At 45.7% G+C, this 116,100-nt stretch overlaps 2 protein-coding genes and 2 long non-coding RNA genes across 6 annotated transcripts; 2 read left to right on the top strand and 2 right to left on the bottom strand.

Moving 5' to 3' along the window:
• Nucleotides 1-742: 742 nt before the first annotated feature.
• LOC139053564 (thimet oligopeptidase-like) lies at nt 743-26,378 on the bottom strand (the record flags this gene model as incomplete). Its single annotated transcript, XM_070530494.1, has 8 exons — nt 25,694-26,378; nt 19,389-19,528; nt 18,339-18,454; nt 8,726-8,895; nt 8,019-8,131; nt 4,328-4,382; nt 1,889-2,053; nt 743-904 (listed from the first exon to the last, which is right to left on the bottom strand). Coding segments are annotated over exons 1-8 (1,290 nt in total), but the record flags the coding sequence as incomplete, so codon positions are not given.
• A 2,931-nt stretch (nt 26,379-29,309) lies between these two features.
• LOC139053566 (uncharacterized) lies at nt 29,310-38,441 on the top strand. 2 transcript variants are annotated; one of them, XR_011510566.1, is made up of 3 exons: nt 29,310-29,830; nt 29,969-31,393; nt 38,332-38,441. It is a non-coding gene; the product is annotated as an uncharacterized lncRNA (long non-coding RNA). The 2 variants fall into 2 exon arrangements; XR_011510565.1 differs by having other exon boundaries at nt 29,394-30,966; nt 31,098-31,393.
• Nucleotides 38,442-55,794: 17,353 nt separating this feature from the next.
• LOC139053565 (thimet oligopeptidase-like) lies at nt 55,795-97,332 on the bottom strand. The gene is made up of 16 exons (XM_070530495.1): nt 96,653-97,332; nt 90,330-90,469; nt 89,280-89,395; nt 79,667-79,836; nt 78,960-79,072; nt 75,269-75,323; nt 72,830-72,994; nt 71,684-71,845; nt 70,564-70,629; nt 68,337-68,441; nt 67,855-67,962; nt 65,115-65,188; nt 64,009-64,240; nt 61,142-61,273; nt 57,575-57,691; nt 55,795-56,165 (listed from the first exon to the last, which is right to left on the bottom strand). Exons 1-16 carry the CDS (start codon nt 97,019-97,021, stop codon nt 56,076-56,078), a joined length of 2,214 nt encoding a protein of 737 aa, XP_070386596.1. The 5' UTR covers nt 97,022-97,332; the 3' UTR covers nt 55,795-56,075.
• A 2,947-nt stretch (nt 97,333-100,279) lies between these two features.
• On the top strand, nt 100,280-109,400 carry LOC139053567 (uncharacterized). 2 transcript variants are annotated; one of them, XR_011510568.1, is made up of 3 exons: nt 100,280-100,789; nt 100,928-102,352; nt 109,291-109,400. It is a non-coding gene; the product is annotated as an uncharacterized lncRNA (long non-coding RNA). The 2 variants fall into 2 exon arrangements; XR_011510567.1 differs by having other exon boundaries at nt 100,348-101,925; nt 102,057-102,352.
• Nucleotides 109,401-116,100: the final 6,700 nt, after the last annotated feature.

The raw sequence follows: 116,100 nt of genomic DNA, 5'->3' as shown, positions 1-116,100 counted from the left end.
GATTGGCGACATTAATGATTACCCATAGTCGTAATAACCACTTACAGAGACAGCGCTCGAGATAATCAACCCTGAACAACAGAGTGTGCAAACAACCAATCACAGAAACCTATCAGCCTTTGAAGGGAACACAAGAAGCCTAGTGGTCATTCACATGAAACAATAAGTCCATATGTCATATCATAAGAAGCCCACAAACACTGAAACCAAGGACAACATAGGGGAACTTACAACATAGGGGAAATTTTTTTTTGCGAAGCTTGTGGGATTGTTCCCCATCTGTGGCAAGTTGTTTTTTCATCCACTTTCATTTCCATTAATTTATCGTTTCTTTAAGTCACTTTTTAAGCACAAGTAATTTCCCCTATGTTGTCCTTGGTGTCAGTGTTTGTTGGCTTCTTATGATATGACTAATAAAAATCGTACCCCTTGTTTAACTCCCTTTCTTCTTGCTTAATAATTGTATATGGTAGTGTATATGTTGGCAATTCAGAATCACAGACTGTGCACGGGCATGGTATGTGCCAGCAGGATCTTGCAAGATGGCGTTGCAGAACAAAAGGGGTCTTTCTAACTTTTCTTTAAATGAGCCAGAGTTTTACACAGAGTAAGCATAAAGCGTTGAAACGAAAGGGTGACCTTCGTGGTACCACGCTTAAAGATAAAATTTAAAAAATAAGCAGAAGGTGACTAAAGAAGTACATGGGGTATAGAAATGCCATGCGCCGGCTGCTATACCGACCTCGTATATGCCGAACAGGCCCTTCATGACGACCTCCAGGGGAAAGTACTGCCGCAACTTCTCCTGGTCCACCTTGTAGTGGCGCTCCTCCACCAAATTCTTGTAGAAGGCCACGTCCCAGGCGTGCAGCTCGCCATCGAAGGGGATCCCATGTCGCTTGCACTGGCGAGAAAAGGGGGAGGGTAGAAGGAAAGAGGAGGAGAACTCGGGACGTGTTTAAACTAATTGCTTAAACTGAGTCGTCATATTCACTGAACACATCACTACTGCTACTGTGACAACATTTTTTTTTGCTACATAGTATCATGCAGAAGCTAATGTCATTAGTGTAATGTGCTGGTGCTACTGCCTTCCACTCTACCGCCAAACAACTGTGAAAGAGCAGGCCATGGTAGTACGAGTTTAGAAGGAGGTGGCCGTCAGCCTGGACAGTGGCCATGATGGGCCACACCCTTCCCTTGCCTGCTGCCATGGTTCCACAACATGGCAAACAAATGCCAATGGGAATGCACCCACACTGGTCGCTTACAGCAGCGAGTAAACTCAAACTTTACACGAACAAGTGTACCACCAGTCACGTTCATGACACTATGTGGCAGCCAACAAATGACAGTAGTGACATGACACTTATGACTTTAACATAAATTAAATAAAATTTAAAGAAGACACCATGCGTAGCATGCTAATTTACTATAATATACTTCCTTTAACAAACAAGTTTTGATTTGGTAGATACATCGCAACGTTGTACTACAGTGGCTCGCTCAGTTCTTGCAATCGCTGCGACTGCCCCAATGCAAGCTCAGCGACAAAAACTGTGCGTACCTGCTCTTCGTCATTTTTTTTTAAACATTATCATAATTAGCCTTATCACTACAGAATGTTAGAAAATTCGCCTGTGTGTCAAGACATCATGGTGATATTGATGACACCAGGCCTGGCATTTCGAGACTAACTTTACCATAAAACTAGGACATTTCCTGCTTCCCAACCTTCGAGTCATCCTTTTATGTGTGAGCAGCGCGTAGTGAAGACTGTACACGAACAACGTACTCCTTTAAATGCAAAATGCGACCACATGCTGGTAACAATAAACCTTCGCTTGTGACAAAGACGTAACTCTCGTGCAGTTTGCAAACGACCCACCTCCTCTTCCTTCAGTTCAAGCAGCACCTTCTTCTCCTTTGCCCACAGGGGCTGCAGCTTGTCAGCCAGTTCGCTGAGGAAGCGCCACACGTTGGCAGACGATCGTGCCATCAACAACTCTGTGATGTAGTCGGAGTGCGTCGGGTAGCCCAGAAGCTGTGCTTTCTGCAATGACACATGGAAGAAGTCAAGGATGGTGAGGATAAAACGCTGTCTTGCCTTGCCAGCTAAGTCGAGGGTCAACTGAGGATTTGCACAGACAGCAAAAACAGCGATTTCGCTTGCTCCCTTGGAATTATAACCAAATAATTACTGACCGGCGTCCGCATTTCTTGGGTTATGTAACTTGACAACTGACACAGGAAAGACGGATTAAGGGCCGTTATCAACTGAACTTTCATTTTAGAGATTCGTACATTTGCTGTACCGTGCGCATAATGACATATGGGTATATTGGCATACGCATATATTGACAATATAATGGAATGACAACCAAATCATGACAATCCAAAACGGTCATCTCGGTTGAGTACAATGTGATGGAACTCACTGACACACTGTACCCTACTTACCATGAAATATGCCTTCAATAGCTCAGACTACAACATTCTTGCTTCTGGTTAAATAAAGGTTCACTTTAGAATAGCGCTTGCCCTATCTATTTTTCTCTATGCCAGTTGTCATGATGACACGTTCATCATGACATAAACATCCATGTGATACACCGACTAGCCCAACAAGACTCTCTCCTGCAGCTATATGGTGGGTTATGGCTACGACTAGCTACAGCTATGGCGGGAAACTTCTGAATCCCTACATTTAGCAAGGTCAGCCCAGTAAGAAGCTCCTCCAGGCCATGAATATATCAATGTCACTTGCAAAAAATAACATTACGGTCTGATGACATTTACGAGATGTTATGATGGGGCATTATACATCAAGTAAGCACAGCATTCAGAATCACAGGAAGCTTCATTTGCATATAAAAAAAAATTAACCTTCACTTTATCTTCTAATATTCAACTTTGCACCACAGAATTATTGAAATAGAGCTTTGAAGGAACATTTTAGAAATTTATATTGATTTAGTGTTGCTCCTTAGTGGCTCTTTAATATGCATGTAAATGTAAGTACTCAATCAACATAGATATTGCATTCCACTCCCGTCAGGATGCGTCAGGACACTTAATCCAAACAATCTGCCCAAGCTGTGAAATTTAAAATCAGTAAAAGTTCCACTGACACAACTGTGGGAGGGGGGCGGGGTTGTAGGCACGCATTACTTTAAGGCTTGCCTCGAACAGACGCCTCTTGTGGAATGCACATGCATTTTATTAAGGATGCTTTAGCTCTAGATGCCAGCAGCAGCACCAGAAAACTTGGAACAGCCGAGACTAAAAAACGGCCAGTTGTTTTTTATATCACAGCGACTCGGCGACATTGCTGTTGCTGATTTCGCCTGCTTCTGGAACAAGGCTGTATGAACTTGCTTGAAGCAAGTGCCATCCCTCTTGCACCCTTTCACCAACAGAAAACTTCCAATAGTATGGTTCAGAGACTGATGAGTGAAGCTTTTCACGAACAGCATTTCTGGTAAGTCTTGACACAACATTCACAAAATTGTAAATGACCCTGAATCCGTAAAGCTTATGGAAAATTAGGGAGACTTCAAAGGTACGCATCTCTTGTGGCTTATTATCAACAAACGCAGGTTGCAGGGGGAAAAGATTGAACGCATTGGAAGCAAGGCGTATTGAGCAAAGGCCCCCGAACCAAAAAAACATATCCAGCACCCTCTACAGCAGAAGCAAAAAAAAAAAAAAAAATTCGCTTTAAAGGCTAACTGCAAAGAAATTTACCTGTGGCTAAATGGCCGATAAATAAGTACTACGTGTGATTGAAGCAATCTTGGCAAAAACTGCAGTAACTCTTTAATTGTCTCATTACCAGCCAGTAAATAGCACCTAAGCAGATGACGTTTCGCTAAACATGCATCCAGCACGTTACCCTCAAGATTCTCGGCGCACCGCAGGCACTGCCTGACCTCGGAGGTCATGCCGAGGAACTGTGCTGTTTCTCAATGTTCTGGGTTCTTCATAATTTCCGATGAGCAGTAATGACAACATTTTATTGCTAGCTTTCTTGCTATGCGTCCCAATAGCGTTTGTAACTAATGTTCTAACTTACTGTATTTTTGTTTGTTTGCTGTAACCAGTCCTCTTTGTAATGCCTTTGGCTCTGAGAGCATATTAAGCTAATAAATATTACAAATGTCAATGTTTCTATGGATAATTTGCCCCATCTACACTATTTGAAATTAGGCTTCTTACATGGTCCGAAATTTCATTGCAATGAGCCTTTAAAGTGCGTCAAGGTTAAGTAGAACAGTTACTGGATGTTACGGTAAAACAAAAAAGAACTACAGCTGTAATTACATACCTTGTGTCTCAGAAAAATGGCCTTCTCAAGTAGCAGCACGTTATCAGGTACACACCTGGAAACACAATTAACACAAGTGTACGTGTTGGGCATTATCTTCTTTTTCAACACGATTAATCCCATGAGCACGTGCCAACTCAATGACTGTCCAACTTCACAAGGTAGAGGGTAAAGGTATGGTCACCAAGTTACAAGTTTTCTCCACAGTTATTCATGAGCTAAGATTATGTGACTATCAACTTTCATAATCTGCACAATCAAGGGCACTGGAGTTAAATGCTATCCTCGCGAAACTCCTCGTGGAAGGTACTGCCAAAGAGAATTCTTTAAATATGTCTACTGGAGCCCCGTACTGGCTGAAGGCTTGATGCAACATAATGGGAATCAGCGAACGACCGTAATACCCCAGTCACATGAGCATGACAAAGGTCCTTTGAAGTTAAGGAGCATTGAGCTTTGAAAGGCACATTAGTTCAAGGGATATGTGTTGGTGCTACATGGTCTCCACATGGTCTCCGTTAAAGCTTTTAACAGGAACCGCAACGTATCCTTAGCATTGCCATCGCTTCGAAAGTAATAAAAAAATATGGCCCAAATGTATCTTATAATAAATTTGTCATATTGTTTTCAGCAATATTTATTTTTCCTAATACATAGAGACACCAATACGAAATGCACGCGTAGTAAAGGCATTACTTTACCAAATACAGATGTATTTATTGTAATCATGGCCACCATGTGTACCGCTTCGTACACCGCATGTTGGCGTCAATTATTCGTTGTTGCCCTTGCTTCAGCTACTTTGTTTCATTCCTTATGGCTAGGCAGCGGTAGGTACGCGTAAACGCGGTTAAATAAAGAATTACAAAACTAAAGTGACGAGGGAAGAAGACATGCAGAATAAAGCCGAGGAGACTGGGATGTGGGAATCGCACATGGAACCCGTGTTGTGTCGATGTTGCAGCTGACAACAGGCCGTGCCGGCGCTGCTGTACTGGCGCGTTCATGATGGAGATTGTGGGTGTGCCGAAAGTGTTTAGTACTTTAGTAATAGTATTCAGTACTTATAAGCTTGTTCTCAAGAGGTAAAAATTTCATATTTTTTTCGTTTTTTTTCTTTGCTGCTAGGCTCGAGAGTATTCCCTTGAGGTTTCAAAGGGCGATAGCGCGCTCCTTTGACTCAAGGCTCCCTTCCAGTAGGGCTCCTTTGCTGTGCCTGTGTGACAGTGCGCGTTCTCCCTTGAAGTAAAGGATCTTTGGTTCAAAGGACTTTGAAAGTGCCCATGTGACTGGGGTATAACTGTTCCAGCCAATGGGTACTCTCTATATATAACAGTGCTCCGCTTCCTCACTTTCTGGGCTGAGATAATGTTTGTTTGTTTGTTTGTTTATTGACAAAACAACGCTCAAGAGCGGTTTGTCTTGGTGCCATGGCAAAAGGCAGCACTAAAAGCCACCTGACTAGGCCTTTGACACCAGACATCACGCGCAGTAGACAACATGAGCGCAACATGCTTCAAAACACACTGCAAAATATCATAAATATGCAAATTAAAATGCACGTACAGAGTATCAAACATGATAAAGCAATATAAGGAAGAATAACAGAATTAGTCATCGAGACATTCATCATCAACATGACACATAACTATTAAGGCCAATCGACTACAATTGGATTGAAGAGAACAAAACAAATGTGCGCCAAATTTACAACTGTTGGTTGAAATACATTTTAGTTAGTTTTCTGAAAGCAAGCGAAGAGGGAAAACTCTCCACTGTACCTAAAAATGATGGATAACAATTCAGAAGGTTCTGAATTTGCCATTTTAGATATTGCATACTGTATCTAGTTCTCATTGTAATCTTTATGAAGTTTTTGTTTCTGAAATAATATGGTGTCCTCATATTTGTATATGTATGGAAGAACAGCTCACGATTTGCTTTTAATTTGAGAAAAATCTATTCCAACAAACGCAGTTTATACAACATTTCCATATGAAGTATCCAGTTCTCAGCAAAGTATGGGGATGTATGATCACGACTAGATATATTTTGAATGAATCGTATACTTTTCTTCTGCATTATGTATAGTCGTTCAAAATTATACTTTGATGTAACCCCCCAAACTAGTAGACAATATTGTACACGGGAATGTACTGTACTAAAATAACGTTGTTGTCTTAATCTTATTGGTAACAACGTCCGATATCTATTTAGCATTCAAATTGATTTAGCAATGATACCTTTTATAAAATTCATGTGACTTGTCCATCGAAGATTTTCAGGAAATAGTACTCCTAAAAACTTGTACTCTGAAGTCTGCTCTAATGGACATGATTTAAACGTTATAGAGCTATCAAGGTGAACTGGTTTATTAATAGATTAGAAGATAATGTACTTGGTTTTTCTAACATTCAATAAGAGTTTATTTGCATCTAACCAGCAGGACAAATCTTGAAGCCATAAATTAATAGTACGTGTGAGAGAGGAAAGGTTATCACATGTGAAAAAAACATTTGTATCACCTGCGCAGAGGACAATGTCTGTGGTCAGGGGGATGTTGACAATGTTGTTTAAATACAGCAAGAATATTGTTGGTGCTAACATAGATCCTTGCGGAACTCCATAATTTATGAATTCAGTATCCGACTGCACATTACTAATTACAACGAACTGAGTACGGTTAGTCACGTAACTACGCAGTAACTTGAGTAGAAGCCATCTCATCCACAATACAGTAACTTTGCAAACAGTATGGGATGTTTAATAGAATCGAAGGCTTTGTTAAAATCTAAGAAAATACCTATTGTGTTCAGTTGATTTTCTATATTAATTACAATTTTTTCTCTGACGTTTAATAATGCTGGCTCAGTCGATTTGCCTTGCTAAAATCCATACTGATATTCGGATATTAGTTTGTGCTTATAGAAATGCTGAGAAATTCGAGGATTTATAACTTTCTCTGCAATGTTGGAAAATAGCAGAAGTACTGATATTGGTCTGTAGTTAGAAATACAGTCAAGAGGACCACCTTTACGCAGGATTGAAATGCCAGCAACTTTCGTTTTATCCGGAAATATTCCTGTCAACAAAATAGTATTCATTAAGCGGCAAACTACGCTGGATAGCAAATCTGAGACCACTTTAATTGGGGCTGCTTTAATGCTATCGAAACCACACGAAACATTACTTTTAAGGCTGTTAATTATACCAGCAATTTCAACTTGGGTAACCGGGTAAAGAAATAAACGTTGTGACGAACTGTGTTCTATATATGTTTCAAAATTCTCACAGATGGTCCCTTCCGACACTCCAAAAGTCAAAAAGTGGTGGTTAAACTCATTAGCGAGAGCCTTACCAGTTAATCTCTGCCCATTTATCTTTGTATGCAATGATTTCATTCCGGTTCTTTTTCTTTTCATGTTTTGTCAGTGCTGTGAGCGGAGAACTGCCTATGTTATCACCACAATTGGCCTGCTGCGAGTGGTGGGTGATAAGAAAGTCATAAAATAGGTCAAAAGAAATCGTCCATCATATCGGCCCTGTGTGCAGGGCTGATATCCAATCGAAGGCGCTGCCCATTTCAGCACAATCCAGGACAAGTGTCGAGGTAAAGCAAGTTATCGTGTTGCGTACACATAGACCAAGCCCACACAGAGATGGAAAGATACCGAGGCAGACACTCACGCACCTGGATTCGTAAGCAAAGTTGACTTTCTTGCGAGTCGCTGGGTCAACAGCCATCTTCATGATGGGCAACACATGTGGGTGCTTCAGCGTCACCTTGCGTTTGCCAGACTCAGCCTAGGAGGAAGGAACCACGCAACCACAGCACAACATGCCATTACACATGGTCGAAACTACGCCTTGATTCCACAAAGCCATGCAACTCAAGGTATCTCCCAAAGACATCATGAGCATGGCACCTCTCCATTTGTAGGATAGCAAACTGGACAAACTTGAATTAACCTCCCTGCCTTTCCTACCTCTGTTCTCCTTCTATCCTTTTGTGAATCGGCCTTCTGCATTCCCATGCTAAGATCTCTGGCATGCTATTTATTCCTACACCTTGTACTTCGTTCACATGGCTCCTTTTCAATGGATATACACTTACTACAAGGTTCTCAAACTTTATAAAACTACCTTAAGTATTGCTACTACATACTGCCACCACCTCCAGTACGTCCCAAGGCATTACTGTTACCGAAGCTATCTCTACTTCGAATACTATTGCTCTTACTATCCTTTCCAATACTTCGAAAAGCATAAAAACTACAACTGCCCCCTGCTACTGCTACTACTACTACCGCTGTTATGACTAGCTCCAGGATTTCCTAACCCATCGGTGCTACAAATGAAACTATGACTACTACTACTACTGTTATTATTTTAACGCACCATCTCGAGGCTCTTGATAAAGTCCTCGGGTGTGCCCCGCAGCTCCTCTTCGGTGAACTCAAGCACAGTGTTCTCCTCATTGCAATTCTTGCTGTACTTGACTTCGAGTTCACTTATCTCATTCTTGAGCTGCTTCACCTGCTCCTGCACTTCTGCCGCCAGGTGGAGACCTGCAACATCCAAGCAGTGCCTTGTGACCCCCTTCCAACCTTCTCTACTGTGGTTTTACTGATATCTATGACGATGGACAGCCCAGCTAACCTAAACTAAGCTAAAATGAACTAGTAGGCGATCGGCGATAGCTTGTTCAAGGCGGCTTTATTGCTAACCTGCTCCATTGCGGCTACGTGCACCTTTGTGCGGCTTTTTTATTCCCACGAAAACTTGTCTGAAAGTTGATTGGTCAGTGCAACTCGGTATGAAACTAAACCATGTTCGCAGCCAGTTACCATCAGAGCCAGCCTAGCCAGTGTCATTTTCATCTCAAGATGGCGTCCATGGATGGCAACAAGTTCTTGGCGTATAGCATGACGACAACGATGCAAACACTTTCAATCTGGTTACGAAAGCACATTCAAACAATAGGTTATCTTAAGAGTTCATGTGCTGGCAACAAGACTCATCACGAGTTCTTAGCCTTCCGGAGAATTGCATGAGTTGCAAGACAAACTACAGTTGAACCTTGCAATAACGAGATTGGCGGGGTACACGAAAAAATTCACTTTCGTGAGAACTTCCTTGTTGGGAAAAGAAACAGCACAGATAGGTAATGCATCGCAGAACAAAACTCTACTGTCAAAATTTCGTTAGCCTACTTTGCAAGCTTTGCTCGAGGATGTGGAAACGCATTGCTGACAGTACAAAGTGCGTCGCATGTGTCGACCAGCAGTGGCAGCACTGCCGTAGCGCAGTATTCTCGGTCAAATCCTTTCGGAGATGCGATCACTTTTGTGAGATTTTGTGCAACTCGGTACTGTATGCAGAGCAACAGCACATGCAGCAGCATTTCCGGTAAATTTTGTTGATGCAAGATTGCAGTACTGCGACATTTCGGTGCCGAGAGGTTCGAAATGCATTGAATCCTATGGGCGTTCACTGGGGATACGAAAATGTTTCGCTGTCGTGAGAATTTCATTGTTGCAGGATTTCATTATTGCGGGTTTCGACTATAGCGAAGTGGTAAGTCTAAGTGTGTACTGCGTGTATGACACAGTACGTATTCCTTAATTACACACACGTGCACCTGCCTTCTCCTATCACATTACGAGCACCGATATGACTTATAAGTGTACTGGCAGGCCTTCAGGGATAATTCAGACGTGCCTGTGGTGATTTGAGCCCTTGGAGGCAGTAAAAGGCATGCATTCGTTTTTTTTTTCGGACTGCCCGATTTTTTTAATGTTTTCGTGGCCCCTAGGGAGTTCGAAAAATCGGACATTGACTTATATCCTTCTCCCTCAGTGTAGGGTAGTGAACCAGATGTTTTTGTCGTTAACATCATTCCCATGACAAACATAACTGTGAGTTGGACTTGCGACATACACATCAAGGAAAGGAACCATAAGCGACCCGTCCCAACAGTGCTTGCTCACCCGGTCCACGTGAAGCGATGCCCGATACAACTGAAGTTAAATCGCTGTTGGGACTTTCTGCTAGAAATAGCAAAATACAAACAGCAACACGCCTTAGGCTGGCAACAACCAGCTTAAATTCTTCAATCTAGGTTGCTTGTTGAATCAGAATGACAGCAACAAAAATGTGCAGCTTACACTGTCAGCTGTACGGCTGCAAGTAAGAAAGAGCGCTCATGCGGTCATTTGTGCTTTTGGGAGTAGAAACATAGTTGGTCTGGTTCGCCTTCACACCAATGCTAGCCATCAAGTGACCCAATGTACTGTATTTACTTGTGCAAGGCCTACACTTTTTCTCAGATTTTTTTTACAGGGTGCAGTGTTTACAAGAGGAAATGCTTATGGGTAGTCACCAAAGCTTTGAATTGCACTTAACAGATATGAACATTTTTATTCGGTCATCTTTATATCTTCCACTGCCTGAGGCTGCCTGATTGGCACCTTCCCAGAACTGGTTGTCCTCTATGCCATCTCATAATGGTAGAAATTCTCCTCACCTTGAAGCTTTTAACAATGGTCTCCAACAAAACAGCACACCACATGTTCAACATTCACGTGCACACTTTTTTGCAGCAATGCCCTGTTCATGCACTCGAAAGCACAATGCAGCTAAACAATGTGTTGCAGTACGGCCGTTACTGCTAAACTCCTTCCTTACTGCAAGAAATGTGCTCACTGTCGGTGCAACATTTTACCTTGTTACGTTTCGCCTACGACGCGCGGTAAAGCCGGCGCGAATGCAACGTATGCCGGAGCTTCGTTCAAAGCGGCGGACATTTTGGCCCGTTCGGAGCGGCCGCGACGCATCCCCGCCGAGCGCGTCCCGGCATGTTCAGTGCCACGTGTCTTTGTGTGTGCGTGTGTGTCTGTGTGCCCACGCTTGTCAAAGCGCGGCAGCCGGGGAGAGGAGCTCCCCAAGTGTGAAGCGAGGAGGTCTGACCGGCGCCGGCCCGGCTGATGCGTCACTACACTCGTCTCTACATGTCTCAGTCCGTCCGTGCCTCGCTGTCACGTGGTGTCATCTCGTGACCTTCCTTCTTGCCCGCGACGCCAAGAGTATAAAAGCAGCTGCTCCCGGACGCCAAAAGAGAGGCTCCGATTTCTTCTGTTGAGTAACGTGCTCTCCCGTCTCTCTACTTCGGTCGACCTGACCGCCCGCTCTTTGCGATGCTAGAATAAACAAGTTGTTCTGTTAGCAGTCGACTCATGCTTTGCCAGGACCTTCGGATGCTTCCAGTGGTGCCCCAGGCCGCCAGGCCAACGCTACCCTTGGGGCTTGCGACCCATTTGCAACAACGGGCGCCAGCGGTCCGATTATATAACGGGTGTCAGCACTGAGGTTCCAACAGCTGGTGGCAGCGCTGAGATTCCAACAGCCGGTGCCATCGGTGAGGTTTCAATAGCTGGTTGCCAGCGGTGAGATCGCGACAACGGAGGCCAGCAGCGAAGATATGCGGTTGACTGTATGCTGAGCAGCACAACGACCATTCGGGAGCAGTGCAACGAGCCCTGTGTGATGACTGGTTGCCTGCAGCGGAACGACTGCGCTGAATTCTTGGCTGCGAGGTTTGGTGAGTGCGGGACTTTCTTCTTCCGAGTTTTGCCAGGCTTTTGTTAGTGTCAGAAACAGAGCTGGTAATTGTGGTTGTCGTTGCTGCCGGGTTAGTTTGCGGCAAGACAATAATAGGCAGTAGAGAAAGCAGCATTCAGAGCAGCCATGGATTTGAAGTCGTTGCGCAAACCGAAATTGTTGGAGCTTGCAAGAGAGTTGGGTCTGGATGTCTCAGACAAACTCAGAAAACCAGAACTGCTAAGGGCTATTCTTGAGTTAGGAGCTGAGGATGACGAGCAGTCGGAATGCCTTGAGACCATTGAGGAGAGGGAGACGGCAAAAAGACATGAGCTTGAACGAAAAGAACAAAAAGAGAAAGATGAGCTTGAACGAAAAGAACGAAAAGAGAAAGAAAAAGAAGAGCGCGATCACGCTTTGGAAATGAAGCGTCTCGAGGTAGAGATGGAACGCGCTCGTAATGGAAGTCAGGCACACGGTGCAGGAGAACGAGTATTGTTTAAAATTACTGACCTGATGCGGCTGTTTAAGCTTGGAGAGGACATTGGTTTGTTCCTGGTTAACTTTGAGCGAACGTGCGAGAAGCAGGGGTTCTCTCGGGAAACGTGGCCACAGCGCTTGCTCACTTTGTTACCCGGCGAGGCGGCCGACGTAGTCGCTCGCTTGGATAGAGAGGAGGCAGAGGATTTCGACAAAGTGAAATCGAGTATGCTAAAAAAGTACAGGCTGTCAGCGGAGGCGTTCCGTCGGAAGTTTCGAGAAAATGAGAAAGTCAAAAGTGAGTCCTATACAGAGTTTGCCTACAGGCTAATGTCAAACATGCAGGAGTGGCTCAAAGAAGAGAAAGCGTTTGGTGACCACGAGAAAGTTCTGCAGTGTTTCGGGCTAGAACAGTCTTATAGTCGGTTACCTGAGAACGTGCGCTACTGGGTCTTGGATAGGCCAGACGTTAGTACGGTGGCTAGAGCCGCTGAGCTAGCCGAAGAGTTTGTGACGCGTCGGGCTCGCGGAGCTAAGGACGGTCAAAAAGGTGAATTTGGCTCTAAGTTCGAGAGGCCAAAGTTCACGCCCATGAGAGCAAAGGGGGAGTCACGTAGTGCGGATGCGAGTGAAAGCAGTCCGACCGAACGTAAGGAGACGGCGGCAGCCGAAGCCGAACGCAGAAAGCGGTTCGAGACGAGGCGAGTGCGCGTGTGTTATACGTGCCAGAAGCCGGTTCACTTTTCGGCGCAGTGTACGGAAACAAAAACAAAAGTAGTGTTTTTGTCATTATGCAGCACTGACGAGAACATGAAGCTTCTCGAGCCTTACATGCGAGACCTCCTCGTGAACGGGAAAGAGTGCCGAGTGCTTCGCGATTCCGCAGCTACGATGGATGTAGTTCACCCCTCTTACGTAGAACCCGATATGTTCACGGGCGAGTGCGCATGGATCAAGCAAGCCGTGGAAGCTCACAGCGTGTGTCTGCCCGTAGCAAAGGTGCTTATTGAAGGACCTTTCGGAGCACTTGAGACGGAGGCGGCAGTGTCATCTATGCTGCCCCCCCAGTACCCGTACCTATTTTCGAACAGGTCCGATCAGCTCCTGCGCGAAATTGGGCTTTTGTTTGGTGAGGCTAGCGTTCAGGCCTTAACCAGATCGAAGGTTCGGGAGCTCGCTGCAAAGGCGGTAGTTGCGGGGCCGACGTTGTCGAACGATGAGAAAGGGTCAGAGGCGCAGCAAGCTGATATTCAGAGCACGCCCGAACTGAATCAAATTGAGCCTGTAGCGTTAAAGGCACCAGATACTGGAGAGGAAATTCCCGATGCAGGAAAGTTAGAAGAGCTATCTGCAGATTTGCTCATCACGCCTACATCAGACGGACTTAATAGGTTGCTAAAAGTCAGCCGGTCGGCTTTGATAGCCGAGCAAAAGAAGGATGGCAGCCTAGAAAACATACGCTGCATTGTCAAGGAAGGTATCGCCAAGAAAAATGCTCGCTTTGTGGAAAGAAGTGGGGTCCTGTACCGGAAGTATCTAGACCGCAGGGGAGTGGAGTTCGATCAGCTGATCGTGCCTCAATGCTATCGTCAGGATATGTTGCGCTTGTCGCATGGGGGTTCGTGGTCCGGACACCTAGGAGTTAAGAAAACTAAGGACCGTCTCTTGCAAGAGTACTATTGGCCAGGGTGTTTTCGGGACGCAGACCACTTTGTGAAGACATGTGACACCTGTCAGCGGGTGGGCAAACCAGGGGACAAATCGAGGGCGCCGTTGAAGTTGGTACCTATCATTACGGAGCCTTTTAGCAGCTCGTTATTGATACAGTGGGACCTCTGCCGGTAACAGCCACGGGGTACAGACACATTTTGACTGTGATCTGCCCAGCGACAAAGTTCCCTGAAGCAGTGCCGCTTAAAGAACTCACCTCAGTTGAGATAGTCAATGCACTACTGTCCATATTTGCGCGAGTTGGTTTTCCTGCGGAAATCCAGTCAGATCAGGGCACAGTGTTTACTAGCGCTTTGACGACAGCCTTTCTCGAAAGGTGCGGGGTAAAGCTGTTACACAACTCAGTGTGCCACCCACAGTCGAATTCCGTTGAGAAGCTCCACTCCGTCATGAAGCGCGTGTTGAGAGCATTGTGGTTTGAACAACAAACTGACTGGGAGCTGTTTCTGCCTGGGGTGATGTTTGCATTGAGGAGCGCGCCGCATGCAGCTACGGGGTTTTCGCCAGCCGAGCTAGTGTACGGTCTCTCGCTGCGATCTCCGCTTCGCATGCTTCGAGACGGATCACTGCCCTCTCCAATGGCTGCAGACTATCTCTTTCACAAATGGCCGCCTCCTGCGCTGGAGCCTCGCTTTGCAACAACATTCTTTTGAGGTGCGTTACAAAAAGGGGAGTCTCAACGGTAACGCCGATGGCTTAAGTCGAAGCCTCTAACGTGGGAATCAGCCTCAAAATTGTTTGTTATTGATGTTTTTCTTCCTGAGGCAGGATTTTTAACATATTGCTTTTGTGTAGTGTTTCAAAGTGATGATGTGCTTTCTAGTGCAATTTTCCGATTTGTGGACGCGTTCTGAGTGCTGCTATAGACTACTGTTAGGAACTAGGCAGTAGTATAAAAGGGGAAAGAGCCTGGCATGGCTTAGTGAGGGTTGTGCCGTGCTTGCTGACTGAGCGGCTGAGTTTCGGCGCAGTTCTAACGCTTGCTGGGAAAGAGAACAAAAATGGCAACTCTCCTGAAGTCACTTTGCAGTGTCCTGTGTGAACCTGAACGTGAGAACGAGGCCTTCTCGGTGCGCTGCGCTCAAGAAACGCTGAGGGACGACCGACTTCGGTTATGAGCATCATCGAGCGACATCCCTCCAGACAGCGGATGCAGTCCCCTGACCATCGGGATCTCCCTCCCCCGGCGGGGCGGTCTGTTACGTTTCGCCTACGACGCGCGGTAAAGCCGGCGCGAATGCAACGCACGCCTGAGCTTCGTTCAAAGCGGCGGACATTTTGGCCCGTTCGGAGCGGCCGCGACGCATCCCCGCCGAGCGCATCGCGGCATGTTCAGTGCCACGTGTCTTTGTGTGTGCGTGTGTGTGTGTGCCCACGCTTGTCAAAGCGCGGCAGCCGGGGAGGGGAGCTCCCCAAGTGTGAAGCGAGGAGATCTGACCGGCGCCGGCCCGGCTGATGCGTCACTACACTCGTCTCTACATGTCTCAGTCCGTCCGTGCCTCGCTGTCACGTGGTGTCGTCCCGTGACCTTCCTTCTTGCCCGCGACGCCAAGAGTATAAAAGCAGCTGCTCCCGGACGCCAAAAGAGAGGCTCCGATTTCTTCTGTTGAGTAACGTGCTCTCCCGTCTCTCTACTTCGGTCGACCTGACCGCCCGCTCTTTGCGATGCTAGAATAAACAAGTTGTTCTGTTAGCAGTCGACTCATGCTTTGCCAGGACCTTCGGACGCTTCCAGTGGTGCCCCAGGCCGCCAGGCCAACGCTACCCTTGGGGCTTGCGACCCATTTGCAACAACGGGCGCCAGCGGTCCGATTGCAATAACGGGTGTCAGCACTGAGGTTCCAACAGCTGGTGGCAGCGCTGAGATTCCAACAGCCGGTGCCATCGGTGAGGTTTCAATAACTTGAAGACACGGTAGTCACAACATATGCCGCGAGACATAATATTATAGCCTGACCACTGGTGTTTCGAATGGGTGTAAAGCTGTAATAATTACCCAGACCACTTTTGAGAATTTGCTAGGCATAATTTGGTGGAAGATTGCTAGGCATAACGTTAAGAGACAAAGAGAGCAGGTGGGTCAGTGAGCAAACGGGTATCGGCAATATTCTAATTGACATCAAGAGAAAAAAAATGGAGCTGGGCAGGTCATGTAATGCGCCGGTTAGATAACCGTTGGACCATTAAGGTTACAGAATGGATACCAAAAGAGGGGAAACACAGTCGAGGATGGCAGAAGACTAGGTGGAGCGATAAAATTAGGAAATTTGCAGGCGCTAGTTGGAATCGGTTGGTGCAGGACAGGGGTAATTGGAGATCACAGGGAGAGGCTTTCGCCCTGCAGTGGACATAAAACAGGCTGGTGATGATGATGAGTATAAGTACCGTATTTACTCACATAATGATCGCACTTTCTTGTGCAAAAGATTAACGGAAATTCCGGGGTGCAATGATTACACGGGTTAAATTTCCCGCGAGAAGAAAAAACTTTTTTATCCCGAGTTTGCTGCGGGATGACAAAAGGTCAACAAATAGGCGGCTGCCGCTGTGTGTAGTGCGGGACACTAAAAAAAAAATGGCGGCCCGCCGAGCAAGCCGAACGCACCGAACTTGATTTTTTTTTCTTCTCGCGAGTACATTACGTGCATTGAAACAGTTTCTTCCATATCAGTAATGAATAATATTGTTAATATCGGCAAGTTTGCGGCAATAACCTAGCCATGTCCACTTTGAGGGGACAAAAACAGATGGGCGCGCCTAGCTGCCAGTGACATAGAAACACATGGCCGGCCTGCTGCGGAAACTGCCGCATCTGTCTTCACTACTATCCTAATACGGCACTTTTCTGCTAAGGGTGGGCGAATATCCTAGGTGTGTTACAAGTGACGGCGTATGCATAGGGTACACTTCTAACGTATCAATGTAAACGTGGCTACTATCGTTTCCGCTCGCGATTTGTTGCGTGCCCACAAGTGCAGATAAGAATCGAAAGGCGCCTTTTTTGTTGTTGTTGACCACAATCATTATAAGCCTACACATAATAAAGGCAAGTTTGGTTGTACCTCTTTTTGTCATGGAGGTGCGGAAAGTGATGAAGGTAATGAAATGGGGCATCTACTTAAGAATGTTTGATGTATGCAGACCACTTAGTTTGTCTTGAAGAGCCGTTCGTGTAGCATTCGACAGATGGTAAGCGCGATCATTATTAACTAGACTTGGCACACGACACATCGCTGCGGCAAGTTCGGGGTGCCATCATTATGCGAGTGCAATCATTAGGCGAGCAAATACGGTAATGAGAGTAAAAAAAAAATCTGAAATATACAAAATATGCACATGGCTCCTAGTTCTCGGCCTTTATAGGTCAGACCATGCAAAAATATTAGTCGAACACAGTCATCAAAATAATACACTCGTGAGCATCTACCGTTGTTTGAGACCTTGTTAAAACAGCCTGGACGATGTATCGAAAAATTTGACAACCTGAGAGAAGCTTCTGTGTCTTCACTGCTGCTATCATTGAAAAGTTGTGCTGCAGAGTTGACTAAAGCACAAACTTTGCATTGTCTTATTGAGGAAGTGCTAGGAGTACTGGAGTCTAGTTTCAGCAGTACTTCCAGTTGAAGTTTTATTTTTTCCAGACTCCCATATCAGCCAAAAATTGGCGAATCTGACAAATAGCTAAATTTCAGTCATCCTTTCAGGCGGTGCATGATGCTGCTTGTGGAAGAATTCCAACGGAAATTCTTAAGAACATGTAGAAATACTGTCAATCAGATTGATCAATTTCTAAAGGACTGGTAAGGAAAGCGTTAAGCACACTGGATCTGTTGCATGATTCTAGGATATGGCGACGATGACGATAACAATGCCATTGTCGGCAATACAGTAACTAGTGCCATCAAGTAGCGGTTTGAAAAATTAAACAGCACTTGCGTACACATGATGCTTAATGAAATTTATTTTCCAAATATCCGTACTCTGAAGTGGCGGTACGAGCCTTAGACGAGGGCAGGCCTTATGGTGGTAAATCTGCTACCTCTTCTATATTATGTGACCAATTCATCCACAATCATGTTGGTCACGCGATTCCAGCTTTAACCTCTTTGCCCTTCCTCTCTCTCAACCCTTCTTTAGAATAGGCAGTGACTTGTGACATAAGAGTATTGCAATTACTATTGCCCCTCTCGACATTACTCACCGTCCCTCTTGCGGAGTTTGATGAGCTTGTCAAGGAAGCGTTTCCTCTCGGGCGACAGGCAGCTTGTGTCCTTCTTTTCCAGCACAAGCAGCTTCTCAAAGATGTCAGTCCGCATGCTGATTAGGAGATAAAGAACACGAGAACATGGAGGAAATGAGGAACGTGCTCAGGCTAGAAGCACGAGCTTACCCAATTACAGCGGGACGAATAAACTATCAGAAGAAGGAATAAATAAAGCTTCATGCACAAGCAATAGCAGCCGTCTTCTTGAGTGCTTCTGTTCAGGTGTAGGCCAAATTAAGAGACTCCTTCTACAGCACAAGCTGTGCAATGTTGGAGCATTCAAAACTCATCTGCTTGGCCTCTTTATTCACAGTGGTGCCTTCTGCATGCAACTCCGAAACCTCATCTGCGCAGTGATGCAGGTTAATAGGAGGCATGCGAAACACTGGATGAGGGCTTTTCCACACTATCAGGTTTCTTTACACAAGTTGGCTGACCTTCCGCTTACGGCACAGTTTAGCGGAGGGTAAACTAGCAAATAGGGAGGATGCGGTAAGGAAGGACAAGACTGTCGCTAGGACAGCGGCATCAGATTGTGTGCTGCTGGTTCATTTCCACTTCTAGGGCGACATCTATCATCTTCCATGGTTCAAAACTAGATGCGTGGGGAAGTGCAGTTGAAGAATTTTGCATACCCTCTACAAACCCAGGCACATACGGTGTATTTAGGAGCGCAGTTACACACTCCTTGCTTGTTTCTCATTATTTTTCTTTAATGACTTCGTCTGCTCGCACAATATATACTTGCAGTACTTACAAGCAGCTCAATTTGTAGAGAATATTCCCAGCTTTACATTTGCAAGTATTCCCCATGTAATGGAAGGACTAGAACAGAAGAACTAGAAATAACAGAACTAGAAAAAATTGAAATTTTGTGTAATTTCTTTTTTAATTTGAACTTTACCCTTCACTGCAATGAGTTGTATGCAACACTGCAAACACATACTGAGGTAAAACACTGGAGTCTGCTACTGACTGACAACTCACTCGATCTCAATTTCAAACTCGTTGAGCTTGGCAGAGACATCGGCACTGGCGTCACGAAGTTCCTTCCTGGCTGAGACATACATCGGCAAGTCGAGGTAGAGCCTCTCATTGGCAAATATGCGCTGGCCCTCGGCAATTTCCTGCACAGTCAGAAAAACAAGCTTACAGCACACAATGACACACAAAAAACAGAGTGCAATGATTGCACCATGAAAACATGATTAGCACCCGCCTCAGCGAATTAATGGTATGCACGCCAGGTCATTCAACATTTTCATGATTTCATGTGTGGCTGCATTTCGATGAGCACAAGATGGTTTAAGAATCTTAGGGCATGAAAACTAATCAGAAGCCTTCCAGACAGCATCTCTCATAGCCCAAGTGTAGCTTTGGGATGTTAACCCCCATGAATCAAACCCGGTTCCATGTGTCAAATTGATGCATGCTTTACAATTTGTCATCTGCTATAGATAAAACAAAGAACCTGATAAATGCATACGTATACAACTGTTTTGCTTTTCTACTCCTCATGCCCATTAATTAAATGTTATTTTTTGTATGAAGATCATACTTGAGCACAAAATCAAAACATGAAAAGCATTTCTAAAGATGAAAAAGTATTTTGTCATATCAAAACTGAAATTTGATTTTGTCAAGGATTGACCTGTTATGCCTAATTCGGATCTATGCTTCAGAGAAGTTGTGCCTGCTGTACCAAGACATAAGAAGTACGCTCCTGCAAGACTGATGTAAACTGTTTATAGCTGTTTATAACTGGCACAATGCATGTGCACCACGATTGATAAGAAGCATTAGAAATTCCGTTTTAATCTTTAGAGGGATTAGGAGTCCCCCCCTCCGTATTTGCAACATGCTAACAGTTCCGAGGTCCACGTACAACAACATAGAGTGGAAAAGGTAATTCTTGCATGCATTTGAATCTGGACCTTATAATCAAGCCATCAACATTAGAAATATGTACTACCACCGCAGCACCTTAGCATCAAGCCTTCAAATAACTTCAACATTAGAAATATGTACTATCGCAGTAATGGAATTTCCTAAAGGTTCAGTGGAACAGGCAGGTGTTCTGTGCGGCTTTCAATAAACCAGTTTTACTGAAAATAACCTGCACATCACACAATAGGATTGGAAATTACTAACTCCAACACATTTTGAATACATTGGACGACTTTACATTAACTTTGTGACGTCACTGTATCTCTGCTGTATTTCTAACCAGCGATCTGCCAACGTGTCGCACGAATACGCGAGGAAACTCAGGCGCCACACAAATGTAACACAACGACCAGGGCGCATCTGTAGCAACCAGTTTGGTGGCATCAATCACAGGGGAGACGACTTCTACAGTTTCGCAACTGATCTAATTGTACAGGCGTAATTAGCAGTTTGAGGACATACGGCAAACCGGTGTAGCCAAGGTATGCCTGAAAAAGCACACACGTTCACTAGAGAAACATAACTCAGCAGTAATACTGTGGCGTACAGCATTCAAAAGCGAAAGGCAAAAACTGCTACAGCACCTTTTGTGCTGCGAGAGCAATGCTAACGAACATTTGACCTGTGATTTCGTCTGCAATGTGCGAAGCTTCACGAATGCCCAATCGCGATGGGCTGCTGAAACCCACGGTCATCGCACATCCGCCTCTTGGTACGTATGCTATGCCGTAGCACTGCAGTCGATAACAGCCTATAGTGATCGTGCAATAAATCTCGCGTTCTTCAACCTGGTTTTCATCGCTGGTTCGACAGCTCTTCTGAGGTCGTTTTGCTCGCACTCAGGGGCGTAGCCAGGGGGGGGGCTTATGGGGCTTCAGCCCCCCCCCCCCCCCGAAATTTTTTCGTGCTGTCCATGCACCACCGACCAAAGCGACCCCCGGCGCCTGAAATCACTCTGGATTTTGTCTAGAATGTCTTTTTGACGCTCGAAAAGACATTTAACCGCGAAGATTGCAAACTCGGGCTGGATTTCGTGGCAACGCCCATACATCGGGAGTCGCATAACGCCAAGTAGTCCCATCCGAGCACAAAGTTTCAAGGGCGCTTTGATGGTGAGTGGGCTCGCCGCGGCATCTCACTGAGGCTAGGGAATCTATGGAGCGCATGGATATCAATTGCGAAACTTTATGGGTATAAATTTCATAAGCTCTTGATGTGAAAGGTGCATTGACATTTCCAAAGTTGTGCTTTAGATTTTCAATTGCGGAACTTAAATTTGTGGGTTTAATGTTGTTATAAACATTTGACGCCAAAGGTCTATTGACTTTTCTAAATTCTTACATCGGAACATACGAGACAAGCCAAATCAACACACTAGCAGACGAGTTGACAAGGCAAGCAGCGAGGTCCAATGAGACGAAGCGTTGGGGTGGTTCACTTGTGCCGTCACGTCACATAAAAAATATCAACATTTCTTTTGACCTACGCCAGAACATCCATGTCAAGACACTAAAGCCAGCCAAAGTAACTACGTTCTTATTTATTTTTTCTACTTTGACTTTTATTCGCAAGGACACATTGAGCCTCTTCAATTTTTTTTTTTCGTTCTCACTACCCTACCCGCGGGCTGCCAGAGCCAGCCAGAGCGCATACGTTATTCTCGTATGGCCCCGAGCACCGTGCGGTGCACTTCGGTGCGCGTTCGGTTTGCTCTGGCCGAGTGGATTTTCACCTGACAGAGTTTTGGACGCTTTCTGGCTAGCAGACGAGAAAAAAAAAAAACAATGGCCACTCGCCGCCATCACTGTGGGGACTCGAAGGATTGCACCGCATTCCTTGAGCGGAACCTTTCCGGAAAGCCTTGTTTCGCCGCTGTAGGATACTGAGCAGTATGCGTATGGTTCTCAGTGGACCAAGCGTCTCAAGTTTTCTTCAGTATTCCTTCCGTAGCCCCATTAGCTGCCCGAAGTAGGCATTCGATTCTGGCCAACATACTTTCCTATGCGTTTTTTTTTTTTTTTTCATTTCGGTGCCTCCGCCTCACAGAAAAAAAAATACATTGTTGCGGCGCAGCGAATTGTCGCATGGTGAAAGGTCGATTTTGATACTTCTTTTGCGGAAAGTAACGGGCGACGGGACGCTTCAGTTGCCGGATACTTTTATTATATTATGCGAAAGCAATTATATGGACACTCCAGGCGCATTCCTGCCATCGCCCTTATGTTTCGTATAAAGTCCAAGGGTGATAACATCGTGACCACGCACTGCATGCTGTATGCGCGAGTGAAAGCGTAGGAGGGGAGGTTGAATAGGTGAGCCGACGATGGTGGCTCAGTCTTGTGTGTGCAAAGGAGAAAAGCGGGGAGCAACCGCGCCGCCTTCCGTCGCGCGCAATACATCGGGGGGAGTGGATGGAATGGGGGCGGAATCTAGGATTCTGTGAATCTATGATTGTACAACATGTTTATTTGCCTTGTTTGACGCACTATATACAGTTACTTCTTCTTACATACATAGACTCATTGGAGACTTATACGTATACTTAAATATCTTGTTGCGAGGTTTTGTGTATACATGCAGTGAACTTTGTTTCCAGTGACACTTTTTTGTCCTTTATCAAGCCGTATTTTCGCATTTGCATATTCCATTGTATCTTTGCATTTCTAATGTACGGGGGCGAGTCAAATGGAAGTGAGCCTACTCTAACCACGCAATAATGGTTCGGTTCATTATCTGCGAGGCATGCGCGTAGGAGAACGGCATGTCTCATTTACAAAAGTGACACGCAGGTGTGAAGATAATGTTCTTTAATGCTCTCATACACTGGGTTGAATATGGTTGCATCACATAATGGACACTTCAAAAGTTGAACAGCTCGGTGTCGCGAAGCTTTTGACAGCTGAAGGTGTTTCCAAAACAGAAATTAATCGCCATATGACTGCCGTGTACGTTGGACACTGCATTTCATTGACCACTGTGAAGCGTTGGAGCAAACGGTTCAAAGGACGTTGCAAAGACATTCCAAGACCGGGCCAAAACGATCGTGCAATCACCCCCCACACAATTTTAAAGGTTTATGAGCTGCTTAAACAAGAACGGAGGATAAGCATCGATGAACTGGCAGACAGTCTGAACATCAGTCACGGTTCGGTTCACGCCAAAATTCATGAGCTTCTCGGTTATCGGCTCTTTGGTGCGCAATGGATCACCAAGATTTTTATCCATCGCGAGAAGACGGAGAAGTTTCGCGCTGCCTTGACTCATTTGATCGGGTATCATAATGAGCATGACGACTTCTTGTTTGCAACTGTGATCGGGGACGAACCTTGGTGCCACTACTACGAGCCTGAAACACGACGGCAAAGCTTACGGTGGAAACATTCGAATTTACCACGCCCAAATAACGTAAAGGCCATCATTTCCGCTGGAAAGGTGTTGTTGACTTTTTTTTCTCGATCAACAGGGTCCATTACTGATAGAATTTGTTAAATCTTGAGAGGCTATCAATTGTTTCCGATATTGTGAAACGCCAGAACGGCAGCGTGTCGCAAGAACGAACAGCAAGAACGAACAACGTCGAAAATTGACGAATGGGGTCATCTTGTTCCACGACAATGCCTGTCCCCACGTCGCTTATGTGGTTAATACAAAACTGGCAAAGTTGAAGTGGGAAACGGTGCAACATCCGCCATACAGCTCACACCTGTCACCTTGCGACTTTTACATTTTGGGGCAACCGAAAAAACAGCTCAAGGGAACCAGATACAGACTTTTTGAAGCAGCAACCCAAGGAGTTTTATAAGACGGGAATCACGCAACTCGTTAGTCAATAGGACAAATGTCTAAATTCTCATGAAGACTACTTTTAAATAAAGTACCCCGTTGTTGGCTCATTCATTTGACTTGCCCTCATATATCTTGCAGAACTCCTGCTTTTTATACGTGCTCTCTGTCGCAACTATAACTTCGGTGCAATTACTCACGATACACGACAAGGGACAGCTACTCCTGCGTAATACATTGGAACAAACGACAGCGTCATTGAGATTTTTCACTGGCCATTGCATATATACAAAAATGTAAGCACGGTTCTTGAATGACAAAGTTTCATTAACATATTTGTCCTCAACTTGTTCAGTTCATTGCCTTTTAATTTTTCATATCAGCGGCATGCACTGCTTTCCTGGTTTCGAACTGATATAGTTCTAAAGTTCGTGTGATATTTTCTTTACTTAATAAATAGATAAAAAACATGGAAGCATTGACGTCAGCTATGTTGGGCCAATTTTTGGCACATACGAGTATAATATTTTATGAAAAAATACAATATTTTACTTGTATTTAGAGTGCGTAGCTTTAAAGAATTCGTTTGCAGCATCTTTGGCAATTACAATGGAGTTATTATTCATGTATTTGATCCCTCGATAAATTGTTTAGGAGAAAGCTTTAGCTCGGGCCCAATCCGACGCGGCCTATTCAAATACTTGTAAAACGCAGAAACGCTGTTCTGAGATAATCCTGCAAATCGCTTTTATTGAAATTGGTTGCATTTGAGAGAGAAAGTTAAATTCTAGTGTCTGTTGCAAACAGAACTTCGATTTAGGGCCTGAATTTTGTTTAAAATATTTTGGAAAATTCGAAAGTTTGAAAAAATAGAAGCACGACGTTTACAAACTAATAGCTATGCATGAAGAACAGATGTTGTGGTTGTGTAAATGGCATTTATTATAACAGTCAAAGCGGACAAGTTTGCTATGACAATTTGTATCTTACATGAATTGGTTACGTTGTGTACAAGGGTTCTTCAAAAGCCGTATTTCCACAATACTAAATTTTTGGGGGATTCATGTGTAACATATCTATTTTGTCCGCTGTAGATGTACTATTAGATGCAGTTCACATAATTGTGATATCATTTTTCATTGTTGAGTCACGGAGTTTTAAGCTTGATAGTTTCGTTTTCTGAAAATCTTCAGTTTTGGCCAATTTTTAATAAATAATTGACCACCTAAATGAAAGATTCGAAGCCAGTAGTCACTAGAATGAAACTTTTTCTTTTAAATGCAATAAACCTCCTCAAATTTGGTGAAGTGGTTGCAGGGAAAAACGAATTCCCCTTCTACATGTACTTAAATGGGAGCACCCGAGCTAAAGCTTGCGCTTAAGGAGGAGGCTGAGCCGCAACGTGCAGCTACATATATATATATATATATATATATATATATATATATATATATATATATATATATATATATATATATATATATATATATATATTGGGCCAGTGGCGTAACCCCCCCCCCCCCCCGAACAAAATTTCTGGCTACGCCACTGCTCGCACTCACCTCAAGCACAGACTCGAAGGTGATCTCGTCACCCTGCAACGCGCCAACCTTGTCGCATGATTTGCGGCACTCGTCCATGATCTTGGACGCCCTGGCGTGCAGGTCCTCGGGAGTAATGTCGAAGTCCCATGCTCTCAGTATCCCGGGGGCGGTGCCGTTCTCCGCGTCCATGCTGAAGACTTGCTCCCGACGGTGTCGGGCGAGGTTCAAGGTAAGCGACGAGTCGCAGTAGCACCTCGTCGGCACGAGAACGGGCTGCTGTGCCGACCGGACTCCGGCGAAACAAGCTCTTGCTACGCCGGCGACGCTCAACGATGTCCTGCTGGTCGCGGGTCGCAGTGTGGCGAGCCTCGAGATAGCAATAAGCATAGATGGCCCTCCTCCTCGTTCACTTTGCTATCCGCTTCGAAACTCCAATCGAAAGCCAAGAGAGGGCAATAGACGAGCGGCGGATGTGAAAATCACAGCAGGAGGTGAGATGGCAAATCCGCCGGTCGACGACCAACAACGCTAATGGTGTCGTGCGCAAAGCGGGGCCATGTGCGTTACCAGCGATTCTTGTCGACTAGCAAACGTGCTCTAGCTAGTATCGGTTTTGGTTCCAGTAATGACAGCAATGTTTGCAAAATGGTGGCCACGATGTAAACGGCTTCAGCTCGTTCCAAATTAGAGTACACTCTATCCCAAACACTCGCTGAGTTGCAATACGGCACAAGTATGGCTGTCGAGATTTGTTTTCATTCACCAAGTTACGGTCGCTAATTAAGCTGTTCCTTCGTGCTTTTCATGCGTTAGCGTGTTTAGGGTACTTCACTCACTTTACGGGGTCACCTACTTATATTCTGTGTATGCTTGTATATATCTATGTTTGTATCTAACCGTTTTCCCGCCTACATTGTAGCTCGTGGTCGAATGGGTAGCGCTCCGGGCCGCTGTGCTAATGTAACAGGGTTTGCATAAAGCCCCTACGTACTGCTACCCCTCTCTGCTGATGGAGGAGCTTTGGGTTCCAATCGACCATCAGAACTGTCGAAGTAATGCAGGAACAAAATGAGTATTTCAAGCTTTGTTTTCGGCTTCACGGCGGAAGCCTACAAGAAAACACCATTTTTGCCTTGAAGTCTGTGTTTTAGTGTTTCGCGCAGTCTATTTATGGACATTTTCATCTTTTATGCAACAACCAGCGACAGTTTCCTTGCCGCGGGCCATTCTATATGTTTTTATGGCACACAAGTCCTCCAGCAGTTTTTGCTTTTCTTTTTGGAGCGCCGCTCTTCGGCGCCCATTCCTGCGTTGAGCGTCGGCGTCCCTCGGCGTAACCGAGCGAACTAGTACAACGAAGGATGAAAGAATGAACGCGGAGAGCAGCAGGGGGATGAAAGACGGCGAGAGCGAAGAGCGCGAGGAGGAAAGCGGAGGAGGAGGGGGCAGCGGTAACCATGAGGCTGAAAGAGGAGGAGGGTACGGCGAGAGCGCGAGAAGCGTTGTGCCGCGCGAGACGCGTTCTGCGGCGACGATCTCTACGAGCTGGAGCCGGAGTAGCGCGCGTCGTCTGTTCACCGATGAAGCCATCCATAAGACATGCAGGAAGTGCGTCCGCCGATGCCGTACATGGAAACAAAGCGCTGCATGAGCGGAGGTCTGTCTGCGGCGGCTGCTGTGAATCGCGTCCACGATCAGTCACCCACACGCTGCCTCTCGCGATATACCGATTAGCGAGGAAGTCGCGCCACACTTCGCTCCGTTTGCAACGAGCCGCACGAGACATTGTCCGCACCAGCCAATATATCGCGAAATGAAAACAGGTACAGAGCTGCGCTCAAATTTCGCATTATAGTGTACCGTAATCACCGACGATTTTTCCCCTTTATTTCACCATGTCCAGCTGATCCTTTTTAGAGCGCAGCTCTTTGGCGTCCGTTCCTGGGTTTCGCGTCGTCGTCGGCGTCGTCGTCGGCGTTGTCGTCGGCCTCGTAACCAGCTCGCCGACGAATCTGCTCCGCCGCCGCGCATGCGCGCTGTCGGCTCTCCGGGCGAGGGAGGATGATGGAAGGGAGGAGAGACTGTGGAGGAGGGCTAGCTACACAAATGGCTCTTTGGCGTCCGTTCCTGGGTTTCGCGTCGGCGTTGTCGTCGGCCTCGTAACCAGCTCCGCCCCCCTTTCATCCCCCCAGCGCTAGCAGCGACCGACTGATACCGCTTTCGTGAGTCCGCTACCGCACTCACGAAAGACGTCGTGCACTTCCTGCAACTCGCATTAACCGTCCATCGATCCACACCGATGTTAGTAGTGGGGGACTTTAATGTTGACATAAAGACAAACAGCAATTTCCTAACACTTATGCGGGAGAACATCCCGTTCCTCTCGCTCGTAACGCGTCCCACGGCTGTGACAACCTCGCGAGGCACTTGTATAGATCTCGTCTTTGAGAATCAAGCATTGGTGTACCAAGTCGAACATATATCAGTCTATTTCTCCGACCACAAAGCTTCCTTCATGACTGTCAAGAACTGTTAGTGGAGTCTTTGTTAAAGGAATACGTGTGAAAAATAAAAAAAAATTCTGTGATAGCGCATACATGTGTTGCTCGATTTCTTTGCCTCAATCTATCGAAAAGGTGAAACAGCTTATTTGCTGCGCTCAAATTTCGCATTAGGAAGTAACGTAATCGTCGGTAATTTTTTCATCCCACGTCAAAGCAGAAAAGTAGCATGGAGCCTCTACGATGCGGCAACATGTATTACGTGCACGACAATAATAATAAGAAAAAGAAGACGCCGTGTAATTAATCGTTTCAGGAACCAGGCTCACGGATTCACTATCGAATAATTAGAGTTCTTTGTTTTAATGTCGCACTCGGCCAGTGAATAGAGGTTGCCATGCGGAGCACTGTCCCAAGATAGATTTCCTTTTTTTTTAGCCATTGCTGAAGCGGTTTTGTGATATCCTTCATTCTGCATTTTGTTTTTATAGCTACGAATATGGTATTACGGCATCTGCGAGAGCAAATATTCCCATATACTGCCAGAATTATTAGCCAACAAGAAAATAACTAAATTCTGAGGTTTTACGTGCCAAAGCCACGATATGGTTATAAGGCACGCCGTAGCAAGGGGGCCTCCGGATTAATTTCTACAACCTCGGTTTCCTCAAAGGGCCCCTCACCAGGCCCGATGGCAAATTTCGGTTATACTCTGGAAGTTGTTACGTGCCCCCTGGGGCGCGTTCTGCCGCAAGAATGTTTCAGGTTGGTTCATTAACAGCCGAGAAAGAAATACTTCCGTGCCGCGAACCCATGACTGCAGGAGGCGAGGGCCACCTTTCATGAGACACACTCTCGATCTCCACTTGCCCCTTCTAGCCTCCGCAAGAGTTATTCCTTCCCTGCATTCTCGAGGATCGCGTGAGGAATACGTCAAGGGCTTCGCCGTCACTTTTTTTTCCCCTCGCTTTTTATGCGAAGCATTTTACTAGAGCTCAACCCAGCTCCTCAGGCGCGGCGGTGTCGCCTTCAATACCACGTGACACCGTGACGTCACGACAGAGGAGAAACGGGGCTTCACCTCGCGCCGTCGCCTTCAAGGCTGACCACGTGGCACCGTGACGTCACGACAGAGGAGAAACGAGGCTCCAACTCGCGCCGTCGCGGCGGTATATAAGCAGCTGCGCTTGCCTCTGCTAGACACTCACGAGGTGAGATGCCTCCTGGAGACAGAGCGGCTCGTTGGAATGAGAAGCGAAGGTTGCGGCGTGCTACAGAGACTGTTTCTAGGTGGCTTTGCTACGGCGCAGCGACTACGCGCCCCGCATCGGACGCGGTGAGCGTCGAGCAACGCAGCGTTCGGCGCGTCAACGAAATGCGCGCCTGAGCAAGCGTCGCACGCCTGAGCCGACGGCACCGGCTTTTCTGCGACACGAGCTCCTCAACGCTGTCGCGGAAAGTGTCTGCGTTCACCCGGTGAACGCAGCGCAACCGTTAGGTTCACCCAAACGTCACGTCCGGGACGCTACATCCGGTCTTTGTTTTTTCACGTCCGTGATGTCACATCCGGCCTTTTTGGCGGCATAATATGGCATATGGCAGGTTCGGAGTGCACGAAGCGGTGGATCGCTTATTTTTCGGGCTTTTGCTTCTCGTAAGTATACTTCGTCTTTGCGTTTGATGTGCATCTACTACGCGTAGCTAATCTTTCGACTGCATGATGCCATATATAGGTGTTCTGTGATGATACTTTATAGCCAGGTTCCTCACGAGCTTTTGTGATGCATTGCAGGGACCGCCACACCGGCCAGCCAGTGCTACAGTGTCCTAATGCAGAGAACGTATATTACACGGAACTGCGCTCCTTCAGAGTTATTTAGAGTCTTTGTCAGAAGCACGTAACAGTAACATTACTTGGTTACGGTGCTGCTACATGGCAGAATATTTGAATGGCAGATGTCCCGAGTGCGGCATGTAAGTACGTACGTACGCGCGCTTGTTTAGCCTAAATAAGAGTTTCTATTGTTCCCCAATGGAAATGCACATTCCTGATGCACGGTTCAGATCTGCCGGCTAAGGGCGGTAGTGAATAAAGTCACCAAATTGCGGCCTCGTTGCGGTCTCGCATTGCGGCCTCATTGCACGGTCGGGAAAAATTGCTTTAGAACCAAAATTTCGCTGCGCTGTCAGTAGCCATTCACTGATAAGCTTTCTCCGCAGCGTAATGCTCAGTGCAGGTGTGATGGGGGTTGTGTGTACGGTCGGTATGTGACCGATATTCCTGAACGCAGTGTCATTCAGCGATGTGCACAGCTGTGGCTGATTGTAGAATGTGGGCTGTGACAGGAGTGATGGGGACCATGCTCCTGCCTCGGCCAAGGTTGCAGCGATTTCAGAGCTGCAGGGATCGCCCAGGCAGAACCTAATCTCGGCCCTATGCTGCAGCTCCAGCTTCTTGAGACGGGCACGTGGTAGTGCCACGAGTGGGAGGACGTACCGCAGGCGTGAGGTGGCTACTGCATGGTACAGCCGCAGAGCCCACCTAGTGGTGCAGCTCTGTCCTCGGGCAACAAGCTGGGAGACTGCCTTGTGGACCCGGAGGACCTAGACATGCAGGGTCTTGACAGCAGGCAGCCAGGTCAGCCGGTGATGAACGTGTAGCCCCGGGTACGTCACTGCCGGGCTTCAAGGTCGCCTTCCAGTTGCAGCTGTGCAGCGGGCGGTTGCTCTTGGGTGGAGCAGCATGGCCTCCGTCTTCCTTGCCGAGATGGCAAGGCCAATGCAGCTCAGGTAAGCAGCGGCGGTGTCGAGGGCTCTTTGCAGAGCCGAGCGCGCACTGCTGTGGCTGTGTGGTGGATTTCGCACACATAGGGCGATGTGGTCCGCGTTGATGGAGGTATTCACGTGGTTGTGGGGGTCAGTCTGCAGGACAGCAGGCAGTCGGGCCAGGTTGAACAGGAAAGGGCTCACCACTGATCCTTGTGGGACGCCCTCTACCAAATAGGTCCAGGGCCTGCTGAACGACTGGATAGGGCAGGCCGTCAAAGGCCCCCTTCATGCCGATAAGCACCAGGAGCACGGCGTCACCGCAGGCCTTGGCCTCTTCCAGCGTGGAGACCACGTCCATGATGGAGTCCGCACTGCATCAGCTCCGTCGGAAGCCTATCTGCTCATCGGCCAGAAAGCAATGGCCTCCACCAGCTTGCAAGCAGCAGAGGTGAGTGAGACTGGCCGATAGGAGCTCACGTTTCTCAGCCGGCCTTCAGGATGGGGGCCACGTAGGCTGTGCGCCATGACTCCGGCACCTGCCCTGACTGCCAGATGTTTAAGCAGTCAAGCAGGTGCAGCTGCTCGCTGGCGGCCAGGTTGCGAAGCATTTGGGTTCCTTGTGCACTGGGCTCCTGGTGCACTGCGATGCTTGGAGCTCGTGCAGCGTCAGCGGGTCCTGGTAGATAGCCATAACCTGGCTCGATGGCCACCCTGGGTGGTGAGAGAGAAGGGAAGACGGAAAGGCAGGGAGGTTAACCAGGCTGAGTCCAGTTTGCTACCCTACACGTGGGGAGGGGAATGGGGAGTGAAAGAGGAAGAGAGAGAACTTAAGTGTAGGATGTCTATAGTCGGGCACTCAAGTCTGTTGCCCTCAGGTAGCGAAAAAGCGCTCGGACTGCTTTCTGGGCCAATGAACTGTGAGGCCAGGCTCCCAAGACTGGATGACAGGCCATTTACAGAAGTGAAGACCCTGTGTGGTGGTTGTGCAGGCAGCTAGGCAGGCTGACGGAAGGCTGCCCTACCTTCAGAATGGCTGCAGTGCGTGGTACAGCCAGCGCAAACTGGTTGGCGAGGAGCTCCGCAAGGGCCTCTTCGCTGATGCTCAGCGTGATGGCCACGGCGAGGACAGGTTGTAGGCTTCCTCTCCTGCTGGTGAGGGATTTGAGCAGTCTCCAAGCTAGGGGTCCCCTGGACCTGCCCTCGATGGCAGAGCAGAGGCTCCTCCTGCGCCGGGCTTGGCGTCTGCAGCGGGCATCTGCACGTCTGTACTCGGTCCAATGCTCTGCCTTGCCCGTCCGGATTGCTCCACGCTCCATACGGCGCCTGGAGGCACGAATGTTGAGCAGGTGGAGGTCCAGAGCGGGGGTATCTGGTTGGGTAGAGCACTGAACGGTGGCAGCCTGAGCACAATCCACGATGGCGCTCGGGAAGTCACGGCCATCGTCCAACTTGCTGCAGTGCTTCCGGAACAGGGACCAGTCTGTGACGTAAGTTCTTGACCTAGGCCTTCTCCCAGACCTGGGGCTGATCACAATAGGGAAGTGGTCAGACCCCCATTTGTCCGAAGTTGTGGCCCAGGAGTAGGAGCACTGCTCAGTGTTGAGGGAGAGGTCAATGGCCGTGCGAGCACTGCGGTAGACGTAGGTGGGCTCCCTGGTGTTCAAAGGTCAGCAGGCCAGCTCAGCTGATGGCATCTGTGAGGCCTTTGCCTCAGCGGGTGCAGCTGCGGCTTCCCCAATCCGTGTGGTGTGCGTTGAAGTCACTGCACAGGACTGCATGCCCACCAAGGCGAACAGCCAGCTGGATGAGGCTGGAGGGATCCCACGGCTTTCCTGGACGGATGCAGATGCTCGCCACAGCCGTGTCCTGGCTGCCAAGGCGTACCACAACGGCGCATGACTCCAAGGGGCCACCGGCGATGTCAGCAACAGGTAGAACAGCACGCGCCAGGGTGCTGCGGACATAGATTGCCGTGCGTGGCTTTCCTGGCTTATGGACTCCATCTAGGCAGGGTGCCGCAGTGCAACTGCGTGTGGCACAGGTGGTGGCACCCGAGTAGTCGGGAAGACGTAGGTTCTCGGCCACGGCATATGTCTCCAGCAGTCCGAGTACTGTATAGTGCGGAATATAGGTTGAGGTTTTTTCCCAAAAATATTACTAAAAGTTCACCCCTTGATTTACATACCGGCCCTTGGCACAGCATGAATAGTCGTCTGGCAGCATGTAGGAGCGCAGACCTTTCGGCATCCACATTGTTATCGCCCCCTTGGTGACCGACGCGGCCCAACTCGCGGGTGCTGCGCGGTTCTTTATTCTGACGAAGTTCTTTATTCTATGGCGCAGTGCACCCGAAGCTCAAAGACAGGGTGGCGGATTTTGTCCGCGAGCATCGTGCCAGATCTTTGCCAGTCACAGCAGAACTCATCTGCATCAAAGCTATTGAGATCGCCCGAGAATCCGGACTGCCCAAGGAACAATTCAAGGGCTCCATTTATTGGGTTCGTCGCTTCATGCAACGCAAGGGATTCGCACTTCGACAGCGCAAATCAATCTGGCAGAAGCAGCCAGAGGCATACGAGGACAAGTTGGTCGAATTCCAGCGCTATGTTATCCGTCTCCGGCAGCAGCATGGCTACATGTTGGTACAGATCGGCAACGCTGATGAAATGCCGGTGTGGTTCGACATGCCGTCGCTCACCACAGTGCGAACACGGCACAAAAGAAGTCGAGCTTCTTTCTACGGGGAACGAGCATTCACGGTGATGCTCGCGTGTACTGCAGATGGCAGAAAGCTGCCCCCATACATAATATTCAAGAGGAAGACGCTGCCGAAAGAGGCTTTCCCACGGGATGTCGTTCGCGTGAATGAAAAGGGCTATATGGACGAGGTCCTCATGCTCAATTGGATTAAGACCGTCTGGAATCGGCAACCAGGGGCACTCTTGCGGTGTCCGAGCATGCTCGTCTTGGATGCCTTTCGCGGGCACTTGACCGCAGGATTGAAGCTGGCACTCCGTGACGGGAGGACGGAACTCGCCGTCATTCCGGGAGGCATGACGTCAACACTTCAGCCAATGGACGTCGTGCTCAACAAGCCTGTTAAAGACCGTGTCCGTGAACAATATAATCAGTGGATGGCCGGCGACAACCTGATGACCCCAACCGGCCAGCTGCGCAGGCCGCCTCTCGTCACTGTGGCCACATGGGTGTCGCAGATTGTGCTCGCTGCCCGACGATATGGTGGTGTGGGCATTCAAGAAGTGTTGCAAAATTTTTTGCATAAGCCAGGAATGCACACAGGAGTCCAAAGAACTCTGTCACCAGGAGAAAAAGTTACAGCACAGCGGGTCGAGTCGTAACGAAACTTGCGAGCGTCCTGGGAGACGTCGGTGTTAAGCGGGGCGAGGCGTCTGCACTCTGCGAGGCGAGACACAAACTGTTCCAAGAAAGGAACTGATGGGGGTACAGGAGTCGAAAGGAATGATACATCAGGAATGAAACTTGGTGAACAGCCATAGATGAAGAAAAAAATGTTAAAATCCAGTAGTACGTTGCGTAGCCATGTTATAGGCGAATGTCATGAACGACAGGATTGCATCCCCGTTCGTGTGGCCAGGGTAGATGTACAGTCGCATGCAATATGACTTGCAACACTCTTGTTTGTTGTTGAAGGGGCTCCACGGCTGCGCAGCAGCTCTGACATTCGAAATAGCAGTTTAATAGACACCACTAATTGAAGCTGTGTTTCGGTCTGGAACTTACCATGTGTCTGCACAGCCGTACAGCCTTGGAACCCCTTCGACCACGGGCACTGGTGTTGCAATTCATATTGCACGTGACTGTACATCGCAATCAAGCTGTTGGTCTGCGGATGGTAACTGGAAGTCGTCTTGCGAATTGTGTTAGAGGCGCACAGAACTTCGGTAAGGATAGAAGAGAGGAAGACTGCTGCGGTCACTGAGGAGAACGCGCGGAGCGCTGCGGTGTAAGATAATGTTGTGTAGAAAGAAATCGGCGACTTCAGCAGCAGTCCAGGATGGTAGAGATGCTGTCTCCGCATAGCGTGTTGGATGGTCTATGGCTGTTGCAATCCAACGATTTCCATGTGAGGTCATGGGAAGAGGACCGTACAAGTCTATTCCAACTACTTCAAAAGGCGAAGCGGGACAAGGCAGAGGTTGTAAAGAGCCAGAAGGAGCTGTTGGGTTTGCTTTGACAATGAACGCAGGGTGCAACATACTTCGCAACGGCTGAAGATGGGCCAGGCCAGGAGCAGCAACTTCATATTCTGTTGTAAGTCTTGTGGTAGCCTAGAGGACCAGTCGTCGCATGATCGTGAAAGGCTTCAAGCACCTCACATTGCAGAGAACATGGTATGACCGGGACCCATTTGTTGCCATCGATGTGATAAATGTTGCGATGTAAAACCCCATTGTGCAGCTTGAATTGATTAAGTTGTCGACGAAGTCAGGCGTTTGGAGGTGACGAAGAATCTTCCATGCGTTGGAGAATAGTTCAGCAGTATGGGTCGATGCGTTAGTGGGACACAAGGACAGATGGGCTGTTGTGTCTTATCCATTCGAGGGCTACAATGGGTAAAGCCGATGAAGAGGACTCAGGACGTACACAATCACGGAGAGGTTATGGTGAATCGTCATGATTCGGCAGAGGGTAGCAAGAGAGAGCATTGGTGTCTTGATGCTTCTTTGCAGCCCTGTAGGTGACATTGAAATCGTACTCCTGTAGGTGAAGCACACAGCAACCCAGGTGACCTGATAAATTCTTCAGCGATGAAAGCCAGCACAGTGTGTTATGGTCGGTAACGACTGTGAAATGGCGGCCATGAAGACATGGGTGAAATTTTTGCACGGCCCAACAGCAAAGCACTCCTGCTTGGTTATGGTGTAGTAATTTTCTGCACTGGTTAGTGCACGACTAGCCTAAGCAATTACTCGTTCGCGGAATGTGTTGTCGCATTGTAGTAGAATGGCACCGAGGCTGACTGCTAGCGTCAGTGTGAAAGATGGTGGGCGCGGTTGGATCAAAGTGGCGCAGTACTGGGTCTGAGGTCAGGGCATGTTGCAAAAGCAGGAAAGCATGTTCACATTCGTCGGACGAAACAAAGGGTGCATTACTGGGGAGGAGTTGATGGAGCGGGGACGTAAGTGTAGCGAAGTTGCATATGAAGTGCCGGAAGAAGCAAGTCCAAGAAAAATGTGCATGTCTTTTTGAAGCAGTGGACACAAAATTCGAGGATGGCAGTAAGCTTCTCGGGGTCCGGACGAATACCTTCTTTGCAGACTATGTGCCCCAGAACTTTGATGGCCTTGCTGGCCAAACTGCATTTGTGTGTATGTGTGTGCGCGCACACGCGCGTGTGCGTGTGTTGAGCTGCAAACCAGCATTTGCAAGACAGGCAAGGACTTCATCAAGATGTTGCAAATGTTGTGAGAACATGGTTGAAAACACAATGTCGTCGAGATAGCACAGACAGGTTTTCCATTTCAAGCCACACAAGACTTATCGATCATGCGTTCGAATGTGGCAGGCACATTGCAGAGTCCAAAAGGCATCGCACTGAACTCGTAGAGCCCATCAGGGGTAGCAAATGTCGTTTTTGCTTTGTCGGATTTGAACATCGGTATTTGCCAGTAGCTTGATCTAAAGTCAAGGCTAGGAAAATACTCAGCACCGTGGAGTGAATCTAGTGCATCATCCATCCGTGACACGGGGTGAACATCTTTGCGCACGATTTTGTTCAGCGCACGGTAACAGACGCAAGAACACACTGAGCTGTCTTCGTGACAATTGCAACGACATGAGTGTCAACAGCTCAAGTGACAGTTGATCCACGAGGCAACAGTTGGGGTTCGATTTGGTTTATTGCAGTAAGCAATGCAGACTCCTCAGAGAAGCAAATAAGGCCAGGGGTAATCAGAATTGCTCGAGATAGGGTATGGTCATAGGGTAGAATGAATACGCCGCCATCCACAATGTTACAGGAGTTTACACCTATAATCTTTTCTCTAGGTGGCCAAAGAACGTAATCGGAAGAGGTGACGAGACGAATGCATTCTTCGTGGTTAGGAAGAGAATTGCCAGTGGCATCATCCAGTTGTGTGAGGCGCTGACGACAAGAGATAGAAGCAAACGCCAAAGATAAGTCCCACCCCAAGATGAGTTCATGGGTCACTCACGAAATACCGCCAAAACAATGTGGTGAAGAATTTAGTCTATGGACACACGAACAGGACACGGTGCGATTGGACAAATAATAACCTTGGCCGCTGCACAAAGAGAAAGGCCGGAGTAAGGCAATTCTTGTGTTTTATAGAGTCCCAAACAGTCACATGGCAATAATCGCCAAGCGTCTTGTAACATGGAGCCACCTCAGAATTCCGCCAAACAAAGATGATGGATGCAGCCAGTCTTGCCAGATAACTACATTTTGACTATTCTGTATTGTTTGCATTTTTTGTGTAAAAGGAATTGTCGCAGAGAGTCTTATCTTCAGTGGCCTTCAGTTGACGTCATCTGCTACAACTAGCACATAAGTTAACTCCATAGCATTACTAGGATGGAGACATTGTGTCGTGGGGTGCTTCCTTAAAAGTGGACAAGAAGATTCTAAAGGAAAAGTGTGAGATGGTCACAGTAATAACCAAGGCATTTGGCATGGGAATGACCCAGCTATGAAAGTATTATCAGATGTGGACAAGCATATAATACTAAATGGCGCCTTGCACGAGTCCCAAGTGTCAAATGTAATGAGTATTGTGCATTGAAAGGGCCAAAAATGTTTTGTACATGCAAGGGAACACTATGGGCATTTGATAACAGTTGCTTAGATGTACTACATTAACAGGAACTAAACGAACTCCCTTAGACATAAGCATGCAGCAAATTCAAGGACTAGATGAAGCTTCAAAGAAGTAACTGCATTTCATGTAGGATAGGTGTGAATGACCTTTGTGCACGAGATCAGTGACAAAAACACTAAATGAATGCAGTACAGTGTCTGTATCATATCTTGTGCAGACCAAACTAGCCTGGAGTTTCAGCGTTCCTTGTCAGTTCATTTAAATAGGCACTACATTGTTCAAAGTGCAATATTGTTCTACAAAACATAATATGCAAGATGTAGCATGCTAACCCTCGTGGCTCAACAACTACTGAACCGAAACCTCAATGAGCAGTGAAGCTCCCTTGTAATTTTCATCGTAACCATACTTTCGCTCTTGAAAGTGAACCTCTTTAGTGAATTTGCTTGTGTATTAATTTTTCTTTAGGCAAGTATTTTTTATACATGTTAATGTCTCAATCCTGCTTTTTCTTTCCGAGGCTAAAACAAAATGCCTCTTATTTCACTTTGATCTTTTGACCTAGGAAGCCATCATCTGGTACTGTGTACAGCAAGCACATGCTTCGGGCAAGGAGGGAGCCAGCACCATATCTACATCAGCAAGAACCTCGGTGCTCAAAATAAACATTTTCTGTGCAAATACCTGTCTTTTTATACTTCCAGCATGAATTAATAAGTTTCTTTTGCCTTCACATGCAGGAAGGTTTATAGGAATAAATAGTGACTGTTGAATGCCCAGGAAAAGCCTTGAAGCCATTTTACATGTACAGTGATAAAGTACATGTGTACTTGATAGTAGAGAAACGAAAGGCAAAGTAACAGGCAAAATGCTCGGGGCAGCAGTCGTATAAATGGTAGATGAACACAGCTAATTGTGCTGTCCAATTTTATTCAGTTTGACCAAATGTTGCAAGAATTGCCTTCAATATGAATCATTCAGTTTAGCCAGCTAAAGTCGAACTCGTACAAACTTTGGAATGTCTGCTGGGAATTTTAGCATAAATGGTATGTGTGCATCCTTCAGCAGCACCACAAGCCCAGTAAGGTTTTTTCGTTACTGTCTCCCCTCCCTTGGGGTTATTGCAGTGTCTACTTCAAGTGCTTGAGGGTATAATGGAAAATGACTCCATTCTCCAATGAGAAGGCTATATAAATATGCAGGACAAGAGCTTGTAGGCCTGGTTATAAGCATGAATTAGATATGTATAGACCAAAGGCAATATGAATACAATATGTTAAATTGCATCCATATGTGGGAACTGCCCACATCAAAGGAAAGAAAGTGCAATACTTGCAACCTACCAACATAAACATCAGTCTAGGGAAGGATTCTGTAAGGATCCACTAAGTGGACTGTTTCAGCACACACTGATTAGGTAGAGCTATAAGCTGGTAGAGCAAGTGGCAATCATCACCATGGGCTCTCGTGCTCTATTCATTCAGCGTGTACTGGAATGGACAGTCCACTTAGTCAACACTTACAGACTAGCCCCCTAGGGCTGTGGAAGCGCGCAGTATATTAAGCTTAAGTCTGGAGTGCTACCTTCTGCTTATGTGGCAAGTCCTCCTGTTTACCTGTTCCTTTCAACTGAGAGCTGAGCACTGCCTAGGTTAAGTCAGAAAAAGCAACCAGCGTCCATAGAATTCAAACTATTACTATTTGCCCTATATAAGGGGACAGTGAAGCCTAAAATGACACTTGACTTGGGCCATATTTTTCGCGATATGCCCGAGAATATTGGGATTTCCCATCAATTTTACCCTTCCTACATCACATAGTGAACAACCTGAAAACTTAACACTGTTGCGCAGAGCGATGAAGGGTCAGGATTTGAGCGAGAAAACAACACATGACACCTGAGCGCAAACTATGAACTGGTTTATTTTTCTGCAAGTGAAGCGTACATAAAGCCTACACGCATGCACAGGAGCCCTCTTCCCGGTCTACCTACACCCTTTATTGTCAGTGATTATGCTAATCTCTTTATTGCTGAGTGAAATAGACGGCGGGCTGACACATGAGCCCTGTGGGTCCACCTTGAAGTTGTATGCTTCCACGACTTGTCTTTTCCTTTGGTTCCTACTTTTCAGCAGAATCATTGCCTTGTGATAATCACCAGTTGATAGTTTGTGCTCAGGTGTCTATTGTTTTCTCGCTCAAGTCCTGTCCCTTCGTCACTCCGCACAACAGTGTTAAGTATGTTGAACCAACTAGCACACTGCACAATTTTCCTGATCTTGAAAACAATTGTAAACTAAAGTCCGTGAGAAACAAAGTGTCTGTCATGACATACAGATTTATGCATGATCACTTTGCTATATAAAAATACAATTTTAGCCAATGTTAACGAAGAGCTTCACTTCTGGAGTTCACTTAAATAATGTCTGTGATGCATTGTGACAGTATGAGGTCCTGGAGATCCTACTGTGGAGATATGTCAACATTGAGCCTATTCCTGTTTAATGTATGGATAGATGCCTTCACGAAGAGTTGGAGAAACTGCACAATACAATGCTTTATATCACATGTAATAATTATGCTGTGATAAAGTGTACACGCTGAGCTTAATGTTTTAGAAAAGCTCAAGAAAAGGCTCCAGAATAGGTATGATGGATAGGCAACCTTTTATTTGGCTCTCTTCATAGTGAAATCTTGACGCATCACCTCAGCCGCACTTAGTAAAATCTGTGGGCTCGTACTGCCCATGCCTTTACTGCACAAGTTGCCTTGGTGCTCCCAGTCTTGACAGGTAACACTTAAGCACACTCTCATGCACGTGTTTGTTCCAAAGCTACAGCTGCTAACTAAAGTAACTCCCACATGCGATTCTGTAACTCTAGACCTAACTGCAAAAACGCATGCAGTACTACGAGTTTGGCATGGAGTCCACATGACATGTGCACAACTTCAAATTTCGTATAGGCAACAGATAACTGGTAACCTGTTAGAGTAACAAAATGGATGCCAAGGAAAATTCACCCAAAGCCTTAGGCAGGAAAATGAGGTGTTGTGATGAGATAAATAGCAATCACATTTGATCGACTGACTAAAAGCTGGCAGGGGTATTGCATTTGACATGATTGAAATGAGCTGCAGCATGGCATGGTAACTGTGGCAGCCTTTACAATGCCGCGCTCTCTGAATTACACTTATGTGCATCCATATGCTGCAGCAACCAACTGTTTTTATTCAAGAAAGCCAGGTTTGTGGTTCAGCACACATCATACGCTGGCAAACTCACTGATGAGTCAACTCCCTGAGATCATCCCATGAGTCTGAGTGAGCCCAGCTGAGCAGTATTTTGGCGAGTTTGAGCCCGAGTGAGCTCGGCTGAGTAGTATATTCTTATGAGTTCAAGTGAGCAGCTAATTATAATTTTGGCGAGTCTAAATAGTGAGTTCCGATTATTTTGCCAACATATATATGGTCCGTGTACTTTCGAAATTCAGCTACGACACTTGCGCATAGGTTGGAAATTAAGCTTCTCGCCAAGTGACTACTGCATAAATGATCATAGAGCTAGCGAAGAACGATACGCCTTAATGATGCAGCGTGCCACGCGGGATCCATGTGTGCAGCGTGCCAGTGGATGGGTGCGTGTTTGGGAAATTAGGGGGTTTCGACCCATCCACAGATAATTTACATAATACCTTTCTCCATAGTGTATTATTAAACCAAACATCAGGGCGATGGCGAAAATTCGCTTAGGGTGTCCAAAAATTGCTATCGCAATAATACACTATGGAGAAAGGTATTATGTAAATTATCTGTGGATGGGTCGAAACCCCCTAATTTCCCAAACACGCACCCATCCACTGGCACGCTGCACACATGGATCCCGCGTGGCACGCTGCATCATTAAGGCGTATCGTTCTTCGCTAGCTCTATGATCATTTATGCAGTAGTCACTTGGCGAGAAGCTTAATTTCCAACCTATGCGCAAATGTCGTAGCTGAATTTCGAAAGTACACGGACCATATGTGCTCCGTTGCATCCCACATGCTGGGGTTAATTGCGAATGAAAGGGTGCTATTGTGAGCCGAGAAGGATGGCAGCTTTATGCGCGCTGTCCACGTCCCGTGATCAAGTGCGCGCTAGGGTCAGAGAGCGCGCGACGTCTCTTGCCTGGCCGTGCCCGTGCATATGGCTGTCGGCGCGCAGCAGAGTGCATATACACGGCCCGCGCGTGCCACATTTTTTAAAAGTAATTTGCGGCCGGTGTAAAGGCGGCAAGCCGACGTGGCTGCTGGTTTCACGAGTGTCAATTGGAAGTAGCGATATCTAAGTTTCGGGCGAAACTTAGAGAACAGTGACTTCCTTAGAGGGGCCAAAATTTTGGGGCGCATGAGCGGCACCTATAGTAGAATGCAGTGTTCCATTGTAAAAAAAAAAAAAAATTCATGTAACAAAATAGAGTGCTGAGTGTTACGTCTTTGTTAAATCAAGGTTCAACAAAAATCAAGCGCTGGAAATCAGCGCTGGACGCACATGCAACTCTTACTCCACACAGAAAACATTTGAGAAAACATTTTTTTTAAATACTTTGTACATTTGTATAAATCCCTACCTGCGGATATTCCTCTGGTTTAGCCTAATTATGTGCTGCCTACTTAACTTACTGACGCAGCATACGTATCATTGCGAAATTTATAATTTTTTGCTTTTAGAAAAAGCATAGAGTTATTGAATTTTGCGAACAGAAAAAAAAATTGCAACTTCCAATATAGCGCGCTTCCTAGGCTATTAAATAGCTACAATGTTCAAGGAATGTACTGTTTCCATGTTTACTCATGCAGTAAGATGCACTGCTCGTACACCTTGTAATAAAAAGCATATGCATCGACACATAGCAGCTGATATTCTTGCTTATTTTCTCATCACAGAGGTAGATGGGGCACATGAACCAATATGCTCACACAAATCAACGTGACCAACTACTGCGGAGACATGGCAACGAATTCTTTGTTTACCTTGTACACCACAAGTGCGAGGTTTGCGCAATAATTTGACTTCATGAAACCCTATTTATACTACAGGCTTTACGGCAATGCTTGCATGCAGTGCGGTGAAGCGCTCGACAAAACTGCACATATTATATGATTTGTTTGATATTAACTCGAGATGCAAACGTTTGTGCAGGCAGGCAAGCAATGTTTCCATTCACGCAGCGCACCAAAATAGCGAGGTATATGCATTCATCTGGTTTCATGACATCGTACTTTTGCCACTAGCTTTACGGCAGTGCTTGTGTATAGTGCTGCGAAGCACGACGGAACTGCACGTTGTTATACGGTGTGCTTGAAATCCACTCGAGATGCAAACGTTTGTGCAGGCAGGAAACGAATAATTTAATTCACGTAGCACAACACGAGAGCGCGCTCTATGCAGTCCTTTGATTGAATAAAACTCTATTTCTGCCACAGGCTTCACAGCAATGCTTGTGTAGAGGGCTGTGAAGCTCGACGCAGCTGTAACAACATCCCACAGTACACCTGATTTTTACCGAGTTTGTTTTAAAGGGTCCCTCACAGGCTACATAACAAATTTTGGTTATACACTGAAAGTTGTTACGTGCCCTCTAAGAAGTGTTCTACCGCAAGCATTTTTCAAATTGGTTCATTAACAGCAGATAGAGAATGATTGAAGTGCCGCGAACGCATGATTTCAGGAGGCGAGCGTCGCCGCCTATATAAACACTCTCTCGACATTCCCCGTTTCGCCTGTGTAAGCAAATTTCCTTCACTGCGTTCTCCCATACCGGAGCCGAGGGGTCGCGGCGGGTATACCCTGCCGTCTTCTTTTTTTCACCGTCACCGGCACACTTCCGGTGACGGTGTCGCGCGAGCTGTTGCGCTTGTCTCGTTTCCTGTGGCGGACGATAATGCGCGCTCTACACGAGAACACGTGATTAGCGGTATAAGTCAGTGCCCCAGCACTGAGGCAAACGCGAGAGGATAAAAGAGCATTCATGATCGCAATGCTGGAACACATGTAGACAATGACGTATAGTTTCGTTCTCTGCGCGCGTGCAAACGTCGGGAAAAGGAGACGAAACGGAAATTCATGTCTCTTGTTACAGTGCGAAGTAAAACAAAAGCACCCAGACATTCGGGTTGTATTTTTCATTATTTCTCTAAACTTTAATTAGTTCACTGCAGCAACAGATTCAACAAATAACTGATGCTGCCTTGAATCTAAGTCACGTGTCACTCTGAGTGCCATCACAGCACAGCCTGTGCTCCTTTGCAGCAGCAAAGTTACGGGCATTCATCTGCTTGCTGCTGCAATAACATTATGACACTTTAACTCAGAGGTACGATTTTTGTTGTGTGAGATTATAGATAGCCAGTAGACTACTTGTCTGATGTTAAATGCTATGACCCACTGGCAATCCACGATGCACTCAACGAAAACGTTTTTATGCTGTGTGTGGCGTGACTCACCAGTGACCCACACGCAAGAATTCTCGCTCTTGTGTTGCCATCTGAGGTTTGAAATTGCAACTAATATATATTTTTATTGCATTGGACATGGGGTGGCATGTTTGTTTCGGAGAGTGGAGTGGCGGTGCATTTCTCAGTTGGGTTTCTTGCAAACTTTCGCAGCAGTCTTTGAAGTACGTGCCATTGGAATAAGTACCTACATTTTTCTTGCTACTCCCAAACTTTTCAGCGTGTCTAATAGATAGATCCTCATGCCCCTTACGGATGAAAAAAAAAAGCACAATGCAGAGGAAACAAATAAACTTAGTTTTGGGCCAGAAGAATGCACCAGCAACTTCGCGATCACCAGCAGATGAGTCAAGTGCTTCAGTGTCAGATGTTCAGCAGTGGACAGCGAAATCAGTGACAAAGATAGCGTTTACGAACCATCACAGACCTCAGCCAGCATGTCGAATGGAGAGTCAGACCTGACTGATGATTCTGAGGTGAATGATTCAAGATACAATGCTCTCATTTCTCTCAGCCCAGCTCTAGAGAAATGGACACCGGCAACAACCACTTCGCCTAGTGTGACACCACACGTAGTCTAGGCCGCCCACTATTATTCAGTTGCCATCTAGCCGTTATGCCCCATCTTTATGTTCACTGTTTATTACAGATGACATTTGGCAAATGATGGTCAATGAAACAAACAGGTTCACACAAGTGTTGAAGTCAACTACTCCTAAATCTAAATCACGCTTGAAAAATTGGACGGAAACCAATGCCAAAGAAATTAAAGCATTTATTCGAATACTGATTTGTATTGGTCTCCTCCGTCTTCCTACTCCCAAATCTAAATCAAAGTTGAAAAATTGGATGGAAACCAATCTCCAACAAACGAAAGCATTTGTTGGAATACCAATTTGTATTAATCTCGTCCATCTTCCTATCCGAGTCACTACTGGGCAAAAAGTAACCTGTATGGTGTTGAACTCATTCATCAAAATATGAGCCGTGACCGCCTTCTCCCTACTTTTGAGGTTCCGGCATTTTGCGGACAATTAACTGGTTGCAGAGTTGCAGGATCATGTCTTTAAGATCCATCCTCTGGTAGAGAAATTGAACCAAAATTTTTGCCACTGTGCTTGAGCCAGGAAAGGAGGTTGTGATAGATGATACAATAGTGCCATGGTGTGGCACACTTTCGTTCTTACAGAGTCAGGCTGTTCAAGGCATGTACCAAAGACGGTTACAGGCTAAAGGTTGATGTATATGCCGGAAAGTGTGACTGAACAATTGGCATCGGACATGCCGAAGATGTATGCTTGAAACTCCTGCAAAATTACAAGGAAGTTGTGTGCCCGCTGTCCGTAGACAACTTCTACATGAGCTTGCCGCTCACTTTTCGCCTTCTAAAGGAAGACACTTTCATTCGTGGCACAGTTCGCTCAGTGAGGAAAGGGCTGCCAAAAGATCTCACTGAAGTAAAGGTTGCAAATGGCAGTGTTACCGAACTTCAGTCCAAAAATGGAGTGAAGGCACTGAAGTGGATGGACAAGAGGCCTGTTCTGATACTCACATCTGTCGCCAAATATGAAGCAACTTTGGTGGACAGTGGGAAGAAAACAAGGGACGGTGCACCAATCATGAAACATCAGGCCGGTCTCGATTACAATGCAGCAAAAAAGGGCGTCGACTATAGTGACCAAATGACGTTATACCACAACTGCCTTAGAAAAGGACTCAAGTGGTACAGAAAGGTAGCTGTTGAGTTGCTTGTTGGATGTGTCATCATAAATGCGTGGAACATTCGTGGCATGCTTGAAGGAAACTACGCCAATTATAAAATTTCAAGATGAACTGGCTCATTCACTGTTCGGCCCTCGTCAAGACAACATCGAAGAAACTCGTGGGAGAAGTGTCCACATGCTAAGAAAAACAGGCACATCGGCACACGACACTCAGTGGCTCTGCACTGGCTGCTATGCAGCCAACAGTACCAGCAGTAGCCCAAACACTATGGTGAGAGTGAGAAAAGTGACCACTTTCTGTGAATAACGCCCCGGCAAGCCATTCATCTGTTTGTTGTGCTTTAATTCTAAGCACAAGTAACCTGAGAAGCAAGCTAGCTTCAACTGTAAAATGAGTAGGATGAAAACTTCAAGACATGGCTAATGTTCATACTAAATTTTAGCCTTTCTCTAACTAATAAATATTTCTAACACAGGAACTGACTTCTTGTCTTTTTTAATGGCAAGCACTTTGTAGTTCAACATAGGTTTCTAGCATCTTGAATCCATTGAGGGGCTACAGAATGTATTAAAGAAAGCTAAAAATGCATAATGTTGTGCTGAATGTGATCAAGACACATGTACAAGAAAGTATAGTCATTAGTTCGATGAGGACAGTAATGTGCTTTAGCAAGATAGAACTTTGTTACCAACTTGCCCACATTCACATCTTAACAGATTTAACAATGTTTCCACTACGTGGAGAACCTTGATCTACAGTGCTTTTATCATACTGAAGAAGGTTGGTGTTCCTATTATAACACGTGTACTTAAGAAGCTCAATCTCTCAGGATTTCATGTTGTTTTACTTGACATAAGCTTACGAGGCTTACAGATTACGTGCTCGTATCTCAACGTAAACACTTACTTCCTTTTCAATGATTTTCATTTCTGTAAAAGCACAGTAAATTTCGTCAGACGAGAAGTGCAAATGTGTTTTTTATTCTTTCATACTTGGTGCTTGCTATTATACAACTTACTTATATCAACTTGCTTGTTTAGAAAACTCATAAAAAACACTCCCCCCGCCTTCTTCTTTCTTCTTTTACTTTCCATTGACTCTGACTTTCATTATGCTAATAAACTTCAGAAGAGCTTGCTCTCAGGCTAGTTTGTACACACTGCTAAGAATGAAAAAATGGAGAGAAAACGGGACAAGAAAGGCCTACAGAATGCTGATTTGCGCGCGGCAATCTATATCAAGGACGGGGTGCTGGACCAGGGAAGCTAAGAAGCCGCCACAACAAACTATGGGAGCTAGGTGAATGGCTTCGATGTCCACACAGAAACATAAATATAGGAATGTTATAGAATGCTGTGTCATTCAACAACCCCGTGAATGTTGAAAAGTGGGACAGTGATTAGCTGAAAAGAGTTTCAGAGAGCTCCAGGGAGTGGGGAGGATGATACAGTAAGGGGGCTAGGGTGGTGACACGCATTAAGGGCATCAAGAATGAAGTGAAAAATTATGGAACATAGGGGGATTGTCTCATCACTGCTCGATCGCTCAACACCAGATAGCTGTGGCCAGTTGCCTTAGCTGAGATTCACCTACCCTGTCATAGCATGTGCTGTGCTTGCTGCTTTGCAGTCTTTAAAATAGGCTGGTGTCAGGGAAGCATGCCCATAATGCCTGCAATTAAGTAATAGGCGACTTGCAAAATAGTGCCCGCTCTCTTCCATACACAGCCATGGCTGAACCACTCACTAGCAAATCTGGTAAGAAAATAACGCTGACCTTCACTGTTACTTGGGCTGCAACAAGTCTGGGCTGCAAACAAGAAGACACAAGACAGAGCGCTGTCATGTTTTTAGCACAGTTCACTTTCCTAAGTAATGTACCAACAAGGTCATAATATACATTATATAAATACATCAATTTGAAAACAAAATGTTATTTTTAATATAGTCATTTTTAAAAACAGCACAAGGATGATAGCATAATTTTAGGCGTAGTCTTAGCAATGAAAAACTTTTGTCAGAAGTTAAGCGAAGTTTTGGCAACGTAAAAATGTGCATCCTCATTGCTAAAGCATTCCTGTCCGGGGAGTGCTAGGAGTTTGTCTTGGTGTGATGTAAAACCCTCCACACATTTATATAGAATGACCTATTCCTGTTGGTGCTGCCGTGCCCTCGGCTTTGTTGCTTGCTACAGGTTTTCACTTTGTGTCTGAGGAAATTATTATTGTTAGCCGGAGACATTGAATCAAACCCAGGCCCTGACATGACCCGAATTTTACAACAACTTAATGATATTGCAGTCGACATAAAAGATATGAAAGAGAACAGATTACTGAACATAGAGAACAAATTAGATGCCCTGTCCAGGCTTGAGAGCCGAGTAACGTCCTGCCAAGAACAGGTTAGTTGTATGAGTACAACGATTGAAAGGCTTGAAGCAAGGCTTGAGCATCTTGAAAATTATAGTAGGAGGTCAAATCTGATCATATATGGCATCCCAGAAACTGAAGAGGAAACAAATGAATCGCTTGAAGAAACCGTAAACAAAGATATTTTTCATGATATTTTAGGACTCGACCCTATCCCTATTGAGCGGATACATAGGTTAGGTAAACCGGCAATTGACAAAACACGTCCTGTAATCCTAAAGCTTTTAGACAGTAGGCATAAAACTGTGATACTCAAGAACGGAAAGAAACTAAAGGGAAAAGATTATTCAATTGGCGAAGACTTTTCAAAGAACGTTCGTGAACTAAGAAAGAAACTATGGGATAGCGCGAAGCCGAACCGAGATAAAAAAGAAAGGGTTTCCTTGGTGTTTGATAAGTTATATATCAATAATATTCCTTACGTTTGGGACTGCGAAAAAAATGATAAAGTGAGGGTTCAAAAAAACGACGGGATCGGCGCAAGTCGGCCCGTGACGCGAAGTTGTACGCAGTTGCGAAACCGCTCACCGATAAAGTGAGTGGTTCATTTACCTCAGCTTCTTTCTTCACTAAGACAGATAGCTTGTCTTGCCATAGTAACACGGGCCAATCTAGTATAAAAAGCTTGAGAATAGTTAACATTAACGCACGCAGCGTTGCAAACAAGAAAGACTCGCTTGAACTTAAACTGCTGGAGTTCGACCCACACATATCAGTCCTGACGGAAACTTGGTTACATGAGGACTTAGCAGATGACCTGGTATTTCCTCCTCATTATAAAGTTGTTCGCAAGGACAGGACCTCAAGGGGTGGTGGCGTAGCCATTCTCTTAAAAGACTCTGTAGAATGCGACCTTGTATATGATGTTCCTGACCTTGAATGCCTTTGCATAAAAATTTCTTGCTGGGGTCATTCTTTCATCCTGTATGGTTGCTACAGGCCACCAGATGCCGCACCCGACTATCTTATTAAGCTACAACATCACCTGTCTCATTTCCAAAATAAGAAAATACTGTTAATAGGTGACTTCAATCTGCCAGATGTGTGCTGGTACCGCTTACAAGGCGGTGCTAAGTCTGGGAGCAATGCAGACGTTCTGTTTGATGTCATGCTTACTCATGATTTAGCTCAAATTGTAAATCAACCTACTCGTGTACAAGGTTCATCTTCCTCTTTACTAGACTTAGTTTTTGCTAGCCGTCAATATTCTATGCATACTGTATCGGTCGAAACAGGCATTTCAGACCATCACCTCGTAAGCGTATCGATAGATTTAGTTAAGTCCCTTTACCACAACAAAAAAGCCAGTCACGTACGTTGTTTCAAGGATTATTCTAGGGCTGATGATGCCGCAGTGATTGATCATATGGAAACTTGTTTATCGAGCTTCGATGATAATGACGATGTCTACAAGCTGTGGGAGCAATTCGTCGAAATGTGTCAATATTGTCTAAATGCCTTTGTTCCGAATAAACGCAAAAAAGTTCACAAACGCACACCTTGGATGACGCGGAAGATTATTCAACTGAAGCGAAAACTAAAAAGATCTAAGAAAAAAAACCACCAGTTAAGTCAGATTGAAACGCTTAAAAATAATCTTGAACGTGCGGTTCGTGAGTCAAAAGACTTCTACTTTAACACAACATTACCCAGTTTTGTTAAAAATGACCCAAGTAAATTTTGGAACTTCCTGAGTGACAGCAAGAAACATATCTCAAAAATAACAGCGGAGGGAGATACTTTGACTGATCCGATTGACATTGCACGCCATTTTAATTATTTTTTTCACAGCGTATTCTCTGAAGAAGGTGTACAAACTGTACAAAGCGCATCAAATTTTCCTGTATCGGAGGTTGACTTTGTTAGCCTCCCTGGTGTATTTGCTTTGCTTTTAGAACTGAAACCTAAAACTTCTTCTGGTCCTGATAATTTACCCAATGTATTTTTGCGACGCTATGCCGAAATAATTGCGAAGTTTCTTTTTGTGTTGTTTAAAAAATCTCTGCTGTCATCAAAACTTCCGGTTGAATGGAAGACTGCTCGAGTTGTTCCCATCTTTAAAAAAGGTGACTGCACATTACCACAAAATTACCGTCCTATTTCTTTAACTTCCGCATGCTGTAAAATGCTCGAACATATTATTGCTAAACATATTAACAAATTTCTTGAAGAACACTCCATATTAAGCGACTTTCAGCATGGGTTTAGAAAGGGCTATTCTACAATAACACAATTAGTTACAATAGTACACACCTTTGCTAAAACACTGGATATGAATGGTCAAATAGACACCATATTTATGGATTTCAGCAAAGCATTTGATAAAGTTCACCACGAAAAACTGATTCAAAAACTAAAAAACATTAATCTTCCAGACATTTTAATATCGTGGATTCAAGATTACCTCACGAATAGAGTGCAATTTGTTTCAGTCGATGGGTGCAGCTCCAGTTGTCTCCCAGTCACCTCTGGGGTGCCCCAAGGAAGCGTCTTGGGGCCTTTGCTTTTTCAGATTTACATAAATGATATTGTTAATGTGGTTACTCCAGGAACTCATATTCGCTTGTTTGCTGATGATTGTGTCGTTTTCCGTCAAATTACGTGTACTAACGATCAAAACGAACTTGACCAGTGTCTTCGAAATGTTCTTGATTGGTGCAGCGAGTTTTCCATGGTTCTTAACACTGAAAAAACAGTTTCGATGCAAATAACACATAAAAAGAACCCAATTAACCACGTGTATACACTCGGATCATCAACACTAAAGCAGGTTAATAGCTACAAATATCTAGGAGTAACAATCACAAGCCGTCTTTCCTGGAACTCACATATAGATAACATATGCTCCTCTGCATTTAAAAAGCTGTGTTTTCTGAGGCATAAACTAAGAAATTCACCTTCTCACATAAAACTTCTAACGTATAACACTTACATCAGGCCAAAGCTCGAGTATGCTTCGGTTGTTTGGGACCCATTCACTAAACTTAACATAGATAAATTAGAAAGGGTTCAAAGAAAAGCTGTTAGGTTTATCTATTCCAAATTTAAAATCACCGACTCCCCCACTGACCTCATGGCGGCTAACAATATTGAAACACTTGAAACGCGAAGAGGAAAATATCGCCTTGAATTTCTTTATTCTTTACTTAACCATAAGTTTGCTTTGGATCCTTCACAGTACATATCCCCTCTAACCACACGTTATACCCGACATCATCACATTCACTCATTGACACCGTATTTTGCGAAAACTGACTGTTTTAAATATTCCTTTTTTCCGCGGACAATATCCGATTGGAACCATGTTATGACATCTTAATAGTTTGCAATATTTGTCTCCTTATTTTTATGTATATTTCTTTTCATTGTGTTCTGTATCTTTTGAGTTTTAAGAATATATGCCTGTCCTGCTTGGACCCTGAAAAGGGTCTGCAGTATGTACTAAATAAATAAATAAATAAATAAATAAATAAAATATAGTGCTAGAGAGAGAGGTGATGGGGGAGTGGTAGTGGCCAGTGGAGAATCCTTCCCTGAAATGAATTTCTGGCTACGTCACTGAATGTCTGCAATGCCTTGTAATAGCAATAGGTCTTGGATGGAAACACTATAGATGATACCAGTGAACCTATTGAGCCTATTCCTGTTTAGTGAGGTGATGTATGTTTTCCCAAAGAATTATAGAAACTGTACAATGGAATGTTTTGTACCACCTGTAATAACCATGCTGTAAGAAAACAAAGGCTGAGCTTAGATGTTGTAGGAAATCTCTTAAGAGGCTCAAGGATTGGTAAAGATGACTAACTTCTGTATTCTCCACTCAACCCTCCACCTGGATTCAAATGCACAGCAGCCCCACTCCTTGACACAGGCGGTTGCTTAGCTTTAATTAAACTTCATGTCAATTACTGTGAAACACAGCGTCGTCTTCAGTCAAGGGGTGGCACTGCGCTCATCTCAGTGGAATGAAGCTTCCAGTCATAGATGGTTTCAGAATACAGGGTAAGTGACCTCACATTTTACTCTCTTCGTCGTGAAATCTAGACACCAAAGCGTCGGTTTGAACAAGTAATGCTTTAAGCGCTCTCTCATGCATATGTTTGCTTTAAGGCAGAGTCAGCTTACTATTTCCTGCTTCTGCCACGTGCAAATGACATAAAAATATCTCAATAAAATGATTGTGATTTAAGTGGTACACACTCTCTGCAATGTGATTAAATGTTTGTAATAAAAGAAGCACTACTCATGTGCTGGTCAGCATCTGCAGCATTATGTTCACCAAGATAGCTTTTTTGTCTCAATATATTCAATATTGTTGCAAATTTAAGAGGTTTTGCAGCTAACATGTAGCTGTCAACTTGTGTCTCGAGAACATACAGCTTTAGTTGAGAGGAGCGCTATATTGCATGAGACAAAGGAGCATTTTTAGACTGCTTGTTTTATTTGTGTGAAAAACAATTGTGAAGGTTTTAATAGCAAAGTAATACAGTAGGTGTTGGCAACGCGAACAAGCCATGCAAAGTGTATGCATTAGAAATGAACTATCCAGATGAGGACCCCCCACCCCACTGATATATGTCAATGCTATAATATCAAATGCTGTGACATTTAACACATATGGTGACTAAAAAAAAAAAGGATAACTAAAGGAAGAGCAGCATTAATAAAACAACAATATCAACTGCAAAATTTATACAATTTTTCTCAAAACTTTTATCTTCGCATAAACTGTGGCCTCACACACTGTGGGCACTTTTGCTAACAACCTTCACATTTCACTAGTGCTGATTCTAGCTTCCCTTTAGCTTCTAGCTTGATTCTAGCTTCCAGCTCAACTGCAATGTTTTGAACGTCAGGGCATGTGCAAGTGATAATTAGTTTGTGATGGCCATGTGGATCTGTTTCTCTGCCTGAATAATAGGGAGAGGAGGGCAATGTAATTGCCTTGAGAACTATTAAACAGAAGCAGCATGGTGGATGAGGAGCAGTGGCCGGAATAAAACATTTCAGGAGTTCAATGTAGTAAGGATACAGGAGTCATATGATTAACTTCGCAAGAATATGAGGCCATTATAACACTAAGGGAAACAGACTGGCCCATCACACTGAATTTTCAAATATCCTAACTGGTCTAGAACACCTTGCACAGCTGCTGAAAAAAAAAAATTGTAGCATTGTCTTAAAAAGACAGCTTTTTTGTTTGTTTACTCTGCTATGCCACTGTACACATTATTACTATTACTTTTTTTTTTCTTTTGGAACAGAAAGTCACCATATGCCTGGAGGTTTTAGATCACCTTCTTGGTGTGCTCCCGATATATGAACAGTTCGAAAACATTAACATTGTTGCATGGTTTATTGCCCAAGTAGAGCGGCACGTAACGACTGACTACGGAACCAGGCGTGTGAATATGCACACCCTGTATCCAATCAACCCCTATATCAATCAATTTTGTACAATTAGACCTCCATATATTGAACTTTAATGTAACAAACCGTTTTACTTTGCAGAACTTATTTGGTGTGCATATAGAAATCTTCAATTTATTGAATTCTGTTTATCTGCAATTTCAATTTACGGAAACTATAAATTCTTCTAAAATTTAAATGAGGATATGTGTTGCATTTGAACTGTAAATTTTATGGACGTACAAGTGCTTTCCGGGAGTAAAGCTTCACGATTTCCTTCCAAAGTTTATTCGACTTAAGGACAAAATTCTGCAGCAAAGTTATAAACGACCACAGGTGACAAGCAGCTGAATGCGAGGTATCTGGTACAGACCCACGGGGGAAAACTTAAAAACCACAATAGCACACATTCAGGCGAATATGTAAACAGGCGAACTAAGCAGAGAACAAAAACAACACAGCACTGCTTTCATAGGTCCCGAATTATCAGAGTTTCGTCAGAGTTGGTGCAAGCACGCATCCGCAGATAAAACGGGCTCCCACCGTGCATTGACCAATACTTCTAGAGCTGACGCCTACACAATAACCGGGGTAGGTTACAGCACTTGTTTCTGCTCTGATCGTATAGTGTTCGAATGATGTCGCGACAACGCAAGTACTTGCAATAGGGGCGACGACCTTCCACAACTCCAGAACATCACAAAAGACCGTTTGCACATGTACTAACCAGCCAAACAAACTAACCACGGCAGCGAAGACCACTTAAATCGAACATACAACGCAGAAACACCTCGTAATTGTTTCACCATAGAGAAAGGTTACACCTTGTTGCACAGACGCTCACAAGAAATTCAAGAAATGTCCAAAGCGCACTACCGCCGCCTTTTAAAAATCCAACGGGAGCCAAGCCAAATCAGTAATAAGTTGGCTATTTGGGTGAATGCAACGTACCCATTAGAACCACCGGGTACGCGCAACGCCGGCCCCACGAATACCCGGTAATGGCTCCCCGCGAGCGGGCGGGGTGGAAAGTGGGTTAGACGCGGCGAGAGTCGGCGCGAAGAAAGAAATCAATAAACCACTTGACGGGGTTTGGTCGGCTACGGAGCGCAAATTGCGCCGCAGTGGCAACGCGGCCCGCGGATCACAAGCGGCGATTAGGCGAGGCACGACGCAAATCTTGAGAGGCAATTCAACGACTGCGCAGTTAAATAGGGTCATGGTTCGTGCGCGCCATTTTCACGTGCGCCTTTTCGGTCGCGAGAGAAAATAACTGCCCTCCGATTGTAGCAAGGACGCTGAAGGCGGATGAAACGGAGTCAATATAATTCGACGCCGTCGCTGCAACGCAACGTTTTACGTACGGTACGTTGTACCACGGCTCACACGGTGTGTCGCTCGTAGTAAATGGAGTGGGGGCGCGGAGAGCAGCGGAGGACGAACTTAACTGGAACGCAAATGCATTTCTCGTCGCGCATCGCACCCCATGTGTAATTACTAAAATGCGATGGCGCCTAATGCAATTGGTTAAAATTAACCATCCTAATTTTGTTATTTAGCCAATTTGACTTCTCGTACATGCAATGCCCGCATGGTAGAGCAGTCCAGCTTAGAGAGCACAATTAAGAAATCTGCAGCAGGCGATTTCCAAAACGATTCTGTTCAAAGAAAAGAATATATATATATATATATATATATATATATATATAGAAGGCTTTACAGTGCTCATAGGGTCACTTCAACACAACAGTCAGATAAAACATAAAGCTACTTCATGCCAAGTCTTCACAATAATTTTATTATTTCGCCAATTATTCACTTCGGTACCTTGTGCAAGTAATGGCCACCTTTTTCAAGTAATCCGGCTCAGAGCGTAAGGCCTAAAGGTTCAATGAACGTTCTCGCGAGATTCAGCAATTCTTTTCAAAATAGTGCTCGTCCAATGTACGCTGCACAAGCAGCACAAGATGTGTATAAGAAAATGCGTAAAGCCCTTTATTTGAGCAGACGTCTCAGTAGAAAAAAAAGAGGCATCCCTTGAGTTTAAGTCACAACTCGGTCACACGTACGTTTCGCATCATGGCACATAAGAAGAAACAAATAACCTCAGCTTCCTCCTCTTGAAGTGCCATCAGAAGCTGTTGACGAGGTCGAAGGTTCAGTCGGCACTTATACCCTTCATGGCAAAAAAAAGGAAAGGACAGCACAAGACGCAAGTTTCCGACCAAGCTCAGATGCTAACTAGATCCGACATCAGCTTGGAGGCGCCAGACCCTTGCTCACAAGGAAGGCATCAATTCTGGGCTCCCGACCCAGGAAGTTCCTCAGGAGCTCTTCAGCATCCTGCATCGCAAAAAAACACAAGTCAGGGGCTGGCCAAGAGTAATGAAGTCCAAGTAGACGAGACACTCGCATTGTCTGCTCACGTTCTATCCTATTTTTGGCAGTTTTGAAACAATTTCACAGTCACTGTATTTACTGAAATATAATGCCAGCCTCAATTCTAATGCACACGATATTTTTCATGGTCAGGAATATAAAATGCAATGTCCACAATTAAACTGCGCAGCAACAAATACAACAACAACGACAAATTTGAAAATTGAACTCTGGGTTGTTTCCTTACCGGATTTTCATGGTTAGAAAGCGAAATGGCGAATTGTACTTTAAGTATAGCCACAGGAGATCACTCATTGTTGCTGTTGGAGGTTAGAAGATGTGATTCAAGCTTGGGGAAAGGGGGGGGGGGAGGGATAGGGACATGATTTATTGCAGTTTTGGTTTCATGCTAGATTCTAACGTGCACATCATATCTTGTGAATTTTAGTGAAAGAAGTGTATTAGAATAGAGTAAACCTCAGAATAGAATAATCTCTGTTCTCCACGTAACAGCACAAGCACCTAGGTAGACACCAGCACTCTGACAGTATTGCAGACTGCACAAAAACATCAGCAAGATAGAAATACCTAAAGGTTAAGAGCCATTTCTCGACATTTGATTGAATAAGTACAAACTGTGTTGCTCTTTTACATTTAGTATAACAAAGCAACACCGGGCCTATGAACGTACCGCAATTGTGGATAGTTTGGGATTAGCCCATTATGTCTGCACGTAACCACATGGTCCCATTTTCCACACTATGGATTTCCATTCATCATGAAAGAAGTAGATGGCTCAGTTGCAGAATTTGTGTTTAGAAGATTGAGACTTGCTTTATACAAACTATATGGCAGGATATGTCTATCTGTGAACGGAAGTTTTTTAGAAATGCAGGAAAAAATCAGTCTTTAATGGGTTAAATATTACACAAAATTTTTTGCATACTTTATATAAAATGCTTCAAATTTTTTCTTGAACATGTTTACTCAGCTCTTAGTGCAACATATTTTTGTCCATAACTGAACGCAACAAACATGTCGGCTTCCAACTTTCTCTTCCTAAAGCTTGCCGACTAGTCTAATTTTGGCGATCTGCATTTTCCTTATTTTGCTTTCAAACATTTTTAAACGCAGGTTCACCTTAACCAGTGACAGAAAAGAAAGCAATAAAGGAAAAGTTTTTCGTGCAGTAATTCTTCCCCTAAGCATTTCAATAGTTAAGGAATTCGAGAAAGTAAAGCCTAATGAAATACAATTTGGGAAACTTCCCGTTCCTTGAGGAAGCAAATCCAAGAACTAGTATTCCAAAGAAGCTGGTCTTTCCAATGACTAATGGCAGCTATAGCTGCTACGATTGGCAGTTGACCCCTCACCTTCGTCGAGCCAGCCTCAAGAATCTGCCTCCGATAGTCCATGCCGGTCTTGGGGTTCAGGATGCCCTCCTTCTTGAAGCGTGTTTCAAACAGGTCCATGCTGTACACTTCACTCCACTGTTGGAATGGTGAACCAGCGGTTGACGTCAATGAGCATCGAATGAAGGGGCAAAGAACAAGACAAACACAGGGGATAAAGCAAATGTTGAAAGAGGGCCACTGACATCAAAACTGACTGACTGAGTGATTGATTCATTCATTGATTCCTTCATTCATTCATCCATCCATTCAATCTGGTTTAAGGTGGCACCAAAGAAAAACACCACATGAGTCTAGACTGTCAAAGTATTCCTTGAAAATTCTCTATATTTGTTAACTTAGGTGGATAATAGGTTGATTATCAGAAGAGAACAAAAGCTCTATGTTATATAAATTATTTTATTCCTTTAACGCTGAAACCCAAGCACATTTCAATGCGTATTTCTGTATTTGGGCTTAGTTGGCTCAGTGGAACTTCGTGAAGCTAGCCAAGTTCAATCCTTATCTCCTTTAGAATAAATGTAGTCCACTTTAACTGATAAACAATTAACCAGGCCGTACCAGGTGCCATCAAAATTTGTGACACTACAGCGAGCTGCTGTGGGAACCTCAAAGTGGCACTGCCACCCGTCTTTCGTTTTTACGGCTTTTGTGGCTTACCAAGCGTCTTCTCACAGAAAGCGTACCCTTTTCGGTACTACTGAAGGGTAATTTACTAGCAATTCCTTGAAAACATTTATTAAAGGGCCCCAGTGCAAATTTCAATTATTCACTGGTAGTTTTAAAATGCAGTCTAGCGATTGTTTGAACGAAATAATTTTTCAGATCTGTTTATTATTGGAGACAGAAGAGATTGAAAGACCTGTTGCCATACCACCAGGATGCAAGGGCAACTGCCAACAGAGACACTCTCTCCCTCTGCCTCGAGTAGTGTCCGCTAAAGCTCTTAAATGAAATAAAAGTAGCACGATCTTTTAAAGAATGCTGCTGTCATACCCTCTCACTAGCCGAACACCATCACATACTCTCGCAAGCTTTTTTCTTGCTTTGTATTTTGCTTCTGCCGACATCGCAGTGCCAAACATTGCGAGAGGTATATGCAGGCACCTGTCTCGCACCTCCTTTGTGCTTTTTCAGTTTAATTCCGTGTTCGTGACGCCGTGTTGCTGCGCCTTTGGATGCAGCACACGTGAACCTGACGGCAAGTGACTGTTCCAGATTCCATCTGCCAAACGAGACAGAGCGCAAAGGAAGGTGTGGTTTCAAAGAATCAGCCAAGCTGAGTTCAGCCCAATGCAATGGTCCTGGATCTGTGAGGAAACCGAGTGATTCTACGCTCGTCACTAATCTCATATGATGCCACTTGCTGGAAGTGGCTTCGTTAGTTTTTCGCTCCCTTAAGTGCCGCATGTTTGCGCTGCGTTTATGTTCAACTTTCGTGCCCAACTTCAATGAAGTTGTCTCCAAACACTCATGCTTTTTGTCAACTCAGTCATATATTCCATGGCACTGTCTTTGTTTCACCTAAATGTATGCAAACAGCACCTTTGAGTGTATCCCGATACGTTTTGAAGCAGTGATGGTACATAGGTAAAACAAGGGGCGCCAACCTGCAGAAAGATGAACTTATTGGGGCGACTTCGCTCCTTCAAGAGAAACTCAATTTGGTGCTCCGCAGAGATCAAAGTATCTGTTGCTATTGTCCGCTTTGTCAGTGGCCAGGGCAAACTTGGAGGTTAACTCCTCGTTTTTACTCTGCATGAATTTTGACAAGATAGTGTGCAAAATACGCAGCGCAGAATTTCTCGCACCCGCACGCAACATACACAAGCGGCGATATGATCCACAGTAGCAGCCTTGCACACACCTGTTAGATGACTGCTGCCACGCTTCTCAAGTTCACAAAAAGAAAAAGAAAATGTGTGGATTTATGTAAGGTACCCTACAAGCGAGCAAAGCAACTTGTGTCTCATTATCGATGGACCGCTTCCGCCGATTGATCAGTAACTCACCCCCCAGCTAGTGAAAACTCTAAGGCAACTGTGCACCTGCTGCTAGTCAATCATTTGCTCTCACAGCCTAGTCTTAATTTTAAAGGCTCACTGTGCGCGTTGGCCACTGGCCAACAAGGGAATGAAGCTGCTGAAGCGTGATAGCGACGGCGGTAAATCAACCAACGTCGAGGTCGCATGCAGCATGCGTGAGTGTCTCGCACTAATAGCAGAGCCAACTAAGCGCAACCACACTCGGATGCCCTTTCTTGATGTTTCGATTGCGAGTCATAATATAATGTAAAAAAAATTCCAATCAAAACACGACCTCAAAAGCGCGAGCGATACGTAGTGACTGCGGTTGATTCATAGAGCGTCTGCTAGTTCAGCACTGCGTACGGGGGAGCCACGGTGGACAGAAGAGAGAGAGAATGCCCGTGCAGGAGGAAGAGGGAGGAGACGGTGCTACCTTTATTTCATTTAGGGGCTTTAGCCTGCGCATGCGACGTTCCTTCCCCGCCGTTTCCCATACCAGAGCTGAGGGACCGCATCAGGTTCATGTGAAAAGCCCTACCTCCTCTTTCCCCCCCCCTTCCTATTTGCTGCACAGTGCATTTCCGATGGCGGTGTGTGCACAAGTGATGTTGTTGCACGTTCCCTATCAAACAATGTACCGAAACCTGTTGTGGAGAGCGACATTGCTAGGACTGTGCTTTACATCACGGCACTTGTGCATGTTACCTTGACTCTCTGGTTTAGAGTGACACTTTTTTGAGGGGAGGACACCTGGCGTCTGGTCTGAAAATTCAACTGCTTCTTTGGCGTGCAGCACTGTAATACTTTGCAGTGCCACAATCACACAATCGTCACAATTGTGCGCTATTGACACAATCGTCAATAGCGCATAATGTGCTGTGCTTGTCTGTTTATTATGGACAGACATGGCGGGGGACCCTTAAATCACCATAGCAACACAGAGCTTGAGGGATGCTGCTGTAAGAGTCCTCCAGATTAGTTTTGACAAACAGGAGTTTTTCAATGAGCACCTAATTCCAGGAACACTTTTGCACTTTGCCCTCATCTGAATTTTTGGTGCTGGCTTTACTGCAAACATCGGTTATGAGCTAACTGCACAAGTCTATGCACTTGTTCATCGTTTCGTCCCTATCAAGATGTGCTGACAGGGTTGGGGAATCTAAATGGTGGACTTGTGCTAAGCAACAGACCATAAGCAGACATCACAGCATTGGCACATTGTAACTAATATCTAATTTTCTCGGATTTAATTACTCTCATCTACTCCTCATTGCAGGATGGAGGACTCAAAAGAAATCTATCATTGAATGCAAACATATATTTTGACATCGAATGATGGATCCCTATGCTCAAGTATGAAGAAGTGACCCTGAAAGTATCCCGAGAACAGCCAATTTATGATGTATGATGTACTTGATGAAATTTGCAAGACATTGAAAAACTTGGTTGATGCGCTCTCCGCAATTACTGCTGTAAAATGAAATGGCCCACTTGTACGCACCAAGTAGCCGTAGTAGCGAGAGTCATAGCCGTTCATCAAGTGAACGAAGTTGCCAGCAAAGTTGGTCCCATCCTGTGGCTTGTAGCCGAGCAGCTTGTCCTGGATTTCTCCAAACAGCTTGGCCGTTTCTGCCTGGGACAGAAAAAAAGACATCCAGAAATCTCACGGTTAGGCAAACAGCTCAGGGTTCATTCACTATTAAGCACAGGGGGACACGGGTCTTAGATACTAAAAAATCACGAGAATATGGGTTTCTTAACAGTGGTATTTTCATAATATACAAACACTGCCGTATGTTCTGACCAAGTTTCCCGCGTCATGGATCAATATTTTAGCCGCAATATCAATTTATGTAACCGCCAGGCGCTATATTTTGACAGAAAGAAGCATAAGAAGGGGGCTTTTTTCATGCCACGCCGCTGCTGAACGACGTATGCTGTCGCAGCCATCTTGGTCGCGTTGGAAAGAACTACTTCTCTTCTTCAATTTACCACCACATTTTCGTTCGGCCCCCACCCCTATTCATTACTTAGAAATACCGCACCGAAAAAAAGTCCCAGCGTGCGACCCCATTCGCCCATTCCATGCATGTGACTAAATAAAGTCCTGCGATTGGCTTAGGCGGCTGGCGTTGTCTGCTACAGCGTGCAGATGCGCTTGAAAAGTGAACCGCGACGCCATTTTGAAAGCCGCTAGCGTAGTGTGTAGTGATGTCGGAAGTTTGCCACTTGAAACAAGTTTGGCAAGAAAAGAAAGCGAGCTTGCTACAACTTCGAAAAGTGCTCCGACCTTGCCGAAAAACACAGCGACAAACACCCGCTGGTGGTTTTTGCTGTTGGAGCTGCTGTGGCTGAGCCAGTAATGAAATTTAATTCATGGAACGAGAGAGCTTCATCTGCCATACTCCAGGAGCTTCATTTGAACCCGGAGCTACCAAACAGTATGAGAATGGCCGAGAAAGATAACCGGCAAGCAGCAGCATCAGCCCGCAAGCGTGCATCTGCAGAAAATCTGCGACAAGCCTTCAAAAATATCAGTTTTGATAGCTGTAGACGGACTGATTACATCTCTGGTGGCTATTGACCATTTAGATATGTAGATAGATGAATAATTTTTGTTATGTTTGAACAAAAATGAGCTTGTCCGTTTTTCCTTTTTTTTTTGCATTTTCTTAAAACATAAATTTTTGAATATTTGCATCCTTCCAGGAGCAATTTCGCAGTAATCGGGGTACCTAGAATTGTAATTTTTTTTGCAGTATTGAGCTACATGAATAATGCACACAGTACTAAGACCAGATTTCTGTATCTCAGTTTTAATATTTATTTTATTGTCCGTACATTAAACAGCCACTTTGAACCCATATTGACCAGAAAGCTTTGATGTGCTGTATAGATGTTAATAATTGTTATACCAAAAAAAACTATTCCTACCATTGTGAAGCTTATGGTTCGTAGTATCCAGCTATGTGCCTAAAGCAAGATATTGATGAGTTTTTTGCTCCATTGTTCCCAGAAACAATGCTAATTATTTTGGTTAACTTATGGCATATCTTAAAAACAATTGCATATTTGGAATCGGCATAAAAGAACTGAACAAGACCATGCAGTTTCATTAAATTTGCTAAAGGGGGGGTCTTAATGAACCTCAGCATACCCTTAAGCAAGCTAGAGGGGCTGCCAACACAAAAGAACTTTGTTAAGCCAAGGAAATTTTCCATACCATGTAGAAGAGAGCAAATTCATACGCGTTCGTAAAATTTTTCAGTTATGGTAGATAGCCAACGGTGATAGTTAATAATGTCAATGCCCGCCGTTCGTACTTGTGCTACACGTTTTATTAGGAAACTGGAACTGTCTTGGTGCCAACTCTGGTTTTCCCCTTAAAATAGATGCAAAACGCAGAAGCACTCTCACAAGACAACCTCCGAGCCAAATTGAATGACATTTGTTCCATTTAGGAGAAAGCTGAATTCTGTCGACTGTAAGAAGCAGATTGTTGATATAGAGCCTCATAGTTTTTGAAAAATAGACGAAAATCAGTAAGTCTCAAAGAGTTGAAGTACAGAGTTCACGAATCGAAAGTTCCTGCACCATGAACAGACATCGCTGTTTTGTGAACTGCATCCGTTAGTTGCCTCTGAAGCAGACAAACGTGATAACCTAAGAATTCGCAGCTTCTCGCTGGCTCTGCCTGGAATCACGTGGTGCCTTGATTGTTCGTATCATCCACCGCAGCATGAAAAAGCTGTTCGCAACACTTAAAATTTCGCAGGTAGTAAGCTAATGAACTTCGACCAGGAACGCTGAAAAATGTGTATCATCCTGAAGTTCATATCAGGTGTGATTGCGCCACCGAGATTCTACTCTGCTTAGATAGGAGCTCCTGTAGTGCAGCTCCCTTTCTTTACTCTCTCTCCTCTGTTCCAATTTCTTGCTCATCAGCGACTTTAGCAGTAAGCCCATTAAAGTTAATTTCCTGTCACGAATTTCAGCGTCAATCTTTTCTTTCTCAATGTACAGCCTCTATCCTGGTCCAAGACTGATAGTATACTTAAACGAAAGGAAAGAAGAAAAAGAAAAAGCCAGTGAACACCCAGTGATAAACGTTAGCTGATGAGCAAAAAATATGCCAGTTTTCTCAAGTCTTAACAGCACGGATTGACAAATGCGGCGCCCAAGTGCACCCAAGGTACAACGGACAAGTGTTTCCACATTCCACCTTCGTCAGAATGCGGTTGCTGTGGCTAGGATCAAGCCGGCGGCCTAGAGCCCAGCAGTACAATGCAATAGCCACTGATGGTACCACCATTGAGAGAAAAAACAAAACAGAAAGAAAGTAGGTTACGAAGGAGACCATGGCTATACCTGCGGCTTGACATGCAGCTCCAAGTCGAACATGGACAGAGTGATCATGCGCAGGTTGAACTGGCCCACGCTGGCGAGCCGCGAGGCAATCAGCGGGTCAGCCAAATCCTTGGGAAGTGGCTCGCCAGAAGCGTGGTGTTTCGACATGCGGCTCAGGCTCTCCAGGTCCCAGCACCAGTTCTCCAGCATCTGGGATGGGCACTCCAGGAAGTCCCGCTCAACCGTCATGCCCCTGCAAAGAAGCCGCAGCGCAGTCCAGTGACGCTCCAGAGAAACAGGTTACAGTTCAATGACTGACCAGTGGAGACAAGTAGCATTTGCATTAGACTAAGGACCGGGACGTTATTTGCGGAGATGCTTGACCCTCTTGCCTCCCCTGACATCTGCCTGCTTTCTCCGCATGGCTCTCGCATCTCCTACTATTCGGCTTTCCCGCTTAACGCACACACAATGACGGGAGGCGGTGTTGTATTTGCACAGCTACAACAAGTGATAGGCACATGCACTTTTAAAAATTATGGCACACTATTGAATTTGCCACATTGTCAGCTTTGATGCTCACAGCGTGGTTACAGCCTGGTTGGCTCAAAATGCTATCATATTGTAGCAACTCAACATACGGTAGAATTCGAGAGAGTCCAAAATAGTAGCACACCTACTTCATCCTGGCAAATCAAAATTCGGGGGAAAAATAAAAACGTAAATAACATTTGCACATGCGTCGGTGCTTAGGGTTTTACACATGGCAAATAGCAGTCTTATCCTCTCCCTCCCTGGTACGACAGTACATGGATCTCTGCAATATGATCTCATCGAAATGTGGTAGCCGGGAGTCAAATCCACAACCTTGCACCCAGCACTAAACGTCTCACCGAATGAGTCGCCACAGCCAGCTGAAACTGTGGTTTTAGTTGTTATGACTGCAATATCTGGTTCTTCAAGCACACTTCCTTGTCAGATAAAGACAGAGAAAGATAGGAGTAGAAAAGAGACCGGGAAGCATACTCTAGATGTTCCTAGAACAAAGTGTAAGCAGACGAAGAAGACAGTGATGGGTGGAAGTCGTGACAAGCACGGTGTTACGAAGAATCAATTGCTGCACTCACTCGAACATGACTAGCTCGGCCTTGCTGCAAACGTGATGCATGGTGTGGCCAAACTCGTGGAAGAAAGTTTCCACCTGGGCGAGAGGAAGACCAAGTGAGACAGCGTAGAGATCAGCACCGCAAATGGAATGCTGATAGTCTGGACTGATAACAGGCAGTGCAGAGCATTTAGTGCAGGCTCGCACGTAGCAAAAGTAGTCGTGTACACCCATCTGTCAACGCCACACGGACGTCACTGGTGTGCAACTCCGTGCACACTGTTGTCAGTAAATTCTTTTCATGGCCCATTCGAGTTCCCATTCTATTAGAGTGCCCTAACAGGGCCGCTGGTCATGTGAAGCCTCTTTCACAATGCCATTTTTCGCTCCGTCCAATCACCACAACCAATAAGCAAACTTCTGAGTAGTGCTGGCTTCCGAGGAGAACTCCCACCTCCTCCCTTACTCTCACACGCCCGTTGATAGTAAGCACAACAGAAATGTATGTGTATTTTCTTGACTTGAAGAACACAAATGTTTACAGTAGTGCAGATGCACAATAATTTATATTGCAATAGAAGTATTTTCACCAGTTGACAGAATGCTTATTTGCAATGTTAGCTAAGCAACTAGAAAGCCAAATTGATTTGGTTTTGAGGACCAAAGTTTCAGTTGTTAAGCACAAACACATGTGCTGGCCAGCCTTACTGCCATCATAGGCTGCTTGGATGCTGCTTTGTTGCTTCGTCGGCATATATTTTTTTCCACGACAGTGATAGAACAGCTCCTGGCTGTGTGAATGACTGCAACTGAGCATTACTGCTACCACAAGAGAGTTCCATTGACAAAAATGAAGCCATGGCATCGATAATGTAATAATTCTGCTCGAATGATATTCCTTCTTGCACTCTGCGAGTTGTTTGAGCAATGCTGCGCCAACCTTATCACTGTGATCACCTAGCCATGAACAGTGGATGATAAAAGAGGAATAGAATTGAACAAAAGAAATCTGTTGTGTTATGCTGTCCCTGATCATCACTACGAGACACATTTTTTTTTTTTACATACGCCTTTAAAGACCTAGAAATGATAAATAAAGGGAAATGAAAATAGGTGAAAAAGCAACTGGCCACAGGTGGGATACGAACGCAGGCCTTCATATGCTCTTACCAATTGAGCTACTGCAATGTTGTTTTCTCATCCACTTTCTTACGTATCTGTGCCTACATACCCTGGGAGTGTTAGCGAGCGCCACCGTTCACAGATTTGGCAGCAAAAGTAGAACATTTTTTCTGCCACCAGGGGTTACGTGATACGTCTCTATGTCTCATATAGTCTCTATGGGACTCATGGGATAAACTATACATCTTCAATTAAAAAATTAATTGATTCACTTTGTGCTTTCCTTGGCATCATTATATTGTCACAGTGTAGCGACGGTGAAGGAAACAGTAGCAAAACTGTCAACCAGCAAACTAAGTTTTTATTGGGCGAACCTGTGCCTACAAAAGTAAGTGACAGTCGAAGCATAACAATAGTGGCGAGCACAGTCGGCGATCGGCGAAATCTGATCTGCGGGTCAAGCGCGTTGGCTTCTATACATGACTCGTCGAATATTCCAGTGGTGCACGCATACCTGTTTACGTACCTTGCAGAAAGTACTAACCAATTCATGTCATGCCGCGTACAATCTGATCACACACAGTTCAGTGAGAACATACATAACAGATAGAATCAACAATAACATTCGAGTAAGTTCCAAATCATGCAGGTGCGTCTTGAGCTGAGTGATAAACTTAAAGAGGAAGCTTTAGCTGGGGTGCTCCTATCTAAATACACGTAAAAGGAGAATTCGTTTTTCTCGGCAACCACTGCACCAAATTTGACGAGGTTTGTTGCATTTAAAAGAAACACTTAAAATCTAGAGACTGCTGGTTTCGAATTTTTGAGTTAGGTTGTTAATTTTTTATTAAAAATTAGCAAAGATCAAAAATTTTCAAACACAAAGCTATACAGTTTACAACTCTGTAACACAACAACGAAAAAATGCTAACACTATTCTGTGAATTGCATCTAATAGTACACCTAGTGCGGACGAAATTGATATGTTACACATGAATATCAAAAAATTTAGTAGTAATATGAAAATGCAGCTTTTGCAAAACCCTTGTAACCAACATAACAAATTCAGGTAAGATGTAAAATAACACATTAAATTTGTCCACTTTGAATGATCCAATGGATGCCGTTTGCAGAACCGCGATATCTGTTCTTGATGCAGAGCTATGAATTTGTAAACTTCGTGCTTCTATTTTTTTCATATGGTCAAATAATTGAAAATTTTTTTAACAAAATTCAAGCCCTAAACGGAAATTCTGCTTCCAACAGTCACTAGAATTTAACTTTCTCTCTCAAATGAAATAAATTTCATTAGAATCGGTCCAGAGGTTGTCTCGGGAAAACGTTTTTGCATATTACATGTATCTGAATAGGTTGCGCCGGAGTTGGGCTTGAGCTAAAGCTTCCTCTTAAGCTGATAGTGGGTGAAATGCCGTGCTTGGTGAAAGGGTCAATAAGTACACGTGTCAATTTGTTGGCTCCATATGACAGAGCTTTAATTAAAGATGCCTTTCAGGAACTCTGTGTCACTGCCAGAGCACTCTGAAACGTCGATGCAAATAGGGTGCTAGTCTAGTTCTCATCTTACTTGTGCACTTTTTTGATGAGAGGTGCGAAATTTGCCATGTCTGACAACTACCCACGTCAAAGTGTGTCAGCAGAGATGGCTTGTCCGCTGTGGGTTTTGGAAAGTTGCAGATGACGGCCACGACCGGAAGCTGTCTGGAGCCATCCTGCTTGAGACAGCCTACCTACAAAAAAAGTGCCCCGATAGTTAGGAAACAAAGCCAAGCCGCAGAGTCACCAAGCCCACACAGCCGAATCTTGACAGTGAACATGGATATAATGAATTATCAAATATAATGAGGTAAACCTAAATTGTTTTTCAGCGATATCAAAACATAACAAATGTATGCTTGTAATGAATATTGAATGTAACAATGGTATATTCAATGATATTCAATGGATAACAATGGTATGGTCATAAAATTTTAGTTTAATCAACTCCTGAGGAGATGTCGCCACCAGTCTGTGGGAGTTTCACGCTCACAAATCATATTGGGCACGGCCAGACGAGTGTACTCGGACACCGCACCCAGAGAATTAATGCTCCTTCTCTGCTCACCTGCAGTGGCATGTTGCAGAAGTGGCTGTACTTGCCCTCCCGTGGGAACAGGTCCATGAAGAAGTAGCCAAGCAGCTCCTTGGTCTCGCTGTCGGTCACCTTAAACTGTCGCAGAGGAGAAAAGGGGGCAACATCAAATAAGAACACAAGCTGGATGGTGTACGTAGAGGCCCCGCACACTTGTACAATTCTTGCATCCGGCCTTGCACGACAAACTCGCGTGACATTTCAAGGGTGCTTCAACTAGTTAGCCAGAATGTAGCGATTTGAACACGTGATGAAGACCAGAGTAAACATTTTTAAAAAAGCAATACAGTCGAGCACCTCTACAACGAATGCCTCAACAACTAAATGACCTGTATAACAAAGGAACAAGTCTGTTCCGGTTATATTGAAAGCTGGGCAATTATACGGGTCACCTTTACAACCACGTGGCCCGAATAATGAATGATTTCAGAGGCCCTAAGCACTTCATTGCAAAGGTATTCGACTGTATACTCCACTTAATATTTAGCAGGCAATGCTGCAATAGTTACCGAGGTAGTGTGGTCAAAGAAGTCTCACTATGTGGGTGTCTACAGTACCATAGTTTCTGGTCAGCGATGCTTTCTATGAAATACCTACTTCATACATTACAACTTGTCAACATAAGGTTACATCAAGTCATGTGTTACTTGAGCCCTTCAGTACTTCCGGTACGTGACATGTATGCGTAGACAAGCGGTGCGCTGTGTGGTGGCTGGTTGCAGAAATGCATCTCAAATCTTCTGTGAAACTGAACGTTTAACAGCGAGGCAGGAACAAGAAGACGTGAGGACTAGCACTTGCCCTCGTGTCTTTTTGTTTATGTCTCGCTGTTAAATGTCCGTGCTTTCACACAAGATGTTTCAACACCAACTAGCCCAATAAGTTATGCTACTGAGTCGCTCCAATCACTTGGCAGTAGACACTTGTACAATTCTGTGACATGAAAGTATGAGAGCTAGGGTGCGATCTTGTACGCGTTCCAAACTCGAACGGAGGCGGTCCGTTCTTGCCGTCGCGAAATTGGCGGTCCGTTCCATTGCGTTTGTCCGATAGCAGACAACACGGAATGATTGACAGCAGATATCACTTCACAATTGACGTCATGACGTTCTTCACCGTTCAAACTGACCAACCATGTGCGGCTCGGTGGAACGGACCGCCTCCGTTCTATTTTGGAACGCGTACAAGATCGCACCCCTAATGTCAAATCAAATGACATGATCCATATGTACATATGTTTTCATATGCGACAAAGAATTTGTTGGTTGTTAACATGAGCAGTGACAGCAGTTGCCTTCACAGTGCTATTTATAAAACGTACAAAACATAGATTAACACATAATCAGCTGCATGGTAACTTCATCGTGCCTGATGATTACAATGTGTCGGCTGCCTCTCTTTGCTGCTTTCAACTTTAGGAGACCAAACTTTGTATGTGTATGTGCATCATCCCAGCATAAATTTTTGTTGTAGAAGTAAGTGCAACAACAATAAGGAAAACAAGAAAGTTCACTGTTTTCCCCAGGAGTCAAGACTGATGTTGCAATAAAACGTGATAATTTCAGTGGATGCACGTGGGTTATCTGCATTAAAAGTGTGCAGTACTGTTCCGAGACTATGCCACCCGCGCTGTGAAATAGGCAGTGAAGATGCTCATTGCTCAATGCAACAACCCTCCAGAAAAGTTGCTAGTCCCAGAAGAGGAAAACTGAACGCTTGCCGGCATTTTTCTCGTTTCTATTCCTGCGTATTTCTCGATTCTAAATGCTGTATTCAGACGTGAGCTATGGTTATTGCTTGAAAATCTTCCTAGGGCAGGCCAAAATTAGACGCTTTTGATGGGAGATGACTCGTGTTCATTGCATTCGCTGTCCTCTAAGCTCCGCTGAGACAGACGCTGCCACCGAAGGGATCGCTATTGGAATCACCATAAGGGTCAGGTGCGTGCGTGCAGACTGGTCAAGTTCAAATTATCGAGGAAAGGCCAATTTTAGGATCGAAATAAAGAAACTTAGGGCCCCCAGAAATGCATGAACGCTGATCGGGACCTCTGGTCAAGATCAAATTAACCAGAGTTGAATTAACGGAAGTTGACTGTACATGTATTAGAACTGGCAGCACCAGAGTAGGCTCCAAGCTAAACCTCCTCTTAAGCCATGTGTCAAACACAGTAAAGAAAAGACCAGCTGCATTCGCTTACCAAGCGAGCCTCAGGATGCCAGAGGCCCGGCTTTTCAACCTCTTCGAACTTCAGGCTCAGCAACAGCTGCGCATAGAAGGGAGACACAATGCGTTGCTTTCTCTTTCTTCAGCCACGCCTCCACAGCTGCAATTTGAACACGCTGAAGGACACTTTCTCATACAAATAAAGGCAGAGTGCAAATAAGCCGATTTCATCAGAGCTTTCACACTATGATATCAACACAGTACCAACTAAACTTATCAGAGCACTTGTGCTACAGCACTTATTGCGTGAATCAGTCCTAATCATGCAATACACACAATTGCACACACAATCTCTATACGATATTTTGTGAGTAAGCACGCACACCTGGTGTTGTATTTTATGCACACAGAAGATTGGCGACATTAATGATTACCCATAGTCGTAATAACCACTTACAGAGACAGCGCTCGAGATAATCAACCCTGAACAACAGAGTGTGCAAACAACCAATCACAGAAACCTATCAGCCTTTGAAGGGAACACAAGAAGCCTAGTGGTCATTCACATGAAACAATAAGTCCATATGTCATATCATAAGAAGCCCACAAACACTGAAACCAAGGACAACATAGGGGAACTTACAACATAGGGGAAATTTTTTTTTGCGAAGCTTGTGGGATTGTTCCCCATCTGTGGCAAGTTGTTTTTTCATCCACTTTCATTTCCATTAATTTATCGTTTCTTTAAGTCACTTTTTAAGCACAAGTAATTTCCCCTATGTTGTCCTTGGTGTCAGTGTTTGTTGGCTTCTTATGATATGACTAATAAAAATCGTACCCCTTGTTTAACTCCCTTTCTTCTTGCTTAATAATTGTATATGGTAGTGTATATGTTGGCAATTCAGAATCACAGACTGTGCACGGGCATGGTATGTGCCAGCAGGATCTTGCAAGATGGCGTTGCAGAACAAAAGGGGTCTTTCTAACTTTTCTTTAAATGAGCCAGAGTTTTACACAGAGTAAGCATAAAGCGTTGAAACGAAAGGGTGACCTTCGTGGTACCACGCTTAAAGATAAAATTTAAAAAATAAGCAGAAGGTGACTAAAGAAGTACATGGGGTATAGAAATGCCATGCGCCGGCTGCTATACCGACCTCGTATATGCCGAACAGGCCCTTCATGACGACCTCCAGGGGAAAGTACTGCCGCAACTTCTCCTGGTCCACCTTGTAGTGGCGCTCCTCCACCAAATTCTTGTAGAAGGCCACGTCCCAGGCGTGCAGCTCGCCATCGAAGGGGATCCCATGTCGCTTGCACTGGCGAGAAAAGGGGGAGGGTAGAAGGAAAGAGGAGGAGAACTCGGGACGTGTTTAAACTAATTGCTTAAACTGAGTCGTCATATTCACTGAACACATCACTACTGCTACTGTGACAACATTTTTTTTTGCTACATAGTATCATGCAGAAGCTAATGTCATTAGTGTAATGTGCTGGTGCTACTGCCTTCCACTCTACCGCCAAACAACTGTGAAAGAGCAGGCCATGGTAGTACGAGTTTAGAAGGAGGTGGCCGTCAGCCTGGACAGTGGCCATGATGGGCCACACCCTTCCCTTGCCTGCTGCCATGGTTCCACAACATGGCAAACAAATGCCAATGGGAATGCACCCACACTGGTCGCTTACAGCAGCGAGTAAACTCAAACTTTACACGAACAAGTGTACCACCAGTCACGTTCATGACACTATGTGGCAGCCAACAAATGACAGTAGTGACATGACACTTATGACTTTAACATAAATTAAATAAAATTTAAAGAAGACACCATGCGTAGCATGCTAATTTACTATAATATACTTCCTTTAACAAACAAGTTTTGATTTGGTAGATACATCGCAACGTTGTACTACAGTGGCTCGCTCAGTTCTTGCAATCGCTGCGACTGCCCCAATGCAAGCTCAGCGACAAAAACTGTGCGTACCTGCTCTTCGTCATTTTTTTTTAAACATTATCATAATTAGCCTTATCACTACAGAATGTTAGAAAATTCGCCTGTGTGTCAAGACATCATGGTGATATTGATGACACCAGGCCTGGCATTTCGAGACTAACTTTACCATAAAACTAGGACATTTCCTGCTTCCCAACCTTCGAGTCATCCTTTTATGTGTGAGCAGCGCGTAGTGAAGACTGTACACGAACAACGTACTCCTTTAAATGCAAAATGCGACCACATGCTGGTAACAATAAACCTTCGCTTGTGACAAAGACGTAACTCTCGTGCAGTTTGCAAACGACCCACCTCCTCTTCCTTCAGTTCAAGCAGCACCTTCTTCTCCTTTGCCCACAGGGGCTGCAGCTTGTCAGCCAGTTCGCTGAGGAAGCGCCACACGTTGGCAGACGATCGTGCCATCAACAACTCTGTGATGTAGTCGGAGTGCGTCGGGTAGCCCAGAAGCTGTGCTTTCTGCAATGACACATGGAAGAAGTCAAGGATGGTGAGGATAAAACGCTGTCTTGCCTTGCCAGCTAAGTCGAGGGTCAACTGAGGATTTGCACAGACAGCAAAAACAGCGATTTCGCTTGCTCCCTTGGAATTATAACCAAATAATTACTGACCGGCGTCCGCATTTCTTGGGTTATGTAACTTGACAACTGACACAGGAAAGACGGATTAAGGGCCGTTATCAACTGAACTTTCATTTTAGAGATTCGTACATTTGCTGTACCGTGCGCATAATGACATATGGGTATATTGGCATACGCATATATTGACAATATAATGGAATGACAACCAAATCATGACAATCCAAAACGGTCATCTCGGTTGAGTACAATGTGATGGAACTCACTGACACACTGTACCCTACTTACCATGAAATATGCCTTCAATAGCTCAGACTACAACATTCTTGCTTCTGGTTAAATAAAGGTTCACTTTAGAATAGCGCTTGCCCTATCTATTTTTCTCTATGCCAGTTGTCATGATGACACGTTCATCATGACATAAACATCCATGTGATACACCGACTAGCCCAACAAGACTCTCTCCTGCAGCTATATGGTGGGTTATGGCTACGACTAGCTACAGCTATGGCGGGAAACTTCTGAATCCCTACATTTAGCAAGGTCAGCCCAGTAAGAAGCTCCTCCAGGCCATGAATATATCAATGTCACTTGCAAAAAATAACATTACGGTCTGATGACATTTACGAGATGTTATGATGGGGCATTATACATCAAGTAAGCACAGCATTCAGAATCACAGGAAGCTTCATTTGCATATAAAAAAAAATTAACCTTCACTTTATCTTCTAATATTCAACTTTGCACCACAGAATTATTGAAATAGAGCTTTGAAGGAACATTTTAGAAATTTATATTGATTTAGTGTTGCTCCTTAGTGGCTCTTTAATATGCATGTAAATGTAAGTACTCAATCAACATAGATATTGCATTCCACTCCCGTCAGGATGCGTCAGGACACTTAATCCAAACAATCTGCCCAAGCTGTGAAATTTAAAATCAGTAAAAGTTCCACTGACACAACTGTGGGAGGGGGGCGGGGTTGTAGGCACGCATTACTTTAAGGCTTGCCTCGAACAGACGCCTCTTGTGGAATGCACATGCATTTTATTAAGGATGCTTTAGCTCTAGATGCCAGCAGCAGCACCAGAAAACTTGGAACAGCCGAGACTAAAAAACGGCCAGTTGTTTTTTATATCACAGCGACTCGGCGACATTGCTGTTGCTGATTTCGCCTGCTTCTGGAACAAGGCTGTATGAACTTGCTTGAAGCAAGTGCCATCCCTCTTGCACCCTTTCACCAACAGAAAACTTCCAATAGTATGGTTCAGAGACTGATGAGTGAAGCTTTTCACGAACAGCATTTCTGGTAAGTCTTGACACAACATTCACAAAATTGTAAATGACCCTGAATCCGTAAAGCTTATGGAAAATTAGGGAGACTTCAAAGGTACGCATCTCTTGTGGCTTATTATCAACAAACGCAGGTTGCAGGGGGAAAAGATTGAACGCATTGGAAGCAAGGCGTATTGAGCAAAGGCCCCCGAACCAAAAAAACATATCCAGCACCCTCTACAGCAGAAGCAAAAAAAAAAAAAAAAATTCGCTTTAAAGGCTAACTGCAAAGAAATTTACCTGTGGCTAAATGGCCGATAAATAAGTACTACGTGTGATTGAAGCAATCTTGGCAAAAACTGCAGTAACTCTTTAATTGTCTCATTACCAGCCAGTAAATAGCACCTAAGCAGATGACGTTTCGCTAAACATGCATCCAGCACGTTACCCTCAAGATTCTCGGCGCACCGCAGGCACTGCCTGACCTCGGAGGTCATGCCGAGGAACTGTGCTGTTTCTCAATGTTCTGGGTTCTTCATAATTTCCGATGAGCAGTAATGACAACATTTTATTGCTAGCTTTCTTGCTATGCGTCCCAATAGCGTTTGTAACTAATGTTCTAACTTACTGTATTTTTGTTTGTTTGCTGTAACCAGTCCTCTTTGTAATGCCTTTGGCTCTGAGAGCATATTAAGCTAATAAATATTACAAATGTCAATGTTTCTATGGATAATTTGCCCCATCTACACTATTTGAAATTAGGCTTCTTACATGGTCCGAAATTTCATTGCAATGAGCCTTTAAAGTGCGTCAAGGTTAAGTAGAACAGTTACTGGATGTTACGGTAAAACAAAAAAGAACTACAGCTGTAATTACATACCTTGTGTCTCAGAAAAATGGCCTTCTCAAGTAGCAGCACGTTATCAGGTACACACCTGGAAACACAATTAACACAAGTGTACGTGTTGGGCATTATCTTCTTTTTCAACACGATTAATCCCATGAGCACGTGCCAACTCAATGACTGTCCAACTTCACAAGGTAGAGGGTAAAGGTATGGTCACCAAGTTACAAGTTTTCTCCACAGTTATTCATGAGCTAAGATTATGTGACTATCAACTTTCATAATCTGCACAATCAAGGGCACTGGAGTTAAATGCTATCCTCGCGAAACTCCTCGTGGAAGGTACTGCCAAAGAGAATTCTTTAAATATGTCTACTGGAGCCCCGTACTGGCTGAAGGCTTGATGCAACATAATGGGAATCAGCGAACGACCGTAATACCCCAGTCACATGAGCATGACAAAGGTCCTTTGAAGTTAAGGAGCATTGAGCTTTGAAAGGCACATTAGTTCAAGGGATATGTGTTGGTGCTACATGGTCTCCACATGGTCTCCGTTAAAGCTTTTAACAGGAACCGCAACGTATCCTTAGCATTGCCATCGCTTCGAAAGTAATAAAAAAATATGGCCCAAATGTATCTTATAATAAATTTGTCATATTGTTTTCAGCAATATTTATTTTTCCTAATACATAGAGACACCAATACGAAATGCACGCGTAGTAAAGGCATTACTTTACCAAATACAGATGTATTTATTGTAATCATGGCCACCATGTGTACCGCTTCGTACACCGCATGTTGGCGTCAATTATTCGTTGTTGCCCTTGCTTCAGCTACTTTGTTTCATTCCTTATGGCTAGGCAGCGGTAGGTACGCGTAAACGCGGTTAAATAAAGAATTACAAAACTAAAGTGACGAGGGAAGAAGACATGCAGAATAAAGCCGAGGAGACTGGGATGTGGGAATCGCACATGGAACCCGTGTTGTGTCGATGTTGCAGCTGACAACAGGCCGTGCCGGCGCTGCTGTACTGGCGCGTTCATGATGGAGATTGTGGGTGTGCCGAAAGTGTTTAGTACTTTAGTAATAGTATTCAGTACTTATAAGCTTGTTCTCAAGAGGTAAAAATTTCATATTTTTTTCGTTTTTTTTCTTTGCTGCTAGGCTCGAGAGTATTCCCTTGAGGTTTCAAAGGGCGATAGCGCGCTCCTTTGACTCAAGGCTCCCTTCCAGTAGGGCTCCTTTGCTGTGCCTGTGTGACAGTGCGCGTTCTCCCTTGAAGTAAAGGATCTTTGGTTCAAAGGACTTTGAAAGTGCCCATGTGACTGGGGTATAACTGTTCCAGCCAATGGGTACTCTCTATATATAACAGTGCTCCGCTTCCTCACTTTCTGGGCTGAGATAATGTTTGTTTGTTTGTTTGTTTATTGACAAAACAACGCTCAAGAGCGGTTTGTCTTGGTGCCATGGCAAAAGGCAGCACTAAAAGCCACCTGACTAGGCCTTTGACACCAGACATCACGCGCAGTAGACAACATGAGCGCAACATGCTTCAAAACACACTGCAAAATATCATAAATATGCAAATTAAAATGCACGTACAGAGTATCAAACATGATAAAGCAATATAAGGAAGAATAACAGAATTAGTCATCGAGACATTCATCATCAACATGACACATAACTATTAAGGCCAATCGACTACAATTGGATTGAAGAGAACAAAACAAATGTGCGCCAAATTTACAACTGTTGGTTGAAATACATTTTAGTTAGTTTTCTGAAAGCAAGCGAAGAGGGAAAACTCTCCACTGTACCTAAAAATGATGGATAACAATTCAGAAGGTTCTGAATTTGCCATTTTAGATATTGCATACTGTATCTAGTTCTCATTGTAATCTTTATGAAGTTTTTGTTTCTGAAATAATATGGTGTCCTCATATTTGTATATGTATGGAAGAACAGCTCACGATTTGCTTTTAATTTGAGAAAAATCTATTCCAACAAACGCAGTTTATACAACATTTCCATATGAAGTATCCAGTTCTCAGCAAAGTATGGGGATGTATGATCACGACTAGATATATTTTGAATGAATCGTATACTTTTCTTCTGCATTATGTATAGTCGTTCAAAATTATACTTTGATGTAACCCCCCAAACTAGTAGACAATATTGTACACGGGAATGTACTGTACTAAAATAACGTTGTTGTCTTAATCTTATTGGTAACAACGTCCGATATCTATTTAGCATTCAAATTGATTTAGCAATGATACCTTTTATAAAATTCATGTGACTTGTCCATCGAAGATTTTCAGGAAATAGTACTCCTAAAAACTTGTACTCTGAAGTCTGCTCTAATGGACATGATTTAAACGTTATAGAGCTATCAAGGTGAACTGGTTTATTAATAGATTAGAAGATAATGTACTTGGTTTTTCTAACATTCAATAAGAGTTTATTTGCATCTAACCAGCAGGACAAATCTTGAAGCCATAAATTAATAGTACGTGTGAGAGAGGAAAGGTTATCACATGTGAAAAAAACATTTGTATCACCTGCGCAGAGGACAATGTCTGTGGTCAGGGGGATGTTGACAATGTTGTTTAAATACAGCAAGAATATTGTTGGTGCTAACATAGATCCTTGCGGAACTCCATAATTTATGAATTCAGTATCCGACTGCACATTACTAATTACAACGAACTGAGTACGGTTAGTCACGTAACTACGCAGTAACTTGAGTAGAAGCCATCTCATCCACAATACAGTAACTTTGCAAACAGTATGGGATGTTTAATAGAATCGAAGGCTTTGTTAAAATCTAAGAAAATACCTATTGTGTTCAGTTGATTTTCTATATTAATTACAATTTTTTCTCTGACGTTTAATAATGCTGGCTCAGTCGATTTGCCTTGCTAAAATCCATACTGATATTCGGATATTAGTTTGTGCTTATAGAAATGCTGAGAAATTCGAGGATTTATAACTTTCTCTGCAATGTTGGAAAATAGCAGAAGTACTGATATTGGTCTGTAGTTAGAAATACAGTCAAGAGGACCACCTTTACGCAGGATTGAAATGCCAGCAACTTTCGTTTTATCCGGAAATATTCCTGTCAACAAAATAGTATTCATTAAGCGGCAAACTACGCTGGATAGCAAATCTGAGACCACTTTAATTGGGGCTGCTTTAATGCTATCGAAACCACACGAAACATTACTTTTAAGGCTGTTAATTATACCAGCAATTTCAACTTGGGTAACCGGGTAAAGAAATAAACGTTGTGACGAACTGTGTTCTATATATGTTTCAAAATTCTCACAGATGGTCCCTTCCGACACTCCAAAAGTCAAAAAGTGGTGGTTAAACTCATTAGCGAGAGCCTTACCAGTTAATCTCTGCCCATTTATCTTTGTATGCAATGATTTCATTCCGGTTCTTTTTCTTTTCATGTTTTGTCAGTGCTGTGAGCGGAGAACTGCCTATGTTATCACCACAATTGGCCTGCTGCGAGTGGTGGGTGATAAGAAAGTCATAAAATAGGTCAAAAGAAATCGTCCATCATATCGGCCCTGTGTGCAGGGCTGATATCCAATCGAAGGCGCTGCCCATTTCAGCACAATCCAGGACAAGTGTCGAGGTAAAGCAAGTTATCGTGTTGCGTACACATAGACCAAGCCCACACAGAGATGGAAAGATACCGAGGCAGACACTCACGCACCTGGATTCGTAAGCAAAGTTGACTTTCTTGCGAGTCGCTGGGTCAACAGCCATCTTCATGATGGGCAACACATGTGGGTGCTTCAGCGTCACCTTGCGTTTGCCAGACTCAGCCTAGGAGGAAGGAACCACGCAACCACAGCACAACATGCCATTACACATGGTCGAAACTACGCCTTGATTCCACAAAGCCATGCAACTCAAGGTATCTCCCAAAGACATCATGAGCATGGCACCTCTCCATTTGTAGGATAGCAAACTGGACAAACTTGAATTAACCTCCCTGCCTTTCCTACCTCTGTTCTCCTTCTATCCTTTTGTGAATCGGCCTTCTGCATTCCCATGCTAAGATCTCTGGCATGCTATTTATTCCTACACCTTGTACTTCGTTCACATGGCTCCTTTTCAATGGATATACACTTACTACAAGGTTCTCAAACTTTATAAAACTACCTTAAGTATTGCTACTACATACTGCCACCACCTCCAGTACGTCCCAAGGCATTACTGTTACCGAAGCTATCTCTACTTCGAATACTATTGCTCTTACTATCCTTTCCAATACTTCGAAAAGCATAAAAACTACAACTGCCCCCTGCTACTGCTACTACTACTACCGCTGTTATGACTAGCTCCAGGATTTCCTAACCCATCGGTGCTACAAATGAAACTATGACTACTACTACTACTGTTATTATTTTAACGCACCATCTCGAGGCTCTTGATAAAGTCCTCGGGTGTGCCCCGCAGCTCCTCTTCGGTGAACTCAAGCACAGTGTTCTCCTCATTGCAATTCTTGCTGTACTTGACTTCGAGTTCACTTATCTCATTCTTGAGCTGCTTCACCTGCTCCTGCACTTCTGCCGCCAGGTGGAGACCTGCAACATCCAAGCAGTGCCTTGTGACCCCCTTCCAACCTTCTCTACTGTGGTTTTACTGATATCTATGACGATGGACAGCCCAGCTAACCTAAACTAAGCTAAAATGAACTAGTAGGCGATCGGCGATAGCTTGTTCAAGGCGGCTTTATTGCTAACCTGCTCCATTGCGGCTACGTGCACCTTTGTGCGGCTTTTTTATTCCCACGAAAACTTGTCTGAAAGTTGATTGGTCAGTGCAACTCGGTATGAAACTAAACCATGTTCGCAGCCAGTTACCATCAGAGCCAGCCTAGCCAGTGTCATTTTCATCTCAAGATGGCGTCCATGGATGGCAACAAGTTCTTGGCGTATAGCATGACGACAACGATGCAAACACTTTCAATCTGGTTACGAAAGCACATTCAAACAATAGGTTATCTTAAGAGTTCATGTGCTGGCAACAAGACTCATCACGAGTTCTTAGCCTTCCGGAGAATTGCATGAGTTGCAAGACAAACTACAGTTGAACCTTGCAATAACGAGATTGGCGGGGTACACGAAAAAATTCACTTTCGTGAGAACTTCCTTGTTGGGAAAAGAAACAGCACAGATAGGTAATGCATCGCAGAACAAAACTCTACTGTCAAAATTTCGTTAGCCTACTTTGCAAGCTTTGCTCGAGGATGTGGAAACGCATTGCTGACAGTACAAAGTGCGTCGCATGTGTCGACCAGCAGTGGCAGCACTGCCGTAGCGCAGTATTCTCGGTCAAATCCTTTCGGAGATGCGATCACTTTTGTGAGATTTTGTGCAACTCGGTACTGTATGCAGAGCAACAGCACATGCAGCAGCATTTCCGGTAAATTTTGTTGATGCAAGATTGCAGTACTGCGACATTTCGGTGCCGAGAGGTTCGAAATGCATTGAATCCTATGGGCGTTCACTGGGGATACGAAAATGTTTCGCTGTCGTGAGAATTTCATTGTTGCAGGATTTCATTATTGCGGGTTTCGACTATAGCGAAGTGGTAAGTCTAAGTGTGTACTGCGTGTATGACACAGTACGTATTCCTTAATTACACACACGTGCACCTGCCTTCTCCTATCACATTACGAGCACCGATATGACTTATAAGTGTACTGGCAGGCCTTCAGGGATAATTCAGACGTGCCTGTGGTGATTTGAGCCCTTGGAGGCAGTAAAAGGCATGCATTCGTTTTTTTTTTCGGACTGCCCGATTTTTTTAATGTTTTCGTGGCCCCTAGGGAGTTCGAAAAATCGGACATTGACTTATATCCTTCTCCCTCAGTGTAGGGTAGTGAACCAGATGTTTTTGTCGTTAACATCATTCCCATGACAAACATAACTGTGAGTTGGACTTGCGACATACACATCAAGGAAAGGAACCATAAGCGACCCGTCCCAACAGTGCTTGCTCACCCGGTCCACGTGAAGCGATGCCCGATACAACTGAAGTTAAATCGCTGTTGGGACTTTCTGCTAGAAATAGCAAAATACAAACAGCAACACGCCTTAGGCTGGCAACAACCAGCTTAAATTCTTCAATCTAGGTTGCTTGTTGAATCAGAATGACAGCAACAAAAATGTGCAGCTTACACTGTCAGCTGTACGGCTGCAAGTAAGAAAGAGCGCTCATGCGGTCATTTGTGCTTTTGGGAGTAGAAACATAGTTGGTCTGGTTCGCCTTCACACCAATGCTAGCCATCAAGTGACCCAATGTACTGTATTTACTTGTGCAAGGCCTACACTTTTTCTCAGATTTTTTTTACAGGGTGCAGTGTTTACAAGAGGAAATGCTTATGGGTAGTCACCAAAGCTTTGAATTGCACTTAACAGATATGAACATTTTTATTCGGTCATCTTTATATCTTCCACTGCCTGAGGCTGCCTGATTGGCACCTTCCCAGAACTGGTTGTCCTCTATGCCATCTCATAATGGTAGAAATTCTCCTCACCTTGAAGCTTTTAACAATGGTCTCCAACAAAACAGCACACCACATGTTCAACATTCACGTGCACACTTTTTTGCAGCAATGCCCTGTTCATGCACTCGAAAGCACAATGCAGCTAAACAATGTGTTGCAGTACGGCCGTTACTGCTAAACTCCTTCCTTACTGCAAGAAATGTGCTCACTGTCGGTGCAACATTTTACCTTGTTACGTTTCGCCTACGACGCGCGGTAAAGCCGGCGCGAATGCAACGTATGCCGGAGCTTCGTTCAAAGCGGCGGACATTTTGGCCCGTTCGGAGCGGCCGCGACGCATCCCCGCCGAGCGCGTCCCGGCATGTTCAGTGCCACGTGTCTTTGTGTGTGCGTGTGTGTCTGTGTGCCCACGCTTGTCAAAGCGCGGCAGCCGGGGAGAGGAGCTCCCCAAGTGTGAAGCGAGGAGGTCTGACCGGCGCCGGCCCGGCTGATGCGTCACTACACTCGTCTCTACATGTCTCAGTCCGTCCGTGCCTCGCTGTCACGTGGTGTCATCTCGTGACCTTCCTTCTTGCCCGCGACGCCAAGAGTATAAAAGCAGCTGCTCCCGGACGCCAAAAGAGAGGCTCCGATTTCTTCTGTTGAGTAACGTGCTCTCCCGTCTCTCTACTTCGGTCGACCTGACCGCCCGCTCTTTGCGATGCTAGAATAAACAAGTTGTTCTGTTAGCAGTCGACTCATGCTTTGCCAGGACCTTCGGATGCTTCCAGTGGTGCCCCAGGCCGCCAGGCCAACGCTACCCTTGGGGCTTGCGACCCATTTGCAACAACGGGCGCCAGCGGTCCGATTATATAACGGGTGTCAGCACTGAGGTTCCAACAGCTGGTGGCAGCGCTGAGATTCCAACAGCCGGTGCCATCGGTGAGGTTTCAATAGCTGGTTGCCAGCGGTGAGATCGCGACAACGGAGGCCAGCAGCGAAGATATGCGGTTGACTGTATGCTGAGCAGCACAACGACCATTCGGGAGCAGTGCAACGAGCCCTGTGTGATGACTGGTTGCCTGCAGCGGAACGACTGCGCTGAATTCTTGGCTGCGAGGTTTGGTGAGTGCGGGACTTTCTTCTTCCGAGTTTTGCCAGGCTTTTGTTAGTGTCAGAAACAGAGCTGGTAATTGTGGTTGTCGTTGCTGCCGGGTTAGTTTGCGGCAAGACAATAATAGGCAGTAGAGAAAGCAGCATTCAGAGCAGCCATGGATTTGAAGTCGTTGCGCAAACCGAAATTGTTGGAGCTTGCAAGAGAGTTGGGTCTGGATGTCTCAGACAAACTCAGAAAACCAGAACTGCTAAGGGCTATTCTTGAGTTAGGAGCTGAGGATGACGAGCAGTCGGAATGCCTTGAGACCATTGAGGAGAGGGAGACGGCAAAAAGACATGAGCTTGAACGAAAAGAACAAAAAGAGAAAGATGAGCTTGAACGAAAAGAACGAAAAGAGAAAGAAAAAGAAGAGCGCGATCACGCTTTGGAAATGAAGCGTCTCGAGGTAGAGATGGAACGCGCTCGTAATGGAAGTCAGGCACACGGTGCAGGAGAACGAGTATTGTTTAAAATTACTGACCTGATGCGGCTGTTTAAGCTTGGAGAGGACATTGGTTTGTTCCTGGTTAACTTTGAGCGAACGTGCGAGAAGCAGGGGTTCTCTCGGGAAACGTGGCCACAGCGCTTGCTCACTTTGTTACCCGGCGAGGCGGCCGACGTAGTCGCTCGCTTGGATAGAGAGGAGGCAGAGGATTTCGACAAAGTGAAATCGAGTATGCTAAAAAAGTACAGGCTGTCAGCGGAGGCGTTCCGTCGGAAGTTTCGAGAAAATGAGAAAGTCAAAAGTGAGTCCTATACAGAGTTTGCCTACAGGCTAATGTCAAACATGCAGGAGTGGCTCAAAGAAGAGAAAGCGTTTGGTGACCACGAGAAAGTTCTGCAGTGTTTCGGGCTAGAACAGTCTTATAGTCGGTTACCTGAGAACGTGCGCTACTGGGTCTTGGATAGGCCAGACGTTAGTACGGTGGCTAGAGCCGCTGAGCTAGCCGAAGAGTTTGTGACGCGTCGGGCTCGCGGAGCTAAGGACGGTCAAAAAGGTGAATTTGGCTCTAAGTTCGAGAGGCCAAAGTTCACGCCCATGAGAGCAAAGGGGGAGTCACGTAGTGCGGATGCGAGTGAAAGCAGTCCGACCGAACGTAAGGAGACGGCGGCAGCCGAAGCCGAACGCAGAAAGCGGTTCGAGACGAGGCGAGTGCGCGTGTGTTATACGTGCCAGAAGCCGGTTCACTTTTCGGCGCAGTGTACGGAAACAAAAACAAAAGTAGTGTTTTTGTCATTATGCAGCACTGACGAGAACATGAAGCTTCTCGAGCCTTACATGCGAGACCTCCTCGTGAACGGGAAAGAGTGCCGAGTGCTTCGCGATTCCGCAGCTACGATGGATGTAGTTCACCCCTCTTACGTAGAACCCGATATGTTCACGGGCGAGTGCGCATGGATCAAGCAAGCCGTGGAAGCTCACAGCGTGTGTCTGCCCGTAGCAAAGGTGCTTATTGAAGGACCTTTCGGAGCACTTGAGACGGAGGCGGCAGTGTCATCTATGCTGCCCCCCCAGTACCCGTACCTATTTTCGAACAGGTCCGATCAGCTCCTGCGCGAAATTGGGCTTTTGTTTGGTGAGGCTAGCGTTCAGGCCTTAACCAGATCGAAGGTTCGGGAGCTCGCTGCAAAGGCGGTAGTTGCGGGGCCGACGTTGTCGAACGATGAGAAAGGGTCAGAGGCGCAGCAAGCTGATATTCAGAGCACGCCCGAACTGAATCAAATTGAGCCTGTAGCGTTAAAGGCACCAGATACTGGAGAGGAAATTCCCGATGCAGGAAAGTTAGAAGAGCTATCTGCAGATTTGCTCATCACGCCTACATCAGACGGACTTAATAGGTTGCTAAAAGTCAGCCGGTCGGCTTTGATAGCCGAGCAAAAGAAGGATGGCAGCCTAGAAAACATACGCTGCATTGTCAAGGAAGGTATCGCCAAGAAAAATGCTCGCTTTGTGGAAAGAAGTGGGGTCCTGTACCGGAAGTATCTAGACCGCAGGGGAGTGGAGTTCGATCAGCTGATCGTGCCTCAATGCTATCGTCAGGATATGTTGCGCTTGTCGCATGGGGGTTCGTGGTCCGGACACCTAGGAGTTAAGAAAACTAAGGACCGTCTCTTGCAAGAGTACTATTGGCCAGGGTGTTTTCGGGACGCAGACCACTTTGTGAAGACATGTGACACCTGTCAGCGGGTGGGCAAACCAGGGGACAAATCGAGGGCGCCGTTGAAGTTGGTACCTATCATTACGGAGCCTTTTAGCAGCTCGTTATTGATACAGTGGGACCTCTGCCGGTAACAGCCACGGGGTACAGACACATTTTGACTGTGATCTGCCCAGCGACAAAGTTCCCTGAAGCAGTGCCGCTTAAAGAACTCACCTCAGTTGAGATAGTCAATGCACTACTGTCCATATTTGCGCGAGTTGGTTTTCCTGCGGAAATCCAGTCAGATCAGGGCACAGTGTTTACTAGCGCTTTGACGACAGCCTTTCTCGAAAGGTGCGGGGTAAAGCTGTTACACAACTCAGTGTGCCACCCACAGTCGAATTCCGTTGAGAAGCTCCACTCCGTCATGAAGCGCGTGTTGAGAGCATTGTGGTTTGAACAACAAACTGACTGGGAGCTGTTTCTGCCTGGGGTGATGTTTGCATTGAGGAGCGCGCCGCATGCAGCTACGGGGTTTTCGCCAGCCGAGCTAGTGTACGGTCTCTCGCTGCGATCTCCGCTTCGCATGCTTCGAGACGGATCACTGCCCTCTCCAATGGCTGCAGACTATCTCTTTCACAAATGGCCGCCTCCTGCGCTGGAGCCTCGCTTTGCAACAACATTCTTTTGAGGTGCGTTACAAAAAGGGGAGTCTCAACGGTAACGCCGATGGCTTAAGTCGAAGCCTCTAACGTGGGAATCAGCCTCAAAATTGTTTGTTATTGATGTTTTTCTTCCTGAGGCAGGATTTTTAACATATTGCTTTTGTGTAGTGTTTCAAAGTGATGATGTGCTTTCTAGTGCAATTTTCCGATTTGTGGACGCGTTCTGAGTGCTGCTATAGACTACTGTTAGGAACTAGGCAGTAGTATAAAAGGGGAAAGAGCCTGGCATGGCTTAGTGAGGGTTGTGCCGTGCTTGCTGACTGAGCGGCTGAGTTTCGGCGCAGTTCTAACGCTTGCTGGGAAAGAGAACAAAAATGGCAACTCTCCTGAAGTCACTTTGCAGTGTCCTGTGTGAACCTGAACGTGAGAACGAGGCCTTCTCGGTGCGCTGCGCTCAAGAAACGCTGAGGGACGACCGACTTCGGTTATGAGCATCATCGAGCGACATCCCTCCAGACAGCGGATGCAGTCCCCTGACCATCGGGATCTCCCTCCCCCGGCGGGGCGGTCTGTTACGTTTCGCCTACGACGCGCGGTAAAGCCGGCGCGAATGCAACGCACGCCTGAGCTTCGTTCAAAGCGGCGGACATTTTGGCCCGTTCGGAGCGGCCGCGACGCATCCCCGCCGAGCGCATCGCGGCATGTTCAGTGCCACGTGTCTTTGTGTATGCGTGTGTGTGTGTGCCCACGCTTGTCAAAGCGCGGCAGCCGGGGAGGGGAGCTCCCCAAGTGTGAAGCGAGGAGATCTGACCGGCGCCGGCCCGGCTGATGCGTCACTACACTCGTCTCTACATGTCTCAGTCCGTCCGTGCCTCGCTGTCACGTGGTGTCGTCCCGTGACCTTCCTTCTTGCCCGCGACGCCAAGAGTATAAAAGCAGCTGCTCCCGGACGCCAAAAGAGAGGCTCCGATTTCTTCTGTTGAGTAACGTGCTCTCCCGTCTCTCTACTTCGGTCGACCTGACCGCCCGCTCTTTGCGATGCTAGAATAAACAAGTTGTTCTGTTAGCAGTCGACTCATGCTTTGCCAGGACCTTCGGACGCTTCCAGTGGTGCCCCAGGCCGCCAGGCCAACGCTACCCTTGGGGCTTGCGACCCATTTGCAACAACGGGCGCCAGCGGTCCGATTGCAATAACGGGTGTCAGCACTGAGGTTCCAACAGCTGGTGGCAGCGCTGAGATTCCAACAGCCGGTGCCATCGGTGAGGTTTCAATAACTTGAAGACACGGTAGTCACAACATATGCCGCGAGACATAATATTATAGCCTGACCACTGGTGTTTCGAATGGGTGTAAAGCTGTAATAATTACCCAGACCACTTTTGAGAATTTGCTAGGCATAATTTGGTGGAAGATTGCTAGGCATAACGTTAAGAGACAAAGAGAGCAGGTGGGTCAGTGAGCAAACGGGTATCGGCAATATTCTAATTGACATCAAGAGAAAAAAAATGGAGCTGGGCAGGTCATGTAATGCGCCGGTTAGATAACCGTTGGACCATTAAGGTTACAGAATGGATACCAAAAGAGGGGAAACACAGTCGAGGATGGCAGAAGACTAGGTGGAGCGATAAAATTAGGAAATTTGCAGGCGCTAGTTGGAATCGGTTGGTGCAGGACAGGGGTAATTGGAGATCACAGGGAGAGGCTTTCGCCCTGCAGTGGACATAAAACAGGCTGGTGATGATGATGAGTATAAGTACCGTATTTACTCACATAATGATCGCACTTTCTTGTGCAAAAGATTAACGGAAATTCCGGGGTGCAATGATTACACGGGTTAAATTTCCCGCGAGAAGAAAAAACTTTTTTATCCCGAGTTTGCTGCGGGATGACAAAAGGTCAACAAATAGGCGGCTGCCGCTGTGTGTAGTGCGGGACACTAAAAAAAAAATGGCGGCCCGCCGAGCAAGCCGAACGCACCGAACTTGATTTTTTTTTCTTCTCGCGAGTACATTACGTGCATTGAAACAGTTTCTTCCATATCAGTAATGAATAATATTGTTAATATCGGCAAGTTTGCGGCAATAACCTAGCCATGTCCACTTTGAGGGGACAAAAACAGATGGGCGCGCCTAGCTGCCAGTGACATAGAAACACATGGCCGGCCTGCTGCGGAAACTGCCGCATCTGTCTTCACTACTATCCTAATACGGCACTTTTCTGCTAAGGGTGGGCGAATATCCTAGGTGTGTTACAAGTGACGGCGTATGCATAGGGTACACTTCTAACGTATCAATGTAAACGTGGCTACTATCGTTTCCGCTCGCGATTTGTTGCGTGCCCACAAGTGCAGATAAGAATCGAAAGGCGCCTTTTTTGTTGTTGTTGACCACAATCATTATAAGCCTACACATAATAAAGGCAAGTTTGGTTGTACCTCTTTTTGTCATGGAGGTGCGGAAAGTGATGAAGGTAATGAAATGGGGCATCTACTTAAGAATGTTTGATGTATGCAGACCACTTAGTTTGTCTTGAAGAGCCGTTCGTGTAGCATTCGACAGATGGTAAGCGCGATCATTATTAACTAGACTTGGCACACGACACATCGCTGCGGCAAGTTCGGGGTGCCATCATTATGCGAGTGCAATCATTAGGCGAGCAAATACGGTAATGAGAGTAAAAAAAAAATCTGAAATATACAAAATATGCACATGGCTCCTAGTTCTCGGCCTTTATAGGTCAGACCATGCAAAAATATTAGTCGAACACAGTCATCAAAATAATACACTCGTGAGCATCTACCGTTGTTTGAGACCTTGTTAAAACAGCCTGGACGATGTATCGAAAAATTTGACAACCTGAGAGAAGCTTCTGTGTCTTCACTGCTGCTATCATTGAAAAGTTGTGCTGCAGAGTTGACTAAAGCACAAACTTTGCATTGTCTTATTGAGGAAGTGCTAGGAGTACTGGAGTCTAGTTTCAGCAGTACTTCCAGTTGAAGTTTTATTTTTTCCAGACTCCCATATCAGCCAAAAATTGGCGAATCTGACAAATAGCTAAATTTCAGTCATCCTTTCAGGCGGTGCATGATGCTGCTTGTGGAAGAATTCCAACGGAAATTCTTAAGAACATGTAGAAATACTGTCAATCAGATTGATCAATTTCTAAAGGACTGGTAAGGAAAGCGTTAAGCACACTGGATCTGTTGCATGATTCTAGGATATGGCGACGATGACGATAACAATGCCATTGTCGGCAATACAGTAACTAGTGCCATCAAGTAGCGGTTTGAAAAATTAAACAGCACTTGCGTACACATGATGCTTAATGAAATTTATTTTCCAAATATCCGTACTCTGAAGTGGCGGTACGAGCCTTAGACGAGGGCAGGCCTTATGGTGGTAAATCTGCTACCTCTTCTATATTATGTGACCAATTCATCCACAATCATGTTGGTCACGCGATTCCAGCTTTAACCTCTTTGCCCTTCCTCTCTCTCAACCCTTCTTTAGAATAGGCAGTGACTTGTGACATAAGAGTATTGCAATTACTATTGCCCCTCTCGACATTACTCACCGTCCCTCTTGCGGAGTTTGATGAGCTTGTCAAGGAAGCGTTTCCTCTCGGGCGACAGGCAGCTTGTGTCCTTCTTTTCCAGCACAAGCAGCTTCTCAAAGATGTCAGTCCGCATGCTGATTAGGAGGTAAAGAACACGAGAACATGGAGGAAATGAGGAACGTGCTCAGGCTAGAAGCACGAGCTTACCCAATTACAGCGGGACGAATAAACTATCAGAAGAAGGAATAAATAAAGCTTCATGCACAAGCAATAGCAGCCGTCTTCTTGAGTGCTTCTGTTCAGGTGTAGGCCAAATTAAGAGACTCCTTCTACAGCACAAGCTGTGCAATGTTGGAGCATTCAAAACTCATCTGCTTGGCCTCTTTATTCACAGTGGTGCCTTCTGCATGCAACTCCGAAACCTCATCTGCGCAGTGATGCAGGTTAATAGGAGGCATGCGAAACACTGGATGAGGGCTTTTCCACACTATCAGGTTTCTTTACACAAGTTGGCTGACCTTCCGCTTACGGCACAGTTTAGCGGAGGGTAAACTAGCAAATAGGGAGGATGCGGTAAGGAAGGACAAGACTGTCGCTAGGACAGCGGCATCAGATTGTGTGCTGCTGGTTCATTTCCACTTCTAGGGCGACATCTATCATCTTCCATGGTTCAAAACTAGATGCGTGGGGAAGTGCAGTTGAAGAATTTTGCATACCCTCTACAAACCCAGGCACATACGGTGTATTTAGGAGCGCAGTTACACACTCCTTGCTTGTTTCTCATTATTTTTCTTTAATGACTTCGTCTGCTCGCACAATATATACTTGCAGTACTTACAAGCAGCTCAATTTGTAGAGAATATTCCCAGCTTTACATTTGCAAGTATTCCCCATGTAATGGAAGGACTAGAACAGAAGAACTAGAAATAACAGAACTAGAAAAAATTGAAATTTTGTGTAATTTCTTTTTTAATTTGAACTTTACCCTTCACTGCAATGAGTTGTATGCAACACTGCAAACACATACTGAGGTAAAACACTGGAGTCTGCTACTGACTGACAACTCACTCGATCTCAATTTCAAACTCGTTGAGCTTGGCAGAGACATCGGCACTGGCGTCACGAAGTTCCTTCCTGGCTGAGACATACATCGGCAAGTCGAGGTAGAGCCTCTCATTGGCAAATATGCGCTGGCCCTCGGCAATTTCCTGCACAGTCAGAAAAACAAGCTTACAGCACACAATGACACACAAAAAACAGAGTGCAATGATTGCACCATGAAAACATGATTAGCACCCGCCTCAGCGAATTAATGGTATGCACGCCAGGTCATTCAACATTTTCATGATTTCATGTGTGGCTGCATTTCGATGAGCACAAGATGGTTTAAGAATCTTAGGGCATGAAAACTAATCAGAAGCCTTCCAGACAGCATCTCTCATAGCCCAAGTGTAGCTTTGGGATGTTAACCCCCATGAATCAAACCCGGTTCCATGTGTCAAATTGATGCATGCTTTACAATTTGTCATCTGCTATAGATAAAACAAAGAACCTGATAAATGCATACGTATACAACTGTTTTGCTTTTCTACTCCTCATGCCCATTAATTAAATGTTATTTTTTGTATGAAGATCATACTTGAGCACAAAATCAAAACATGAAAAGCATTTCTAAAGATGAAAAAGTATTTTGTCATATCAAAACTGAAATTTGATTTTGTCAAGGATTGACCTGTTATGCCTAATTCGGATCTATGCTTCAGAGAAGTTGTGCCTGCTGTACCAAGACATAAGAAGTACGCTCCTGCAAGACTGATGTAAACTGTTTATAGCTGTTTATAACTGGCACAATGCATGTGCACCACGATTGATAAGAAGCATTAGAAATTCCGTTTTAATCTTTAGAGGGATTAGGAGTCCCCCCCCCCCCCCCCCCCCCCCTCCGTATTTGCAACATGCTAACAGTTCCGAGGTCCACGTACAACAACATAGAGTGGAAAAGGTAATTCTTGCATGCATTTGAATCTGGACCTTATAATCAAGCCATCAACATTAGAAATATGTACTACCACCGCAGCACCTTAGCATCAAGCCTTCAAATAACTTCAACATTAGAAATATGTACTATCGCAGTAATGGAATTTCCTAAAGGTTCAGTGGAACAGGCAGGTGTTCTGTGCGGCTTTCAATAAACCAGTTTTACTGAAAATAACCTGCACATCACACAATAGGATTGGAAATTACTAACTCCAACACATTTTGAATACATTGGACGACTTTACATTAACTTTGTGACGTCACTGTATCTCTGCTGTATTTCTAACCAGCGATCTGCCAACGTGTCGCACGAATACGCGAGGAAACTCAGGCGCCACACAAATGTAACACAACGACCAGGGCGCATCTGTAGCAACCAGTTTGGTGGCATCAATCACAGGGGAGACGACTTCTACAGTTTCGCAACTGATCTAATTGTACAGGCGTAATTAGCAGTTTGAGGACATACGGCAAACCGGTGTAGCCAAGGTATGCCTGAAAAAGCACACACGTTCACTAGAGAAACATAACTCAGCAGTAATACTGTGGCGTACAGCATTCAAAAGCGAAAGGCAAAAACTGCTACAGCACCTTTTGTGCTGCGAGAGCAATGCTAACGAACATTTGACCTGTGATTTCGTCTGCAATGTGCGAAGCTTCACGAATGCCCAATCGCGATGGGCTGCTGAAACCCACGGTCATCGCACATCCGCCTCTTGGTACGTATGCTATGCCGTAGCACTGCAGTCGATAACAGCCTATAGTGATCGTGCAATAAATCTCGCGTTCTTCAACCTGGTTTTCATCGCTGGTTCGACAGCTCTTCTGAGGTCGTTTTGCTCGCACTCAGGGGCGTAGCCAGGGGGGGGGCTTATGGGGCTTCAGCCCCCCCCCCCCCCCCCCGAAATTTTTTCGTGCTGTCCATGCACCACCGACCAAAGCGACCCCCGGCGCCTGAAATCACTCTGGATTTTGTCTAGAATGTCTTTTTGACGCTCGAAAAGACATTTAACCGCGAAGATTGCAAACTCGGGCTGGATTTCGTGGCAACGCCCATACATCGGGAGTCGCATAACGCCAAGTAGTCCCATCCGAGCACAAAGTTTCAAGGGCGCTTTGATGGTGAGTGGGTTCGCCGCGGCATCTCACTGAGGCTAGGGAATCTATGGAGCGCATGGATATCAATTGCGAAACTTTATGGGTATAAATTTCATAAGCTCTTGATGTGAAAGGTGCATTGACATTTCCAAAGTTGTGCTTTAGATTTTCAATTGCGGAACTTAAATTTGTGGGTTTAATGTTGTTATAAACATTTGACGCCAAAGGTCTATTGACTTTTCTAAATTCTTACATCGGAACATACGAGACAAGCCAAATCAACACACTAGCAGACGAGTTGACAAGGCAAGCAGCGAGGTCCAATGAGACGAAGCGTTGGGGTGGTTCACTTGTGCCGTCACGTCACATAAAAAATATCAACATTTCTTTTGACCTACGCCAGAACATCCATGTCAAGACACTAAAGCCAGCCAAAGTAACTACGTTCTTATTTATTTTTTCTACTTTGACTTTTATTCGCAAGGACACATTGAGCCTCTTCAATTTTTTTTTTTCGTTCTCACTACCCTACCCGCGGGCTGCCAGAGCCAGCCAGAGCGCATACGTTATTCTCGTATGGCCCCGAGCACCGTGCGGTGCACTTCGGTGCGCGTTCGGTTTGCTCTGGCCGAGTGGATTTTCACCTGACAGAGTTTTGGACGCTTTCTGGCTAGCAGACGAGAAAAAAAAAAAACAATGGCCACTCGCCGCCATCACTGTGGGGACTCGAAGGATTGCACCGCATTCCTTGAGCGGAACCTTTCCGGAAAGCCTTGTTTCGCCGCTGTAGGATACTGAGCAGTATGCGTATGGTTCTCAGTGGACCAAGCGTCTCAAGTTTTCTTCAGTATTCCTTCCGTAGCCCCATTAGCTGCCCGAAGTAGGCATTCGATTCTGGCCAACATACTTTCCTATGCGTTTTTTTTTTTTTTTCATTTCGGTGCCTCCGCCTCACAGAAAAAAAAATACATTGTTGCGGCGCAGCGAATTGTCGCATGGTGAAAGGTCGATTTTGATACTTCTTTTGCGGAAAGTAACGGGCGACGGGACGCTTCAGTTGCCGGATACTTTTATTATATTATGCGAAAGCAATTATATGGACACTCCAGGCGCATTCCTGCCATCGCCCTTATGTTTCGTATAAAGTCCAAGGGTGATAACATCGTGACCACGCACTGCATGCTGTATGCGCGAGTGAAAGCGTAGGAGGGGAGGTTGAATAGGTGAGCCGACGATGGTGGCTCAGTCTTGTGTGTGCAAAGGAGAAAAGCGGGGAGCAACCGCGCCGCCTTCCGTCGCGCGCAATACATCGGGGGGAGTGGATGGAATGGGGGCGGAATCTAGGATTCTGTGAATCTATGATTGTACAACATGTTTATTTGCCTTGTTTGACGCACTATATACAGTTACTTCTTCTTACATACATAGACTCATTGGAGACTTATACGTATACTTAAATATCTTGTTGCGAGGTTTTGTGTATACATGCAGTGAACTTTGTTTCCAGTGACACTTTTTTGTCCTTTATCAAGCCGTATTTTCGCATTTGCATATTCCATTGTATCTTTGCATTTCTAATGTACGGGGGCGAGTCAAATGGAAGTGAGCCTACTCTAACCACGCAATAATGGTTCGGTTCATTATCTGCGAGGCATGCGCGTAGGAGAACGGCATGTCTCATTTACAAAAGTGACACGCAGGTGTGAAGATAATGTTCTTTAATGCTCTCATACACTGGGTTGAATATGGTTGCATCACATAATGGACACTTCAAAAGTTGAACAGCTCGGTGTCGCGAAGCTTTTGACAGCTGAAGGTGTTTCCAAAACAGAAATTAATCGCCATATGACTGCCGTGTACGTTGGACACTGCATTTCATTGACCACTGTGAAGCGTTGGAGCAAACGGTTCAAAGGACGTTGCAAAGACATTCCAAGACCGGGCCAAAACGATCGTGCAATCACCCCCCACACAATTTTAAAGGTTTATGAGCTGCTTAAACAAGAACGGAGGATAAGCATCGATGAACTGGCAGACAGTCTGAACATCAGTCACGGTTCGGTTCACGCCAAAATTCATGAGCTTCTCGGTTATCGGCTCTTTGGTGCGCAATGGATCACCAAGATTTTTATCCATCGCGAGAAGACGGAGAAGTTTCGCGCTGCCTTGACTCATTTGATCGGGTATCATAATGAGCATGACGACTTCTTGTTTGCAACTGTGATCGGGGACGAACCTTGGTGCCACTACTACGAGCCTGAAACACGACGGCAAAGCTTACGGTGGAAACATTCGAATTTACCACGCCCAAATAACGTAAAGGCCATCATTTCCGCTGGAAAGGTGTTGTTGACTTTTTTTTCTCGATCAACAGGGTCCATTACTGATAGAATTTGTTAAATCTTGAGAGGCTATCAATTGTTTCCGATATTGTGAAACGCCAGAACGGCAGCGTGTCGCAAGAACGAACAGCAAGAACGAACAACGTCGAAAATTGACGAATGGGGTCATCTTGTTCCACGACAATGCCTGTCCCCACGTCGCTTATGTGGTTAATACAAAACTGGCAAAGTTGAAGTGGGAAACGGTGCAACATCCGCCATACAGCTCACACCTGTCACCTTGCGACTTTTACATTTTGGGGCAACCGAAAAAACAGCTCAAGGGAACCAGATACAGACTTTTTGAAGCAGCAACCCAAGGAGTTTTATAAGACGGGAATCACGCAACTCGTTAGTCAATAGGACAAATGTCTAAATTCTCATGAAGACTACTTTTAAATAAAGTACCCCGTTGTTGGCTCATTCATTTGACTTGCCCTCATATATCTTGCAGAACTCCTGCTTTTTATACGTGCTCTCTGTCGCAACTATAACTTCGGTGCAATTACTCACGATACACGACAAGGGACAGCTACTCCTGCGTAATACATTGGAACAAACGACAGCGTCATTGAGATTTTTCACTGGCCATTGCATATATACAAAAATGTAAGCACGGTTCTTGAATGACAAAGTTTCATTAACATATTTGTCCTCAACTTGTTCAGTTCATTGCCTTTTAATTTTTCATATCAGCGGCATGCACTGCTTTCCTGGTTTCGAACTGATATAGTTCTAAAGTTCGTGTGATATTTTCTTTACTTAATAAATAGATAAAAAACATGGAAGCATTGACGTCAGCTATGTTGGGCCAATTTTTGGCACATACGAGTATAATATTTTATGAAAAAATACAATATTTTACTTGTATTTAGAGTGCGTAGCTTTAAAGAATTCGTTTGCAGCATCTTTGGCAATTACAATGGAGTTATTATTCATGTATTTGATCCCTCGATAAATTGTTTAGGAGAAAGCTTTAGCTCGGGCCCAATCCGACGCGGCCTATTCAAATACTTGTAAAACGCAGAAACGCTGTTCTGAGATAATCCTGCAAATCGCTTTTATTGAAATTGGTTGCATTTGAGAGAGAAAGTTAAATTCTAGTGTCTGTTGCAAACAGAACTTCGATTTAGGGCCTGAATTTTGTTTAAAATATTTTGGAAAATTCGAAAGTTTGAAAAAATAGAAGCACGACGTTTACAAACTAATAGCTATGCATGAAGAACAGATGTTGTGGTTGTGTAAATGGCATTTATTATAACAGTCAAAGCGGACAAGTTTGCTATGACAATTTGTATCTTACATGAATTGGTTACGTTGTGTACAAGGGTTCTTCAAAAGCCGTATTTCCACAATACTAAATTTTTGGGGGATTCATGTGTAACATATCTATTTTGTCCGCTGTAGATGTACTATTAGATGCAGTTCACATAATTGTGATATCATTTTTCATTGTTGAGTCACGGAGTTTTAAGCTTGATAGTTTCGTTTTCTGAAAATCTTCAGTTTTGGCCAATTTTTAATAAATAATTGACCACCTAAATGAAAGATTCGAAGCCAGTAGTCACTAGAATGAAACTTTTTCTTTTAAATGCAATAAACCTCCTCAAATTTGGTGAAGTGGTTGCAGGGAAAAACGAATTCCCCTTCTACATGTACTTAAATGGGAGCACCCGAGCTAAAGCTTGCGCTTAAGGAGGAGGCTGAGCCGCAACGTGCAGCTACATATATATATATATATATATATATATATATATATATATATATATATATATATATATATATATATATATATATATATATATATTGGGCCAGTGGCGTAACCCCCCCCCCCCCCCGAACAAAATTTCTGGCTACGCCACTGCTCGCACTCACCTCAAGCACAGACTCGAAGGTGATCTCGTCACCCTGCAACGCGCCAACCTTGTCGCATGATTTGCGGCACTCGTCCATGATCTTGGACGCCCTGGCGTGCAGGTCCTCGGGAGTAATGTCGAAGTCCCATGCTCTCAGTATCCCGGGGGCGGTGCCGTTCTCCGCGTCCATGCTGAAGACTTGCTCCCGACGGTGTCGGGCGAGGTTCAAGGTAAGCGACGAGTCGCAGTAGCACCTCGTCGGCACGAGAACGGGCTGCTGTGCCGACCGGACTCCGGCGAAACAAGCTCTTGCTACGCCGGCGACGCTCAACGATGTCCTGCTGGTCGCGGGTCGCAGTGTGGCGAGCCTCGAGATAGCAATAAGCATAGATGGCCCTCCTCCTCGTTCACTTTGCTATCCGCTTCGAAACTCCAATCGAAAGCCAAGAGAGGGCAATAGACGAGCGGCGGATGTGAAAATCACAGCAGGAGGTGAGATGGCAAATCCGCCGGTCGACGACCAACAACGCTAATGGTGTCGTGCGCAAAGCGGGGCCATGTGCGTTACCAGCGATTCTTGTCGACTAGCAAACGTGCTCTAGCTAGTATCGGTTTTGGTTCCAGTAATGACAGCAATGTTTGCAAAATGGTGGCCACGATGTAAACGGCTTCAGCTCGTTCCAAATTAGAGTACACTCTATCCCAAACACTCGCTGAGTTGCAATACGGCACAAGTATGGCTGTCGAGATTTGTTTTCATTCACCAAGTTACGGTCGCTAATTAAGCTGTTCCTTCGTGCTTTTCATGCGTTAGCGTGTTTAGGGTACTTCACTCACTTTACGGGGTCACCTACTTATATTCTGTGTATGCTTGTATATATCTATGTTTGTATCTAACCGTTTTCCCGCCTACATTGTAGCTCGTGGTCGAATGGGTAGCGCTCCGGGCCGCTGTGCTAATGTAACAGGGTTTGCATAAAGCCCCTACGTACTGCTACCCCTCTCTGCTGATGGAGGAGCTTTGGGTTCCAATCGACCATCAGAACTGTCGAAGTAATGCAGGAACAAAATGAGTATTTCAAGCTTTGTTTTCGGCTTCACGGCGGAAGCCTACAAGAAAACACCATTTTTGCCTTGAAGTCTGTGTTTTAGTGTTTCGCGCAGTCTATTTATGGACATTTTCATCTTTTATGCAACAACCAGCGACAGTTTCCTTGCCGCGGGCCATTCTATATGTTTTTATGGCACACAAGTCCTCCAGCAGTTTTTGCTTTTCTTTTTGGAGCGCCGCTCTTCGGCGCCCATTCCTGCGTTGAGCGTCGGCGTCCCTCGGCGTAACCGAGCGAACTAGTACAACGAAGGATGAAAGAATGAACGCGGAGAGCAGCAGGGGGATGAAAGACGGCGAGAGCGAAGAGCGCGAGGAGGAAAGCGGAGGAGGAGGGGGCAGCGGTAACCATGAGGCTGAAAGAGGAGGAGGGTACGGCGAGAGCGCGAGAAGCGTTGTGCCGCGCGAGACGCGTTCTGCGGCGACGATCTCTACGAGCTGGAGCCGGAGTAGCGCGCGTCGTCTGTTCACCGATGAAGCCATCCATAAGACATGCAGGAAGTGCGTCCGCCGATGCCGTACATGGAAACAAAGCGCTGCATGAGCGGAGGTCTGTCTGCGGCGGCTGCTGTGAATCGCGTCCACGATCAGTCACCCACACGCTGCCTCTCGCGATATACCGATTAGCGAGGAAGTCGCGCCACACTTCGCTCCGTTTGCAACGAGCCGCACGAGACATTGTCCGCACCAGCCAATATATCGCGAAATGAAAACAGGTACAGAGCTGCGCTCAAATTTCGCATTATAGTGTACCGTAATCACCGACGATTTTTCCCCTTTATTTCACCATGTCCAGCTGATCCTTTTTAGAGCGCAGCTCTTTGGCGTCCGTTCCTGGGTTTCGCGTCGTCGTCGGCGTCGTCGTCGGCGTTGTCGTCGGCCTCGTAACCAGCTCGCCGACGAATCTGCTCCGCCGCCGCGCATGCGCGCTGTCGGCTCTCCGGGCGAGGGAGGATGATGGAAGGGAGGAGAGACTGTGGAGGAGGGCTAGCTACACAAATGGCTCTTTGGCGTCCGTTCCTGGGTTTCGCGTCGGCGTTGTCGTCGGCCTCGTAACCAGCTCCGCCCCCCTTTCATCCCCCCAGCGCTAGCAGCGACCGACTGATACCGCTTTCGTGAGTCCGCTACCGCACTCACGAAAGACGTCGTGCACTTCCTGCAACTCGCATTAACCGTCCATCGATCCACACCGATGTTAGTAGTGGGGGACTTTAATGTTGACATAAAGACAAACAGCAATTTCCTAACACTTATGCGGGAGAACATCCCGTTCCTCTCGCTCGTAACGCGTCCCACGGCTGTGACAACCTCGCGAGGCACTTGTATAGATCTCGTCTTTGAGAATCAAGCATTGGTGTACCAAGTCGAACATATATCAGTCTATTTCTCCGACCACAAAGCTTCCTTCATGACTGTCAAGAACTGTTAGTGGAGTCTTTGTTAAAGGAATACGTGTGAAAAATAAAAAAAAATTCTGTGATAGCGCATACATGTGTTGCTCGATTTCTTTGCCTCAATCTATCGAAAAGGTGAAACAGCTTATTTGCTGCGCTCAAATTTCGCATTAGGAAGTAACGTAATCGTCGGTAATTTTTTCATCCCACGTCAAAGCAGAAAAGTAGCATGGAGCCTCTACGATGCGGCAACATGTATTACGTGCACGACAATAATAATAAGAAAAAGAAGACGCCGTGTAATTAATCGTTTCAGGAACCAGGCTCACGGATTCACTATCGAATAATTAGAGTTCTTTGTTTTAATGTCGCACTCGGCCAGTGAATAGAGGTTGCCATGCGGAGCACTGTCCCAAGATAGATTTCCTTTTTTTTTAGCCATTGCTGAAGCGGTTTTGTGATATCCTTCATTCTGCATTTTGTTTTTATAGCTACGAATATGGTATTACGGCATCTGCGAGAGCAAATATTCCCATATACTGCCAGAATTATTAGCCAACAAGAAAATAACTAAATTCTGAGGTTTTACGTGCCAAAGCCACGATATGGTTATAAGGCACGCCGTAGCAAGGGGGCCTCCGGATTAATTTCTACAACCTCGGTTTCCTCAAAGGGCCCCTCACCAGGCCCGATGGCAAATTTCGGTTATACTCTGGAAGTTGTTACGTGCCCCCTGGGGCGCGTTCTGCCGCAAGAATGTTTCAGGTTGGTTCATTAACAGCCGAGAAAGAAATACTTCCGTGCCGCGAACCCATGACTGCAGGAGGCGAGGGCCACCTTTCATGAGACACACTCTCGATCTCCACTTGCCCCTTCTAGCCTCCGCAAGAGTTATTCCTTCCCTGCATTCTCGAGGATCGCGTGAGGAATACGTCAAGGGCTTCGCCGTCACTTTTTTTTCCCCTCGCTTTTTATGCGAAGCATTTTACTAGAGCTCAACCCAGCTCCTCAGGCGCGGCGGTGTCGCCTTCAATACCACGTGACACCGTGACGTCACGACAGAGGAGAAACGGGGCTTCACCTCGCGCCGTCGCCTTCAAGGCTGACCACGTGGCACCGTGACGTCACGACAGAGGAGAAACGAGGCTCCAACTCGCGCCGTCGCGGCGGTATATAAGCAGCTGCGCTTGCCTCTGCTAGACACTCACGAGGTGAGATGCCTCCTGGAGACAGAGCGGCTCGTTGGAATGAGAAGCGAAGGTTGCGGCGTGCTACAGAGACTGTTTCTAGGTGGCTTTGCTACGGCGCAGCGACTACGCGCCCCGCATCGGACGCGGTGAGCGTCGAGCAACGCAGCGTTCGGCGCGTCAACGAAATGCGCGCCTGAGCAAGCGTCGCACGCCTGAGCCGACGGCACCGGCTTTTCTGCGACACGAGCTCCTCAACGCTGTCGCGGAAAGTGTCTGCGTTCACCCGGTGAACGCAGCGCAACCGTTAGGTTCACCCAAACGTCACGTCCGGGACGCTACATCCGGTCTTTGTTTTTTCACGTCCGTGATGTCACATCCGGCCTTTTTGGCGGCATAATATGGCATATGGCAGGTTCGGAGTGCACGAAGCGGTGGATCGCTTATTTTTCGGGCTTTTGCTTCTCGTAAGTATACTTCGTCTTTGCGTTTGATGTGCATCTACTACGCGTAGCTAATCTTTCGACTGCATGATGCCATATATAGGTGTTCTGTGATGATACTTTATAGCCAGGTTCCTCACGAGCTTTTGTGATGCATTGCAGGGACCGCCACACCGGCCAGCCAGTGCTACAGTGTCCTAATGCAGAGAACGTATATTACACGGAACTGCGCTCCTTCAGAGTTATTTAGAGTCTTTGTCAGAAGCACGTAACAGTAACATTACTTGGTTACGGTGCTGCTACATGGCAGAATATTTGAATGGCAGATGTCCCGAGTGCGGCATGTAAGTACGTACGTACGCGCGCTTGTTTAGCCTAAATAAGAGTTTCTATTGTTCCCCAATGGAAATGCACATTCCTGATGCACGGTTCAGATCTGCCGGCTAAGGGCGGTAGTGAATAAAGTCACCAAATTGCGGCCTCGTTGCGGTCTCGCATTGCGGCCTCATTGCACGGTCGGGAAAAATTGCTTTAGAACCAAAATTTCGCTGCGCTGTCAGTAGCCATTCACTGATAAGCTTTCTCCGCAGCGTAATGCTCAGTGCAGGTGTGATGGGGGTTGTGTGTACGGTCGGTATGTGACCGATATTCCTGAACGCAGTGTCATTCAGCGATGTGCACAGCTGTGGCTGATTGTAGAATGTGGGCTGTGACAGGAGTGATGGGGACCATGCTCCTGCCTCGGCCAAGGTTGCAGCGATTTCAGAGCTGCAGGGATCGCCCAGGCAGAACCTAATCTCGGCCCTATGCTGCAGCTCCAGCTTCTTGAGACGGGCACGTGGTAGTGCCACGAGTGGGAGGACGTACCGCAGGCGTGAGGTGGCTACTGCATGGTACAGCCGCAGAGCCCACCTAGTGGTGCAGCTCTGTCCTCGGGCAACAAGCTGGGAGACTGCCTTGTGGACCCGGAGGACCTAGACATGCAGGGTCTTGACAGCAGGCAGCCAGGTCAGCCGGTGATGAACGTGTAGCCCCGGGTACGTCACTGCCGGGCTTCAAGGTCGCCTTCCAGTTGCAGCTGTGCAGCGGGCGGTTGCTCTTGGGTGGAGCAGCATGGCCTCCGTCTTCCTTGCCGAGATGGCAAGGCCAATGCAGCTCAGGTAAGCAGCGGCGGTGTCGAGGGCTCTTTGCAGAGCCGAGCGCGCACTGCTGTGGCTGTGTGGTGGATTTCGCACACATAGGGCGATGTGGTCCGCGTTGATGGAGGTATTCACGTGGTTGTGGGGGTCAGTCTGCAGGACAGCAGGCAGTCGGGCCAGGTTGAACAGGAAAGGGCTCACCACTGATCCTTGTGGGACGCCCTCTACCAAATAGGTCCAGGGCCTGCTGAACGACTGGATAGGGCAGGCCGTCAAAGGCCCCCTTCATGCCGATAAGCACCAGGAGCACGGCGTCACCGCAGGCCTTGGCCTCTTCCAGCGTGGAGACCACGTCCATGATGGAGTCCGCACTGCATCAGCTCCGTCGGAAGCCTATCTGCTCATCGGCCAGAAAGCAATGGCCTCCACCAGCTTGCAAGCAGCAGAGGTGAGTGAGACTGGCCGATAGGAGCTCACGTTTCTCAGCCGGCCTTCAGGATGGGGGCCACGTAGGCTGTGCGCCATGACTCCGGCACCTGCCCTGACTGCCAGATGTTTAAGCAGTCAAGCAGGTGCAGCTGCTCGCTGGCGGCCAGGTTGCGAAGCATTTGGGTTCCTTGTGCACTGGGCTCCTGGTGCACTGCGATGCTTGGAGCTCGTGCAGCGTCAGCGGGTCCTGGTAGATAGCCATAACCTGGCTCGATGGCCACCCTGGGTGGTGAGAGAGAAGGGAAGACGGAAAGGCAGGGAGGTTAACCAGGCTGAGTCCAGTTTGCTACCCTACACGTGGGGAGGGGAATGGGGAGTGAAAGAGGAAGAGAGAGAACTTAAGTGTAGGATGTCTATAGTCGGGCACTCAAGTCTGTTGCCCTCAGGTAGCGAAAAAGCGCTCGGACTGCTTTCTGGGCCAATGAACTGTGAGGCCAGGCTCCCAAGACTGGATGACAGGCCATTTACAGAAGTGAAGACCCTGTGTGGTGGTTGTGCAGGCAGCTAGGCAGGCTGACGGAAGGCTGCCCTACCTTCAGAATGGCTGCAGTGCGTGGTACAGCCAGCGCAAACTGGTTGGCGAGGAGCTCCGCAAGGGCCTCTTCGCTGATGCTCAGCGTGATGGCCACGGCGAGGACAGGTTGTAGGCTTCCTCTCCTGCTGGTGAGGGATTTGAGCAGTCTCCAAGCTAGGGGTCCCCTGGACCTGCCCTCGATGGCAGAGCAGAGGCTCCTCCTGCGCCGGGCTTGGCGTCTGCAGCGGGCATCTGCACGTCTGTACTCGGTCCAATGCTCTGCCTTGCCCGTCCGGATTGCTCCACGCTCCATACGGCGCCTGGAGGCACGAATGTTGAGCAGGTGGAGGTCCAGAGCGGGGGTATCTGGTTGGGTAGAGCACTGAACGGTGGCAGCCTGAGCACAATCCACGATGGCGCTCGGGAAGTCACGGCCATCGTCCAACTTGCTGCAGTGCTTCCGGAACAGGGACCAGTCTGTGACGTAAGTTCTTGACCTAGGCCTTCTCCCAGACCTGGGGCTGATCACAATAGGGAAGTGGTCAGACCCCCATTTGTCCGAAGTTGTGGCCCAGGAGTAGGAGCACTGCTCAGTGTTGAGGGAGAGGTCAATGGCCGTGCGAGCACTGCGGTAGACGTAGGTGGGCTCCCTGGTGTTCAAAGGTCAGCAGGCCAGCTCAGCTGATGGCATCTGTGAGGCCTTTGCCTCAGCGGGTGCAGCTGCGGCTTCCCCAATCCGTGTGGTGTGCGTTGAAGTCACTGCACAGGACTGCATGCCCACCAAGGCGAACAGCCAGCTGGATGAGGCTGGAGGGATCCCACGGCTTTCCTGGACGGATGCAGATGCTCGCCACAGCCGTGTCCTGGCTGCCAAGGCGTACCACAACGGCGCATGACTCCAAGGGGCCACCGGCGATGTCAGCAACAGGTAGAACAGCACGCGCCAGGGTGCTGCGGACATAGATTGCCGTGCGTGGCTTTCCTGGCTTATGGACTCCATCTAGGCAGGGTGCCGCAGTGCAACTGCGTGTGGCACAGGTGGTGGCACCCGAGTAGTCGGGAAGACGTAGGTTCTCGGCCACGGCATATGTCTCCAGCAGTCCGAGTACTGTATAGTGCGGAATATAGGTTGAGGTTTTTTCCCAAAAATATTACTAAAAGTTCACCCCTTGATTTACATACCGGCCCTTGGCACAGCATGAATAGTCGTCTGGCAGCATGTAGGAGCGCAGACCTTTCGGCATCCACATTGTTATCGCCCCCTTGGTGACCGACGCGGCCCAACTCGCGGGTGCTGCGCGGTTCTTTATTCTGACGAAGTTCTTTATTCTATGGCGCAGTGCACCCGAAGCTCAAAGACAGGGTGGCGGATTTTGTCCGCGAGCATCGTGCCAGATCTTTGCCAGTCACAGCAGAACTCATCTGCATCAAAGCTATTGAGATCGCCCGAGAATCCGGACTGCCCAAGGAACAATTCAAGGGCTCCATTTATTGGGTTCGTCGCTTCATGCAACGCAAGGGATTCGCACTTCGACAGCGCAAATCAATCTGGCAGAAGCAGCCAGAGGCATACGAGGACAAGTTGGTCGAATTCCAGCGCTATGTTATCCGTCTCCGGCAGCAGCATGGCTACATGTTGGTACAGATCGGCAACGCTGATGAAATGCCGGTGTGGTTCGACATGCCGTCGCTCACCACAGTGCGAACACGGCACAAAAGAAGTCGAGCTTCTTTCTACGGGGAACGAGCATTCACGGTGATGCTCGCGTGTACTGCAGATGGCAGAAAGCTGCCCCCATACATAATATTCAAGAGGAAGACGCTGCCGAAAGAGGCTTTCCCACGGGATGTCGTTCGCGTGAATGAAAAGGGCTATATGGACGAGGTCCTCATGCTCAATTGGATTAAGACCGTCTGGAATCGGCAACCAGGGGCACTCTTGCGGTGTCCGAGCATGCTCGTCTTGGATGCCTTTCGCGGGCACTTGACCGCAGGATTGAAGCTGGCACTCCGTGACGGGAGGACGGAACTCGCCGTCATTCCGGGAGGCATGACGTCAACACTTCAGCCAATGGACGTCGTGCTCAACAAGCCTGTTAAAGACCGTGTCCGTGAACAATATAATCAGTGGATGGCCGGCGACAACCTGATGACCCCAACCGGCCAGCTGCGCAGGCCGCCTCTCGTCACTGTGGCCACATGGGTGTCGCAGATTGTGCTCGCTGCCCGACGATATGGTGGTGTGGGCATTCAAGAAGTGTTGCAAAATTTTTTGCATAAGCCAGGAATGCACACAGGAGTCCAAAGAACTCTGTCACCAGGAGAAAAAGTTACAGCACAGCGGGTCGAGTCGTAACGAAACTTGCGAGCGTCCTGGGAGACGTCGGTGTTAAGCGGGGCGAGGCGTCTGCACTCTGCGAGGCGAGACACAAACTGTTCCAAGAAAGGAACTGATGGGGGTACAGGAGTCGAAAGGAATGATACATCAGGAATGAAACTTGGTGAACAGCCATAGATGAAGAAAAAAATGTTAAAATCCAGTAGTACGTTGCGTAGCCATGTTATAGGCGAATGTCATGAACGACAGGATTGCATCCCCGTTCGTGTGGCCAGGGTAGATGTACAGTCGCATGCAATATGACTTGCAACACTCTTGTTTGTTGTTGAAGGGGCTCCACGGCTGCGCAGCAGCTCTGACATTCGAAATAGCAGTTTAATAGACACCACTAATTGAAGCTGTGTTTCGGTCTGGAACTTACCATGTGTCTGCACAGCCGTACAGCCTTGGAACCCCTTCGACCACGGGCACTGGTGTTGCAATTCATATTGCACGTGACTGTACATCGCAATCAAGCTGTTGGTCTGCGGATGGTAACTGGAAGTCGTCTTGCGAATTGTGTTAGAGGCGCACAGAACTTCGGTAAGGATAGAAGAGAGGAAGACTGCTGCGGTCACTGAGGAGAACGCGCGGAGCGCTGCGGTGTAAGATAATGTTGTGTAGGAAGAAATCGGCGACTTCAGCAGCAGTCCAGGATGGTAGAGATGCTGTCTCCGCATAGCGTGTTGGATGGTCTATGGCTGTTGCAATCCAACGATTTCCATGTGAGGTCATGGGAAGAGGACCGTACAAGTCTATTCCAACTACTTCAAAAGGCGAAGCGGGACAAGGCAGAGGTTGTAAAGAGCCAGAAGGAGCTGTTGGGTTTGCTTTGACAATGAACGCAGGGTGCAACATACTTCGCAACGGCTGAAGATGGGCCAGGCCAGGAGCAGCAACTTCATATTCTGTTGTAAGTCTTGTGGTAGCCTAGAGGACCAGTCGTCGCATGATCGTGAAAGGCTTCAAGCACCTCACATTGCAGAGAACATGGTATGACCGGGACCCATTTGTTGCCATCGATGTGATAAATGTTGCGATGTAAAACCCCATTGTGCAGCTTGAATTGATTAAGTTGTCGACGAAGTCAGGCGTTTGGAGGTGACGAAGAATCTTCCATGCGTTGGAGAATAGTTCAGCAGTATGGGTCGATGCGTTAGTGGGACACAAGGACAGATGGGCTGTTGTGTCTTATCCATTCGAGGGCTACAATGGGTAAAGCCGATGAAGAGGACTCAGGACGTACACAATCACGGAGAGGTTATGGTGAATCGTCATGATTCGGCAGAGGGTAGCAAGAGAGAGCATTGGTGTCTTGATGCTTCTTTGCAGCCCTGTAGGTGACATTGAAATCGTACTCCTGTAGGTGAAGCACACAGCAACCCAGGTGACCTGATAAATTCTTCAGCGATGAAAGCCAGCACAGTGTGTTATGGTCGGTAACGACTGTGAAATGGCGGCCATGAAGACATGGGTGAAATTTTTGCACGGCCCAACAGCAAAGCACTCCTGCTTGGTTATGGTGTAGTAATTTTCTGCACTGGTTAGTGCACGACTAGCCTAAGCAATTACTCGTTCGCGGAATGTGTTGTCGCATTGTAGTAGAATGGCACCGAGGCTGACTGCTAGCGTCAGTGTGAAAGATGGTGGGCGCGGTTGGATCAAAGTGGCGCAGTACTGGGTCTGAGGTCAGGGCATGTTGCAAAAGCAGGAAAGCATGTTCACATTCGTCGGACGAAACAAAGGGTGCATTACTGGGGAGGAGTTGATGGAGCGGGGACGTAAGTGTAGCGAAGTTGCATATGAAGTGCCGGAAGAAGCAAGTCCAAGAAAAATGTGCATGTCTTTTTGAAGCAGTGGACACAAAATTCGAGGATGGCAGTAAGCTTCTCGGGGTCCGGACGAATACCTTCTTTGCAGACTATGTGCCCCAGAACTTTGATGGCCTTGCTGGCCAAACTGCATTTGTGTGTATGTGTGTGCGCGCACACGCGCGTGTGCGTGTGTTGAGCTGCAAACCAGCATTTGCAAGACAGGCAAGGACTTCATCAAGATGTTGCAAATGTTGTGAGAACATGGTTGAAAACACAATGTCGTCGAGATAGCACAGACAGGTTTTCCATTTCAAGCCACACAAGACTTATCGATCATGCGTTCGAATGTGGCAGGCACATTGCAGAGTCCAAAAGGCATCGCACTGAACTCGTAGAGCCCATCAGGGGTAGCAAATGTCGTTTTTGCTTTGTCGGATTTGAACATCGGTATTTGCCAGTAGCTTGATCTAAAGTCAAGGCTAGGAAAATACTCAGCACCGTGGAGTGAATCTAGTGCATCATCCATCCGTGACACGGGGTGAACATCTTTGCGCACGATTTTGTTCAGCGCACGGTAACAGACGCAAGAACACACTGAGCTGTCTTCGTGACAATTGCAACGACATGAGTGTCAACAGCTCAAGTGACAGTTGATCCACGAGGCAACAGTTGGGGTTCGATTTGGTTTATTGCAGTAAGCAATGCAGACTCCTCAGAGAAGCAAATAAGGCCAGGGGTAATCAGAATTGCTCGAGATAGGGTATGGTCATAGGGTAGAATGAATACGCCGCCATCCACAATGTTACAGGAGTTTACACCTATAATCTTTTCTCTAGGTGGCCAAAGAACGTAATCGGAAGAGGTGACGAGACGAATGCATTCTTCGTGGTTAGGAAGAGAATTGCCAGTGGCATCATCCAGTTGTGTGAGGCGCTGACGACAAGAGATAGAAGCAAACGCCAAAGATAAGTCCCACCCCAAGATGAGTTCATGGGTCACTCACGAAATACCGCCAAAACAATGTGGTGAAGAATTTAGTCTATGGACACACGAACAGGACACGGTGCGATTGGACAAATAATAACCTTGGCCGCTGCACAAAGAGAAAGGCCGGAGTAAGGCAATTCTTGTGTTTTATAGAGTCCCAAACAGTCACATGGCAATAATCGCCAAGCGTCTTGTAACATGGAGCCACCTCAGAATTCCGCCAAACAAAGATGATGGATGCAGCCAGTCTTGCCAGATAACTACATTTTGACTATTCTGTATTGTTTGCATTTTTTGTGTAAAAGGAATTGTCGCAGAGAGTCTTATCTTCAGTGGCCTTCAGTTGACGTCATCTGCTACAACTAGCACATAAGTTAACTCCATAGCATTACTAGGATGGAGACATTGTGTCGTGGGGTGCTTCCTTAAAAGTGGACAAGAAGATTCTAAAGGAAAAGTGTGAGATGGTCACAGTAATAACCAAGGCATTTGGCATGGGAATGACCCAGCTATGAAAGTATTATCAGATGTGGACAAGCATATAATACTAAATGGCGCCTTGCACGAGTCCCAAGTGTCAAATGTAATGAGTATTGTGCATTGAAAGGGCCAAAAATGTTTTGTACATGCAAGGGAACACTATGGGCATTTGATAACAGTTGCTTAGATGTACTACATTAACAGGAACTAAACGAACTCCCTTAGACATAAGCATGCAGCAAATTCAAGGACTAGATGAAGCTTCAAAGAAGTAACTGCATTTCATGTAGGATAGGTGTGAATGACCTTTGTGCACGAGATCAGTGACAAAAACACTAAATGAATGCAGTACAGTGTCTGTATCATATCTTGTGCAGACCAAACTAGCCTGGAGTTTCAGCGTTCCTTGTCAGTTCATTTAAATAGGCACTACATTGTTCAAAGTGCAATATTGTTCTACAAAACATAATATGCAAGATGTAGCATGCTAACCCTCGTGGCTCAACAACTACTGAACCGAAACCTCAATGAGCAGTGAAGCTCCCTTGTAATTTTCATCGTAACCATACTTTCGCTCTTGAAAGTGAACCTCTTTAGTGAATTTGCTTGTGTATTAATTTTTCTTTAGGCAAGTATTTTTTATACATGTTAATGTCTCAATCCTGCTTTTTCTTTCCGAGGCTAAAACAAAATGCCTCTTATTTCACTTTGATCTTTTGACCTAGGAAGCCATCATCTGGTACTGTGTACAGCAAGCACATGCTTCGGGCAAGGAGGGAGCCAGCACCATATCTACATCAGCAAGAACCTCGGTGCTCAAAATAAACATTTTCTGTGCAAATACCTGTCTTTTTATACTTCCAGCATGAATTAATAAGTTTCTTTTGCCTTCACATGCAGGAAGGTTTATAGGAATAAATAGTGACTGTTGAATGCCCAGGAAAAGCCTTGAAGCCATTTTACATGTACAGTGATAAAGTACATGTGTACTTGATAGTAGAGAAACGAAAGGCAAAGTAACAGGCAAAATGCTCGGGGCAGCAGTCGTATAAATGGTAGATGAACACAGCTAATTGTGCTGTCCAATTTTATTCAGTTTGACCAAATGTTGCAAGAATTGCCTTCAATATGAATCATTCAGTTTAGCCAGCTAAAGTCGAACTCGTACAAACTTTGGAATGTCTGCTGGGAATTTTAGCATAAATGGTATGTGTGCATCCTTCAGCAGCACCACAAGCCCAGTAAGGTTTTTTCGTTACTGTCTCCCCTCCCTTGGGGTTATTGCAGTGTCTACTTCAAGTGCTTGAGGGTATAATGGAAAATGACTCCATTCTCCAATGAGAAGGCTATATAAATATGCAGGACAAGAGCTTGTAGGCCTGGTTATAAGCATGAATTAGATATGTATAGACCAAAGGCAATATGAATACAATATGTTAAATTGCATCCATATGTGGGAACTGCCCACATCAAAGGAAAGAAAGTGCAATACTTGCAACCTACCAACATAAACATCAGTCTAGGGAAGGATTCTGTAAGGATCCACTAAGTGGACTGTTTCAGCACACACTGATTAGGTAGAGCTATAAGCTGGTAGAGCAAGTGGCAATCATCACCATGGGCTCTCGTGCTCTATTCATTCAGCGTGTACTGGAATGGACAGTCCACTTAGTCAACACTTACAGACTAGCCCCCTAGGGCTGTGGAAGCGCGCAGTATATTAAGCTTAAGTCTGGAGTGCTACCTTCTGCTTATGTGGCAAGTCCTCCTGTTTACCTGTTCCTTTCAACTGAGAGCTGAGCACTGCCTAGGTTAAGTCAGAAAAAGCAACCAGCGTCCATAGAATTCAAACTATTACTATTTGCCCTATATAAGGGGACAGTGAAGCCTAAAATGACACTTGACTTGGGCCATATTTTTCGCGATATGCCCGAGAATATTGGGATTTCCCATCAATTTTACCCTTCCTACATCACATAGTGAACAACCTGAAAACTTAACACTGTTGCGCAGAGCGATGAAGGGTCAGGATTTGAGCGAGAAAACAACACATGACACCTGAGCGCAAACTATGAACTGGTTTATTTTTCTGCAAGTGAAGCGTACATAAAGCCTACACGCATGCACAGGAGCCCTCTTCCCGGTCTACCTACACCCTTTATTGTCAGTGATTATGCTAATCTCTTTATTGCTGAGTGAAATAGACGGCGGGCTGACACATGAGCCCTGTGGGTCCACCTTGAAGTTGTATGCTTCCACGACTTGTCTTTTCCTTTGGTTCCTACTTTTCAGCAGAATCATTGCCTTGTGATAATCACCAGTTGATAGTTTGTGCTCAGGTGTCTATTGTTTTCTCGCTCAAGTCCTGTCCCTTCGTCACTCCGCACAACAGTGTTAAGTATGTTGAACCAACTAGCACACTGCACAATTTTCCTGATCTTGAAAACAATTGTAAACTAAAGTCCGTGAGAAACAAAGTGTCTGTCATGACATACAGATTTATGCATGATCACTTTGCTATATAAAAATACAATTTTAGCCAATGTTAACGAAGAGCTTCACTTCTGGAGTTCACTTAAATAATGTCTGTGATGCATTGTGACAGTATGAGGTCCTGGAGATCCTACTGTGGAGATATGTCAACATTGAGCCTATTCCTGTTTAATGTATGGATAGATGCCTTCACGAAGAGTTGGAGAAACTGCACAATACAATGCTTTATATCACATGTAATAATTATGCTGTGATAAAGTGTACACGCTGAGCTTAATGTTTTAGAAAAGCTCAAGAAAAGGCTCCAGAATAGGTATGATGGATAGGCAACCTTTTATTTGGCTCTCTTCATAGTGAAATCTTGACGCATCACCTCAGCCGCACTTAGTAAAATCTGTGGGCTCGTACTGCCCATGCCTTTACTGCACAAGTTGCCTTGGTGCTCCCAGTCTTGACAGGTAACACTTAAGCACACTCTCATGCACGTGTTTGTTCCAAAGCTACAGCTGCTAACTAAAGTAACTCCCACATGCGATTCTGTAACTCTAGACCTAACTGCAAAAACGCATGCAGTACTACGAGTTTGGCATGGAGTCCACATGACATGTGCACAACTTCAAATTTCGTATAGGCAACAGATAACTGGTAACCTGTTAGAGTAACAAAATGGATGCCAAGGAAAATTCACCCAAAGCCTTAGGCAGGAAAATGAGGTGTTGTGATGAGATAAATAGCAATCACATTTGATCGACTGACTAAAAGCTGGCAGGGGTATTGCATTTGACATGATTGAAATGAGCTGCAGCATGGCATGGTAACTGTGGCAGCCTTTACAATGCCGCGCTCTCTGAATTACACTTATGTGCATCCATATGCTGCAGCAACCAACTGTTTTTATTCAAGAAAGCCAGGTTTGTGGTTCAGCACACATCATACGCTGGCAAACTCACTGATGAGTCAACTCCCTGAGATCATCCCATGAGTCTGAGTGAGCCCAGCTGAGCAGTATTTTGGCGAGTTTGAGCCCGAGTGAGCTCGGCTGAGTAGTATATTCTTATGAGTTCAAGTGAGCAGCTAATTATAATTTTGGCGAGTCTAAATAGTGAGTTCCGATTATTTTGCCAACATATATATGGTCCGTGTACTTTCGAAATTCAGCTACGACACTTGCGCATAGGTTGGAAATTAAGCTTCTCGCCAAGTGACTACTGCATAAATGATCATAGAGCTAGCGAAGAACGATACGCCTTAATGATGCAGCGTGCCACGCGGGATCCATGTGTGCAGCGTGCCAGTGGATGGGTGCGTGTTTGGGAAATTAGGGGGTTTCGACCCATCCACAGATAATTTACATAATACCTTTCTCCATAGTGTATTATTAAACCAAACATCAGGGCGATGGCGAAAATTCGCTTAGGGTGTCCAAAAATTGCTATCGCAATAATACACTATGGAGAAAGGTATTATGTAAATTATCTGTGGATGGGTCGAAACCCCCTAATTTCCCAAACACGCACCCATCCACTGGCACGCTGCACACATGGATCCCGCGTGGCACGCTGCATCATTAAGGCGTATCGTTCTTCGCTAGCTCTATGATCATTTATGCAGTAGTCACTTGGCGAGAAGCTTAATTTCCAACCTATGCGCAAATGTCGTAGCTGAATTTCGAAAGTACACGGACCATATGTGCTCCGTTGCATCCCACATGCTGGGGTTAATTGCGAATGAAAGGGTGCTATTGTGAGCCGAGAAGGATGGCAGCTTTATGCGCGCTGTCCACGTCCCGTGATCAAGTGCGCGCTAGGGTCAGAGAGCGCGCGACGTCTCTTGCCTGGCCGTGCCCGTGCATATGGCTGTCGGCGCGCAGCAGAGTGCATATACACGGCCCGCGCGTGCCACATTTTTTAAAAGTAATTTGCGGCCGGTGTAAAGGCGGCAAGCCGACGTGGCTGCTGGTTTCACGAGTGTCAATTGGAAGTAGCGATATCTAAGTTTCGGGCGAAACTTAGAGAACAGTGACTTCCTTAGAGGGGCCAAAATTTTGGGGCGCATGAGCGGCACCTATAGTAGAATGCAGTGTTCCATTGTAAAAAAAAAAAAAAATTCATGTAACAAAATAGAGTGCTGAGTGTTACGTCTTTGTTAAATCAAGGTTCAACAAAAATCAAGCGCTGGAAATCAGCGCTGGACGCACATGCAACTCTTACTCCACACAGAAAACATTTGAGAAAACATTTTTTTTAAATACTTTGTACATTTGTATAAATCCCTACCTGCGGATATTCCTCTGGTTTAGCCTAATTATGTGCTGCCTACTTAACTTACTGACGCAGCATACGTATCATTGCGAAATTTATAATTTTTTGCTTTTAGAAAAAGCATAGAGTTATTGAATTTTGCGAACAGAAAAAAAAATTGCAACTTCCAATATAGCGCGCTTCCTAGGCTATTAAATAGCTACAATGTTCAAGGAATGTACTGTTTCCATGTTTACTCATGCAGTAAGATGCACTGCTCGTACACCTTGTAATAAAAAGCATATGCATCGACACATAGCAGCTGATATTCTTGCTTATTTTCTCATCACAGAGGTAGATGGGGCACATGAACCAATATGCTCACACAAATCAACGTGACCAACTACTGCGGAGACATGGCAACGAATTCTTTGTTTACCTTGTACACCACAAGTGCGAGGTTTGCGCAATAATTTGACTTCATGAAACCCTATTTATACTACAGGCTTTACGGCAATGCTTGCATGCAGTGCGGTGAAGCGCTCGACAAAACTGCACATATTATATGATTTGTTTGATATTAACTCGAGATGCAAACGTTTGTGCAGGCAGGCAAGCAATGTTTCCATTCACGCAGCGCACCAAAATAGCGAGGTATATGCATTCATCTGGTTTCATGACATCGTACTTTTGCCACTAGCTTTACGGCAGTGCTTGTGTATAGTGCTGCGAAGCACGACGGAACTGCACGTTGTTATACGGTGTGCTTGAAATCCACTCGAGATGCAAACGTTTGTGCAGGCAGGAAACGAATAATTTAATTCACGTAGCACAACACGAGAGCGCGCTCTATGCAGTCCTTTGATTGAATAAAACTCTATTTCTGCCACAGGCTTCACAGCAATGCTTGTGTAGAGGGCTGTGAAGCTCGACGCAGCTGTAACAACATCCCACAGTACACCTGATTTTTACCGAGTTTGTTTTAAAGGGTCCCTCACAGGCTACATAACAAATTTTGGTTATACACTGAAAGTTGTTACGTGCCCTCTAAGAAGTGTTCTACCGCAAGCATTTTTCAAATTGGTTCATTAACAGCAGATAGAGAATGATTGAAGTGCCGCGAACGCATGATTTCAGGAGGCGAGCGTCGCCGCCTATATAAACACTCTCTCGACATTCCCCGTTTCGCCTGTGTAAGCAAATTTCCTTCACTGCGTTCTCCCATACCGGAGCCGAGGGGTCGCGGCGGGTATACCCTGCCGTCTTCTTTTTTTCACCGTCACCGGCACACTTCCGGTGACGGTGTCGCGCGAGCTGTTGCGCTTGTCTCGTTTCCTGTGGCGGACGATAATGCGCGCTCTACACGAGAACACGTGATTAGCGGTATAAGTCAGTGCCCCAGCACTGAGGCAAACGCGAGAGGATAAAAGAGCATTCATGATCGCAATGCTGGAACACATGTAGACAATGACGTATAGTTTCGTTCTCTGCGCGCGTGCAAACGTCGGGAAAAGGAGACGAAACGGAAATTCATGTCTCTTGTTACAGTGCGAAGTAAAACAAAAGCACCCAGACATTCGGGTTGTATTTTTCATTATTTCTCTAAACTTTAATTAGTTCACTGCAGCAACAGATTCAACAAATAACTGATGCTGCCTTGAATCTAAGTCACGTGTCACTCTGAGTGCCATCACAGCACAGCCTGTGCTCCTTTGCAGCAGCAAAGTTACGGGCATTCATCTGCTTGCTGCTGCAATAACATTATGACACTTTAACTCAGAGGTACGATTTTTGTTGTGTGAGATTATAGATAGCCAGTAGACTACTTGTCTGATGTTAAATGCTATGACCCACTGGCAATCCACGATGCACTCAACGAAAACGTTTTTATGCTGTGTGTGGCGTGACTCACCAGTGACCCACACGCAAGAATTCTCGCTCTTGTGTTGCCATCTGAGGTTTGAAATTGCAACTAATATATATTTTTATTGCATTGGACATGGGGTGGCATGTTTGTTTCGGAGAGTGGAGTGGCGGTGCATTTCTCAGTTGGGTTTCTTGCAAACTTTCGCAGCAGTCTTTGAAGTACGTGCCATTGGAATAAGTACCTACATTTTTCTTGCTACTCCCAAACTTTTCAGCGTGTCTAATAGATAGATCCTCATGCCCCTTACGGATGAAAAAAAAAAGCACAATGCAGAGGAAACAAATAAACTTAGTTTTGGGCCAGAAGAATGCACCAGCAACTTCGCGATCACCAGCAGATGAGTCAAGTGCTTCAGTGTCAGATGTTCAGCAGTGGACAGCGAAATCAGTGACAAAGATAGCGTTTACGAACCATCACAGACCTCAGCCAGCATGTCGAATGGAGAGTCAGACCTGACTGATGATTCTGAGGTGAATGATTCAAGATACAATGCTCTCATTTCTCTCAGCCCAGCTCTAGAGAAATGGACACCGGCAACAACCACTTCGCCTAGTGTGACACCACACGTAGTCTAGGCCGCCCACTATTATTCAGTTGCCATCTAGCCGTTATGCCCCATCTTTATGTTCACTGTTTATTACAGATGACATTTGGCAAATGATGGTCAATGAAACAAACAGGTTCACACAAGTGTTGAAGTCAACTACTCCTAAATCTAAATCACGCTTGAAAAATTGGACGGAAACCAATGCCAAAGAAATTAAAGCATTTATTCGAATACTGATTTGTATTGGTCTCCTCCGTCTTCCTACTCCCAAATCTAAATCAAAGTTGAAAAATTGGATGGAAACCAATCTCCAACAAACGAAAGCATT

This window comes from Dermacentor albipictus, unplaced genomic scaffold (genome assembly GCF_038994185.2).
Source record: "Dermacentor albipictus isolate Rhodes 1998 colony unplaced genomic scaffold, USDA_Dalb.pri_finalv2 scaffold_153, whole genome shotgun sequence".
Lineage (NCBI taxonomy): Eukaryota > Metazoa > Arthropoda > Arachnida > Ixodida > Ixodidae > Dermacentor > Dermacentor albipictus.
The sequence above is the reverse complement of the archived record's forward strand: the minus strand, read 5'-3'. Positions and strand labels throughout refer to the sequence as shown.

Coding starts and splice junctions, on each gene's coding strand:
- LOC139053565 (XM_070530495.1), bottom strand. CDS start 97,021: ATGCTTATTGCTATCTCGAGGCTCGCCACACTGCGACCCGCGACCAGC. Junction 90,470..96,652: donor CCTTCGAGTCTGTGCTTGAG/GTGAGTGCGAGC, acceptor CTGACTGTGCAG/GAAATTGCCGAGGGCCAGCG. Junction 79,073..79,666: donor TTATCAAGAGCCTCGAGATG/GTGCGTTAAAAT, acceptor CCTTCCTCCTAG/GCTGAGTCTGGCAAACGCAA.